The following is a 121,896-nucleotide window of genomic DNA, read 5'->3' on the forward strand; positions in this document are numbered from 1 at the left end:
AATGTTACTGGGTAGCACTTCAGTGGATACCACTTTTTGTTAGGGCTATTCAGACGAAGTTTTAAAAATAACAATAGAATTGACCATTATATATTGTTTCTGTTCCTGCAGGAACACTTGGTTGTCATTGCACTTCCATAAAATTTGTTTTTTTTTTCTTCTTTAGTGCACATATCAATTTTGTAAATTCAATATGTTGCAATCAATATGAGCCTAGTATTATTTTACTGCTTGCTCTTTTCTCAAACTTCCTGAAGTCTTGGCCAGCTTTTATGTTCAGTGCACTTATAAGCAAAGAGGCTATCGGCTTGATTTTTTAGACATCATGACTGAGCAGTGCCTCTGGACGTAGGCTTAAGTGAAGAAAGGTCTTCAGTGAAAAGGTTGTGGTGCCACCTGGTGGATGAGAGTGGTACCATTGTGGTGACACTGTGGTGTCCGAGAGTTGGTTGCACACCCAAAGAGTCCCATTACACGATCTTGAGGCCCTCCAACGCAGAAGCTCAGCATGATATGTGGTGCATGGTGGCCATTGTTTTGCATGCGTGTACAGTGCCGCAGCTTTGAGCGCAGCTAGCAAAATGAAAAGTAAGGTAAGGCCACAATGTGGGGGGGCAGTGACAGCATTTGATTACTGATAACTTTGCTCACACTCATATACTCAAAAACAGTTTTTTGGAAAAGCCTCATAAGAAGATGCCCTTTAATACAAAACACATTTGACACTGTTCTTGAAAGGTCTCGCAGAGCTCTTTTAAGACTCGATACATTGACCAGAGTTGATGAAGACGTTGCGTGTGTTCTTGTAAAGCTTTTGGTTGTCACATCATCCATGAAATTCTTTATAATCTGTGAAATATCTGGCTTTAACATTAAGAAAGCGTATTACTATTGAAGGAGGAGCTCTTGCATAAATTTTGCTAGCCTATGTTGTCTTTCTGTCATTCTTTTTAAAGTAAACTAGATGTCAGAGAGACATTGAGATCATAATAAAAACGCAGGCAGGTTAACAAAGGCTGCACCCAGTTGGCTATGCCACATGTGGGTGAGGGGAAAAAAGAGAAGGAGAGTCATTGTGCATGCATACGCAGATGGATGGTCACTCATGTATATAGTTGCAAGCGCTTGTCTAGTCCAAGTAGCGCTTTGGTGGCCTTGTGCATGTTAGAGGTCTGCGGCCAAAGTTCCAGGATTCTAGCTTTCGAGAATGGTCTATTTTAGGTGGTTAAGACTAATACGCTGAGCATATAGATATCTAAAGTTGGGAAGCAAGGCTATACCGTAAAACAACATACTAGAGAGCACAAGTAGCATCTCAATATAAAATTCAAGATCCTAATATGAGAGTCCATAATTGCATTCTCTGTTCTTTCCTGCATCGTTTCATTGACTTAATCCTGTCTTTGCACATACTTTTTTTTCACTTGGCAGCACCAGCATGCCTGACTTTTTAACTTTAGCAAGCTGTTTAAGTACTCCTTCGGATTGAAATAGTACCAATGTATGTCCTTCTATCATCACCTTTTGTTCTGCATGCATTTTGCCCTGTGCACATCACTGCACCTCCTTTTTTGGCAGGTGAGCCCGCCATGGAGACTGAACTGGAACATCCACCAAGACTTGTGAAGTCACATCACAGAAGTCTCCTAGAGGCTCAGTACAAGCGTAGTCGATACGTGAATCGTGAAACATGCATCCAGTTGGCCTGCCGGCTCCACTTGTCTGTCAAACAGGTGCAGTACTGGTTCCAGAATCGAAGAGCCAAGGACAAAAGAACGTTACGCCGCCAGGCCATGAGCTACAATGCTAATTTTCTGCAACGATCCCACTTTTGAACCTGGTCTACCGTCATACCTCTACGGGACTGTATATACACTGCTTCGTTTTACTGGTGTGGCATTTTGCTACTGAGTACAAGGACACGGGTTCAACTCCTCGCTATGGTGGCTGCATTCTGATGGGGGCAAAAGCACTCGTATGTTGTGCTTTGGGTGCATATTAAACAAATCCAGATGGTCAAAATTAATTTGAAGCTCTATGCTGTGGCATCTCTCATAGCCTCTGTGTTCCTTTGGGATGTTAAACCACACTGGTTTACCTAAAGGCCTGCATTGATGAGTGAAACTCTAGTGCTGTTGTGCATTGCATTCTGTACCTGGCCTGTAGAGAGGAAAATGAGGCAGGGACTGTAGCAACACAGGGTTACATCAAAGACAATTAGTGCCAAGTCTGAATTCTTGTGCCAGTTTTGTTTCAAACACCAATGGAAAAGGTGTACCTTCACCACGGAATGACCTTGTGGTTTACAAATTGATTATTCTATTCATAACAGTCTAATTACACAGAATCATAACACTGCCTTAAGGACACAACCAGAAAAATTTTCACGAAATGGCCCAGACTCAGTTTTCATTTGGTCCTTTCTGTGTTTTTTGGGCATTGTGAATGCTGAAGTGCCAAGTGCTCTGTCTGTTACAGAATCAGTTTTGTGAAGAATGTGAAATTCACCCGCCGTGGTTGCTCAGTGGCTATGGTGTTGGGCTGCTGAGTACGAGCTCACGGGATCGAATCCTGGCCACGGCGGCCGCATTTTGATGGGGGCGAAATGCGAAAACACCTGTGTGCTTAGATTTAGGTGCACATTAAAGAACCCCAGGTGGTCGAATTTTCCGGAGTCCTCCACTACGGCATGCCTCATAATCAGAAAGTGGCTTTGGCACGTAAAACCCAATAATTTCAAGAATGTGAAATTGGCTGCGGAGTATCGAATGTGCACTGAAAAGCATGCAGAGAGTGAGAATAGAAATGTGGATCCCAGCACTCCTGAAATGTTCTAGTTTTTTCTTTAAAGAGGGAGCATAAGTTCTAGAGACCAAAAAAATTGCAAAAAATAGATTTTTTAAAATTGTATTTTTGAAATTTACAGCTACTCTTCTACATAATACCTAGTTTTCTACTTATAAGATCACTATTTTAGCTGCAATGTCATTTTATGCTACATATACAAGCTGAATCAGAGCCAAAATTGACACTGAAACGACACTTTTTGAAAACATGTTTTTTGGTCACTTTGCTAGTTTGTCAGAGTAATATCTCATTATCTAGAACAGCTAGAACCCAATCAACATATCAGGTAGTGCTGGGAGCAGATTTTTAATTTCTTACCCATATATTTTTAGGATTTGATTTTGTTCTTTCCTCTTAATAGTCATGGTACAAGCACTGAACTTTGATCATCTGCAGAATGACTAGATATTTCATTTGAAATCTGCTTCCAACACTACATTTATTTCATATTCCAGTATCGACTTATCCAGTTATATTAGATTTCTGCTGAGCAGTTTTCTTTCTGTTGTCTCCTGAAACAATAGTGTGGTAGCTTTGTCTAGCTCCTGAACTAATAGACCTACAAGAAAAATTATTTTATTTTTGATATCAGCATAAAAAGCTAAACAAATCTGTATTTTTATGATGTTTAGCCATGAAATACAGAAAATACCTCAACCCACATGCCTATTGAAACCCACATGCCCTGTCAGAAAAATCTGATAGGGCACATCATTTCAGCTCGGTCTTTGTCACAAGCTTCATTACATGCTTTATAGCTGTCATGAAAGCATGTGCTATATGTTGAAAAGCTTTTCAGACCATAACACTCATGGTTAAACCAGATATAAAACTGTGTTGTATCGCTTGAGTTGCCACCACTGGGCAGATATAAAAGGGTAAAAGACATCTAGGCTAATTACACACACATGCATACAAAAAGATCAGAAACACTGAGCATAGCACTGTGACATACCTTTGTGTCTAGTGCAGGTGAAAGCTCTTTGGCCTGGGAAATTCTTCAACATATAGTACATATGTTGCAACTTAGAAGAACTTGAAATAGAGTGAAAATTTGAAAGAGCATGCGATACCTAAATGCTAAGAATACATGAGAAACTGTCCATGCATTTTATCCCTTCCTGCACCAAAAAATAGTTCCGTTGTGGCTAACACAGCCAAAAAGAAACGACATTGCAGAGGCTCTGCTGTAAATAGTTGGCCTGTTACGGTCACACTTCTAGCACAGACATGCACAGGCACACACGAAAAGATTATTCTGACATTTCTTGCACTGTTAATTGGTTGCCAAGATGTCACTTCCTGAAATCCTCCTCGTCTTCCCCTGCAAATAAAAAGGTTGTGTGCTGCTACCAAGATATGCACTGCTACCAAAGTCCAAGCTAACCGTTTATTAGCCATCATTATCCTCTGTACCATAGTACAAAACCCCCTTTTCTCAGTTTCGCATTGTGTAACAAATGTGAAAGGCAAGGTTGTCAACATCAGGAAGAAAAATGCAAGGGAATCCACAAATGTGTCCAAATTTCCTTTGAGGTTTATTTTATACTACATTGTTAGGTTGTAAGTGACTTTATTATATAACTGAAGTTATTCGCACCCATTGAGTGGCTTGACCAAATAGATCGATCATATGGCAAACTGTAAATTAAGGAGTTTTAGCCTCCCTGTTATAGGCAACTGCTATTCATGGAGGCCCAGGACACTGTAGCACTGTAAAACTGGTGGCATGCATCAGCACTGCTACCAGCGACGCCTTGTAGGGCTTAGTTCAACCTCAAAATATTAGAAACATTCTTGTGTTGCATGCCGATATCAACGAAAGGAAAGAGCTGTTATACGCTAATGATTTTGCTGCTGCCAATGCTTTTATGCCAGCAGCTAAGTGGTGCATAGTCTGTCATGACAATATTGTCCGTTTTATGTGTTCCAGTTGAAACCAGCATCACAAGGTGCTGCTACCAGTGCTGCTGCTCATGTCTATGTCTCTGGTATCCTTTAAATGGTAATATGTGTACAGACAAACTTAACATTTTCTCTACCTCTGACAAGTATAGTCACTGGAAGATGTGGCAATACGTATAGTCTATGAAGAGTATGGTTATCATAAGGGCACATACCTTGCATTGCGAACCATGGAGGAAGGAAATAAGCTAGGAGAGAACATTACCTCACGCAGCCAGCGTTGGCAAGCCAACACTCCATGAAGCCATTCCATTCACTTTTTCCCTCGCTGTATCGTCCCCACGTGACTTCCGAGACTTGGCATATTGGCTGGGAATGTTTGGTTCCCATTAGTGCCCACTTATTTGGTTGCCCTGCTGTAGCTCTGCCTCAGAGCGGGATCACTAAAACCTACTGCGCGCTCTGATGTGATGATCATGCATTGAGGCGATAGATTTGGCTTCAATGGTGTTGCACAATGCTCTCCCTCAATTCTTTCCTTCCTCCATGGTGTGAACTGATGACGAGTATATCTGTCCGTTGAGCTTTCTAACTAATTTAATAGAGGGTACTTTGGCTAAATATGGCGGTTCAGCTAGTGTGGGAATGAGGGGCAGTAATCTGGAAAGTTGGGCTAGTTGGTGGTTAATCATCATACCTTGCTGGTGAAGTTATTCGCACCCATTGAGTGGCTTGACCAAATAGATCGATCATATGGCAAACTGTAAATTAAGAGTTTTAGCCTCCCTGTTATAGGCAACTGCTATTCATGGAGGCCCAGGACACTGTAGCACCGACACGGACACAGTGAAGACACATAAGACGACACTCGCTGCACTCAACTATTTTATTTCAGAACACATACTTCATATTTATACACCTGCGCACCCTCAGGTGTCAAAGATAATCAAGGCAACATTGAAGGCATTTCTTAAGTTCATTTGCCCGCGCATACTTGGGCGTCAAGGATATGGCACATGTCTATCATGGTGTGTAATCCTATTGTATTTGTTGCACCCCTAACAAACATTTTTTATTACACAATTTTTTCTTTCGTTAGTGCTCTTCCAAAAAAGGCAACCTCACCATGGCTTAGGTGTACAGATGGCTGACTGATACAACCCTCTCCCCTCTTGTGAATGTGAAAGGCTTCGATTATTTCCCTGGTCAGCTGATCCTTATGGTGCAGTAAAAACTGTAGTATCATTGTAAAGTGGCCAGCACCCATGTTGTGAGCAGTGCCCTTTAATGTGGGAATGAGTGTTTCCCCCTAATGACCTTTTGTGCTCCAAAAGTTGTGTGTGTACACACCGACCCGTTTGACCGATGTATACTTTTCCACATGATATGGGCAAACAGTAGACAATGGACGACCTGCACTTGACAAGTTTTTTCCTTATGCTTGACCGCGCACTTATGACCATTTACTTTTATTTTTGTTGAAGCTCTACGATCCAGTCTGGCACATATTTTTCCGAGTTTGTTAGGTGCTGAAAAAACTACTTGTAGACTATATCTGCCACCTACGTTTTCTCAGTTGTTAAAGTTTTAAGTTATTATTTTAAGTTATTAGTAGTGCTGCAGTAAACTGCAGCACTAGTAAGCACTATCCTCTAGCTTTGTGTTTTTATGCACTTCTTAAGGGTGCAAAAACTGGAAGATTTAAAAGCGAAAGTGCTTTCATGACACTACTTGAACACAGCAAGTACCATCCTCTCAGAAACATGGATCTTTCAGTCAGACACAGGTGTATTTAATGTCACATTTATCACGCTCTTTTAACTTACACCAGTCAAATCAATGAATGAGGCATGCAACCTTCCTTCCCGAGTTGGGGATGATATTATGGCACATCACACACCATATGGTGTGAAACCCCACCAAATGGATGCATTATTAAAATTTCAGTAGCAGTCAAGGCGTCTGAGCATCTTTGAACCCACCATTGAATTTAGTCGCCAAATATGACAGCTTCGTGAAAATTTGTGTAAGCTAGTTAGGTGTTGCCACACAGCAAAAGTCTCCATGACAACATGTCAGAAGTTAAGCGGCGTTCCGAGAGGTATGGGAACCTTCTGCAGTGCAGTGTTGCTATCATTACACAGTTGAGCTCAGTTATAAAGACTTTGCATATAAATCATTGTTTATAAGGAGCAGATTTGAGTGACACTACAGTAAGCCCACTTACGACTGTATTTAACAGAATTATCAGATTTGTTATAAATGGGTCTTACTGTGGTGAGTAAATGGATGTGTGAAATTAGGCCTGTATGTCGTATACTTGAGGCTGCTCATGTGAAATGTTGAAGGCTGCACTTTGCTGACAGTGACTGTGTGAGCTGTACCTACTGCAACATTAAAATGCTCCCTTTGGACACACAAAGAAAGTAGGTGTGCCATGACAGAGAAGCAGCAGACACTTTGCAGATGTGGTCACTAACGCTAGAGTCAAGAGAAGTCAAGCAAATATGTAAAACACCACAAAACATGGCAATATTATTTCATCTTTGTTTTATTTTTCACTTCTATGCTTCCTGAAGCAGCTTCTGCTTTGTCAAGTCAGCCACTTCTTGCATTACCTCGGGTTTCAAGAGGGCATTCACCTGAAAAAGGATGGGAGATGCCTGAAAGCCCACGAAAACATGCAAGGTGCAAAACATCGCACAAGTTTAAATTATGACTTGTCGTACAGCCCAGATAATTCACATGCATGAAGTTGTGGTAAACTGAAATATATGTAAAGTTCTAAACCAGTAAATTTTGCACTTGGTTCATACTGAAAGTGCTAGAGTGGTAGGTTTCAGAAGGACTTGAGGTCATGATCCTTGTTTTGGTGGTCTAAGAATGGGTAATCAAAGCCACTGAGAAGATTTAAACGGAGTCCTGAGGAGGACATGCGGCGGTAGCAAGAAAATTTAAGAAACGCTAAACAAGTAGGCAAAGCAAATGCAGGACAAGATGTGCAGTCTTCCCTAACCTTGTGTTCTAATGAGACGTCATAGGCATACACAATGCTCGTATCAAACAGGACAATGTGATGCCGTGCTAGAGCCACGGTGCAATTCCTGACTCTCGATATGGCTTCTCTGGTCACTTCAGGCACCATCTGGGAAGAAAAAATGACATGCAGATTGTAATTTAAAGCACTGGAGCAAATTTATTGTGCTGAACGGAAAAAATTGTTGGGAAAAAGAGACCAGATGGATAGGAGAGACAGACAGGACAGGCGGCAGGGCAGCCCCGTCTGCCTGACCTCTTTTCCCAACAATATTTCCTCTCAGTACAATGATCAATATGCAATACAAACTAGCCAAACAGTCTTCAGTTCTAAACTGCAGCAAATGTTCCCATAAACATGTACTTTCTTTATTTCTTGTTAAAAGTTCTCCCCACTTCTTCATGTCATGGAAAAGATGAACTTACTTATGCCATATGAGGGATGTTTTAGTGATCACTGATGCTAACTAACAAAAGGAATAGATTTTTATTTCCTATACTGCGAGTCCTGCCGGGCTGTTACAGGGTGGGAATACAGAGCACAAAGTTCACGCAAAGAACGCAGTCAAGTTTTCTTCAAAAGAGTCAACCATGTTATTGCTCGGAAACACACAAGAATTCAGGTTATTCTATTCAACAATTGTCTTGACAATCAACTCTTGGTACATAAGGCATTATAGCGTAATTGTGGTTAGTTCGTGGTTGGTGAAACCCTTCCAGGAGGCTTCAAATACAAACTAGAATTCAGGTTCAGCTTATTGTGATAGAGTTGATATAAAAACTTAAGGCGTGCGATTTTCCTGTGCACAGCCAATGTAGTGAGACCAGCCCTGACGAGCATAGAGGTTACCGAGTGCGTTTTGTCGTAATCAGAAAAAATAAACCTAACCGCCATTTGCTGAATGCGCTCTAATTTATCTGTTATGTATTGTTGATGAGGGTCCCAAATTATACAAGCATACTCTAAATTTGGTCTAACAATGGTAGTGTATGCCTAAAGTTTAATATCTGGTGCAGCATCTCTCAATTTACGCCGTAACAAACCAAGCTTGCGCTGGGCTGATCCACATGTTTTCGACGTGTTCATTCCAGTTGAGGTTACTAGTGATTGTTACACCAAGATATTTCAGGTTGTAGAACGCTTAATTACATTATTATTTACAGCATACGAAAACATCAATGGAGTCTTCTTATTCGTAACTGTCATGCAAACAGATTTATCAAAATTGATTTGCATATGCCATTTTTCACACCAGTTATAAATTCAACATAAAGCATCATTTAGTCGTTCTTGATCAGAAACACTCTTAACGCGGCTAGGGTGGCTAGAAGGGGAGGTGTGAATACCGGCGGCGCTTTCCTTCAGGCGCGCGTGACCCCCTTGCGCACCGATTCCACGAGGGGGAACGTGGCGCTGCTGCTCGCGGCGTGGTATTACGGCGTGGTACTCCCGCGCTGACCTGCGCCCTCCGCTGTCAATTGGTCTCGTCGCCTGTTTTGGAGTGTTCCTCCCGACATTCCGTCATTCGAAGGCGAGATGCTGTGGACCACCAAAGTTATGTTGAGCACCGCAGCGACGCACGGCTAATTTATTACATTGCAGGTTATGTGGCGAGAAGGCGTGTTTTGCCCACACATTGTGAAAACTGCGAAGCACCATAAAGGCAATATTCCCAGAGAGCTTCCACCAGAGGCATCCAAAGAGTGGGACCTTGAGGGCCTTTTATATCCCACAGAATCGTTCTATAAGCTGGACAATGCCCTTGAAAACAAACTTACTCGTTTATTCAGTGTAACACCCGCCGCGGTTGCTCAGTGGCTATGGTGTTTGGCTGCTGAGCACGAGGTCGTAGGATCGAATCCTGGCCACGGCCGCCGCATTTCGATGGGGGCGAAATGCGAAAACACCCGTGTACTTAGAGCTAGGTGCACGTTAAAGAACCCTAGGTGGTCAAAATTTCCGGAGCCCTCCACTACGGCGTGCCTCATAATACGAAAGTGGTTTTGGCACGTAGAACCCTATAATTTTTAATTCAGTGTAACACGCTAGCATGCCAAAGCTGTGGCCGAGATTTTGCAGTCAATTGGTTAAATGTCAAAGATTGGTTGCCTAGACCATTCTGCTACCCTGACAGCCTCAGTTATAAGTTTTTATTGCCTCACAAGGATTCACTTTTTGCTTAAAGGTGTCAATCAGCAGAGCAGTGAGAAGAAACGGAAAACACTGAAACCTTGGGTGTTGTAAATTTTTTTCCTCACTTGTAAATAAACGATTTCATGACCAGATCTGTTTCTTCACTGTCTGCAATCATAGTAAATTGCTTATATGAGCTTCAAAATGACATGCTACAGGTCTGCAAGCGCAGACAAAAAGTGGTTTGTAAATACGTCCAGACGTTATCAGGTAATGTCTGCAGTGTACAGGTCTTACGCATGCATAGGGTGATTGACTGCTGATCTCGAGGACGACGGTCTCATTTTCAGGGAGGTGATATGCAAGGCGCCCGTGTGCCGTATGATGTCAGTGCGCGTATGATGTCAGTCAGAACCCGAAGTGGTCGAAATTATTTCGAAGCCCCCCACTAGCACCTAACACCCAAAGCCAGCTCACCTCACAAAATGCGCACAGACAAAATGCATTTGAATCTCGATACAGTGCGAACTGGGCCCGTAAACGTTGTTTTCATGATAAAGATTCATTCTTCGACGCTTGCAGAAAGCGCGCGATACCCGAAACGGGCTCACTTTCACTTCGGTGGTAGAAATGCAGCCGACGCGAGGCTGGCGAGGTGCTCATTTCGGCTGCGTGCTTACCCCGCCTTGGTCAACAGCGCCGCACTGCAGAATCGGTGCGCTGTGGGGTCACGTTTGCGCTGCCGGTATTCACACCTCCCTTTATAGCCACCCTAACACGGCAAAACAAGAGGCAGCCATCTGCAAACAACCATACTTTAATCATAGGATGTACATCAGTTGCGATATCATTAATATACAGTAGGAGCAAAATTGAACCCAAAACCGACCCCTGAGGTAAACCTGATGATACAGGAAGGAAAGAGAAGCACTCGCCATCTATTTCAACAAACTTGTTGTCTGTTGTGTAAGCAAGCCTGAACCCACTTAATTTTTGAATTTACATTATACTCATAAAGCTTTTCAATTAGCTTGCTATGGCTAACCCTATCAAATGCCTTTGATAAATCCAGTGCGATGACATCAACTTGTTCGCGACAATTAAGGGCCTCTGCAAAACTGTGTATTGTTTCAAATAATTGCGTGACAGTTGACAGACGGCTTCGAAAACCACGTTGTTTGTTGTAAAAAATGTTATTGTTTTCAATATATTCTACTAACTGTTTACTAATTATATGCTCCAAGATTTTGCAAGCCGTACAAGTTATGGAAATCGGACGGTAGTTCCCAATGTCTAGCCTGTCTCCAGCCTTATAAACAGGCACAATCCTCGCTAATAACCACTGACTTGGTAATGCGCAATTTATTAATGACAGAGCAAAGATTTTAACCAAGAAGCATGCAATCCATTCACAGTATCGCTTTAAATACGCATTCGATATTTTGTCAGGACCAGGAGACTTTTTTATGTCCAATTTTAGCAACATGTCGACTATACCTTCTTTAGAGATAAAAATGTTATCATTAGTATGGTCCTCGCATTCTAAATCTTCAAAACAAAAGATTCAAAACAAAAGAATTCTTGCTGGCCAGGATTTGTAGCAGTTGTGGAAATTTGACTCCATGCAATGATCACCTATAAGGTTATTAATCAGTTAATTATCATGAAATAACACTTAATTACTTAGAACACATATTAAATTGTGGAAATGAAGCTGGTCAGTCATCTTCACTAAGTGGGAATCCTGGGGAGAGATTGCTGCGTGATTCGCTGGCGCCGCGCTTTCATTGGCGGTCGTCTGCTTGGCGAGGCGGGAGTGCCAACTGAACACCATCTGCTCGGTAACATAGGATATAAAGCAAACACTAAAAAAGTGAGATGCTTGTGCGATTTCACCCGAGATTAGAATAAGTTTAGAAGTACCTGCCTGCAACCTTGCAGTGAAATGCACTAGCGTTTTGCCGTTATACCAGAAGGCCTTAATTATGCGCTGCAGGACAAAGCTATGCAGAACACCAAATGTTCTGTGTGGAGGATGTTGGGGATGAATATTTCAAAATTGGTGGTGGTCTAACCATTACTAATAGGCGAAGATTCTTTGGGTTCTCACATGCTTAAATACTGCAATTTCATTACTACATGTGCCCTAAAATAATTATTCAAATGTTAATTAGTAAGAATTAGATAATTATTTTATTGCCAATTATTGCCCACACTCTAATATTCACCACTACAATTAATACCTAATGAAGGGTAAAAACTCACACTTTGCAGCACCTATCATTAGTAGGCGTTACTGAAACACCTGGTGCAGACATTGCGAAATTGCTGACTGGCCACTTCTACAAGAAGCACAGCCTTGATGAGTTTATATGTGGAACAATGAATGTTTGAAGCCAATTGAAGAACTCATCATTGCCAATTGGCAAAGTGCTGGCTTTGACGAGCCCAGCACATACACTTCTTCAAGCGCTGCTGATGGAAATCAAACACACGGATGAGCTGTGACTTACATCGACACTCTGAACAAACTTTGTGCCTTCTTCAGATGGAAGGGGGCAGATCCAAACATAACCATTGTTTCCCAAGATGATTTGCACACCACAAGGGAGGTTGTGGAAGTGAGTTTTGCAGCGCTTGATCAACGATGGTGACACGAGCACCAAAGTGCCTTGGCCAAGCTGCGCATCAGAGTGAAATACATAAACAGGTGTTAGATGAACCACCACAATGGAGAGATTGGCCATGAACTCTACGACACTCTTCTGATGAAAAGAAGATACTCTCTTGTTAAATTCTTCAAATGTGACACAAAAAGAGGTACACTTGCAGCAAACAATAGTTTTGAAATAACTACCTTAGAACCATAAGCATACAGGTTCTTTCTGAGGAATCATGCTGAATAATAAAATGCAACCAATTTTCCAAAATAGGCTTTTCTCGTGGACATCCACAATCTTTTAGGTTTGTTGCTTGCATTCATATTAAAAAATCACTGCCAAGCTGTCTAGTAACATCAGTGCTAACTATACTCAACAGCAACAAATGAGTGCAAGAAGCTGGAGACTTTATGTAGAAAGGGAATTTGCAGAGTACGTTTGCACAGAACTGGGAGGAATCAAGCCAGCTTCTTTTTGGAAGATGCATTATTGTCATAAATGACCATGTCTCTTGCATGCAACAATGAAAGTGCTTTGATTTCTAATGTTTACTGTTGATGCAGAGCATAGCATCTCTCGAATGCGCACAATATTGTGAACTTAATTTTTGCAAATTGCCTACAATTCACAAAGCACTGGTCCAACAAAAAAATGTCTGGGTTAATTTTTTTTTCTGCAGTGCACTGTATAAAACAAAAATTTTCAGCGATTGTCAGTAGCAGCCATCTTTTTCCAAAAGTGCGGGAACATGCGGAATGAATGGTCCCTATAGTGCTATGCCTGTTCATATCACACGCTTGTTTGTCGCCAGTGTTCACTTGCCATCAAACCTACAGTTGCTGTGCGGACTGCACCAACAGATGGTGACAGGGGCCGAGATTATGTATGCTTGCTCTAAACAAAGATGTGAGAGTAAAAGATTCTTCGTCACCCCATGAAACTTAGTATGTATGAATTATTGCAAAACTTTAGCAGAAAATTTAATTGTAAAAAATTGAGCTCACAAACAAAAAGTTCTTAGCAGTAACAGAATAGCATACTACAAATGCATGAATGAGAATTATAATGCATACCTATCTACATGTGTTCGTGTATGTGTGCATATGTGTCAACGTGATACTGGTAAATCTTGCTTTGGACGAGCTCAGCACGTCCACTTAGTTTTTCTTTTACTACAGAGATGGCTGCACAGTGTCAACGCTAGAAAGCAGCATTTATTGCGCTCTTTCTGTTTTGGCAACACTTTGTCAGTACCTAAATTTCGCATTTTTGAAATCTCGCTCGCAGAATAGTTCCGTATTGAAGCAATGCGAAATAAAGAATTTTCGTTTCCCATGGTACTGTTTGTGGCAATGACAAATACATATATATCCCCTAATGAAAAGGTAAAGTGAGGTTTGCACATGCAAATTATGAAGTAAATTGGTTGAAAACATTTCAGAAGTGCTTTGGAAAAAAGAAAAGCTTGAAAATATGCCATAAAAAGAAGGAAAATTAGGTCACTTTTAGTCAGAATAGTCAAATGCTTAGGGGGTTAACATGCTAAAACTCTGATTTAGTTTGATAAGTTCGTGATAGTACTAGCTTCATTATTACCTACTGTTTGCTTCCCAATGCAGATATGTATGAGCAACCCTTCAGACAAGAAAGTGCCAGAAATTATGAAAAGAAAGCAAATGTGTGGGGAAAAAAATTTTAATGTAGGCACACATAAACACTGAACTTGTTTAAAAACTATACCGATATGTACTTGCTTGAACTGTAAAAATAAATGCTGAAACCTTCAGTTACTACGCACTGCATAAATATCACCCATTCAAGCACTGTCAACGTTCCAATGCCTCTTTGCAAAAGTAAACATTACATAATGATGCAACCCGCCGTGGTTGCTCAGTGGCTATGGTGTTGGGCTGCTGAGCACGAGGTCGTGGGATCGAATCCCGGCCACGGCGGCCGCATTTCGATGGGGGCGAAATGCGAAAACACCCGTGTGCTTAGATTTAGGTGCACGTTAAAGAACCCCAGGTGGTCAAAATTTCCGGAGTCTTCCACTACGGCGTGCCTCATAATCAGAAAGTGGTTTTGGCACGTAAAACCCCATAATTTAATTTTAACATAATGATGCAGTACATCACATATCAGATGCAACAGTTAAATTCTGGCTTTTGAAAAGCTGTTATTTAGAAAAAGTCTGGCAACAAGTAAACTAAGGCAGTGAAATTAGCCAAGCAAATGGGCTTTACATCGCGGAACTTGTCGCCTGTATTGAGATTGCATAGTGGAGGGCTCCACATGAAATATGACCACTTAAAGGGGCCTTGAAACACTTTTCGAACATAGTAAAAAAAGTCGACGATCTGTAGAAAAGGCTCCTGTGAATATATGGGCTAAATATTATTGCACTGCATGCAGCAGGGAATTTACAATCCCGTGTCAAAAACTGTGTAAAAACACCTGCCCTTGCCTCTGCAATGTTGTTATGCAGCGTCATCGCAATCAGCAATGCCCACCAACAGTTATTGGCTGATTTCGTGATCGCAACATGTTCAGTAATACTATTATTGCTAATTTTCTGTTAATAAATGAAAAATATATATGCTTGCAATCTCCAAAAGAAAAAAAAAGAAAAATTATTCCATCTTTGCACTGCCGGTCCACACACTACAGTTGTGCGTAGCTGCAGTCTACTGTGGCCATCACGGGTTGCCGTGACAAGCCCTCTCGTCCCCGAGACACTGAACTTTTTGGCCGGGGCTTTGTCTCCTTGGCTTCTCCACTGTGTAGCTTCCAGCGCGCTAGTGGAAAGGAGAGAGAAAGCCACTCATCGTTGCGATAACTATGTCTAACTTCACTTATACTTGAAGGATTAAAAAAATTGTGGCAGAGGATTCGTGAGGCAACATACTTTAATTATGAGGTCATTCTATATGTTATAAAAGTGTTTCAGAGCCCTTGAAGATAATTTATATTGCAACAAGGTCTTGGTACATGCATTCCATCCCCACAGCAGTGCAGGTGTTGCAGTTGGGAATAAAGCCTGCGACATCATGTTCAGTGGCTAAATTCATGAATCACTTAGCCATGGCAATTGTTTATGAACAGGCGATGAAATGCTTATGTGCTGTTGTCTAATACGTGGTGCTGGTCACATTGTGGTAAGTGGCCTTCGAATGAATGAATGTGCAGTTTTTATTGGCGCAAGGGCCAGGTATGGCCAAAGAGTGCCATAAGTGGCCTTCGAGATGAGCATGAAAGGACTTTGGTAACCTATGCAGCTTATCAAAAAAAATTTGCTTAACAGAGTTTACCCTATTGGAGTACTGACATATTCCCAAATTTGAAAAGCTCTAACACATGCTTCTTGCATGTAAAAGGATGACACTTGGCAAGCAAGTATGAAGATAAGAAACATTTACACTGCAAGATATTTTATTTTATACTAAAGTTGGTCGCGAAATGCCTGACCTGGCATCCTCGACATTACTAGCTGCACTTGCATGTGGCAGCCGCAGTGATTTCAGAAACAGTGAGCCACTGTATCACATCATGATGCATCAGTCTTCTGAATATTGGAACCAGTACACACAAACAAGTATTATAGTACAGTACTTACATTGCTGACACTTGCCAGTAGTTCTACGGTATCGATGGTTTGGAGTTAACAATTGACAAGTCGGAAATGTAATGGCAGTACATCTATAAAGTATTCACGTTTTTGAGAATAAACAACATTTAATGACTAGCACATGTAACATTAACTGTGCCACTTGTGCTACTGCTTATTTTATATCATTATAATGTACAACTGACCATACAGATATATACAGAAGACTTGCAATATTTACATGTGTTACTTCTCAGGCCAACTGCAATGAAATTTCCCTTTGGCTAACTCCATAATAGATAAGTGGTGTATACTACTGAAGCAATGTTGCAAAGCTGCATGGCTGGAAATAGTTTAATTTTCATATTAGCTGCATTTAAATAGCACCTGGGCAGACAACACTTGCACCTGGTGGTTAGCGGACACATCGCAAGTTTCAGCATGTTGCCTTCTATAGTCCTTGGCGTGCTGCGACCAACGCCTAATCTCAGGGGTCATGCCGAAGAGTTGCAAATTTTTAGTTGTGCATCACTTCCTTTCAACCACTAATGGCAGCATTTCTTTTTTTATCACGATATATGGACACTCCAGGTGAATTTCCACCGCCGGCATTGCTGTTTCTGTGAGGCTCGGTATAAAGTAAAAGTGTGATAGCATCGCAGCCATGCGCTATATGCTGTAGGTGCGAGGGAATGCATGCAGGAGTGAGCGAAGAAGAATGGTGGCTTGGTGCGGTGGCGTCTACTCGCACACACAATAGAGGAAGGAGGGGAGGGCAGTATATAGACTTTTCGTGTGCACAAGGGGGAAGCAAGGAGATGTGCGCATGCTAGGAGGTGGAAGGGAAGGGGGCAGAGTAATGCTGTAACCGCATCTACTCCGGTGCGCATGGCACTGCTTAGCGTAGCCGCATGCTGTTATCTTATTTTGGAGGTCGTCTGCACTGGGTTCGAAGGCTAGCTGACCCGAGATAGCTGATTACTTTGTTTACGCTGTGTTCTTGCATGCCTGGTTCATGTTGAAGCGAGAGGCAGCACGAAGGGGAAATTGCTCGCCGCTGCAGCCGTTCTTCATCGTGCCAGCGTTCTCACGGCGAGTGTCCGCGATCATAGAGCAAGATGTGTTCATGTTTGCCTGTGTGTACGTGAAACCATGCTTATTAATCTAGTTAGAGAATGTTCGCAGCACTTTATACAGCTCATAAACCTCATTGCGTACAGCTGTCTAATAACTTGCTATCACAATCAATGCTTTGCCTTTCGGGCAAAACTGTGGCTTTTGGTGTCAAAACATTTACCTCTGATACCCTTTCATGGCTAGCACATCCATTTGTATTTCAAACGTAAAATTCTGCACAGAGGCTGCTCTATGCGTACACTATCTGAAACTAAGCATTTACATGGCCCAAAATTTTGTTGCAGTTGGACTTTTGGGGATTCAGGAATTGCGACAGGGAACTTGCCTTGCCATACTTGAGACTCCTGGTATGCAGTGACAGTGACCCATCAGCAAAAATTGATTGGACTTCTGCCTGGTGTCACAGCTGTCAAGTTAACAAGTCAGGCAGTAAAGCGTACGCAAGACAACACTGCAGAAGAACATGCATATTGCAAAGGACACAGAACGAGCTACTTCCAGACGTCACCGCAAAGTTGACGCTGGGTTTTCAACTGCAGCAGGAGCCCAACCACAGTGAACCTGCAACTTAAGTTTCTCATGGTACCATGGCAATTTACATGAAAGCACAGTTCCAAGGAATGACGCACATGAATCAGTACAAGATGCTTTTACAAAAAACGTGTACATTTGCACGTGCAGAGATGAGACATACCACCACTGTTTATATAATTTGCATTTCCTTTGCTATGTTTAAATTTAGTTGTTCAACTGTTCCTTCGGGTTCAATATTGAAAGGATACACTGATGAGGTCGCCTTCACACAAGTACTGTCTCATTAGCAGTTCGTCCTCAGCCGATTTTCTCCTCTGAAAGTGTGTCGGAATATCACATAAAGAATTCACAGAACATGGGCTAACTATGATCATCAATCACTGCCAATATGTATTTACACCAGTCTACAAAATGTGTGCAAGCACAGATGCAGCATGTTGTGGGTTTGCCATTTTGCCTCCTGACTAGCAAACTGCAAGTGTGGCAGCCGGTATTATCAACTGTATCATCATCTGTGACAATAAATGATGCTTGCTTGGTTTTGCTGATTGTGCTAGCAAGAATGAGCAAAAGCAACAATTCATGCATTTAAGATAAAATCATGCTAGGTGGGCTTAACCCGTTTGTTGCTGTATTATACAGCCTGCAAACAATTTGCCTGACTTATGCACAAGTTTCTGGCTTTAGTAATAATTGACATCACAGCTGAAGTGTAAAAGCAATCGACATCACAGTTCAAGTGTAAAAGTATGTTTATACAATGGAACCTTGTTATAGTGAACCTAAATAGTATAATGATATAGCAATAGCAAAGAGAAGCCCCTGTCCCAATTTACCTCACGAGAAGTCAACTGATTACGTTGAGAGAAATTTCCTTGCGGAATATATCTCACAGATACTCTGAACAATTGTTACAGTGAAGACTTTTTCTATTTCTTTGAGGACAACTTTGAGGTTCTAGTGGATGTGAACGTTGACCGACACAAATGAATACAGGAGACACAAATTAATACAGGTACAGAAATGTAGTCATATTAAATCATTATTACTCGCTACTAACAGGAGGCCGCTGAACATAATACTTGCATTAACCACTACAAAACAACCTTTTCATGATAAGGGAGCACTGAGCATCATTACATTTCATTCTGTTCGTATACTGCTTCGCAGACACTGTAAAAGTAGCCCAACAGGTGCACAAAGGGACCGTCATACCAATTCTCCTCCAGGTAGGTTAACTGATGAAAGCAGTAGAGACGCATTCAGACGTGAAGCCATTTCAACTTTCCACCGTCTTTGCTGAACTTCAACAATACGTCCGACAACGACGTCTCCAATCTCGCCAATGTAACTGCGCAAAAGAATATCACCGTTACAGTGGTTGATAGAAACAAATGAACAGAGCGGCCACTGTATACTTACGTCTCAACGCAGCCACCTTTAAACAAGGATAATTTCGATAAATTTACGCTGGAAACAGCTAAGCGAAACCCTCCTTACATAACACAATCTACAGGCCAGAACTGCTATGGTGTGATGCAGTGACAAGCGAAATTATTTGTAAATAACGAGAAAAAAATTTTGAATGGTAGCAACACGTGATAACAAAAAAAAAAAAAAAAAAATCTCCCCCTCCCTTCCACCCACCCACCCAATGTGCGTCTACAAAAACCTGCCAAACGTTAGTGGCCTGCGCGTGTGAGAAGTCCGCTCGCCGTAGAGGCTGCATACGCACCGTGTTTTGAGAGGACGAACAGTGATGAGCTTGTTTACTTTCTCCACTGCGCCCGCAACAGATGACAGAAGCTGTTCATTGTCCAGATATGTTCCGTGACCTCTGTAACGAATGGAAAAAAAAAAAAAACGACGTGAACACAAATAGTAAGAACAGCACGGATGCACTTGCCGCCTTTTAGTCAATCAAACAACATGCGAATAAACATTTGACTCGCTCCTACATGACGCCATGCGACTTCAACAGGCAAGTCCAGCTACTCCGACTTCCCGCGGCCGGCGTGCGTGCGACACGAGTCCAATAGCGACATATGTAAAGCAAGTTCTACTTACCTCATAAAACCCGCATCTGTTGTAATAACATCTCCAGGGGCTACAAGTCCCCTTGGGCGTATGTTTTCGCCGCGATGTTGTTTACGGGCAGAAAAGAGCCTCACATCAACCGCCATGCCAGACATGCTGTCGGCACTGCTGTCGGCATCAGATTGATTGCTCTTGGATATGTTTATTAGTTGCCAAGCTGCACAAAGTGGTGAATGTGGTGAAAAACGCGTCATGCGTACCATTTTAATCGTTTTAATGTAAAAATATTTCCATCTTAAAGTTTAGATTATGTGCGAAGCATGTAGTTAGTGCTCGAAAACGTTTTGTTCTTACTTGTATTAATGCACGGTGCTTGTATTTGCGCCCGCTACTAGCTACTGGCTATGGGTACAAAGATTTTTATTTGTATTTCTTGTTCAAAACAAAGTAATAAAAAATGATTTGAACTTTGCATTATACTTTGCGCATGGCCTTTAAGATTTGTTCGCTGGGTCAATACGCGCCGCCAAATCTCGAAGGCTATGTTTCAATGATGTGCGTACTTTTTCTTGTTTTCTTTTTTTTTTATATTTCTTCTTGTCTCTCTCTCTTTACACGCACGCACGCACACGCACGCGCACACACACACACACACACACACACACACACACACACACACACACACACACACACACACACACACACACGCACGCACGCACGCACGCACGCACACACACACGCACGCACGCACACGAGAGGGCATTTTAGGGCTCCCCATAGAGTTTCATATTAGTATAACTAGAGGGAAATTTGGCGCTGCGATCGTTCAACCATCATGGGAATGATGGGAAGTACAGGCTTCGGATTGACATTCTGTTGACTGGCAAACTAGTCTACAAGTATTTTTTTGCAGTTTTGGTTTCGCTCCAAGCGCAATTGCTGTAACCTGCAGTGGGACAGTGCAACGCAAAACTCTGCCTTTCTTCTGTTGCTCAAAGTGGCGATAGCGCGTTGGGCCAGCGGCTGGGACGATGTTTGTGTTGGGGTGTGGTGTCGAAGCCCTGACGAGAAAGCGGCGGCATCGTAAACGTTGTAAGAACATGTTTTGACCGTTTGGACCTTGGTTTGTTAAGTGTGTTATTCGGGTGGCGCTGCAGCGTTACGTGCTTCATGAAACTTCAGAATAGGAAAAAGAAGGCACTACTGATACAAGACATAGACACTTGTACTTCTAGTGGCTTGACAATCAAATTTTATTGAGGGCTTTATTATGCATTGCTCGTTTATGTGCTCATTGAAATGCGTGTTTTAGGACTTCGAGAACACAAACTTACTAGGAAAGGTTGCTGCTTCCTGGCTGTAGTCTAGTGACGCAAGATGTGTAAGTGCAAATCTACGCCATAACGCTTCGTTAGCGATACGTCAATATAAAATATGATGAAGCATACTCGTAGGAGGCCACTAGCGTCCTAGATAGCACTGTAGCAGATGTGCTTAAGAGGAAGCTTTAGCTCAGGCCCAACTCCGACGCGGCCTATTCAAATACATGTAAAACGCAAAAACGTTTTTATGAGATAACCCTTGGACCGATTTTGATGAAATTTGTTGTATTAGAAAGAGAAAGTTAAATTCTAGTGACTGTTGGAAGCGGAATTTCGATTTAGGGCTTGAATTTTCTTAAAACGATTTTCAAATATTTGACCGTTTGAGAAAAATAGAAGCACGAAGTTTACAAATTCATAGCTCTGCATCAAGAACTGATATCGCGGGTCTGTAAACGGCATCCATTAGATCACTCAAAGCGGACAAATTGAATATGTCATTTTACATCTTACGTGAATTTGTTACGTTGGTTACAACGGTTTTGCAAAAGTTGTATTTCCCTATGATTAAATATTTCATATTCATGTGCAACATATCAATTTTGTCCGCTTTAGATGTACTATTAGATGCAATTCACATAATTGTATTATCATATTTAGTAGTTGAGTTAGAGAGTTGTAAACTTGATAGTACCGTTTTTTGAAAATTTTCAATTTTGTCAATTTTTAATAAAAAACTGACGACCTAACTCAAAAATTCAAAACCAACAGTCACTAGATTTTAAGTTTGTCTTTTAAATGCAACAAACTTCGTCAAATTTGGTGCAGTGGTTGCCGAGAAAAACGAATTCTCCTTTTACATGTATTTAGATAGGAGCACTCGAGCTAAAGCTTCCTCTTAAAAGTACTTGAAGACGTTCAGCAATCATGACAGCCGACGCAGCCTTTCGAAAGAGTGAGAGAGTTCGCAAGTACCTGTCGTCTGCAAGAAAAGTCTCGCGTTTGCGGCAAGCAGGCGTCGTAGCAGACGACACTTGTAGCCTTCCTTTCAAGGGCGCAACACTTTCTCACAATACACCATTTTCATTTCCATAAATACTTGATGAGTATCTTTATGTAAGTACATGCACGGTTGTTATTGCTGTTGCAAAAATAAAGAAATTATAATTCTCTGCCGTTAAATCGGGAACAGAATCGCACAAGAATGCATATATATATATATATATATATATATATATATATATATATATATATATATATATATATATATATATATATATATATAATTTCTTTTCTTGTATACATACATAAATACCCTATGTTGAATTAGCGATGCGAAAAGTGCAAACTCAGCATACTGTAGTAATGGGCGACTTCAATGCAAAATTGGGGAAAAAGCAGGCTGGTGAACAAGCAATTGGCAACTACGGCGTCGATTCTGGGAACGCTAGAGGAGAGATGCTGGTAGAATTCGCAGAAAGGAATAAGCTTCGAATAATGAACACCTTTTTTTCAGGAAGCGTAGCAACCGAAAGTGTACCAGGAAAAGCCCTAATGGTGAAACAAGAAATGTAATTGATTTCATACTTTCTGCCGATCCCAGCATAGTGCAGGATGTAGAAGTGATAGGTAGGGTAAAGTGCAGTTATCATAGGTTAATGAGGGCTAAGATTTACCTCAATTTGAAGAGAGAAAGAGTAATATTGGCCCAGAAGAAACAGGTCAACCTAGAGGCAGTAAGGGTAAAAGCAGACAAATTCAGGCTGGTATTTGCTAACAAATGTGCAGCCTTAGAACAGAGAGATGAATATGACATAGAAGTAATGAATGAAACCGTATCTAGGCTGGCTTCAGAGGCAGCAATTGAAGGCAAGGCACCAAGGCAACCAGTAGGCAAGCTCTTCCCAGTAACAAAGGACCTAATAAAGAAACGACAATGAATGAAAGTGTCCAACTCAAGAGATACGATAGAATTCGCGGAACTGTCAAAACTGATCAACAAGGTGAAAATAAGTGATATTTGAAACTATAACGTGAGAAAGTCTGAAGAAGCCGTAAAAAATGGATGCAGCCTGAGATGAGTGAGAAGGAAACTTGGCATAGAACAAACCAAGATGTATGCACTGAAAGATAAGCAGGGTATGACGTAGTAGTTCTGCGGAAACCCGCAGGGTGGAGAGAAGTAATGAATAAAGGGAAAATCAGACATCCACCCGTTCGTAGCAATTGCTACGAACGGGTGGATGTCTGATTTTCTCTTTATTCATAAGCAGGGTAATATCAGCAATCTCGAAGGTATAGTAAAAGCAGCGGAAGAATTTTATACTGACCTGTACAGTACCCAGAGGAGTCAGGATACCTCCATTCGAAGCAGTAATGAACAGGATACATAAACTCCTTCTATAATTAGAGATGAGGTCAGAAGGGCCTTGCAAGACATGAAACAGGGAAGAGCGGCAGAAGAAGATGGAATAACAGTCGATTTAATCAAAGATGGAGGAGACATAATGCTTGGAAAACTGGCGGCTCTCTATAGGAAGTGTCTATCGACTTCAAGGGTCCCAGAGAACTGGAAAAATGCAAACATTACACAAATCCACAAAAACGGAGACGTTAAAGAATTGAAAAATTATAGGCCCATTAGCTTCCTGCCAGTATTATATAAAATATTCACCAGGATAATTTACAGTAGAATAAGGGCAACACTTGACTTTAGCCAACCAAGAGAACAGGCTAGCTTCAGGAAGGAATACTCTACGTACGATGGATCACATCCATGTTGTTAATCAGGTTATCGAGAAATCCGCAGAGTACAATCAGCCTCTCTCTATAGCTTTCATAGATTACGAAAAGGCATTTGATTCAGTAAAGATACCAGCAGTCATAGAGGCTCTGCATAATCAAGGAGTACAAGCAGCTTACGTAAATACCCTGGAAAATATGTACAGAGATTCCACAGCTACCTCAATTCTACACAAGAAAGGTAGGAAGATACCTTTAAAGAAAGGGGTCAGACAAGGAGACACAATCTCTCCAATGCTATCCACTGCATGTTTAAAAGAAGTATTCAAGCTATTAAACTGCGAAGGCTGAGGAGTAAGGATCGACGGCGAATATCTCAGCAACCTTCGGTTTGCCGATGATATTCAAGGTGTCTACCAAGTTGACATTTCGAAATTCCCCGAATTTTCCAGGTTTTCTGAGTTCCTTTGCAAAATTCGCTTAGTGACAGATAACTTTGTTTTATGTCAAGACGGGCTGACATCTGGTCGCTCGATGCTGTCACTCTCTAGTAGGCGCGATAAAAAAAACGACTTAATCCAGTTTGAATAGTAAAGAGTAGCGTTTATTTTATTCCGAAAGAAAACAGAAGGGAGGGATTATTAAAATGCACAGCGAATAAAATATCTTCGAAATAAATGGTAAAACCCATTGCAAATCGAGTCGAACATTGTCAAATACGAATAAAAAGGAGATGCATACTGAAGCAAATATTTTCGGATATGAGCTATCTCTATCAGCTGATAGCAAACTCATTGGTATGAAGCACTTAAGAGTCATAAGTGAGATTCTCTCGCAACAGCTGGTAAGTCAACCTCAACTGTCTTGACATACCCTGAGCGCGCGCCCAACGCCTCAGTGTTGCATTTCACTGCTCTAAAAAGTGTGTTTTGGTTTGGACGAGGGTCAACTGCATCTCGGCGTCAGCCAACACGCTGTTTTTTGCTCTCAAGCGCCTTCAAAAAAGCAGCGGCGCGCTTCCTTTCCTGTTCATTCCTCAATGCGTAGGTCCTTTGTGTTCTTGTCCTCCTTTCGCTGCGCGTTCGCCACGCGAACTATTTGAAGCATCCTCTTGAACAGCTAGCTGTACAGATATACAGAAGGGGGGGGGGGAAGCGCAGAAGACTAGGTGGGGCGATAAAATTATGAAATTCGCGGGCGCTAGTTGGAACCGGTTGGCGCAGGACAGGGGTACGTAATTGGAGATCGCCTTAGTCCTGCAGTGGACATAAAATAGGCTCATTGCATTTTGCGCAGGATGGCTGCTTGGGCTTGTCGCCGTTCCGCATGGTAGTAAAGGTTCATGTGACGTGGGATGGGGTCCACGCGGATTCTGGCTCGTAGGTCAGGCGGCATAAGGGTCGTCTCGTCTCCGCATAACTGTGGTGATAGGGGTAGCGTATAGTCGGTTTAACACGGAGCGCCCCTGGCGTGTTGCGTTGAGTCTTTCGCGCTGGGCAATGAATGTTGCCGCGGCTAGTTCTTCGTATGTGTTCGTCATGGCCAGCTCGCTGAGGCGGTCTGTGCTCGTGTTTCCGAGCAGGCCGACTGCCGCCTTGCAGGCAATCCGGATCAGTCAATTTGCTTGGTCGATTTCGGTTTGTCGGGCGGCTTGGAAGGGGAGAGCGTAGGTGATTCTGCTTATGACGAAGACTTGCACTAGTTTCATAGTGTCTGTCTCCGTCATTCCCTCTCTGCTACGTGCGATTCTGTTAATGAAGCTAGTAACGCTGCGCACCGTGCGCTTGAGTTTTGATAGGACGATGCCGGCACTGCCCAGTTCCTGTATATGCATTCCGAGCACTCTTATTTGCTGCACTTTTCGGATGGTTTCTCCGTCAAGAAGTAGTTGTAGTGGCGGAGCTCTGGTGGCTTGGGCTCTTGGTGGTCGAATATGTATGTATTCTGACTTGCTCGGGGCACATTTTATGCTGGCATGTTTTATGCATGGTTCGACCGTGTATAAAGCTCGTTGAAGTGTGTTCTGTCTGTCCCCGTATGAGCCTGGCCCAGAGCGTAATGGCGTCGGCGTAAATTGCTGCACATGTCACGTGACGGAGCGTTTGCGCAGTGGTATTATGCTGCTCTCAAGCGTGCCTTCGGAAAACAAGGTCGGCTGCATCGTGACTGGCGACCAGGAAGCGGCAGGGCGTTCTTTATCTCATTGGCAGCGCTCGGCCAGCAGCATGCATTTTCGCCGTCATCCGACGGGAGCCGACCGTGTTCACCGAACGCACGCTTGAGAACAGCACAATACCACTGCGCAAGCGTTCCGTCACGCGGCTTTTTAAATATTTCGCGGGCTTTCTTTGCAACCCGGAAGAAAGGACTACGTGAGACGTATCGTAAAGGAAACAACTCGATCGGTGGTTTCTGAAAGTGCTCTACAAATCTACGTATCATACTTGGGGTCCTTAGCTAATAATTAAAAAGTTGACCAATTAAACTTAATTGATTAGTAAGCTATAGGGAAAACAAAAAATTGTCTGAGTTACTATAGGCTATTGCGAATAGCATGCGTTCGGTTCAATTCGCTTCCAACGCGCCTTTCATATTTTAATTCTTGGCTCAAGTTATGGGGGACACCCTGTATATGCTGCTCAATAAGCGAAATGCTCGTGCCGCACCGTTTCTACCCCGCGTAGTTTATTAGCCAAGCCATTGTTTGACAGCTACTTAAATATCGCATGCAATGCATTTCTACGCCTTGTTTCATGTCGTGTTAATTCCATGCCAAAGCAATGTCATTTCTTTAGCCTTCCCCGAAGTACCGCAACAATATGTTTACCCGTTTTACAGTCCAGATGCAGCACTGTTGAACTTCTCTGTGTACCTCACGGTAAAAAGGGACATTGCTTTGACATAAAATAATGTTCAGTTAAGGAATTCGAGGCGATTTTGAAGTGGGTGTCGAAAGGTGGCTTGACTCGAGTTGTCTACGCTTGGCAAAAACAGTAGGACGCGTGCATTTCAGTTACTTGGGCGGAAAGGAGCGACAGATGCCTAGCTCACACAAGACTGCGCATGCTTTTTAGTATGAGAAGCATCAGCGATTTGACGGGTGTGGTGGTGTGCCTCATAAGAGTGGACGTGTTGGTGAAATGTGGTGAGCAGACGCGTGACCGACAATGACTCGATAAATGAGAGCTGAGTGTACACCTTTTAGCAAATTGAAATGTTGCCTCGAGCGAACATTCTAATTGCAAGGAGTCATTACTGAAGAAGGGTTGAAATATGGGCCAGTTGGTACATACTTGAACGAAAAAACCAGTCAAAAACACAAAGGACAAGAGGAGAGGTTCACACCACAACGACTGGACTATCAACTGAGGTTTATTAGAATCGGTGTAGTCCCAGCAAGGCCAGCAGAGCATGCGCAACTGCATCATCGCTAATCACATAGCATGAAAAGACAGAAAACGCTTCTATCGTGACCGACTTAGAAATTCAAATTCTTTTTCAAGTAAGCGCACCGAGGTTGTACTAACGCAGTCATCACCTAATAAACTGATGTAGTACGCTTCCAAGATTTCTCGCTCTTCTTTGCCCTTGCCCCTACCAAGAATCGTCACATTGCTAAACAAAGGATAACAACCACACTCATTGCAATGGCGAGGCAAGTTTGCACTGTTATCTGACCCCAGGGAGGAGTGGTGCTCACGCAGGCGGTCATTAATACATCGACCGGTTTGGCCTATGTAAAATCTTTCGCACGTGAGAGGGAACTTATAGACAACCCCTGCAGCACATGCCATAAAACGGTTTTCATGCTGCGTTTTGCAAACGTGGTTCCTTGCCCTGCCTCGAGAAATGCGCGAGCACAGACCCGAAAGCTTACAAGGGGCAGAAAACACAACACTTACTCCCTGCTTGGCGGCAACCTTCTTGATATTGTGGCTCACTTTATGCACATACGGCATGACTTCAAGTTTCCTACGTTCAGTTGCCCCACCATCTACCAGCTTCGTACGTTCCTTCTTTAGCCTCTGAAGCAGCGATTCAGCCACCGCTTTCAAAAGAGGCGGAGGGAACCCTGCGGCCTCTAAACGTTGGGATTGTGCGTCAAAGCTACTTTTAATGGCGTGGTGACAGCTTCTTTCAAGTGCATTGCGGAAACAATTGATTGCAATCCCTCTTTTTACAATCTTCGAATGTGCAGATCCAAATGGTAAAATAGCTTTCTTGCCCCTAGGTGAGAACATCCAGCACAAATGCCCGTCATCAAAGAATGTTAGTTGCAGTTCTAGGAACCTGATGGAATGATTGCTAGGAAGTTCATGAGTGAAATTAAGAGTGCGTGAAGAAGCTTTAAAAGCAGTCAATACATCGTCTACTGCTGCGGGCAGAGTGTCATTTGGTAAAAGCTCTAAAAGTACTAAAAAATCGTCCACATACCTAAAAACTTTGCATACATGCTTGTTTAGAAGGAAGCCTTGAAGTTTCCTGTCAAATTTTGCTAAAAATATCTGGGAAAGCACTGGGGCAACACTAGAGCCAATACGTATTCCTTTTTTCTGAAGGAACAAGGAGCCTTTGAATTCAACAACAGTGCATGACAGATAAAAGGATAAGAGCTCTAGAAAGGCATCCACCGACATACCACATGCATTCTGGAAGTTTACAGCACCAGTCGTTGTGGTGTGAACCTCTCCTCTTGTCCTTTGTGTTTTTGACTGGTTTTTTCGTTCAATCATTACTGAAATCGCAGTGACGGCGGCAACGTGGAAGTTTAATCCAACGCTTTAGTCCTTCAAATTCTGTCTCACTTGAAAGTCTCTTTGTCTTTAAACAATATAATGCGGCTCGTTGAACTAGCCGCCACTATTTACGCACAGCGCAACTATTTCCGTGGTTTCGTCGCTGAGATCTTTGAGACCGATCAATATAATGTGATCGGCAGCAACGATGCTTTCGGCTTCGACGAAACACCTCGATTCGACGCCACAATTGAGAAACTTGAGCACAGGACAAAGCGAAAGAGCCGCCATGACTCTCGAGCAACTGAACGACGACATTTAGTAGTAGTAGTAGTAGTAGTAGTAGTAGTAATAGTAGTAGTAGCAGTAGAAAACTTTATCTGTTATTTTGTAATGGAGTCCCAGAGGGTGGAAGCTTCAGTCCAGAGCCCCATTTGCTGCTGCTATCCGGCTGGCCCGGTCAATCAGGTATCGCTGGTCGTCCAAGGCTGTATTGCAAAGAGCGGCTTCCCATTGGGATGGGGAGGCGTTGGGTATTCAGGAAGGCCGGGCGGTTTGGAGCATCGTCACGTAGAATGGTAGAGCTTTAGGTGTCCTCCACAGAAATGACATTTGCCGGTGTACTGGGTATAGGGTAAAAACTATGGCAGAGAGTAAGGCTAGGGAACGTATTAGTTTGGAGCTGGCGCCAAGCGGCTGCATCTGCACGGTTTAGTTTAACGTGTGGTGAAGGGAACGTTCTGCGGGATAGTCTGTAGTGTTGCATAATAATAATAATATTTGGGGTTTTACGTGCCAAAACCACTTTCTGATTATGAGGCACGCCGTAGTGGAGGACTCCGGAAATTTTGACCACCTGGGGTTCTTTAACGTGCGCCTAAATCTAAGCACATGGGTGTTTTCGCATTTCGCCCCCATCGAAATGCGGCCGCCGTGGCCGGGATTCGATCCCGCGACCTCGTGCTCAGCAGCCCAACACCATAGCCACTGAGCAACCACGGCGGGTGTAGTGTTGCATAGTATATGTGTGTATGTAAGTGGTATCTTTTCTACCTTTTCTGGGTTGGACTGGCCTTCCACCGGCACCCGGTGAATGAGACCTCTGGCTGTCGCATGAACGTTCCCATTGCCAGGGAGAGACGAATGCTGTTACGTTCGACCGGCGGAGGCTGGCGATCTTCGGGGAAGCGACCGTCGGAAAGGCGCCACCATGTCTGCAGCGACGACTCGCTTTGAAAGGACGGCAATATGTCAGTCCCCAGCCCATCGGCGCCACCATGGCTGCGGTGGCGACTCGTTTTGTAAGGAGGACAATGCGCCGTCCCCAATAGAATGGCGCGGAGATGTCGAGACGCAGTCGGCGGAGCAAGCATTGTTAGTGTGTACCCGTCGCCTTCACGGTATGAATGGAGCCGGGGAACTCCTGGAATAAGAAGTTTTGTGGCGCCGTCTCACGGTTCCTAGAAGTCGTCAGTCAATGGACAGACGCGGCGGTCGCTGTCTGCGGCGTCGACTCTGGGATAAAGAGGCGCCTGCTCGGGGCAGCACCGTGTCTGCGAGAACCCTCTCACCTTGGTGTAGTCCGTGCAACCTGTGCGGAAGTGAGTGCGTAACCCCCCCCCCCCCCCCAAAGGAAGGTAATAGTGTCCTGCTCGTGCTACGATGACTTTGGACGCTCCGTTTTGTCGAACGGCCGTTTTCCCTCACCTAGGGATCTAAGGAGGACAGAGTGTTTATAAGCAGCCGTGGCGTGACTGCTGGGAGTGCATTCCTCTTTCAGTCATGCTAGACTGATGAACTGTAACGAACCCATGTAGATACTGTAAATAAATCCCATATTCCTCGTTCTCGATGAGAACAAGTCTCTCCCTTCAACAACGTTCTCAGCATGGATGAGTTGGCCGACGGCATGGGCCAGCTACCATCTATTTCATGCCCGACCACAAACATTAAAATGCCCAGTTGTCCAAACTAGGTGAACTAGTGGGATATGTTGATTTTTATGTAAAGCAATTTATGAGCCATCGGGGAAATCCGGCCTTGTGCGTCGTTTCAACGTGCTTGCTGGGAATCTGTAAGAATATATATTATCTTATCTGTGGGTTTAGCGCTGATGGCGAGAGCTATGGTACAGTCTTCCGCTTCCGTGCAGTTATCGGGCCGTATTGTGGCTGATAATACTGCTCCGCCCTTCCAGTCGGCCACCGCTACCGCTAATTAGCTGTAATGTCGGAGTAGCGCGTGGCGTCTGTATCGGTCGGCTGTGTATCTGTCGTGGCATCTGTCGCGATCGTTGCCGTATGCTCGGTGCAGCGCCATTGCAGGTGCAGCGCGCCTGCCTTTATGGTGTTTGGGCTGCATAGTACGAAGTATGGGGGCCACTGTAATGCTTTCTCTGATGTTTAATACGATTGACAGGGGCTCGCGTGGGTCAAACTCTGATGTTGCATGGGTATCGTAATTGTCTGAGTACGTACCTTCCAGTCGATGTGCGTTTCAGTCCTTCGATCTGATTAACTTTCTGAGCTTAAATTAATTCGACCATGGTGTTGTGCAAACCAAGCTGTAATAGTGTCACTGTTGAGGTGTACATTGAAGGCCTGTCGCAGTCTTCACCGCTGTGCGTATGAGGATGTCTAGCTGGTTTGTTTGTTTTTGGGTGAGTCGGTGGTAAGGTGCGTGATAGGTAATGCGGCTTACGATTAAGGCGTGTATGATGCACATGACGTCGGATTCTATTAGGCCGTGACGGCGGTTGGTGACCCTACGGATCATGTGGGCTACCTGATTAATTTCTTTCTTCAGCAGCGTCAGGGTATATGTCGCCTTCGCGTTGGCTTGGATGTGGAGTCTCAGTAACCGTAATTTGTTTACCTTATTCACAGGTTGACCCTCGGTAGTCACCGTGATGTCACCGGTAGGTGATGTTTCCTTTGGAGTTCTTTTACTATAATCAGTACTAATTTTTGAGCTGAGAACGCAAATCATCCTGCTCGTGCATATTAGTAAGTGACATCCGCTGCTGCTTGTAGTGCGTCTTGTATTTCACCATCTGAGCCAGTGGTGGCCCAGATGGTGATGATCATCAGCATAGAGTCCATGCCTAATTTCTCGGTATGGCATCCAGTAGTGGAGGTAGTCTACTCATATCTATATTAAATAGTACGGGGGAAAGCACTGACCCTTGTAGCGTGCCTTTTCCCACAAGAGGAATGGAGTCGCGCGGCAATTCTGCGTGTATTTGCGGGCTTCTTTCACGGTTTGAAAAACACTTTTGTGTAGAACGTATTGAGGAACAGAAAAATGCATTAGGAGTTTCTCATACCGCTCTACAAATTTCTCGTTGACACTTTTCATCTAATTACAATATTTGAGAAGTTGATTAAATAATTAAGACTGATTATGTAATTCGGCAGAATGCAAAAAGTAATCAGAGTATCTCCATGCGACGGTATAAATAACATTACCTTGGTTCTGTCCAGGTATACGTGGCATTCGCATATTTTTAAACTCTGGCTAAAGTTAGCTGGGGCACCCTGTATAACGGGAGAACAGTTTGTTCGGACTACTCAAACCTTGAGCCCCTCAAAAAAAAAAAAAAAAATAGCGACGTGCCTGGTTCAGCAAAAGCTTATTTTTGGATCTTTTCAGATAAATTTTATTCTTTTGCCATGTACAGGCGCCGACAAAAGTGGTATACTCCACGCAGATTGCTACTGCAGCGGCGTCGCTCGACATTTTGGCGAGCTGAAGCACGAAACATTGACACGAGTCAAGCGACATGCCTGTAGATAATAAAGGGCGCCCATTGGCTGTCTGGATCCCAGATGCTGCCTGTAGATGGCGTTGCGATGCAGTTTGCCGTTGCTCCGGCTCCCGCTGCGTGGAGTATGCCACTTTTGTCGGCGCCTGTACCTTATGCTGTGTACTTGGCGATCGCGTTGCAGGCTCATATATGCTAATTTTTTATAGCTGATTTGTGGACATGGGCCGGTATAACGTAAAACTATGCCAATCTGTGTTGATTCCAAATCGGCCATTAGCCCTTAGTGATAGGTCAGAATTTTACGGGCTATGACCATATGGGCGTGGCGCCCGCTCATATGGGCTTGACTCGAACCATTCTGGCCTATCACCGAGGGCTAATGGCCGATTTGGAATAAACACAGATTGGCAAATTTTTACGTCATACCGGCCCATCCCATGCATTGTACGTTGTCATTTCTTTAAAGGTTTGTCGCTTGTCACCCTGCGAATGTGCTAGCTCTATATATCAGACATTTAAAAGCATTTAAATTTTGTATATATTCCCGACAAGGTCTTTTTTTTTTTAATGCCTGCACTGTTATGTCGCTAAATTACAATGTACCACTTACGAAGCAAAAAAAAAAAAACACCTTATAATTCGGTTGCGACCGTGCGATTTTACATTTACAAATACCTAAATCCGCGTGCTTATACGTCTCAGAAGGCTATTTTCTACGATTTCTGGAAAGAGGGAGAGGCGCCGCACCACATAGCACACACTCTGCAGCGACGCCACTGTTAAGATCGCTGTCTTTATGTGCATTAAAATTAAATTATGGGGTTTTACGTGCCAAAACCATTTTCTGGTTATGAGGCACGCCGTAGTGGAGGACTCCGGAAATTTGGACCACCTGGGGTTCTTTAACGTGCACCTAAATCTAAGTACAGGGGTGTCTTCGCATTTCGCCCCCATCGAAATGGGGTCGCCGTGGCCGGGATTCGATCCCGCGACCTCGTGCTTAGCAGCCCAACACCATAGGCACTAAGCAACCACGGCGGGTTCTTTATGCACGTGCATGCCTGCTGTAGGTGTATGACTATCATCATCATCATCATCATCATCATCATCATCATCATCATCATCATCATCATCATCATCATCAGCCTAGTTACGCCCACTGCAGGGCAAAGGCCTCTCCCATACTTCTCCAACTACCCCGGTCATGTACTAATTGTGGCCATGTTGTCCCTGCAAACGTCTTAATGTCATCCGCCCACCTAACTTTCTGCCGCCCCCTGCTACGCATCCCTTCCCTTGGAATCCAGTCCGTAACCCTTAGTGACCATCGGTTATCTTCCCTCCTCATTACATGTCCGGCCCATGCCCATTTCTTTTTCTTGATTTCAACTAAGATGTCGTTTACCCGCGTTTGTTGCCTCACCCAATCTGCTCTTTTCTTATCCCTTAACGTTACACCCATCATTCTTCTTTCCATAGCTCGTTGCGTCGTCCTCAATTTCAGCAGAACCCTTTTCGTAAGCCTCCAGGTTTCTGCCCCATATGTGAGTACTGGTAACACACAGCTGTTATACACTTTCCTTTTGAGGGATAGTGGCAACCTGCTGTTCATGATTTGAGAATGCCTGCCAAACGCACCCCAGCCCATTCTTATTCTTCTGGTTATTTCAGTCTCATGATCCGGATCCGCCGTCACTACCTGCCCTAAGTAGATGTATTCCCTTACCACTTCCAGTGCTTCGCTACCTATCGTAAACTGCTGTTCTCTTCCGAGACTGTTAAACAATACTTTAGTTTTCTGCAGATTAATTTTCAGACCCACCCTTCTGCTTTGCCTCTCCAGGTCAGTGAGCATGCATTGCAATTGGTCTCCTGAGTTACTAAGCAAGGCAATATCATCAGCGAATCGCAAGTTGCTAAGGTATTCTCCATCAACTTTTATCCCCAATTCTTCCCACTCCAGGCCTCTGAATACCTCCTGTAAACATGCTGTGAATAGCATTGGAGATATCGTATCTCCCTGTCTGACGCCTTCCTTTATAGGGATTTTGTTGCTTTCTTTGTGGAGGACTACGGTGGCTGTGGAGCCGCTATAGATATCTTCCAGTATCTTTAAATATGGCTCATTTACACCCTGATTCCGTAATGCCTCCATGACTGCTGAGGTTTCGACTGAATCAAACGCTTTCTCGTAATCAATGAAAGCTATATATAAGGGTTGGTTATATTCTGCACATTTCTCTATCACTTGATTGATAGTGTGAATATGGTCTATTGTTGAGTAGCCTTTACGGAATCCTGCCTGGTCCTTTGGTTGACGGAAGTCTAAGGTGTTCCTGATTCTATTTGCGATTACCTTAGTAAATACTTTGTAGGCAACGGACAGTAAGCTGATCGGTCTATAATTTTTCAAGTCTTTGGCGTCCCCTTTCTTATGGATTAGGATTATGTTAGCGTTCTTCGAAGGTTCCGGTACGCTCGAGGTTATGAGGCATTGCGTATACAGGGTGGCCAGTTTCTCTAGAACAATCTGACCACCATCCTCCAACAAATCTGCTGTTACCTGATCCTCCCCAGCTGCCTTCCCCCTTTGCATAGCTCCTAAGGCTTTCTTTACTTCTTCTGGCGTTACCTGTGGGAGTTCGAATTCCTCTAGGCTATTCTCTCTTCCACTATCGTCGTGGGTGCCACTGGTACTGTATAAATCTCTATAGAACTCCTCAGCCACTTGAACTATCTCATCCATATTATATTATATGACTATAAACTTCATTAATTACATTCATGTTAAAACATCAGCTGCTTTCTCCCATGTTCCAGGGAGTCCCTTTCTGTCTCCTCCAGGCAAAAGTTGCGCATGCGCCATGCGGGTAAGTCGATAGCGCTGGGCAACCTGCCTCCATGAGGCTATAAATAAAATGGACTACGCCCAACCAGTTCGTGAACCGTTGTACCTTCATTGCAATAGCAACTATAGGGACACTCGAGGCCAATTTCCGCCGTCACCATCGGCGTCGCCGTGAGGTTCAGTGTAAAGTCCAAGTGTGATAAGACCCTACTGTACCCCGCGCACCGTAGGCTTTACTCGAAATAAAAGGAACAAAGCAAGGACAACGTAGAAAAACGGTGGCTAAATCTTGGTAGATTTCTAGATTTTAGGAAAGCCTTCGGTTATTTGCGACATGGTGTTCTTTTCGAAAAGTTACCTCTTTATGAAATCCGCAGTGTCGCTTTATCTTTGATGAAAAGCTACCTCACTTCAAGCATGCAGTTCACAATAATAAATAGCGCCCTAGTTCTGAAATTCAGTATATTAAATACAGGGTGACACAAGGGTACGCTTTAGGAGCTGTTTCAGTTTTACTGTACATTAATGGTATTGTAAGTATTCGAGGCTGTTCTAATATTATATGCAGATGACACTAACGCGTTCTGCTCAAGTAGAGAGATACATACTCTTTTTGCGGAAGCTAACATTTGGTTTCAGCAAATAAGTTTATGGCTGAACAAACTTCAGTTAAGCGTCAACAAAACAAAGTATTTGTTATTCAAATCCAAAGGGACGATAACGGCATCCGCAGTTACACCTACAATTTCAAAAAGTTAACATTGAGCAGGCGTCAACAGTTAAATTCTTGGGTATCATATTCCATGAGAACCTGTCTTGGTCACAGCACTTAATTAGATCTTCTCAGAAACATTATTCCTCGTTTTTTTAGGTGCATAAAACACATTGCGTTGTTCACTACTGATAAGTGTGACATGCACCTTTTACAATCCGCTTATACAGTCTTGATTTACTTAATACTGGCTGGTTTGATCGAGAACTACACAATCTAACTTAAGGTATATTGAAACATTTAAAAAGCGTGCGCTACACGCAATAGGATACTTGGGACGTACTGAGTCTGCTAAACCATACTATAGCAAACATAAAACACTAGCAATACTAAAACTTCATACTCATAAAATCTTTCTGAAAATTTTGCGGCAATTTTGGGCAGGCAAGTGCTCTTTCCAAAACAAATACCGCGTTAAAACGATTGGCTAAGAATTCAGAAGCAGTTTGATAGCTAAACCACGTTGCAAAACAACATACGAAAATAAAAAAAAAATGGCAGTACAACTTCCTGATCTTCCAAACAATTAAGCCATAGTACTAGAACTGCAAAAATTCTGGAAGATTTTAAGAAGAAAATATAAAAGAATTGTCGTTATCAAATGGCTGATGCAAATGTCAACCTACGAGTATAAAATGTTTCATAATGTTTCTTTGTGTTTGAAGTCCTTAACAAACTGTATGAGGCAACTTTTCATTTTCTTTTTTTAAAATGAATTATTGAACTTCTTAGAAACATAAGTACTAAGTTTATAGTTTCATGCATGGCCTGTTGAGTGTCTTTCTGCCGTTTTTCCATACTGCTACGGTACGGGTGGCACGGCCCAATCAGACAAATGGTTGCCTTTAGCCCTGTCGATCCCCTAAGACAATCTGTAACATTGTCTTAAATAAAGAAGTAAAGAACGGTGCGATCGGGGTGGAAGCGTGCGAGGGTTGGCCGAGGAGGATGGCTTGATACACGCCGCCGTCTTTCCGCTCGCCCAGTGTTGTGTGCACTAAGGAGAGGGGGGGGGGGGAGTGAGCGCGCGGTAACGCCCTACCTTGTAGGTAATGTGCGGCGGGTGAAAGCCTTAGGCTAGCAGAGACAGCTGGTGGCTTCGTGTGCGCCGTGTTCTCGCGTGCCTATAGCGTTGGATGTCGCGTAATCTCAATTTTTGGAGACGCGTTGAAGTGATCGACAGGCGGCGCGAAGCGTTCGGTCGCCGCTGCTGCCACATTTCCTCACGCCAGCATTGTGCATCGAGTGCCCGCGGTCATCGACTGAAATATAGATATGTTCATGTTTGCCTGTGCGCGGTGACACCATGCTTGTTAATTTAATTAGTAAGAGAGCGCTTACTGCAATTTACGCGGCGGATAAAGCTACGTATACCACCTTTACTTATTGTAAATCGTCTAATAATTTGCTGTCGCTATCAATGCTTCGCCTTTCGGGCGAAACTGCGACTTCTTTTTTTTTTTTTGCACGAGCTAGAACTGAATCGGGACTGAAATCGGAGCGCTTTGAACACGAACCAAACTGGCATTTCCTTCGGTTCGGCCCCCTGGTTTGGTTATGCCAGTGAGCGCCGGTGAGTGCGAATGGACGCCATTATAAGCGTGAACGAGCACGTGCGAGTGTGAGCAGAAGAGTGTGCAAGTGAGTGAGTTGCATTGCATGTGGGTATACGATATGTGTGAACGTGACCTTGAAACGAGCTCTGATCTTGCTCTTTATGAGTGATCGTTTTAGTGAGCTGGTAATTCACACGAGCTTATAAACCTGAGTTTAAATCGAATGAGTCAGTGGGTGATTTCATGAGACTAACGGGAGCCTGAGTCCATGATTCCGTTAGTATGAGTGTCCGTAATTATGTGAATTTGAGTGAGCCCGAGTGAGTGAGAGTCCGTTAATCGAAGCAGGTTTGCCTGAATCTGAGTCCGAGTGATCCAATAAAAAAAGAAAGTATTCTGTGAATGAGTCTGATTAAGTTACGTTTATTTTGCTGGCCCATGATGACCAGTTTGGTCAATATAAGCCTTGCTGCAAGGCAGCGGGACCTTGAAAACAGCACTCTTACAACAGCGTCTAAAGCTAGCGGTGTTGTTAACTGTACACGCGTTACCCTGATGAGCCTACCCACCCTGCGCCCTTCTCTGAATGGCCGCATTAACGCTGCAAGGCTTTCTTTTGTGAACAGAAAATGACGTCGGAATCGTACCTAGTATACCAACCTTCGTGAGGCGGTGTGACATCGAGTGCAGGTACGAAATAACGACTATTTTGCGATTTTCCACTAGGAGCAGGATCATCAAGATTCTGTCATGCTGCTGCTTTCATTTTACGAAACGAGCTTTCGGTAGCACATGTTTCCGAACGTTTTGGGGCGCAGGTCGACCGTTTTCTGTCGGCTGGGCACTCTGCAAGTTTATTAGCTCGCGTGCGTTCATAGACACATTGCATTCACCTTTTGACACTGTCGAAGACTTCACAGGCGAAGTAAAGTAGATGAAGCCGCTGCTTCACGAACACAGCGGTTACCTGCCCGTATAGCACGGGTTACACTTACAGATTACAGGTCGCACTTGCCGCGCTTACAGAGTGCCGCGTGACTGGCCGCTCGAGGCACTTTGCGTGCATTCGCGGGTTTCTTTCACGCGCGGAAAAACACTTTTATGTTGCCCGTATTAAGGAACAGAAAGCTGCATCGGGAGTTTTTCATGTCGCTCTACAATTTTCTCATTGACACTCTTCATGTAATTATAATATTTGAGAAGTTGATTATTAATTAAGACTAATTATGTAATTAGACGGAATGCAAAAAGTAATCTCAGTGTTTCCAAGCAACGGCAAACAACATTACCTTGGTTCTGTCCAGCTATACGTGGCATTCGCATAGCTTTAAACTCTGGCTAAATTTAGCTGGGACACACCCTACATATATGTGAAAGGATCGAGGGGGTGCACAAGCAGCAGTTTGTCATTTTCACTTCGTGGTGTCCGCTGGATTCGCCTCAATTACCACCCATAAAGTATGCTTACATAGACCAAGCAAAAACTTAACTATCTTCGTGCTCATTGAGAAGATGATGTGAATAGCTGTGATGATTACAGCATTGACTAAGAAGCTTTCGTCTTGCAATAAAGGAACCTGTCCTTGCTGGAAAAAATGCAAGTTACTTTTTCTCCAACCAAATACTACAGGAGAAAAATGTTTGGGCTATCCGAATCATGTAAAAATGTCAAACGATTCAACTAAAATTGCACACGTACAGTTTGGTTTAACTGAAATTCTCGGCTATCCTAGTTTAGATTATAAAATTCTAATTTATCCGGACTCCGCTGCATTCATTCCTTGCACTTAATTCGATGCAGCTAAGGACAGCTGGGTCATTTTGCAAAGGTTAACACTAGAAACGCTGCGCAAGCGACAAGAGAGCCGACAGCATAGGACATCACGCCCCGCATCGTTAGCGGTGTACTCTTCTTGATCTCTTCGTGCCATATTTCAAGCATGTAGACAATGAAGGTGCAGAATGGATTCTCCTAGCATGCGCAATCAGACAACCAACAAGATCATCTCGAGCGAACCGAGCTCTTGTTACAATTCTGAGGGTATGGCATTGTGTTGCCATCTAGCCATCCCTTTTGGACGCTATAAAACCAGGTGTGCTTACACATTAAACTTTGCAGCAATTGTATTTACCCGATATAAAAAAGGAAGTGTCTCAAGCAAGTTATCTAATATGCGTGTACCAAGAACGAATTTATATTGCACCGATGATACAGCAGTAAGCGTCAAGTTCCGAATTTGCCTATCAACTGAAAATGTCTACTGGAATTTCAGTTGTATTTTTCAGGAATGCTTTCATTCGGCATACAAAAGAATACAACCTGTATACAACATAAAGTTAGGTGTATGGGGTGCCTAACATGCGCTCGGGCGTTTCTGAAGTGGCTATCCTTTAATCTATGTGGTTTTGGTCACCAGCCAGATTGCAAACGTAATATCTAAGCGATTTTATTGTATGCAAGCCTATTTCGAAGGCTAATCTGCTAATCAGTAAGCCAGATTTCCGATTTAAAATAACATGTGTCGTATGTCTCAATTACAACAGACAGACAGTCTAAGTATATGTCGACAATCAGATATATCATGCATCAACATATAATTTATGTTGAGGGACACAGTTCATCTTGCTAACATAGGGAACTGTATTATTCGCACATTCAAGTTTGCTAAGAAAACCAGCGAAGAACCAAGAGCTGTGAGCATTACATCAGTACGTTTGCCATTTGTCACTCTACGTGGTCACCATGCTCCTAGGAGCACAACTTTTTCCACGCTTACCGACATATTTAAATACAAGTTTTCCCGACTCGCCAGTTCAACCATTGGAACCTCTAGTACCAGTTCTGACCAGCCGTCGAAGACGTTTAATTCTGTTCGAGATCGTACCATTACAGTTCGCTTGCGCTCGTACGTTCCTGCTGTACGCTCCAGTTATCGCAGCAGTTAACGTTGAGTACCATTTGTATCTAGTATTTTATATACAGACAATACAGGCGCATTTGTGCCGTCGCCGTTAGGTTCCGTATAAAGTCAGACGGCGATCAAATCGTCGCCGCGCGCCGTATGCTGTATGTGCGAGTGAAAGCGTGCGAGGGTGAGCCGGCTCTCGCGGCGCACGGTATCTCGAGAACCATCTGCGGAAAGGCCGAAGGTCAATTCGCTCGCTGCTGCCGCCGCGCTTTCTCATTCCAGCGTTTTGACAGCGAGTGTCTGCGGTCATCGAGTGATACGTATTGAGGTTTGCTTGTTCGCGCGTTACCACATGCTTGCTAATTTAGTTAGTACGTCTATGCTTAGAAGTTTATAACAGAAGTTAATCCTTACTTCGTACAGCTTTCCACTAAATTGCTATCGCAATCGATGCTTCGCCTTTCGGGCGAAACTGCGACCTACTTTTCTACCCTTCGCACTATGTGATGAATTTTAATTATGTCCACGGTGGTATACATTCTCATCTTGTCTATCTTTCGCCCCCTCCTGCTACGGCACACACGGGCTGCTGCAGCATGCAGGAATAAATAAATAAATAAATAAATAAATAAATAAATAAATAAATAAATAAACTTCACGTTACCACTTTGCTGTTGTGTCCGTCTCTGGGGGCGTTGAATTCTTCTTTGATGTTCCTATTCTGATGACCCTGTTGCGCCATATGCGGGGTTATCATATTTAAGTTTTACGGAACTTTTAAGAATCGCCTGTGGCAGATATCATAATTCCTGTCCTTGAGCTGGATAATTCGAAGAGGCGGACATTATTAGCGCGACAAGACGAAACACTTATTCAACTAATTAACAAAAATGAGCTATTTAAGTTCTTAATTACTTTACGGCGCTTTAAACGGGGACAAACGGGGCGCTGCGTGAGTGACCGCATGCGCAAACAAGGTCAGTAAGCAAGGAAGAGATCGCCACCTGTCGCTGTGTTGCGTTGAATGTGGCTGTGAGCAATTTTTGAAAGATTGCGCCACACTGTCAAACTATCACGATAACGCGCACAACTCATCTCTGAAGCATTCCCCATCCAGAAGAGTGGCGATGCTTGTGTAAGCATTCCATCAATTTCATTCCTTCCGAAGGAAATTGCATTCCTATCGGAGTGATTACATTCTTTTTACTTCCAAGAATGCTCCCTTCACGTGTTTTCTGGTTTTTCTTGCAAAGTGGTATACATATACGATCTCAGCGTCTCGGCAAATGCTTTAAGTAATATTTAAAGATCAGCTGTAGCAGATAGCAGAATTCTAATCCTTGAGCTGGATTACTCACACAGGCGGGACACTATTTGCACGTGAAATCGAAGTGCACAATCAACAAATTAACAAAAATCATTATGTTCTAACTAATTTTCTTGTGGAACGTATTACAATTTACAAATTGTATCCGGGAAATTCGCAAGGCGGATCCAATTAGAACGAATTCTCAGGATGACATAATTTTCTAGATAGTCATTCCAGAACTTTGCGAACAAATACATTGGCGATGCAGTTACTTTTGTGCTTCAATGCATAAAACGGCGTCTTCAAAAAGTAAGCGGCACGACAATGCATTTTTACTCCAAGTCTCATGGCCCATATCTCGAAAATGATGTCATACACAGAATTCTTTTTGAAGCAGATATGCCTTGCAGTCACCGGCTATAATTTCTTAAATTGCAATATGTGCCATAAGGTAATTAATTAGACACGTAATCAGTTTTTTTTTGTAGATGAGTCCATCATGCATTTGAATTTCGAGTAGACCAGCTCAATGGCTAGAATTGTGACAGATGCCACAGGCAATCTTTAAAAATTACTTAATGCCTTCGCAGAAGCACCTCGTATACGCTGCTTGAAACAATAAACATTACCCGCCGTGGTGGCGTATAGTGGCTGCTAAGCACGAGGTCGCGGATCGAATCCCGGCTGCGGCGGCCGCATTTCGATGGGGGCGAAATGCAAAAACGCCCGTGGTCCCGTGCATTGCGTGCACGTTAAAGAACCCCAGGTGGTCAAAACTAATCCGGAGCCCCTCACTACGCTGTGCCTCGTAATCAAATCGTGGTTTCAGTACGCAAAACCCCAGGATTTTTAAAGAATCAACGTTTGCTTTTATATGTAGTCAGCGCTTATGTCTGTCCATTTCTTACGTCCCGTTATTTTACCCTGTCTCTGCTCAACTCGTTTCAAGTTTTCTGTTATTATTCAACATATCGCTGTGAAATTAATAAAAATAGCGTTTTGAAAGAATAGTTTCCCAGTTTAAACTGCATCGTTTTTTCTCTTTAATAGTGCATGCTTTTCGCTGGTCCCTCAGTACGACGCATTATTCCATGACTGCCGAGTAGTTTGAGACCTACTTGAAATTAACGAAGCTGAGCGGAGTTTGTCGAGGTCAATGAACAGTTGACGCCCATCTTTAGTCACGAAAAACCACTGACACGGCCAACATATAGCGGTTCGCACGAAGGAGATCGTGCGGATTTCCAGAAAATCGTATAAAGGAAGCCGTATAAGAGCGCAGAGAAAATAGTCAAATAAAAAGACTCTTGGCGCATCGTTTTGACGCCGCTTACTGCATGATAAACACCTTGAGCGCAGCGATGAGAAAAAGAAGCGGGGAGGGAGGGAGGGAGGGGAGATGGGTGGGTGGGTATGAGCTCGCTGTGTAAATGCGCGCGACTTGGCTCCGATCTTTTTCATCCGGCAGCAGCGAAGGCGCACTGAAAGGTGTTGTTCCTCCCTCGTCTCCCTCTGCAGTTGTTGCATACATTCCTCACCTCCTCCTGGGCGACGCGCAATCCCGCCTTTCAAAGTGCAGCCGCGTCTTGCACTTCCTCTCTCCTCTGCCACGCTGGGAGAGCGACAGAAAACCACGCGCGTCCCGGCGTATATGTCGCAGTACTGCAGCCGTGCAGGAGCACAGCGTGCCTTTCAAAGGATCGGATTGGCGGGGGCAACTCGGTCCCTCAGACGCGAGCCCGTGCGTGGTCGCCGGGAGTCGCTCTTGTTATTGCCGTCTTGCGGTTCGCGCTCTCCCCCCCCCCCCCGTGGACGACGGCAGGCGGGCAGGCTCGGGCCGTCCAGGAGCGGGGTCCGTTTTTTATGGGCTTAGTCACACGGCGCCCGCTCCCCCCCTCTCCGCGTCCTCCTCCTTAATCTCACGTGGAATCGCCGACTGGTGGCTGTGCGGAGTCGCCGCCGCCGCCGCCACTTGTATAGTTGCGCCGACGATCGCCAGCCGGCCGCAGCGCCGAGTCACCGGTGGCCGGACACGTCGCCACGAGGGCGATCTGCTGCTGACCGCGAACCTGCCCGACGTCATCTCGCACGCAGCCCTGCAACAGGCGAGTAGTGCATGGCGTGCCGGACGCGCTGTGCCGGCCCGCAGGTGCTCCCTGCGAAGACGCGTGTTGCGATGCTGATTGATTGATTGGGGCGCGCGTAACGTCGCAAAGCTACGCCGAGACTGCGAGGCACGCCGTAACTTGCAGATTCATTTAGACCAACTGGTCCGTCGCAATCTAGCGCATTGTGCCGCGGCTGCTCTTGCATTCTGCATCCGGCCGTGGGAATGCACGCTCCGCGGCTTGGAATCGAACCGGCCACCTCGCGCTCAGGAGAAGAGCGCCATCGATGCTGGCGTCCTCAGCAAAACGGCGTATAGGGACGGTAGAGACGATGAGTCCTGTCATGCTTTCTTGTGTCGTAAAAAAAAAAAAACAGACAAGGATGAATGCTGACGTGTGTCAGCAAAACACGAAACTGCTGCAGCTTTTCCAAACCTTAAGATATCAGATACTGCTTGAACGCCCGCCCACAAAAGCCTCACTGACGGCGGAAGCTGCGACAACGCTCAAATGCTTCGCCGCGTGAGCAGGCCGCCTGTACGGACGCTTCGCAGGCTGCATGCTCGTTCGTGTGCAGAATGCACCGTTCACTTTCAGGTTTCCGTGTTCCGAAAACTTCCGCCCACGACAGTTTTCGGAAGACAGAACATTTTTGGATGGAGGGGTAGGTGGGCGACCAGGGCGTGAACGGTAAATTCCTGACGAATCTGAATTTATGCATGAACCTTTCTTCAGAACTCCTTCGAATCCTTGTTCGTTTGTACTTCACAAGTCCTAGCATGAATTTACCGTCACATGCCGATAAAATGCTTTTGGTAATGCTGAAATACGAAATTTGCACGTGCGGAAATTGTGTGATGAACTAAACAAACTTGCAGTAATAACTGGCGTCTATGACGCTAGTTGTACGAACTGATATCATAAAGGTGATGCAGTGTAAGTGTGCTTGCTCACACACGTAAGCGTTACAAACGGAGCGCGCGCTAACCTGTTCACGCCATGGGAGGATGCATAACGTGCCTATCATCACCTATCGTTCGATTAACAGCGCTTACAAGTTTTTGCGAATGACAAAGAACACGTATACTTCAATATAGTTCCTATATATTTCAATGTGTAGCATCCGTATTTATTATATAATATTCAGGACATAACATCGTTTATTTAAAAAAAAATATGTTGTATTATTTTCTCCTCACCCTGTACGTTTTGACTATCACGCTGGGCCATGTACGCAAAATACTTGTTGAGCAGATATCATAATAGTTGTAGAAAAATATAAGGCTCCGCTGAATGATTCGCACGTAAACCCTCAGCGGTGGCTTAGCGGCTATGGTGTTGCGCTGCCAAGCCCGAGTTCGTGGGCAAATACCGGCTGCGGCGGCGGAATTTTGATGGGGGAGAAATGCAAAAAAAAAACACCCATGAACCGTGCACTGGGTGCAGTCAAAGAACCCCAGGTGATATAAATTAATCCGGAGTCCTCCACTACGGCGTGCCTCACATTCACATCGTGGTTTTGGCACGTAATTAAAACCCCACGATTTAATTTAATTCGCACGGAACGATGTGATTTCACATGCTTGAGGTATTGCTGGTTGCCGGTTTATTTATTATTGCCGGTTTATTACATTCAAAGTCTGCCGGATGAAAACGTGTCTGCGATCTCAAGCATTTGGCCGCTAAGTTGTTGCAGCGTCACAAAATGTGCGCGGTGTGCTGAATCTTGTCTGTGCGGGCGCCACCACGCGGTCATGCCAGAAACGGCTGAGAAAGTAACATAGTATATCCTTCTCCTTTCCTGACGAACCACCATTTGTCGTGTTGACACACCAGAGGCTCATAAAGCGGCCAAAGGATCATGCAGTGACGCCAACAGTGCGAGCGAAATGGGAAACATATTTTTGCCCGTCGCGCGCTGTGCACTCTTGCTTATTCTTTGTTTTTCTTCTCTCCACCACTGCAGCTATTTCGGAAGCCATAACGTAACCAGCACTCCGAGAGTGTCACTATGCTGCCACTTGCGGAATGATAACTTAGGGGGCCGAAGCCTTGTGATAACTACACAGCGAGTGATCATCCGAGACGGGCCGGCTGCATGGTTGGCGTTACGATCTAGCCTGAATCTGCTGCGCACATGCTGGCTGGCGCCACAAGTGCAATGAAGGCACGTTGGCGTGTGTACGGCGCCGGCGGGAAGCACGCAAACGCTATACAGGACGATATGAAGTGGCTGCCAACCGTTGTTTACACGTTCCCGCGAGAAGCCCAAGGCGTCACCTTTCTGTATAAACACCGATGGCCTCTATACGTGGCTCTTCAGCAGGCGGGGTGACCCGTAGAGCTGCTGCAGTCAGCTTTTGCTTACGCGAACTCGGTTGAAAAAACGTCTCAGCAGACTCTCTCCTGTCATCAGCGTAGTGTTTAGCGAGACGGGTAAGCCGAGACACAAGATATATTTGTTAGCTTATTTTGCGTGCATGGTATCCCGACATGGGTGAGGTGAGTGAAAGGTGAGTGAAGGTGAATTACCGGCAGCCGCGTTTCTATCGTGGCGAAATGCACGCCCATGTGCTGGCATCTCGGCGCATATCCGAAAACAGCCGCAGGTGGTCGAACGTCGAACGTCGCTCCGCGGTGCATGTCGCCTCGAAAAGCCAAATGTATGACTTTGTGACATAAAAGAAACTTAGCCGAGGTTCCAACGGGACTCTCTATATCTCGTGATTGTTAGGCCGTCTCTCTTTTTTTTTTTACGATGCATTAAAACGCTATTATATATATATGTCGTACTTCGTAGAGAACCCCGTCTAATACAGATATCACGAAGGTGCGAAATCGCTGCCAACGATGCTATCGAACAAAGGTACATGATAGCAGGCGTAAAAGCGCCGCAATTGCGATATGGCCTTGCATGCATCATTATCTTCCCTACGCATACTCTCAAAGGACGTTGCATAAAAGGACGAAACACACACACACACACACACACACACACACACACACACACACACACACACACACACACACACACACACACACACACACACACACACACACACACACACACACACACACACACACAAAAGAAAAACGGGGTGGGGGGATGTGGGTATTACTGGGGAGTGATTCGCAAAAAAAAAAGGAAAGCAAAGATTAGAAGAAAAAATCTACAAAGCAAGAATTTGCCACCTTAGAAAGGGGGGAGAGAGAGAGAGGAACAAGAACAGATAACAGAAAAGTCCTTCCAATCACAGGCGTTCACACAGGCCGGTCGATCTCAAGAAGCGCAGTATCGCTTGCACGGCCTTCTGATGCGATGTTAAATCGCGTCGATCTTGTAAAATTCTTTCTTCCGGCAGAGGCTGGTCGTCCAACTGGTTCAGCACAACGAAAAGCAAGTGTCTCTGCACACTGTACTGCGGGCACTGGCAAAGAACATGGCGCTCTTTGTCATGGCGCGCTTTGGCCAAACCTGGCCCTTGCGCCATAAAACACTACACATCATCATCATCAAAGAACATGACAAATTGTTTCCGCGTCGCTGCAATCGCCACATGCTCCGGTGTCGGCCACCCCTATTCGCAACACGCAGGCATTAGCCTACACAAAAGGGTCGCGTCTCTTCGGGGAAGTCTTGGTGAAAGTCGGAGGCTTAACGTTGGATCCAGGGTACATAAACGGGCGTACATAAAGTGTGGTTCATTCCACTCTGATGTAGTGCGTTGGCGCGCAAGTAGGCGGAACATCCTTGCAGGTGTTCCGCCTACTAGACAGACAGCGGGATCGATAGGCGGTTGTCTTCTACATGAGCTGAACGAGAAGCTTGATCGGCACGTTCATTGCTGACGATATGGTGACTTGGTAGCCACTGAAAAAATTATTTTATGTCCTTTCTCAGTCAGATGGTGTATGGCCTCTGTGATTTCAAATACCAACTGTTCATGCGGACCGCGCCGTAAGGCTGACAATAAACACTGTCTTCAAGTGGCAGAAAATCGTCCATTTGCGTGTTGATTCGTCATTAATAATATGTAGTGCGACTAGATGCGCTGCGAGTTCTGCTGCCCTAGACGTTGTCAAGTGAGACGTTTTCGACTTGATAGTGGTGGCTTTTGCTGGAATGACGACAGCTGCGGTAGAGCTGTTCGGCAGGAAGGAGCCGTCAGTGTATATGTGGGTGTAATACCGGTACTTCTCATTCAATAGGAGTAAGGTAAGCTGTTTAAGAGCTGGCGATGGCATATCTGCTTTTTTTCCGGATGCCAGGTATTGTGAGGTTGATCTTTGGCTGAATGAGGCACCAAGGAGGAATCGATGGTCTCGCGGCAGGTGTGAATCAAGATGGTATAGCCTCACGATGTGCGGGTACCGTTCGGAAGAACGAGGCACGTGGTCTCTCCGCAGGTGTAGACAGGCTAGATGGTGGCAATGAGTGCGGGCAAGGTGCCTTACGTGCAATCTTAGTGCCTTAACTGTTATGTGTGTCTTCATGAGGTGGTCTCTGGCGATTGCGATAGTTGCCACCGTTGACGCACTTCGAGGAAGGCCTAGACAAATCCGGAGCGCCTGGACCTAAACACTTTGTATAGTACGTAAGCTTATTTTACTTGCGTTAGTCAATGCTGGCAAGCTGGGCTGCCAAAAGCCGAGAAAAAATACCCTATATAGTCGCGGCATAGCTCTCGTGGATATTCCCGAGGTCTTTCCTGCGAATAACTTCAAAAGGTGACAGATGCCTCTCAACCGCTTTTTCATACACAATACATGGGGGCTCCATTAGATGTCTGTCAATTATGAGATCCAAGAATTTGTACGACTGTGCAAGTGGTATCATCTGCCCATTGATTAATACACTTTAGTGTGTCGTGGGCTTACGCGTAAAAGCCACAAGTGCACATTATCAGATGAAATCTCCAGGCCTTGATTGCGGAGGTAGAGTGTAGTCTGAGTGGCAGCTTTCTGGAGCCTTGCGCGCACCTGTAAGTGCGTCACTCCAGACGCCGAAACGCATGTCATCCGCACACATTGATAATTTAATTGTGCTTGGAAGGTGGTCAAGGAGACCAATCAACGCGAGGTTAAACAACGTAGGCTCAGTGACACCGTAGTGCGAGGGGGGGGGGGGGTCCAGATTAATTTCGACCACTTGGGACTCTTTAACCCGCCCTCATCTAAATATAAATATACGAGAGCTTTTTGAATTCCGCCTCCGAGGTTCGAACCCGCGACCTCGTGCACAACAGCAGAACGCCATGTCCCATACACACTAGCATCTTCATGACGTCACATTTCAACACGGTTTGCTGGTAACTAATGGAATGTACATCGATAAGCAAATCATTACACTGCATTCATGAGCAACCGAATAGCAAATCTTGAGAAGCATATCCTGCACAAAAAATGGTCTAAACACACGAAAATACGCTGAAATCCGGGAAGTCATGCTGACGCACCGGCACTGCTGTTCGGGTGCTAAAAATTCAAAAAGGAAAACTTTGGCACCTCTTCTTTTTTTCGCCAGAAAACAACCGATTTTCGCCAAACAAATGCCAAAGATAGCCTTGAAAGAACATTTTTCGCTTTAGAGTTGGTCTTCAGTGCAATTTTAAGTAGAGAACCTTGCAAGTTCTACTCCAGCTTCCCGACATTTATTTAATATTTCTTTAATAGTTCTAGACATTCGTTTAAACTTTTGTCCCCTATTATACATTTGGATTCTGGGCCTATCCCCTTAGTAAGCTGTGATCGTTTTCACTTGGAGCCAACCAACAAAACTCCTCTTGCTGGGACTAGCTGCAAATTCCGCCTCACTGAAGGAAAAGCACGCGCTTTTTGACGACGGTGACGGTGACTGCACCAACGTGGGAGGACGCGGAACATCAGACGCAGGTGCATTAAAGTTGTTGTTGTTGTTGTTGTTGTTGTTGTTGTTGTTGTTGTTGTGGCCTGAAATAATAACAACAACGGCTTTTAAAATATTTTCTGTTTACCCGCTGCCACGCTACTGCTGCTGCTACAAAAAAAAGTTTTTTGTTTCAATTTGCTTGCCGGGATTACCATCGCAACTGAAGCATCGCGAAGATGTGCAACGAATACGGTTTTCTTTCGTACGGGTTTGTCAGTAGAAACATTCAAAACCGGCGCGAGGACACATTAGCGATGGCAGTCATTAAGTGGGTCGCGCTGTGAGTGGCTATTCAAAGTTGCGCGGCCTTCCCTAAAGCTTGAATTGGATGAGGACGGTTGTCATAAGCTCACTCCAAAGTCAGCCAAATTGTCTCGACAATAAAGCCATTGCGGAAGTTATAACTCGGCCGTAGCAGTGCTCGATAAGCTTTGCATATTCAGTTCCACTCTTTCTCTCGATTTCAATTCCATGCCGACACTTCGATACAACTTGCTGCCAGCGGACGGCATTTCGTTTAATTAAGGTACCCGGGCGAGCGTTTAAATGTCCGCTCGCAAATATACGGAGCTTCGATACTACCCTGTCCATGCGTCATAGGTCTGTACGAAGGCGTGGAGAAAGCCTATGCGTGCCTCATGGGACCGACAGTGTATGTCCTAATATGGCTGCGCAATGTCCGCGTCCTCGACCCCGGCATCCCTCCTGACCTGTTTTGCAACACAGTATCCGCCTCTTCATACTCTTTAACGATTAATCCAAAGAATTCAGAGGCCTCAAGTTTCAGGTTAACTTAGGATTCGTAGTATTCGTTTTGGGAGAAATGACATTTGACTCGAAGTAATGGCAGGCACACACCAAGCGCGCTAGATCCCGCCAACGAGTCGCTGAATGCAGCAGCGGGCGAAGAACTGTGGCGCAGTAATAAATACCGGCTGTGAAATTTCAAGGAGCATCGCAGCCCGCAACCCAATGAAGAAAAACGAATGATTAAAGAATAAATAAACGGAAAGGCTATATACAGAGAAACTGATTTAATAGGTTGAGGAGAAAACTGACGACAATATAAGAAAAATACTTATAAAGCCGGTTCTTCGACATTGAACCGAATCATTAAGAATGCTATAATCACTTACTGATAATTTACTGTTTTCACTATACCGGGTGTTCTATAAGCGCATAGAGTAAATAATTCTTGCAAATAGCGACATAGTAATAAATAGGTCAAGTTTCTTGCAGCACATTATTCGCTCAGGCGGACATCAGAAATTTTTGAGAATCGCTCATTAGTTGATAAACTAGGCGATATTTATGAATATAGTCGGCCACTTTAGGACACATATTGCAACAGTAGAATGAAAGCTGGTTAGTTTTGAAGGTGTGTCCTCTGAGTATGTACACCGAGACTATAGAACCAGTTGCAATATATATATATGGGGTGCTTTTTTAATCGTTAACATAGGTTTTAAAAATCGCCCGTCCCATTTAGTAAAATTCCAATTCTGGAGCTAGATAACTCTCAAAGGCACACATTTTTTACACGATAAATCAAAATTCGAAAGTCATATTCCCTTGGAACGAATCCTGAGGATGACACCACTTTCTAGATATGCGTTCCCAAAGTTTGCGATAAAATTTATTGGTTTCCCGGTAACTTTTGAGCTTCAATGCATGAAAAGGATTTAAAAAAAAAGTAAATGGAACAGCAGTGCATTTTTATCGTAAGTTCATAGAACTAGGTTCTACTGGGTGCCGGGTAAATCATGCCTGCTGCCGATTATGTTATTTGCAGCAGTACAGAATCAAAAAGCTTTGATCGCAACAACAGAACACAGGATTCGCAGCTGCCTTTAGTAAACCGTTGCCCGGCCGGTAGGTGCAGTCGGCCGTGTACATTTATCGCTGGCAGCGATTCCCAGTAGTATCTGGCCAGTGGAGCAGCATGCCTGGCACTCCGTAACTGGTCCGCTTTCTAGCCTGCAGCCAAAATTCGTTTTCCAGACTCATCCTCAGCGGACAGCGCTAGTAGCCGCAAGCGGCCCCGCTACATGCACATCCAAGTTCAATACAAATAATTAAGTGAAAATCAGACATCCACCCATTTGTAGCAATCGCTACAAAGGAAACCCATACGGGTTCCTCGAAAGAAAAGCCTCGTAGTTGAAGAAAAATTCGTCCTGGTCCGGGACTCGAACCCGGGACCACCGCCTTTCCGAGGCAGTCGCTCTATCATCTGAGCTAATTAGGCGGCTAGCAGATGGCAGGGCGAAGTCGAATTTGTCAACAACTCGAAGCAAAGGCAAGAGCTTAATTAATTACTTTTCTCCACCTTGCAGGTTTCCGCAGAACTATTACGTCAAGTTATATACAGTGAAATCTCGTTGATACAAATCTGCATAATACGTTTTTTTCGGATAATACGTTTGTTTTCCATTTCCTGGCAAACGTCCCATAGGAGCAATGTATTTTCATAAGGTTATTGCGATCGCGTTTTCACCTGCAATCGAATACGATTGCAGTAGCGGGCTTGTACCAGCATTTCTGAAATGCACAGCTTTTATACTGCAGTGTAATAGCTTAAATAACATTCCAACGACCTACAAAGAACTCGTTAAGCCCCAGCCACGCTGGAGGAAAAACGCACGCGGTGCGCCACCGCCGATAAAACGCTGTTGCGGGAGTGCGGCCACACCGACTGGCGGTGCGCCGCAGAGGCTTCTTTTTTTAACTTCCAGAATAACTTTTTTACGATCATTGAAAAGAAGGAAGTTCAGCGCAAACTGACGAGCTGTGTCAACGTTGCTAAATAAATGTGCGCTGGCTGCGGTTCGCGCGTCGTCGAGCGATGCTGATTCGCATGACGTGTTATGCGGAGCAGTATCACTCGACGCCACACGAACTTTTGTTATTGAGTTTGTCAACGACCGCGCCTGTTTCCATACTTTCTAGAGCTTGCTCTGGATACTACTATTTTCGGATGATACGTTTTATTTTTCGGTTCCCGTGAAGGCCGTATTCACGAGATTCCACCGCATATGCTTCGGACTTCGACGTCCGTTCTGACACTCGAGGAGCTTTGTTGCTCTGGTATTGCGTATGTGTGAAGACATGCAACGGCTTCTAATAATGCATCAGCATCGTGTGCGCCAGATTTCGAGAGCACCGAATGCTGCAGGTGTGCAATGCTTCTTGTTTCCTCATGCAACGCTATATATAGCAACCCGCCGTGGTTGCTCAGTGGCTATGGTGTTGGGCTGCTGAACACGAGGTCGCGGGATCGAATCCCGGCCACGGCGGCCGCATTTCGATGGGGGCGAAATGCGAAAACACCCGTGTACTTAGATTTAGGTGCACGTTAAAGAACCCCAGGTAGTCAAAATTTCCGGAGTCCTCCACTACGGCGTGCCTCATAATCAGAAAGTGGTTTTGTCACGTAAAACCCCATAATTAAATTTAAATTATTATTATTTATAGCAAGCGTACATGCCATCTACTCTGTCTTACTTAAACGCTATGAGAAGGAGATGTTGCGGAAGGTTGTCATGCTTAAATTCAGACACTGAGTGAGGAGAAGCCTTTTCGATTTTATATTTCATTATTTTTTTCCGTTACAGAACCCCTGTGTTCATCCTCTGCAGACTGCGCTCCGGTGAGAGCTGCCATCGAGACGGGCGATGGTGTGGTGGAAGGCTTCGGTGCCGCGCGGCTTCTTCTCGCTGCTGTGCTGGCTGCTCCTGTCGGCAGACTGCGGCCGCTGTTCGCGTAAGTTCGCTCGCACACTTGCTGTATTTATGTGTACAGGCTGCACAGCGCAGTAACAGACTGAGCACACCAATACCGTTCTCGTGTCCTCGTCTGCTCTACGCTGTAAACCCAAAAAACAAGCTCTTTGAAACGTCGCACTTAGTAGGCGTATGGGACTAACGACACAATGGTCGCAGGGGTCTTGAGCCGCTCAGAACTATTCGAGTAGTGCGCGTGATTCGCAAATTAGGGCAATACTTATGCAATATGAAAATAATAATTGAGGACATCGGTTATATTCGAAGAAATGTTGTTGAGCATGTCCGGAAGCACACGATGCGGTTGTTTCCATAACTGTAGTATCCTTTAGACAGTTCTTTCTTCAAGCTCAGGAAAATTTCGGCTAATTATGAATAGACGCGACGCCAGCTACGCCACTGCGCGTCTCGTTTAGTGCTCATTAAGGCCCAACCAGAAGCACATGTCGGTAGGCGCCGGCATGCGCCTATATACGTATGTGGTGTCGCAGCTATAACGTTATCCAAGTTGTTAAAAAAATTAGAAAAACACGTTGCAAGATACGATTTTAAGATCTATGGCGTTCGGTCTTCATACCTCTGACGACCGAACAACGTAGGTCTTGTAATCGCATCTTGCACCGTGATTCTTTAATACTTTTTTTTTTCTTTGAACAGCTTGGCTTATAACGTTAGATGCATGGGACACACGCGACAAAAGCGTCTGTCGGCGTCAGTCACGGAGCGTTTTCAAAGCAAGAAGTGCGCATGCCCGCCGTATATTCTCTGCAGCCAACTATCGGGCCCGTAAATACGAGTCCGTTGGCGGTGGCTCACGTGCGTGCATCGCTTGGTCAACTGGCAGGCCGTGTCCCCCACCACAGTGAATTCCTTCCATTCATTCTAACTGAACTGTCGTCGTGACAGGGCCGTTATAAATGGAGGGCTCTCAATTCTTGCGAGATCTGTTGGTTGATGAGATAACGTTTGTACTAAGCGAGACTCCGCTTGTGGGACCTTTATAACTTGGATCAACGTTACAGTTGGCCAAATGTAAGGAGCGAGAGAGAGAGGAAAATGAAAGCGTGCCCTAACCTTCAGAGAGACACATCAGGGTAACCGCGGCTCGGTAGGGCGCGAGCGGGCGTATATAGAGGTACGCGAATATTCGAGATGTTCAATAAAAATCTGACAATTCTCATTGCTCGATTAGGGCATTCAACAATCGATCGATATACTCATTTGATCGTTAAGAGGAAGCTTTAGCTCGGGTGCTCCTATCTAAATACATGTAAAAGCAGAATTCATTTTTCTCGGCAACCACTGCACCAAACTTGACGAGGTTTGTTGCATTTAAAACAAAAACTAAAAATCTAGTGACTGTTGGTTTCGGATTTTTTATTTAGGTCGTCAATTTTTTATTAAAAATTGGCAAAAATTGAAAATTTTAAGAAAACGAAACTATCACGTTTACAACTCTGTAACTCAGCAACGAAAATTGATAATACAATTCCGTGAACTGCATCTAATAGTACATCTAAAGCGGACAAAATTGATAGGTTACACATGAATGTCAAAAAATATAGTAAAATGGAAATATACGTTTTGCAGAACCCAATGTAAACAACGTAACAAATTCACGTAAGATATAAAATGACGTATAGAATTTGTCCGCTTTCAATGACCTGATGGATCTCGTTTACAGAACCGCGATATCTGCTCTTGATGCAGAGTTATGAATTTGTAAACTTCGTGCTTCTATTTTTTTCGAACTTCCGAATTTTTGAAAATCTTTTTAACAATATTCAGGACCTAAATAGAAATTTCACGACCAACAGTCACTAGAATTTCACTTGCCCTCTCAAATGCAACAAATTTCATTAAAATCGGTCCAGGGGTTATCTCACAAAGACGTTTTTGCGTTTTACATGTATTTGAATAGGCCGCATCGGAGTTGGGCCCGAGCTAAAGCTTCCTCTTAATGGCGAATGTTCGAAATGAGCGTGCCATATGAGATTTCTGCGGCCTGGCGTATACCGTATACACGAATAGTGGCTGCCCAAAAAAGGGCCATGGTTCACTTTGACCGGCTTAACAGGGCTAAAAGTGCAGCGAAACCTATGGGTCATAGAAAAGAAATGGAAGGATTAGTTGCATGGAACGTGCAGCCTTCCTGGAACACACAGTAGCCTGCTCTCATTATTGATTGGCTGACACGAGCCCTATAGCCTTCGCTATACTACATGGAATCGGTGGGATAGAGTATCTTAGGAAGCACCGGCTACATCGTTCGCTGTTGCGTTGTAGTTGAAGGTATGGCCCGGTATCTATACTATATTCTGAATGTAAAGAGTAGTTCAGTGCTGCAGGCATGCCGAGGGACAATTGATTCCTTCCTATTTAATCAACAATTTTCAGGTAGCCCCAGTTTTCAGTAAACGGCATTTCCGCCGGAAATGCCTCAATCGCCGCTGCATTGGATGAATCAACAGTCGACGAATATCGATTAACCAGACGGGCTCTACGGAAATCTGCAAGGCGGAAGCCCGTACGAGTTTTCTTTCTAGCCAACTTCCCTTTATAACTCATTCAGCCTGTACACGTCGCTCACAATTATTGTCGCGGTGCCAGTTGCCTAACGAATGATGCTTCGTTTGTGGCTGCATTCAGGCTTGTTACCCTCTGTTTACGCGAAACGAAATCCTCCATTGTTCCCACGGTGCAGCTGGCCATGATTGCTTCGCTCACTCGATGGCTCACTTAAGAGCAACATTTCGGCACTATTTCCTTTTCTGGGCGTTACCGAGTGATATCGTTAATCTTGTATCAGCTAAAAGTTGCATGCACGATTCATGCACCGTTGTGAGTACTTTCCTAGCTGGCCAATGCAATGATAGGCAAATTTTGCCACAGTGACCCAACCTTTTGTTGTTGTCGTTGTTGCCTCAACGCTTGTTGCTGTTCTCCTCCTTTTTCTTCTTCTTCTTATTTGCCGAACCAGAATAACGTTCACGATTGACTCGTACGTACAGATGTTCGTACCGCCGGAAATCGTTAGTTGTCGGTTGTAAGAATCTGCGCGAGCAATCGACACCGATCCCAGCTCTCACACGCGTAACTTTCTAATATTTACGGCAGATATTTGAATACTAGACTTTAGAACACATTCAAAAATATGTATTTTAGTTGTTTTCGGCGCACTAGTCTGCGTTTCTTCATTTCTTTCTTTCATTTTTCTTTCCGTGTAAAAAAAAAAGAAAAACGAGAACCCGCGCCACCACAGTGCTGCTCTGAAAAACACTGCGAACGAAATAATCCTGGCCCTGTAATAGCCGATCTCGCTCATAAATATGACATGTTGCCTTTCTTCGAGGTGACTGTTACATTCGTGTCCATGGGCCGTATAACGTAAAACTATTCCAGTATGTTTTTATTCCAATCTCCTGACGTCAAATTTGCGTAACCGCCGACGTAAACATCGGGCGGTCATCCGCAGGGTTGTCTGAACAAACCAATCAAATGCTCTCCTCGTTCATAGGAGGTCACTTTTGGTTGCTTGAAAAACGAATAACATTGCCTGCACTGAGCGGCTCGTCTCATCTAATTGGCTCACAAGAGGCGAGGAGCACGCTCAAGTGGAGAGGGTTTCGACGGGGCCGAGCCACTGCAATGAATATCGATAGCCGGATGAAGAGGGTGGTGCCGGCGTCTGCGATTGGTCCGCTTTCTCTTACTTAGCTTGCGGTGGCTCGTCGACAATCGCGGCGGCATGCAACGAAAGCTTAAGAATGACGCTAGCACGGATCCTCAGCAAAGAAATGTTGGCATAACGAGGTCGTAAACGTGCCGAAAGTGCTCGAAAACGTTACACGGCCACGCAAAAAGTTTTATTACACGCAAATAAACCAATGCTCTCCGGAAGGGGCGAGTAGCAAGTGCCGGAGGGATCGGCGGCAGCCATCTTTTATTCCTTTCTGAACGGGGTAGCCTGCGGCTATTCAGAAGAAAATTCAGTTTTGTTCAGCATATTAATGCATCTTTAACGCGTACGCGTCACTCTGACGCGGTAAGTCTTTGCTGTTTTGTGACGTTGCGTGAGAGGCAGGTGAAGTAGGTGCAGCCCGAAAACTTTTGACCAATAGCCGAGGGCTAATGGGGAAAAGGCGTCGAATCAGAAATAGCTATTTTTCTTTTGCTCGGTCAAATTATGCATACTCAGTGTGTACACGTCATATCAGTTGGGGAGCCATCGTGGTTTTCGTGACGTCGCGTGACAAACAGGTGAAGTGGGGGTGGCCCAAAAATGTTTTTGACCAATCGTGGTGGTCTGATTGCAGAACTGGAATAGAAAAGTTTGGAATAGTTTTACGTTATAGCGCCCCATGTTTGGGTTGGCCTCATCTGGCAAATCGATAGCGTGCGCTGAAACTTTTTATAACAGTCAGGCTGCTTACTGTTGCAAACGGTCGTGCGTAGAAAGAAAAAAAAAAGAAAAGAAAAAGTAACGCAACGCAAACAATGTAGAGTGATAATTTCTTATGTGATGCAAAACACAGTATTGACATATCGGTCTTTGGTGCAACAACTGAAAAGTTAGCTAGTTAATCGGTACAAGCTAATTCAGCAGAACGCACGAAAATACTGGAGGCTCCTTAAGATTGATGATAACATACAATTGGCTTCATCTGTAGATATAGCTTAGCTTTTTTTTTTTCTTCAGCTTGCTGCAACACCCGTGTATGCATGTGTACGCATCTTGCGCGGAGGCTGACTTCCTTTGGGAGATCGCATGGGCACACGCTCTTCACCTTTGGCTCTGCGGGAAAGCTTAAATGAGGAGAAGCCTTTGCAAAGGATACGGAGAAGCAGGTCGGACATCGTCCTTTTACGTGAACGCTCACCCTTTGTCTTTGTCTCTCTCTCTTATTCCCGCGCAACGCCTTCCTTTCCGTTCGCGGCACTTTCGAACAGCCGAATGGCACGCAAATCCGCTCGACGCGGCGCTCGGTTCCCCGAACGGCGAGAAGTGACGGGCCCGCACCACCGCGAACGCGGCGGCCACCGCTCTGACCATCGGGGGACGGCCGCCGCAAGAAGAAGAGCGGCGATAACAGTAATCATAAATAGACCACCCCCCCCGCTGGCCAGGCGCCTCGCGAGCGCCGCGCGCACGTCTTCTTCCAATTCGCACGCCTCGGCAACACACTAGCGGCGGCGGCGCATGCACGACCGAAGAGCTGAAGCACCGGGGGGCCCGCGCCGCCGCCTCTGCGCGCGAGCGGAGGTGCGGGGCTAAAGCTACGGGGAGCTGACAGATGACAACGGCGGCAAACGAGAAGGTGGCGGCGGTGGCGGGGCATCGCCCTTGCACACACATCCTGTGCCTCTTCGCGTGCCGCGCTACTCCGGGGCCTCTGGAGACAGGGACCGCGGGACGACGAAGAAGAATGAAGTCGAGAAAAATGAGAGGAGAGAGATGATGTAACCACACGCCGCTATAAACAGACAGCGCGGTGCGAGCCCGAGGGAAGTCGGTGAAACATAAGGCACACGACCGGGTCGCTTATCCTGATTTAAGAGGAGGCGGTTCGGGGCGGGAAATGTGGGAAAGCGCGCGGGCGATTATTCTTGAAGAGGAGAGTCGACTGCAGGCACTGACTGCAGGCGACATGTGTTCGCTGGCCACGGCGGCACCCGCTCGCTTCGCGCTCCCAATGAGCGACGAAAGAAAAGGAGAGAGAGAGAGAGAGAAAAAAAAGAAGGAGAGGACCTGCAAATCTTCTGTCATCCGGCCGATAACTGCCCGCTTTGTTATTTATTACGTTAGCGACGAGGGAGAGAGAGAAAAAACGGATGTATTGGAATTGGGTCTTTTTGTCACGGGCCCCTTCCGGCTGACAGCTGAGAGAGCGACAGACAGAACAATGTACAATACTCGGATATGAAAGGCGATCGAATATCGCGAACCCTCAGAGAGCGTATGTGATTTGTGCGAATTTCGGACGTCAGGTCTAAGGCTCCACGAATGCGACTGCCTCGCCGTAAGTTTGGATCCAGGGCTAGAGCACGAAGCTTGGCTGGACATTCCAGTAGCTGGAAGACGTACTAAATGCAGCGACTGCCGTATACTGTAGCTGGATCCTAATAAAGCGAAGGCGTGAAAGATCGCTTTTCGTCCTGGCTTGGCTCGTCGTGGTCGAAACAACTATTATCACGGATATTTTGTGCGCACGTACGGGAACTGCCGGTGTATCACGCGGAGGACGCACTTGGGCTGGTGTATAACAGTTCAGGCCACGATCCTCCTGGGAGACAGCAAACTCGCCCGAGTTAGAAGTGCCATTATGTGCGGGTGCTTCGCATGCGCGCGTACGTGTCGGGACTGAATGCAGTTCGTTCGTTGAACTGCAGAGGATCCGTCCTCTTATTTCCCGTTTCTGTAAAGCGATGCTGTCTGTGCACTTTGAGAAATACGTGTTAGTGCGCGAGATCTTTGCGGCGTCCGAAGGTTTAGGTGGTCGATGGCGATGCTGCGTGGCGTTGCTCTGCCACCTTGGCTCACGGTTTTGGGGCGCGCGTTCGTCGCTGATGTTCTTAAATGAAATGTGCCGTTTCGTCTAGCCGGCTTACCAGAAAGTTCCCAGAGTGTGTGGCATCTGCACGATATATATATATATATATATATATATATATATATATATATATATATATATATATATATATATATATATATATATATATATAATAAGAAGCCAACAAACAATGACACCAAGGAAAACATAGGGGAAATTACTTGTAATTACTAATTGAATTAAATAAATTATAAATTAATGGCAATGAAAGTGAATGAAAAAACACCTTAATTGCCGCAGGTGGGGAACGATCCCACGTCTTCGCATTACACGTGCGATGCTTTAATAAAAATTAGACCCCTCGGTTAACCCCCCTTTCTTCTCGCTGATATATGTATATATATTCTCTCTCTCTCTTGTCCTTATCTAAAATGCGCCACGTGGACTAGCGGGCGCTGCACGAAACTAGAAGCACGGGGCGCTCCGTAACACGTCAAGGCTGACACTTCCGTTGGTTCCTTATGCCTATTCGGAAGCCCTTAATTACACGCGTACGGTGAAAACTAGAAAAGTGCTTCTCCGGTTCCGTTGCACCCATATGTCTTCCGACTCGATATTCACCTCGCTTTTTCCGTACGTCGGCAACAACGTCAACGACTAAAGGGAAAACAGATATGATCTATTCGTTGGCTCCAAACAAACAACGATGATGGCGCGCGATGCTTCAGAAAGCCATGTACACGTCCTCCAGCTGATGGCCGTGTTCTGACGTTCTTTATCCCACGCCGCTGCAGAGGAGGTGACGTGACCCTAATCCGATTGAAGGAAGTTCGTGATCCATCACGCCGCACACGAGTTGCGGCATGCATCCGAGAACCCTCGGGACAGGCCTCGTAATTCTTCGGTGGCCCAGCGCCTTATATAAGCTCGCTATCAGGTCGTTCAGGCCGGCAGTTTTCTTTTCAGCCTATTAAACAAGTCCGACGGCTGCATGTATACAAACCGAGCGGAGGGGTCGCGTATACGCGTCCCCCCCCCTACACCCCCCCCCTCGTCACGGCATCTGACTCGCTCTGCTTCATCCTTCGCCTCTGCATAAAACACAGGCAATGAAAGGGCGGTATCTCTACGTGAGATCGATTTCTTTATATGACGTCCCGCATATGCCGCGGTGCCTCGGACGCAAGGGCAGCTGGAGAGAGCACGAAGATGAGGAGGAAGTAGCTGCTTCTCAGCAGCGCTCTCAGGTTCACGACACGTCGTCCATTTAAACGTGGCGTCTTATAGGCAAGGTATGGGGCGGCGCGCTCGTTGGTGATTCATGATGCGAATCCACAACGCGGAAACAAGACGAGGGCGGGAAGGACGCAAACGAATACAAGCGCTGAATTCCAACAGATTTTGTTTCTCAAAAGCAACAGATATATATACACATAACACACACGTTTCGATTATCAACGAGCCACGTAATCGGACGCGCACCCCTGGAACCTGCCAAAAGGACCACAAGTTAAAAAAAAAGCAAACTAAATGATAACTAAGCAAGCGCGCAACCCACCTGCGCATTCCAAATAGGATGTTTCTTTATCCAACACTGCTACGGATGGACGGCTCACGCACTGAACCCGGCCATTGCTACGTTGACTTTCTTCCCGTCCGCGCCGTGAATGTCGTTCTGAGGCGAGCAAGCTAGGCGTCGCGAGCGGTCGCGCAAATGAATCGGCAGCCAACGCAAGACGGGAGCGGGCGAATACAAAGTAACGCGACGTACGTCGACAAGGGGCACACATGCACCGATAAAGCAGAACCAGCAGCAGCACGCTGGCGATGTCCGCGGCAGTTATTTTTATGGGCGGTGCTGGCGAGTTTGTACCCAGCGCGCGCGTGCTGGCGAACGTGGGCATGCCAAGTGGGGATTACACGACAGCGGCGATCGAATCAGAGCGCAGCGAGAGCGGCGCGACGTGGGTGCGAGCGCGCTCTGTCTGAACGGTGCACGTGCGTGGAAATAAGATGAGGTTCGCACACTGGTGGGACGAGGACTGGTGGAGCTATATATGCATGTTTAGGACTGTAGCGTCCAGCTCGGGCGTTCCAGTGCGTGGCAACGCCCTCGCCAGGAAACTTCGCGTGACGGACGCCTGCCGGAGAAAGAAAGAAAACTTCGCAAACTTGAGATGTGGCTAAAATGTTGATCTGACCGCAGTGCTAGTGCGCGAAACCAACGTAATGTGCTTCGCATAGTTTTTGCAGGATTGTTGCAGATTTAAAAAGAAATAACCTCTATCTATATTCCGCATGTACGCGGAGTTGTCATGTCTTTAATATATAATGGAATCATGGTTGTTAAGGGGGAACTTGAGATACGCGTAACTAAATTAGATTTAAAGTGCTATTGCCAATCGTTTTCGCTGCGCATCTTAATGAAGTTAGAAGTTGACAATTTGTTAAGTACTCGTACGAGTGGGTTTCGTCTTATTTATGTTATTGCCGGCCCAGCGGTTGGCGTTAAGATCTGTGTAGTACGTTCAATCACTAATGCCGCGTGTGCGTGTTCACGTGCACGATTATGGTGCATATAAATAACCTGCATAATAATGCGCGCGCCATATTTTGGAGCGAAACACAGTTATCAGGGGCACATTTCAAAGGGGGTGGTTGGGGTTATACACCGCTCGCCAGGATGTATGCATTGACGCTGGTTTCAAATGTAGAAAGCTTTAGTGCAAGATTTTCGCAGTATAAACAACTGTGGCTTCAAATACTCTATTGTAGTACATTCATTCTCCAGGTATACTTGTTGTCTTGGAGCCAGCGACGCAGTTAACATTAGTGAAAAGAAAAATTGCAGGTTGTTTTTGGGTTCGGGGTTTTGTAATGGCAGCGCAAAAAAAAAAAAAATTTCGTTTAAAGAAATACCGTATTTTATGTCACTTCAGAAGAAGGCTTCAAGTATATGATAAGAACGTAATGAGTATTTGATTTGAGGCTATATATTCTATATGCATATTACAGGGAAAAAAGACTTATTCGCTTACCATACGAGAGTCGAGAGCGATATAGCAAGCTAGCTTCTGTACCGCCCAAAATACGCAGGCGCATTCTTTTTCTGATGCACTGTATGTTTCCTCACGAACTGAAAGCTTTCTACTGGCGTACAGTACAGGATGTCCGTTCTCGTCATCTTTCTTTTGACAGAGCACCACCCCCATACCCCTGTCACTGGCATCGCACTGAAGAATGAATGGCTTAGAGTAGTCGGGCGCGTTCAACACTGGCTGACTCGTTAGTGCGTTCTTTAGCATACTAAAAGCCTTTTCTTTTGCGTCATCCCACTTTACCGTTTGTGGTTCTGTTTTTCTGAGAGCATCCGTTAAAGGACTCGCAATCTCGGAATACCGCGGAATATATTTTTGGTAATAACCCGCCAAGCCAAGGAATGATCTGATGTCCCGCTTGGTGCGTGGTTGCGGGAAGTTGTCTATCGCGATCAGTTTAACCTCGGAAGGCCGAAGATGGCCTTGCCCTGTTACATGACCTAGATAAGCTACCTCCGCGCGCCCTAATTGGCATTTGGGAGCCTTAACAGTTAAGTTGGCCTCTCGTAGACGACACAACACGGTTTGCAGGTGTTGCGTATGGTACGCCCATGATGAAGAAAAGATAGCTATGTCATCGAGATAGGGAAGTGCAAAGTCCTCCATTCCTCGTAGCACCTGTTCCATAAGGCTAGAGAAGCAATATGGCGCATTCTTCAATCCAAAACTCAGGACTTTCGGACGAAAGGTTCCCATCGGGGAAATAAACGCTGCAAGCCTGCTTGCCCTCTCGGTCAACGGAACCTGGCAATACCCTCTGACTAAATCGAGCGTAGCACTGCTCACTTTCTCAAGCCTTTCCTCGATATGCGGTATTGGATAAGTCTGGTCCTTCGTGATTAAATTGAGCCTGCGGTAGTCGATGGCCGCGGCTCTTTTCCTGGGACCTCAACCAAGATAAGAGGCGAGGTATAATCACTCTCTCCTGGCTCGATTACACCTAGCTCTAACATCTTGTTTATTTCAGCGGTCATGACTTCACGTTGACGAGGCGAACCGCGATAAGATTTCGAACGAACTGGGTCCGACGAGGTTAACTCGATATCGTGAATGATCGCAGTTGTCCTGCCCGGTGTGTCTGAAAATACGTCTTTAAATTCAAACACGAGTTCCCTCAGTTCGGCCCTCTGAATGGGATTCAACTCTGCCTGTTCTACTAACTTATCAATGGTCTCGTCAATGTTTTTTGTCTCCGTCACTGCTGTTAACTCTGGAAAGTCGACAGGCATTTCCTCAGATTGGTTATTCAACGAGGTTTTCAGGTTCATTACCTTTTCCCCAACTTCAAAGTGTCGCGTGCGAGCCGTCCTGTTATAGTAATACTCAGCATTGCTTTGTGCCTTACGCATTTCCTGCTCAGCGATCATTGTGGCAGGACTTACGTTCAATAACTCGCTGCATTCTGCTCCTCGCGACATTTCAGGCTCCGCTGCTTTCCTGGTTTTTTCATTAGCTGGCGTACTTTCCGCCTCATCCCCTATAGGGCTATCCTGTTCAGTACTGGTTGACGAATCAGTTGTCAAACCTGTTTTCTCCACCACTGGACATTCGTACCCTGCCTTGGAACGAGTTAGGGCTTGCACTGTTTCCTCACAAAACCCGATTCCCTTGCGTCGTAGCAAATCCTCTGATTTGTTAGAAAACAAATACGGATACTGCGGCGGGAGATGTGCCGAGACGGCGGCTTCAGTGTCCAGTACTCCGAAAGGGCCTTCAATACGAATTTCGGCCACCGGGAGACAAACACTGGAGGCCTCTACGGCTTGCCTTATCGAAGCACATTCTCCCGTGAACTGGCCTTGCTTTACGTATACGACGGATGCACTACGTCCATTGTGGCTGCCGAGTCGCGAAGCACGTGCTTCGCGACTCGGCAGCCACAATGTAGAGAATGTGTAGAGTACTCTACACGGTTTGCCGTTTACCACGAGGTATCGAACGTACGGTTCGAGCAAGTTCAGATTCTCTGCGTTACTACTTAGTGACATCAACACTAGTTTGGGATTTCTGCACCCCACGGAGATATGCCCCGTTTGCCGGCAGGTGTAGCAAACTACTGGTTTCTTGGCCTCGAAAGCCTTTTTCTTTTGCTTTTCTGCCCTCTGTTCGGGTGACTCCTTTTCTCCTTCGCTGTCCTCGTCACTACTTTTCCCTGAATCTGATCTTTCCTTTGTTTTATACCGACTCGAATTTGACCATCGTTTTGGCTTGTCGGGTCTGCATTTATTCATCTCCTCCTTAGGAGCTTCGCTGCCTTCGTCCGCACGGCGAGTTACGTACTCCTCAGCGAGATCGGCCGCTTTCGTAACAGTGTCTACGCCTGGCCTATCCTGAACCCAATGCTTGATGTTTACTGGCAGCCGGCGGTAGAACTGTTCTAAGGCAACGCACTGCATTGTCTTTTCGGCGTCGCCGAGTGCACCCTCTTCTCTGAGCCATTCCTTCAGGTTTACCTCCAAGGTGTATGCAAAATCTGAATATGACTCACTTTTGGTCTTCTCGACTTCCCTGAACTTTCCCCTGAATGCTTCAGCTGATAATCTATACTTTTTAAGCAGATTTGCTTTGACTTCATCGAAGTCCTCTGCTTCTTCTTTCCTCATGCGGGCGATAATATCAGCTACCTCACGTGGCAGTAACGTAAGCAAGCGTTGCGGCCACGTGTTTCTCGCGAATTTTGCCTTCTCACACGTGCGCTCAAACTGTACCAGAAAAAGACCTATGTCCCCTCCTACTGCGTAGGGTGCCATCAAGTCTGTCATTCTGCGCTCGCTTTCACGTGCCTCTGTGCTAGGTCTTTCGCTATTTTGTACTTTCAGAAGCTCAATCTCTAGGCGCTTCATTTCCAGGTCGCGCTCTTCTTTGGCCTCACGTGCTGCCCGCTCGCGCTCCTCTTTTTCCTCTAGGCGCTTACGCTCTTCTTTTTCCTCTCTTTCTTTAATGCCCTCTAGGCATTCCGTCAGTTCCTCGTCGTCTGCCCCGGTCGCTTCGATCGCCTCAATGATCTCCGGCTTTCTCTTTGATTCGGCAATTTGGAGGCCCAACTCTTTGGCCAAGCTCAACAATTCCGGCTTCTTTAGTGCCTTCAAGTTCATGGCTGCCCTTAGTGCTGCTATACCTTCACTCTATACAACCTTGACGTACTCAAACTTCCGTCAACGGTTTAAAGAAAAACCACTGCTATGTACTTTCCAAAAAATACGTAAAAGCCAAGTGATATCTCAGTGAAGAAAAGCCGTGCACTCACCACATGCAGTCATGATCCAGACACCTTCCTTCCGAACGTTGTTGCTAGGACGAAGAGGCTACGATCTCCTAGTTTTCGTCCAAGTTGGGGTCTCCAGGATTCCGTATCCCACCGCTGCCACCAGTTTGTCGCACTGCAGGGGCGATCCCACCGTTAGCAACCAGTTTGTTGCGTTTGTAGGCGATCCCACCGCTAGCAACCTGTTTCTTGCGTACTCCAGGGTAGCGTACCGTACTGCTGCCGAGAAGTAGCGACTCCAGCCTATCGAAGCTCGACCGACATTACTTATTGGGTAGCGTGGCGTTGTCGGCGGGCTGCAGGCATCCGGTAGACCATGGAGACCGAGCAAGGGCGAGACGATTTGCTAGTGCGAAACTTGCGCTGTTTATTCAAAGGTAGTTGAAAGAAAATAAGAAGAGCATGAAGTATGAAGTATGAAGTATCTCACAAGTACATTTCAGAGCCCCTTAAATACTAGGCTCTCTGCAAGTGTGGGCGGGATCTTGCTTCCGTCGATGACACGTGACAGGCACAGAGAGAGGGCCCCTCCTCCCACATTACCGAGCACGGGGAGGAGAAGTCGATCCTCTTTTCGACTAATCCGGGGAGAAGGTCGGGTGAATGACCTCTTCGGCGCCGAGGGGTCCGGCCAAGTAGAGGGTAGGGGGAAGACGTATCGCCCTTGGCGTCCGGCCATACCTAACACCCTGGAAATGTAGCCGGGCACATCCAGGCAGTTTCGCACAAGGCGTCATCGCTGGCATGGCCGCCGTACATCGGTCAACACCAGCGACGTTTGTGGTCGTTGTCGTTTTTGCCGCCCCAAAACATGACTCGTACCCACGAGGGGGACTGACCGCACTGAATTTATTGCAAAGCACGCCCAACAAAGTCCCAGAAGGGGTAAAGTCAAACGTTCAAAACGTTTCGCACAACTGATTACATTCGCTATCCACATTTTCGACGTCTTTTGGCGCATGCTTATCAACTAAAGTGCAAACGATCAATTTGCAGTTTATATAAAGAACGATGTAAGCAGGCATTTGAAATCCTGGGTCAGTGCGGGGCCACAAGAATGTGCCACTTTTAGCGTGACTAAACCGTGCTCCGCAAAGTTTTGCGGAATGGCATATATAGTATAGACGCGGTCTGCGGAAACAAAGTATAGCTAACTCATTGATCGGTAAGGTGCTCTCCCCTGCATGTATTTGCGTCGGTCTGCGGGTTCAACGCATGCCATCCTGTTTCCCACCGACATCGACGTCAAATCATCACCCGATAAAGAGGCACCACTGGGACGCTGGGCCGATCCTTACCGGTATTTAAAGATACAGGCACTAAATAAAGACGTGCGCACACAGCGGGCAGCCCCGTTTCCCTCTTCCGCGCGACTGCGAGGACGATTGCGCAATAAACGCCGTCCGGCGGCGATAAAAGCCGGGTCGTTAGATGGACGCCGCTTTCTCGATCCCCGGGCATATCCTATACGGCGTATACATTTGGTCCTCCTGCAAAGCAGAATCACAACTTTTATTGCAATCCATTTGTCGCAATCGTTTCTTCCCTGCCGGCCCCCGAACGTGGCGTTTCTCCTGGTGCTGCGGAAACTCGCTGCTGCCTGCTGTGGCTACGGGCCGACGACTGCTGGCGCGCTGCTCAAGTGCCTACCGATGCGATTGTACCACGTGCGCGTCTCTCGATTTGAAACCTGCGGTTGCTGTCGATCTAGTTGTATCTAGAATTGTCACCTGGTCGGTTTTTCACCGGCACAGCCAGTTTTCCTCACGGTGGCTGCTGCCGGTTCGCGACCCCCTCACCGGCACGCCATTTACCCGTTTTCTGGTTCTTCCTGGTGGTCGTGGTAAAACTTTATTTCACACAGTACTGGTCCTGAAGGACACTCGGCTAGGCGCCAGGTGCTTTCTAAATCTGCACATATATAACTTGCATCGTAAGCGCTCTGTCGAGCGTTTATACAAAGCAAACAACTGAATAGTCGCAATCGGATTAAGTCCTAATTCGTTAAGCTGATCACTGTCGTCTTATCCCAAGTTAATCGCGAGACTGATTAATTACATTAATCTTTAGACTGATTAAGAATTTTTTTCTCCTGATCTTTTTTCTTGAGTGGAAGTGCAACTTCTGCTGCTCTTCGATACGTCTTCTCAGAGGCCACCGACTGTTGGCGCTTATCGCATCAGCTGGCACGACCAGCTTGGCATACGTAAGTGGACTCATATGATTCATTTTCCAGCCTCCACAATTCCCTGCACTTGAATGAAAACGACGCTCAGTGGGCTCGTGGCTTTTACCCTTTGGTATATTAGTGTTTGATGCGAAATCATCAAATGGCCCATTGAGCGCAAAGCGCGGCGTCTGTACCAGCGAAACGGCGCCTAAATTCCCATTGGCTGTGACGCACGTCACGAGCTCGCTTCGACAGAGCATAGTGGCCGATGCGGAACGCCTGCTGCTGCACTGGCGCGCCAGACGTTGCGTGAGGAGAGAGGGTATCACCGCGACGCCACGTCACCAGCGCGCCTCGACGAAGCACATACGGCGCCACGGGTCGGGACGGGTTGTCGTAGGTGTGGCAGTCGAGTGCAGGCGCCACGGTCTCGCTCTGGGAAGCCAGAGCTCGATCCATGTCTCTCTCTCACCACCACTGCGCTTACCTGCCTGCCCTGGTGGCGGTTGCTGCTTCCTCGGTCTCTCGACGCTCACGACATCGGTGGCATGCGGCATCCTTGATTTCTGAGCAATGTCGTCTAAATTATTCCGGTCTACAGCCAACACGCTAACGTAGAAACTGTACAAAAAGAAATGATAATAAGCCGCACCAATTTAATCGCAAAACTCACAACATATCCCTCGGCGAAACTTGAAAACATTATTCGCAGCGTAAAACTCGAAGGGCCGCTCAGCGGCGTTCAATTGGACACTAACGCTTTAACATTCACAACTCATAAGAAGCGCTTAGGCGTCCTCGAATATTTTTTTAATGTGTAGAAAATTTTATATAAAGCATTTCAATACATTTCAATTTGCTAAAGGTTGTACTCGATGTATCACGTACCACTTTATTCTTTCACATAGTACTTCTTCCAAAAGTTTGTCTCCTCCCTTCCGGTGCCGTTCTTTTTTCTCAGCAAAGGTGGCGGCTCTATAGTTGTACCAGTGTAACTAAAGATCTAGGTGCTAAATTTCAGAACAGTTCAGTGCTAGAGTTGGCATGGCAGATGATCGATGTATCCTTGTATGATCGGTGACCTTGTATGTATCCAAAAATGTTGTTCTCTTAATATTAAGGATGTTCGAATAGCGAAATCTTTTAATCGAGTCAAATGTGAATAATTAAGAAAAAGAACTTTCGAACATCGGATAGAATAGTGATAGCCAGTGTATTACGGTATAGCGCGAACCGTGTTTGTCCCTTGTAACAACATCGACCATTCTATGAGTTGAAGAACTCCTCCAGATGACAGTACAGTAGATAGCGCAGATTTTTTTTACATTTCCTCAACCAGAATGGACACGCCGAACAGAAACAGCAGAGCTCAGGCCAGGGGCCTGGTGCTCCAGTCGCCTGAGCGTAGCCCTGATGTACTGCAGTGGAACTGCCGTGCTCTATATACGTCAGAGTGCGGCAGAGCTTAATTAGGTGTTCCGCCTCTCGACGCAGCTGGCAGCATTTGTACTGCAGGAAACAAAGGGGACGGAACCAGACGTCAGCTGCTATAATGGGTACCTTGGACCTACTATTGAACATGTGGAGGAAGAGACCGGGGTCAACAAGGTACTGTGACTGAGGCTCAAGCGGCGGTGTTCGTGCGCCGTGACCTTGGTGATATACGATGGCTTATGACATAAATTCTCGGGAGATGGTAGCTGTGCGATGCACCTTGGAAAAGCGCGCAGACTACTTTTAGTACCATACTACGGCCTAACGGAGCCGAGTTGCTCCAGACGTGGCGAGGTGCATCGGGCAATGTTTCAGTTGGTAATTTACGCGCGTCCAGGCAGCCGGAGACTGTCTGGCGGCTCAAGAAGCGACACGATTACTGGACATAGACGATACAATCCCGACTCCGGACAAACATCTGGTAAACTTGCCGGGAAGCATTTGATGAGCACGCTGACAAACCCGAGAAACCGAACACCACGGTGAAGATACTAGCTACGCACCTGACGCCGGAACAGTCTGAGGAAGCCACAGCCGAGGCGTTCTTTCCGCAGCCAACCAATCTGCCAGACCCTCACCTCTATGAAGCGAAGGAGCCGGAAAGTGACATAAGGTCGGACGTGCCCTTTGCCATTAAAGACATGACCCTTGCTCCGGACGCCACATATACGCAGAGTGCCCCTGGCAAAGACGGAACATCATGGCAAATGCACCCAGAATCTTATTTCAATAAAAGTTTGCACATACGCACCAGAATCTCGACGAGCCACAGAAGCTCAAACTACTCGATGAGCTCAACGACTATAGGCGCACTGGCGACCTCTCTCTGGAATGGAAGCATTAATTTGTGCATCCATTCCAAAAGCAGGGATAAAGCCGAACTGTATAGCCAACCTCCGACCAATATCTTTGACATCAGCGCTATCTAAGTTCCTCGAGCCTATAGTGTTGACAAGGCTTACATACCACCTCGAAGAAGAGAATCGCGGCTTCTTTGATTCTGCACAGACATGATTCCGGTCGGGTCTGTGCACACACGACAGCCTTCCCATGTTACGTAGGTTAGTGGGAGGCGAGCGCCGTGGCCGGCTCAAGACCGCCGGAGTTCTAGTGGCGGTCGACCTCAAGAAGGCGTTCGATACCGTGGAACATATACCGCGTTTCTGGCATCTTTAGAGAATGTACTGGGGCTAGCACAACGGTCACAAACTTCGTATGGTAGCATTGGAAACCATCGATGATAACCTGCCCCCCACAGGCATGTAGCCGTTCCCAGAGAAAACCAACTATCTCCTGATGCGAGGCTACGACCTTGAACGGGCGAAGGTTTAACTTAATCACAATGGGAGGTCGGCAGATCTCACGACCAAAAGAGCGATGGATCAGTATCCTGGGCATTCCACTCACAGGGTGTCGAACCGACTAAGTTTCGCGTTCGGTTCGGGTTCAAATTCAGGCTTCCGAATATTTTCCGGTTCGGTTCAGGTTCAGCTCCGGAGCGAAAACATAACGGTTCCAACTGGTTCACACGAGCTCAGAACGGTTCGTAATACAAGGAGAATGAAATGTTTCAGAAAACAACGCTTTTCAACCTCACGTGCGAATTGATTTGAGCGAAATATAGTTTATTCTTACCCTTGCGTGACGTGGACCGATGTATTTCTGGTGTGTTAATATTACGCAAGAAATTGAACAGACTGTGACCGGAGGCGTACAGTCGCACCGTGATTTGTTTTCGAAGGCCACGCTGCATGGGCCCAATGCGCTCCGTTTAGTTGCGCTTGTAAGCTGCCTTACACCTGCGTGCACCTCCTCGTTGAGGTTGCGGAACCAGTGAGGAACTAGTATGATAAGATTTAGCAAAGATACAGGCCTGTCTGAGAGGAGCTGCCCTTGAAAAGGATGCTCTCCTTTTGTACAGTCTGCAACAGAGTTAAAATTAAATTCTGGGGTTTTAATTACGTGCCAAAACCACGATATGATTATAAGGCACGTCGTATAGTGGAGGACTCCGGATTAATTTCGACCCCCCTCCGCCCCTCGGGCTTCTTTAACGCGCACACAAATGCACGGTCCACGGGCGTTTCTTGCATTTCGCCCCCATCGAAATGCGGCCGCCACGGCCGTGGTTTGATATCACGCCCCCGGGCTTAGCAGCGCAACGCCGAAGCCACGGCGCCTTCGCTGCGCGGGCAGCAGCCAATGGTTTTAACGACGCACCCGTGCAAGTTCCAATATTTCGAAGAGCTGAAATAGACGCGGTCACATGTTTAATGCGTGTTTGAATTAACTCCCCTATCGTGTTGCGGGCTTTTGTGCCATTTTGTAGTTTCCTGCATAGTTGATGGAGATCAATTATTTTGTAACCAAATGGCGCTGCATCCAAAAAACGCTGCTACCGAGATTTTTTTGCCTAGTTGTATCATTTTGCAAAATTATATTAATCTACATCGTTGACCTATAGTGTCGCTTCAAGCACTTGTATACCAAGTATAGCAATATTGCGTCGCACAAAAAAAAGTCCTTAAATGTAAGAATGATATTTTTTTACAAATTGGAAAGTCAGTGGGCGGAAAGACTTAACGACAAGGATAATGTATATTCATCTGTAAACTAGATGAGCTATATACTATAATAAAGCTTGAGTAACTCTCCACAATCGGAATCGGTGGTAGTTTCATCCTATGATAGGCCAAGACAAGCCTAACAAAAATATGGCAAATTCTGCGAAGTTTTGCAAGGTGGAGGAAGGTTCATGAAAGGAAAAATATGCTTAGAGATGGCCAAGCACGCCAATGCACGCAACAGTATTGCAATGCAGGAAATCGACTGGCATTTTAGGAGAGAGACCACCAGTAACGTTTAACGTTTCTATCTCAATTGAGTTAAATGCCGAGTGTTTTAGTCTTTTATGCGTCATCCACCATGAAATATAATGTTTTCATCTGTATCAAATAAATTTATTAGCACTCCGTGCGTCTCAGAAAGCAGCACCGAAAGCCTTCACCGTTACCTGCCCAAGTGATACGTCATGTACACTTGAATGGTGAAAATATCAGCGGACGGCCTAACAAAGAATAATTAACACTAATATACTATTTTGACATATTACGAAGCTAACTGTATCTCCGTAAATTTTGGCGTGAGTCTATAAGCATCTTCTTTTAAAGGTATACCGAAGTATAGCATTAAATATGCATTCGAGGACGTGCATGGACTTTTGCTTTCATAAAGCCAAGCGCACTTTATAAATTGGCCCATTGTAATTCTTCAAATGATAAAGCATAATTCATGAAATTTACCCAACGCGATTGCACTGCGAAAACTTCATTGGGTATGAAGAATTATTCAGATCCGGCATAGATTTTTCATGAGCCTAATGGTTAAAACAGAAAAGGAAGTTGAACAGAATAAGGTGCATGAGGAGGAAGTTGATAAGGTGCATGAGGAGGCACGCCAGGGGTTGCGTGAATGTGGATAACGCGTTGTCTTTCATACCGACAGCAAGAAAGGGGCTGACAGATGGAATAGCACACTGTGGTATAAAGTTTGTAAACAGGGATGAAGTGCCTCAGACAGGCTGGCCAACGTTTCGATAGGAGGACCTATCTTCGTCAAAGGCGGCCTCGTCATCCTCGGCGTGTTAGTTTTAAAGGGTTAGTGCAGTGACGTCACGTGCGGGTGTTGTCGCTGGCGGCTGGTTTTAAAGAGAGAGATTACAAGAGGAAACAAGCGGTGTCGTCCGACGTCTGTGAGCTTCATTCTCAAGACGAGGGGACAAGAGCGTGAGAGTGGGCACGCGGGGAGAAAAGAAAAGAAAAAGAAGCAGAAAAAAAGGAAAAAAAAGAAAAAAAAAGGGGGGGGGGGAAACCAAGGCGGCACCAAGACAGACCAAAAAGGGGGAGTGAAAGAAAAAGAAAGAGAAAAGTGAAATCTTTAAGAAATACGGGGGCTTGGGAGCGTGTTGGGGATGCGAAAGGTTAGGAGGTATTCAGGGGGAGTCGTTGGCGGCATGTTTTTGAGGCATTAAAACGGTCGGTCAAGCGGTCAGCGCGCGAGTAACACAAAAGACAAAAAAAAAGGAGAAAGGAGAAAACCCAGACACACACACACACAAAAAAAAAACATGAGTTGAAAGTGACTTGAGTAGCATAGTAGTAATACGTCGAGTAACCTTGAAATAGTTAAGGTGGCGACGAGGAGTCTGCGGTGCAATGTACGGGGTGACTGAAAGGCAGCGGCATCGTCTTTCAAGGGGCACTGCCCCACGCGCTTAACGTAGGTGTCGTTACGGCGGCATCCAGAGATGGCGATACTCTGTGTTGAAGCGCCGAAAAAGGCATATTGACTTCGGAATGTGTTGTCGAGGGGATTTCAAGAAAAAAAAAAGATTAAAGAAAAAGGGGGGGAGGGAAGGGAGAGGGGGAGGGGGGCTGAAACCGGTATAACAAACAGGCGGGTGACGCGCGCAGAAGGGGGCAAGTGTACATGGAAGAAGGGGATCGTACAGTTGGTATAGACGTAAAAACCTGAATGAGTACATTAAATTGAGTAGTAGGCAGGAAAAAAATTTTTCGGAATGGAAGAGTAGGTGAGGTTAAGAATTAAAGTTGGCTGGTGGCCTAATGTGTTTTGTGTATTGGTTGATGATATGAGAGTTTCAGATTTAAGTTACAGCTTTTAAAGATTCTAAGTTGCCGCGTGCCAAATTAATTCCTGTCGGGTGTAGGCAATTAAACTTGTGTATGAGGTATGATTCCGTATACTTCCTTTCGCGAGGGGAACGGAAATTTGTTTGTAGTATATAGAGCCTTGCTTTGTCAAACATATGTCCATGTTCATTAAAGTGGCTGGCTACTGCTTTGGGTAAATTGTGTTCTGTGTCCGCGCGGTGACCATTGAGTCTTGTATTAATTTGTTGTCCAGTCTCACCTATGTATTGTTTGCTACAAGCGGCGCATTCTAGACAGTAGACTACGTTGCTTGATGTGCAGGTGAAAGCCGAAGTTACCTTGTGTGTGTAATTCGACGCTGTACTTTTTACTGTAGTAGTAGATTGAATGTGTTTGCATGTAGAGCACCTGGGGCGGCCACAGGGATTGGTTCCCAACTTCTTCTTTTTCTGTAGTTTGGCGTGCACAAGAACATCTTTAGAATTAGTGTTGCGTCTGTAGGCCACTCTGGGAGGGTCGGGAAAAATCTTCTTAAGTTTCTGGTTGCTGGTGAGAATCGGGTAGTATTTACTTAGGATGTTATTCACGTTTGGGAGTGCGTTTGAGAATTTAGTAGTAAGAAGAGGCGTTGTTGTTCTTGTGGTCCTCGGGCGGGGCTTGAGGACCTCGGCTCGATCAAGTTTGGTTGCAGCGATGTAAGCTGTTTGAAGGTCACTGTTTGGGTGCTTCCTGTTTGATAGCGTTTCTTTAAGGTGATCGAGTCTATCTATGTAGTCTTGGTTTTCAACGCAAATGCGACGTAGTCGTGTGGCTTGGCCTTTAAAGATGCCTTGTTTGCAATGTCTGGGATGGTGGCTGGTATATTCTAGGTACTGTTGTTTGTCGAAAGGTTTCCTATACAGCGTTGTCTTTAGTTCACCATTGTCAATGTATATTGTTGTGTCCAGAAAGTTTATGCGCTCAGTTGAGGATTCTGATGTGAATTTTATTGTTGGGTGAACAGAATTTAGAAAGGCTACATATTTATCTAGACTGTCTTGACCATGTCCCCAGATTATGAGTATGTCGTCTATGTATCGTAGGTATGTGTGGGGCTTGGTAGTGCAGCGCGATAGGAAATCTGTTTCTAGAATCCCCATAAATATGTTCGCGTAGGTTGGTGCAAAAGGCGTACCCATGCTTGTACCATGTATCTGTAGGTAGTAACTCTCTTCAAATTCGAAGTAGTTATGTGTGAGAACTAATTCAAGGAGAGACAGGTAGACTTCAGTAGAGTGTTGTGCACTGTGTTTAGACAGCGTTTGTTTTATCGAAGATAAACCATCAGGGATTGGAATGTTGGTGTACAGCGCCGTGACGTCTAGTGTTGCGAGAATTGTGCTGTGGGGTAGTGTGCCTTTAGTATTAATGTCTTCTACAAGATACGCCCCACCTGCTGAGAATTCTCAGCAGGTGGGGCGTATCTTGTAGAAGACATTAATACTAAAGGCACACTACCCCACAGCACAATTCTCGCAACACTAGACGTCACGGCGCTGTACACCAACATTCCAATCCCTGATGGTTTATCTTCGATAAAACAAACGCTGTCTAAACACAGTGCACAACACTCTACTGAAGTCTACCTGTCTCTCCTTGAATTAGTTCTCACACATAACTACTTCGAATTTGAAGAGAGTTACTACCTACAGATACATGGTACAAGCATGGGTACGCCTTTTGCACCAACCTACGCGAACATATTTATGGGGATTCTAGAAACAGATTTCCTATCGCGCTGCACTACCAAGCCCCACACATACCTACGATACATAGACGACATACTCATAATCTGGGGACATGGTCAAGACAGTCTAGATAAATATGTAGCCTTTCTAAATTCTGTTCACCCAACAATAAAATTCACATCAGAATCCTCAACTGAGCGCATAAACTTTCTGGACACAACAATATACATTGACAATGGTGAACTAAAGACAACGCTGTATAGGAAACCTTTCGACAAACAACAGTACCTAGAATATACCAGCCACCATCCCAGACATTGCAAACAAGGCATCTTTAAAGGCCAAGCCACACGACTACGTCGCATTTGCGTTGAAAACCAAGACTACATAGATAGACTCGATCACCTTAAAGAAACGCTATCAAACAGGAAGCACCCAAACAGTGACCTTCAAACAGCTTACATCGCTGCAACCAAACTTGATCGAGCCGAGGTCCTCAAGCCCCGCCCGAGGACCACAAGAACAACAACGCCTCTTCTTACTACTAAATTCTCAAACGCACTCCCAAACGTGAATAACATCCTAAGTAAATACTACCCGATTCTCACCAGCAACCAGAAACTTAAGAAGATTTTTCCCGACCCTCCCAGAGTGGCCTACAGACGCAACACTAATTCTAAAGATGTTCTTGTGCACGCCAAACTACAGAAAAAGAAGAAGTTGGGAACCAATCCCTGTGGCCGCCCCAGGTGCTCTACATGCAAACACATTCAATCTACTACTACAGTAAAAAGTACAGCGTCGAATTACACACACAAGGTAACTTCGGCTTTCACCTGCACATCAAGCAACGTAGTCTACTGTCTAGAATGCGCCGCTTGTAGCAAACAATACATAGGTGAGACTGGACAACAAATTAATACAAGACTCAATGGTCACCGCGCGGACACAGAACACAATTTACCCAAAGCAGTAGCCAGCCACTTTAATGAACATGGACATATGTTTGACAAAGCAAGGCTCTATATACTACAAACAAATTTCCGTTCCCCTCGCGAAAGGAAGTATACGGAATCATACCTCATACACAAGTTTAATTGCCTACACCCGACAGGAATTAATTTGGCACGCGGCAACTTAGAATCTTTAAAAGCTGTAACTTAAATCTGAAACTCTCATATCATCAACCAATACACAAAACACATTAGGCCACCAGCCAACTTTAATTCTTAACCTCACCTACTCTTCCATTCCGAAAAATTTTTTTCCTGCCTACTACTCAATTTAATGTACTCATTCAGGTTTTTACGTCTATACCAACTGTACGATCCCCTTCTTCCATGTACACTTGCCCCCTTCTGCGCGCGTCACCCGCCTGTTTGTTATACCGGTTTCAGCCCCCCTCCCCCTCTCCCTTCCCTCCCCCCCTTTTTCTTTAATCTTTTTTTTTTCTTGAAATCCCCTCGACAACACATTCCGAAGTCAATATGCCTTTTTCGGCGCTTCAACACAGAGTATCGCCATCTCTGGATGCCGCCGTAACGACACCTACGTTAAGCGCGTGGGGCAGTGCCCCTTGAAAGACGATGCCGCTGCCTTTCAGTCACCCCGTACATTGCACCGCAGACTCCTCGTCGCCACCTTAACTATTTCAAGGTTACTCGACGTATTACTACTATGCTACTCAAGTCACTTTCAACTCATGTTTTTTTTTTGTGTGTGTGTGTGTCTGGGTTTTCTCCTTTCTCCTTTTTTTTTGTCTTTTGTGTTACTCGCGCGCTGACCGCTTGACCGACCGTTTTAATGCCTCAAAAACATGCCGCCAACGACTCCCCCTGAATACCTCCTAACCTTTCGCATCCCCAACACGCTCCCAAGCCCCCGTATTTCTTAAAGATTTCACTTTTCTCTTTCTTTTTCTTTCACTCCCCCTTTTTGGTCTGTCTTGGTGCCGCCTTGGTTTCCCCCCCCCTTTCTTTTTCTTTTTTTTCCTTTTTTTCTGCTTCTTTTTCTTTTCTTTTCTCCCCGCGTGCCCACTCTCACGCTCTTGTCCCCTCGTCTTGAGAATGAAGCTCACAGACGTCGGACGACACCGCTTGTTTCCTCTTGTAATCTCTCTCTTTAAAACCAGCCGCCAGCGACAACACCCGCACGTGACGTCACTGCACTAACCCTTTAAAACTAACACGCCGAGGATGACGAGGCCGCCTTTGACGAAGATAGGTCCTCCTATCGAAACGTTGGCCAGCCTGTCTGAGGCACTTCATCCCTGTTTACAAACTTTATCCGACAGCAGGGAAGCGATCAAGCGGCTCCACAACACCCCCACAATGGGCACCATTGCCTGTGACACAAAGATGGTGATCGTAGCTTTTCAGGAACAACATGACCTAGACGTGAGGGTGGACTGGAAGACGGGACACGCCGGCAGCATCGGCGACAAAATTGCGCATGCGTTGGCGAGCAAGGGTTCTGACGACCACTCCGTCCTGGCACCTCAGATCCTGCCTGCACCGGATGACTCCACAGCGCGAATCCGTGCGGCGAAGTAAAAATGACGCCGCGACCTCAAGGCTCAAGCTCCTGTCAACGAGCCTCCGATGCCACAGAGGCTGCCACGCGATGCTCAAGTCTTAATACACAAGGTCCGCACGGGAGCCGCACTGACGGAAGGCTGCCTCCATAAATGGAGTGCACGTAAGAGACGCCTATACTTAACGCACAGTGAAGGCGAAAGCGCACCCGAATCACCGAATCAGTCGCATGTCCTACATGCACAACGGGCGCCCGTCCTATCGCCAGACATATGCTGTAGGACTGCCCCGTATACATCCGACAGAAATACAGGCGACCTGATCACCTCATTTGAATACTGGACTACCCCGCCCGACGACCACAGAGCCCGCGACACGCTGCTCCACGTTGCTGAACCTTCGCCCAATTTCTTTTTAGGCCGTGGAGCCATCACTTTTCCCAATACAGATGTTTCATTCATTCATCAAGAAGCAATATTGTTTTTTAGCTCTCCTAAGCTAAGTCGCAAACGAGCAGTTCCACTGCAGGATTAACTGTTCCATTCTTTTCCTTTATACTTGTTCTTATATTTAATTTTTATACAGGCACTGCAGCCTAAGCAAGGAGGATAAAGTGCGATAATGTGGTGGCCGCGCGCAGTTGAAAAAGTGGAAATAGGATCTCTCAGTTTTTGCCTTCGAGTGCGCTTACAAACGACAATTGTACAGTAGTGTTACCCGGACCTGAAAGCGGGGAGGACAACTGAAGTGTAAGGGTACTTAAGATGTTGCTTGGCTAGTTGGTTCATCCTTGCAGGGTTTAACACTTGAGACAGGTCGAAGGAAGGTAGGTACCTTCTTTCGTTAAAACCTGCATGTAAGATGGCTCACGGGCGCTCAGACAAACAGTCTGTTAGAAAAAAGAAAAAAGCATTATATTTCACTTTCTTTAAGGTCCTTCGGATCAACTGTTGAGTCTATACAGGAGTCGTCGCGAACCGTAAATGTCAAGATAAATAAACCTGGGCTGAACGCTCCTTCAGTCGCCGAGCCCCGTGTGACCCAAGCTCTTTGAGGGCGAGTACTCATACGATATAGCACTATCCGGCAAATACGACTGGAAGTAATGACTTTCCGCCATGATTCCTCGTTGAGCATATCGGGCCAAGCGTGGCCGAAACCGCACTATACGCTACGCACTTCAAGGAGGGCCTCTTGCGCATTCTGATGTCGTATTGGGTGTGTTCGCGTGATCACGCAAGGCAGCAGGACCGCTGTTTTGTTGCCCAGTCACGTCTACGTTACGCCACACATTTTCGCGGAGGGTTAGACCCTCCCTTTCCGCGCACACACCTCCCTTTCCAGGCGCGCTTACGATGTCCGTACTTGTAAAAGCAAAGCGAGGGCCGACTGAGCGCCGTTCACACTCGACCAGTACTGCGTCTCATTGAACCCGCATACAGCGTAGTGGAAGATACGGCGCTGGGGCCCGCAACCAGGGAGTAGCATTCACAAAGCTGTGGTCTTACGATAACTGCTTGGCATCCGTGAACTGGGCGGAACGATGGTCAACGATTCGAAGGCGGTGCCATAATCGCAAAGTGTTTTGGCGTGCGGCCTCTATAGCTTTGTGAATGTCCTCCCTAGTTAGTTGAAGCCCGCTGCTGCTGACGATGATAATTTATTGGCATCCCCTTTGAAACGAGGCGGTGACAAATAGTCACCTAGCCTTCTTGAGCTAATCAGGCAATCTATACATGCTTTTCAAACTCTAGCATTTTGCCTACATCTCCTTAATATTTATTCAGTTCCTTACAAGCTGTATATATACCTTCTACACTTACCTATGGACGTAACGGGTCCCATCCTATCAATTTCTTCCCTGCTTTTTTCCCCACCAGTAACTTAAACGTCTATTGCTTATCTCGACTACTGACCGGTTAACGCTTCCATTCGCTTTGAATATCGGCGCTTCTGGGAGGTGGACGTTACCTATATCAAGCCTCGCTGTGTACCTTCGCACTTCATAACATCGGATGTGCTGATCTGCCTTTCCTCCGGACACGCTGCGCCTTCTGGCGACGCCGACGTGAAGTCTGCGCACACCCAGTGACACATATCCAAGCTGCCGTCCGTTCATTGAAAAGCGGCACATATTCAGTGGCACATACGTATGTGAAGGCCCACATTTTAGACTGCACCACCTTCGCAATCGACGCATACATTTTTTTTTTTTTACTGAACTATGATCGGAATCGGCCCACATGTTTAGTGGGATAAGTGGATAGCTAGATAGTCGGGGGAAAAAAACCTGGTCTGACAATCCCAAGAATGCTATTCGCATTAAAAGAAATTTTCTTACCAACCCGCTGCAAACGCAAAGACCCCAACATCCATCCATCCGTTGCCAAAGATGTTTTTTTTTAGACTTAAAATAGTTGGAACACTGCCAAACCAGAGTCTCAGTTTGAAGAGGAAGCCTTCGTTGCCTTCGTTACTCGTCAACACGCGAATAACTTCGGGAAGGAGGCAACGATAGCAACAGTTCATCCAAGTGTTGCCAAGATTTTCGCAATGATGAGAGAATACCAGTACGTCTGAAGCAACCCACTAAGTTTGACGCTCAGACATCTCGACGGTGTGATATTGTGTATTCAGCTGATATTCTATGTTGCACAACCGTCATTTGAAGATCTAACACGAATCGTATTGCGTTTCGGATATCACATATCGCATCTCGACGATGCGATATTATGCATGAAGCTCCGAAACGCCTAGGATTCATGGTCGATCTCCGAATGACGATTGCACAACAAACTTCTTGAATCAGGTGGCCGACTGCTGAAAGTAGTTGTTCAGCTTCGACGATGCTGCACTCCATACCGCAGACCGAGCATGCACGGGTACACCCGCCCGGCCGGCCTGGCACTCTCTCGCACGCGTCACTGGGGTCAGCGCCCGACTTGGTGCACGCGTGGCGCGGCAACTGCATTTGCGAATTCCCGCGAGTCCCTCGTCAAGTGGGGCGAGCGTGCGCGTTCACGCACTTCGTCATTTCTGCACTGCGCGCACCTCGGAGAAGCGAAGGCGTAGGTAGCATCATCGTGGGTGTTCCCTGGAGACGTGCTTGTCACTCTTTCTTTCTATCTCCCCCTTCCGCTCTGTTTCTCTTTTTATCCCCCTTAACCCTTCCCCCTGCGCAGGGTAGCCAACCGGAACTACCTCTGGTTAACCTCACTGCCTTTCTCTGCATTATTTTTTCGGTCTCTTCAAGCAATATCTTTCGTGAAGTAGCGCGACTTCACGAACATCTGGACTGAAGATTTAGGGCCCTCGTCTTACCGAGCGCATTTTGATGGCGAAGCTTGGGTGACGACGCTCTTTTTGCGAGAAAGATATTCGGAGGAAGAAGGGGGTGCACAGAGGACTGGGGTGAACGGTGGGTTTATTTCCATCCTTTCGTGTCCAGCTTCCTCCTGTACTGTAAATTGTGATATTGTCTTCGAGACTGCAAGGCAGAAAGAAATGGCCTGTGCACGCGCGGTTCACCTTATCTGTGGCTAAATACGAGGTGTCTTTTTTTTTTTTTACCATACAGAAATTTTCCAGATAGGCTGAGGCAGATAGCGTGATTGCACTCCTTGAGCTGGATTACTTGAAGCGGCGGACATTACCCGCACGAGAAATGGAAATGCATAATCACTAATTAACAAAAAAGTCATTAATTGCCTTCTTTATTATTTGCTTTACGACACATATTGTAATCTAAAATTGTAGCCCGTGAGTTAATTTGCAAGGCATATTCACTAACGAATTCTAAGCATAGCACAGGTTTCTAGATATATATGCGCCGTCAGACTTGCAGTAAAAAATGCACTTTTGTTCCACTTATTCAACTAACCGCCGTTTTACGCACTGAAGCACAAAAGTAAATGGAACGCAATTGCATTTCGTCGCACACTTTCGGAATTAATATCGCGAAACGAGTGTCACCTTGCGAGTTCGTTCCAAGCAGGTACGCCTTGCGAACTCACCGGCGCTGCCTTTTGTAAATTGCAACATGTGCCGTAAATTAATTAATTAGAAATAATTAGCGATATTTTTCTTATTTAGTCGATTATAAATTTTGATTTCTCGTGATAGTAATGTCTACCGCTTCGAGTTGACCAGATCAAGGACTACAATTACGCTGTCTGCCAGCAGGTGATTTAAAAAAATATAAAGCTCTGTATGGCCAAAAAAAAAAAAAAAGAACTGGTATATAGTGGAGTGTAGCCGCTGGCACGGCTTTCAGAAATATTCGCTGCGATGCTTGTCTTAAGTTTATCCAGACCAGTATAGAGTGCCGAACCCGAGTCCTGCCCACTCAGCCGTAACGTAGACCATGACGAACATCTCACCAAGTGTAAGGAAAATACACGCATTCCTGGCGTGTAGTGCAGGAAGAGAAATAGTGCACAACTCAGAAAACAACCTCTGTTGTCCCCACCCTCTAGTGGGGGAGTAATTTGGAGGAAGAACACAGAAACACCTGAAAAGGGCAAAAAAACAAACAAACAAGAACGAAGGTGGTTCTTGGGGGCAGTGTGTTGTAACATCTTGTTTTCTATTTCCGTTTCCCAGAGAGGAACTCGCCGAGTCACAGCCCAGCGACGTTGAATTTCACGGTGAGTGTACACAGAAAGCGACAAACAGTACGTAAATTGCGCGTGCATCCCTGTCAAAGATAGCTCAAAGCCATGGATCACTCGAGCTGTCCGCGAAGCGCTTCCTCCCACGGTATGTATAATAGCATACAGCCGGCGGCAGCTTCTTGGTTTATGCATGAGCGCTTGCAGAAGCGGGCAATGTGTAGCAGTCGATCGACGAATATTCAACATTCAACAGCTCTAACTATATATATATATATATATATATATATATATATATATATATATATATATATATATATATATATATACAACGCGTATCTTTATGCCACTTGGCTGAATGCCTAATGGCCCCCTTATGCGGGGAAGAGGCCTTCACGCTATGCAAAATAATGAGAGCATGCACAGACATGCAAAAGTTCTCACTTTCTTTCCTTATTTATTTATTTATTTATTATGGGCTTAAAAAATCGCCGAAGATTACCATACTGCCTAGCACAAAATTTGGGCACGGCTCTATACGTGTTTTCATTTCGCGATATATTGGCTGGCGTGGACAATCGTCTCGTGCGGCACGTTGCAAACGGAGCGAAGTGCGGCACGACTGCCTCGCTAATCGGGAGATTGCGGCAGGCAGCACGCGCGTGACGCGTGGGCGCGATTCACAGCAGCCGCCGCAGACAGATCTCCGCTCACGCAGCGCTTTGTCTCCGTACATAGCATCGGTGGCGTCATCGGTGAACACACAACTGCGCTAACAGCGCGATACTCTGGCGCCATCTCGTAGCCATCGTCGCTGCAGAACCAGTCTTGCGAGGCACTACGCTTTTCTTCGCACGGTTTCGCCATACTCTCCTCCTCCGCTTTCCTCCTCGTGGTCATGCTGCGCCCTCCTCCACCGCTTTCCTCCTCGCACTCTCTTCGCTATCACCGGCTTTCATCAGCCACTGCGGTCCGCGTTCGCTCTTTCGTCCTTCACCGTGCTCGTTCACTCGATTACGCCGAGGACGCTGACGCTCACCGCAGGAACGGGCGCCTAAGAGCTGCGCTCTAAAAACGAATTTATTATATACTTTTCGAAAACGCTTCTTTCTGTGCATGGCTAGCGCAGTGCTAAGTATTTCAATGATTTACTTTTTTCTGGGTGCTGGTGGCGCAATCTCGCGATTTTCAGGTGAAGCAAGCGGCGGCAAAGAAACCAGAAGTTAGCGACAGGAAACCGTTGGACAATTTCGTGGACACCGGAGCACCGGGTGAAGATACTGGTGCGTACGTAACACAGTGAGTTTAAGTACTATAGCACTATATAAAGGGTTACTGGCTTGGAAGAAAGTTTTGTATATACGAACAACTCTTCCACCCTCCCCATTTTTATTCTTTTTGTTTCTTAATTTCATTTCCTCCCAAAGATGGTAGGTTAATTAACATGGGAAAGAAATATCCGAACGTCACGCCGTGCGACTACGAATGCCGCATTTGACTACGCTATATAAACTAAACGTTACAAAAAAAGAAAAACGATAATAACGGGCGGCATGCATTTACGCACCGCGGGCTTTCAAGTCTGCCGCGATCTACAGCTCAAATAGCGATCCTGCTAGTAACAGCGCAAAATATAGACAAGGGACGAGAGAAGAAGACACCACAAGCGCTGTGGTGTCTTCTTCTCTCGTCCCTTGTCTATATTTTGCGCTGTTACTAGCAGGATGGAAAACCAACAAGCCCAAGCTGCTATTCTAGTCAAATAGCGATGCTCTGGGTAAGTACGCGCGAAAGAGATGTCTTTCTTTAGGGCCAGCGTTGCTTGTGTGTTATACCGCCCTGCAATGTTTTAGTCGTCAGATTTTAACCGTGGAAAGTTCCTTTATTAAGCGCTGCGTTCGCACACTCTACACGGGTAGTATGCTACAGGATATCAGTAATCACTTCGCAAAATAAAAGCTTATCAGTGTATTGCGGCGCTTAAGACACTTTACCATTCTAGAGAGCTCGCGCTTTTCGATAGAAAGGGGGTTCTTGCATACGTGCTGATTGGAGCATTTCTGACAACCGCAAGAACGACATTATACATCGTATTGGTGTGTGCACATTACGGGCACTTGGGGTTATCACTTGCATCTTGTTTTCTCTTCCTGACCCTCTTTTTTTAACCTGAATTACTGTCACCAACTGACTAGGCAATGTGAACGCCTAGTGGTGTTTCGTCCAGCTCACGTCCACTCCCATGCGCTCCTTTTTAGGCGCAGTGTAATGCAGCGGCGTTGGGTCAGCATAAAAGTCGGACGTTGGTGGGGCTCGATGAAGCCGAAGCGGGTCCTTCGAATCAGTTTGCTAATTCTGAAGAAGCCAGAGCGCGCCGTGCTGCTGCAAGGAAACGAGTGAGTGTGTATCGAAAGCATTGGACTCGCACGTCGTCGAGTGCATTGCTTGTGGCAGGCTCGCATTTTACCAGGGGAGTCCGGCGGGTGTTGTCGCACGTTGTTTTATGGCAGGCATCCAGATACACAAAGGTATCGACGGGGGGAGAGCACGTGTCCGGTGTGCCACTCCATCCCCCTTCTCCTCGGCTGCAGTCGTTCGCTGCACCCCTGGACGAGTGGGAGTTAGAGAGTTTCGGGTCGACGGAATGGAGGTATAGTCGAACTGCTATGACTGGGTGAGATACTATAGTAACTGGATGAAGTGGGGCGCGAAGTGGAATATGGGAGGTGGAGGTGGTACAAGAATCGTCTGAGGTATATGCATGACGTGTGACATCGAAAAGTGAGTTGCTTGACGCAGTACTCGATTCAGGCTTGCTATGAGTCTGTCGCTTCTTTTTCTTTATTTCTTCTACACTTTGAATAATGTAGATTTCGAAGTGCGCATAGCTATAAATGTGCTCACAGTTTGGATCAAGCGATTATATCTTGTTCTTTCCTTCCTTCCTCTAGATGTGGCTGATAACAACCGAAGATCACCCGATGTGCGCACGCTGGTTGAAGATGTGGAAGGCGTCCAGTTCCATCCGGCTCAGCTCGTAAAATACACCCAATCAGCCAATGCAACGGCCCTGCCGCCCATCAGCTCGGCAGTTACCAGTGCTCTCACCGTGCCAGTTGTGAGTGAGACTCGAAGGGATGCACTGTGAAACAATATTCTGCCCAGAGAGGCGACCACACGCGAAGAGTAGGCCTCTTACTACTTCACGCGAACGAAGTCCGTTCTGAAAGTCATGGGATGACACGTGCACGTGCAGTAGAATGTTAATCGAAAGTAGCCGTCTCTGGCGAGCTTGTTCTAAGCATCACTGCAGGCCGCATGCTTGCTTCGTATACTCTCCCAGCATGGCGAATTGCCTGCGTGTTATGCGTACGGGGCAGGGGTCCACTCCCCTGCGTGTCCGGGCGGCAACTGCTTGGGTTTTCTTTTTGTTTTGCAGTGCTCGGAAGAGCCCGCGTGGTGTCGAGTGACGGGTCACAGTGCGAGCCGTGGAGGCGCGTTACGGACGTGAAGAACGAATTCGGAGAACGTGGTCTTGTAAACAAAGAGTTTCGCCGATGGTCATAATTTGTCTCCGTGAGACAAACTTCTAGTGAGATTGATGTACGCGGTGTTGCGGCGGCGCCGTTTCCAGAACTCTTTGCTGGCTGTAGAGACGCCGCCTAGGTTTGAAATGGCATGACAATAAATTGTGCGTGCCTAGCGTGTTTTTCGCTGAAGCCGTGACTGACTAAGTGGAAATGAGGAAGCGATACGTAGGTGTAGAAAGAAATAAAAAATACCTTTACTTTTAAGAGTAGGCACATCTCTGTGCGTTGTGGCCTGCGAAACTTTCGACTCTCATTGGCAATTGAATCTATGGGAGAGGCCTATGGCCCTACCGCCCTTTTTCTGTCTGTTTGAGCTATATTAACCCGGGCAATGTCCTGTCTCACAGTCTCGGTTGAAATAAGGATTGCTAATAAATCAATGAGGCTCCGCACAATGTACGTTAAAAGGAGTCTGCGCTGTAATCAAACTTGATGATCGATCAGCGAGGCACAGTATACAGTAGTCTGGGCTCTAAAAGTTATTGAGACAGTCGAAGAATGCGACACTGCTTCGGGCACGTACCCAAAGGGAAGGCGGGGGGCCCGAGCCCTCCCTCCCCCCGAAATTAAGCGGCATACCCTCGCCCCCCCCCTCGCCCACGCCACTACTCCTCACCCATATTCCTAAAGCGCCACCAATTCAATCTTGAGACTTGACAGCTATTCGGCGGTCAACAATGGGCTGCTGTGGAAGCGATCGCTGTTCTGGTCAAGGGAAAGGCCACTGAACTGAGGGCGTGAAACAGGTTGATATTCTCCCAGCTAAAAAATGACGCAATGTTTTGGCCTTTCTCATTATTTAGCTGTCTATTTCGAAATCTCAAGGTGCTGCCGCTGGAAAGGCCCCACTGATATCTTTTCAACGTTCTACGTTTCACAGCCGTCCCAACAAATTTCAAAATTTCCATCAAACCCTGCAATAACCGTGGAACCCATAAGCAACACGAATGTCACCCGTTACCTCGTCTGGTTTTTTTTTCTAATTGTACAGCACTTTTCGTGCAAAATTGGCAACGGGAGACAAGAGTTGCAAGAAGCTGAAAAATTAAGCTATCTACTAAAGGAGAGAGCCGAGGCAACGTCCAAACAGGAAGGAAAAGCAAAAATTAACAAATTGAACCGTTGTTGGTGGAAATATTTATGCATGAAAATCCGTTTATTTAAAAAGGAAGTAGAGAAAACGCCACCGGAAATGGAGAATGGTTACCTGTATTTTGAATGACGCTTCTACAGTTATCGTTCGAGCCGCCTGATGTAGCCGCTTCTCTACTGTGCTTACGTAGATGTTTTTCTAACCTACCGCGGGGGCGCAGTACGTCTAGAACCGCAGCTTCCTGCGCTCTACGCGGTTGCACGGGACTGGTGGCCACGTTTCATTACGCAACTTCCCGAATAACAACACGAGTCGGTTTCGGCACCTAACTTGGTAGAGCTGTAAACGAGGGACAAAAAAATTACCGACGATTACGTTACTTCCTAATGCGAAATTTGAGCGCAGCAAATAAGCTGTTTCACCTTTTGGATAGATTGAGGCAAAGAAATCGAGCAACACATGTATGCGCTATCACAGAATTTTTTTTTTTTTCACACGTATTCCTTTAACAAAGACTCCACTAACAGTTCTTGACAGTCATGAAGGAAGCTTTGTGGTCGGAGAAATAGACTGATATATGTTCGACTTGGTACACCAATGCTTGATTCTCAAAGACGAGATCTATACAAGTGGCTCGCAAGGTTGTCACAGCCGTGGGGGAAGCAGAGGCTAAGCGCCGCCGCCGAGAAGACCCTGCCGTTCGCGCCGCCGTCGAGAGCAACCAGCAGTAAGCGAGGCTGAAGCAGAAGCTCATCGCCGCCGCCGAGAAGACCCTGCAGTTCGAGCCGCCGAAGCGGAGGCTCATCGCCGCCGTCGAGAGCAACCAGCAGTAAGCGGAAGCGGAGGGGGGCGGCGTGTACACCCAGCGGCAAACGATGGGGGCAGAAGCGCGCGCAGCAAGCGGACAACACGATAAAGGGAGGAGGGAAGAGATAGCAGCGACCCTTTCCTCCTCTTTCTGCATGGCGGCGACGGTGTTCTATGCAGTCACGTTATCTTGACTCTCTAGCGGCGTCAGCGGCATCCAGCGGTATCAGTCGGTCGCTGCTAGCGCTGGGGGGATGAAAGGGGGGCGGAGCTGGTTACGAGGCCGACGACAACGCCGACGACAACGCCGACGACGACGCGAAACCCAGGAACGGACGCCAAAGAGCTGCGCTCTAAAAAGAACTGTGATTGTTCCGCAAATATATCTTTCTCGATAATTCTTCCAGAGCTAATTAAAGAAACACTACTAGAAATCTTCATTTTACGCTTTCGTTTGTTTACTTGTTCTTGGCTGTGTCCTTCCTGCATTTGTTTCCTGCGCGAGCCAAGTTGATGTGGTTCCTGGTTTGCCAAGTAAAGGATACGTGTATCTCACAGGCGTACTTGTAATATACACCTTATTTCATTTCTCTTTTGCGGGTTTACGCGCCTTGATAGGGAACGGTGGGAATCATTAACGTTTGTACTAGTAAAAATACACCCCCCCCTTATTTGCATAGAAAAGTTACCTTGGGGGTGCCCCCCCCCCCCCCGAAAAATATCCTGGGTACGTGCCTGCACTGCTTGCTCTATTGTTCAAGTGGAAATTCATTTGATTCTGTGATGTACCTGCATCGAAACATTTATTTTAAGCACTTGTTCATCTGGACTACATCCCTATTCACTTCCTGTCTGCGTTTGATCATCACTGCCGATCATCATCCAAGTAACTTCCCGTTCCAACAAAGAACGGACCAAAGAAGAACCGACTAAAACCCCTTACTACCACAGAAGCTAAGCCGAGTGTATGCAAGGTCTTTTTGACTCAGTTGCCTTAGAAGCGAGAATCCCTAACGAGGTGGCAATTGTTACTCTCCGATGAATGTTGCACTTTAGTCTGCCAATATGAAAGTGAACCGCGTAATCCACTAATCATCGCCATCTTTGTAGTCCTCTTAATTACCGCGCGCGTTTTTATACTCCTTTCCTGACACAGGTGGTGTCCCTGCTGCACTATGACGACGTCAGAGGCCACTTGGGACAGCCGGCACCAGCAGGATACCCCGTCGTGTGCGTCCCGGTAACATGCAGCTTGTAGTTTGCACGACGAGTTGAATGTGTATGTGCCACACACACACACACACACACACACACACACACACACACACACACACACACACACACACACACACACACACACACACACACACACACACACACACACACACACACACACACACACACACACACACACACTACCATAAAATGCATTTAACTTACGATGACGGGTTGCTCTTAACGCTGCATCCGGTATTTCGGCAGGATCGGCCATCTGGTTCCTACCCAATTGCTTCTTGCAGCCGTGCGACCCGCATCACCCGGGCTTTGCCACTCTGGGCGCCAGCTGCAAGGGATCCACTAGGAGCGGTCCTCCGACCAGCCTGCAGTACGCATGGGATGCTGCAGCTACGGACGACGACGGTTCGGTCACATTCGAGCCCATTTCCCGGGAGACACCTTTCGCATCTGTACAGCAGCGGGTGAGCAACTGAGGACAGAGTGCTTCCTCGTAGCCCCGAAGCTGTTGAAGGGAAAAGCACAGTGCGGGCAAGGATAATTCACTTTTAAATCACGCGGACATTGGGTAAAGACTTAAAACCGTTGACCACCCGTCTTCACAGGCCCACAGAAATACATATACGAAGAATGATAGACAGTGACAGGCGGTTCGCTTTTAACTGCGGCTAATTGTTGAAGGGCAGGATATAGATCATGACGGCTCTACAATATCGAACACCTTCATACGAACTAATCTCGCTACGATGATCAGGCGAGCTTGTGAATGCGTAGCATCATATGACTTAGATTCGCAGAACACGTAAGTTACCTCGCGGCATCATAAGTTAGCACACAATATACTTTGTAAGTTGGTGGCACAGAAGTCTCGTTTCTCAGGTGAAAGGCCTGCAACGCTGCAGAGCACATATAATCCTCGGGGTGCTCGTGTTTTAACACCCAACAGCGTAGCCTAATGCCTTTCAACATTTTCAGGGGAAGTTCTTTTGTGTACACAAATAGTTTGTACGCTATCTCAAGAGATAGCGTATAAGCTATGTACGGCAATGGAGGCTTCAACTGTACGCATACGCTGTGGGTTCGAACTGAAGTTTTCGGTGAATGTCCGCAGGTCCTTGACAGTATGTACCTCTCAGGCGGATCTACTGTGAGGTGCATCGTTGAGGAAACACGAGGCGCTTTTGGTCACCGACGGACTTTCAGCGACCCTGTGGTCATCAGCCCTAAAGGTGGGCGCGGCGCATTTCACATTATATGAATGAGTTCATCATGTTACATCGTTCAGTGCGATGTGATCGGCAGTCGAGAGCTGTAAGCTTCACTTGTCGATTAAAATATAAAACACGGGCACTAAAGCGGGGTCCCATGTTGTGATGTTAGCAGCCCGGAATCACGTTTCACCGTGCTTATGCCAAATAGTCTGTAACAATGTTCTGGAAATTTACTTGTGGCTTGATGTTATTTTATTTATGTATACATAAACAGAGGTATTTTAATAAAGGCAAGCATATCGGCGACAACTAACAGTTCCTTTTATAGCGGACAGATGGCTATGTAAGCGGCGTAATAGCCGCATGTAGCATCTGTGCATGCATCATCTCGTGCTTTCCCAATGTGGAATTTGTGCATGGTGCACTGGCCGATACGTTCCACAAATGCTTTTTCCAAAGGCTGCACAGCACAATAATCAGGTTAGAAAGATGTGCTGCAGAGCACGCGCATCTTTATGTAATCGGTTGAGTTGTATACGTTAAAGAAGTCCCACACCTTTGCTGCGAATTTCCTCGAATTTGTTTATGCAGGTATCTGTCCTGCCGACAAACAACAGGTGCAAGACGTCACTGCCTCCATGGAATATCTGAACGGCACCGGTCCCTCAGCACAACCTGATCGCTTGCGCATTACTGTTCACCTAAAGCACAGAGTGTGTACAAGCGTGCTGTTTGCTTGCCAAATTATTGAAAGCATGCGTGCGAACTATTAATAATATTTCTCGCTGCTGCAGATCGCTGTAGTTTCGTTGATTCCTGTCATCGTATAGCCCTGACGAGGCACATGATGATGATTTTTTCCTGTGGCTTTGCAGCGGATAGATGATGAGGGTGTTTGCGGTGGTGGGTGGAAAAGAGACGATGCGACTGAGCACGTAACGTTAAATTAGCCATATTATTTTCCAACAGTTCGCTTCGGAAATCCGTCACTTGCGTATGTGGTTTGGTTCCGGACAAATACACCACGCCTGATACTTCTCGTGCGCGCTCTTTTGTCTACTGTGTAGCTCCAGAATGACAGCAGATTCATCGAGCGGTAAGCGGGCAATTCCCATAGCGATATTGGCATAAAGCCGCCTGGCGGTCGTACTTGTGTTGTGGTCGAAACGCAGGAATAAATCACGTGGTCTGCGAGTTCGACGCAGAAGACCCAAATATTTGAACAACACCTCTGTGGTATACTCGCTTTAAAAAGCTCCTAAACTATACACGCTGGCTCACCTCCCTGTCTTCCCAATCTTTTTCCTCCTCCTCCTAATTAAGGTACAGCGCGAGCGAACACGCAGCTTCGGCTTCAGCCGAAATGTGGCGGGGCTCCTGTGGAAGTCGTGGTATGAGAGGCCTTTGAAGCCGCTAGGCTTACAAGCTCAGATGTCCGGTCTAGAGTATATAGCTCTGATCGCTCGTGCCCGGTCCTGGTGTTGTGCCGGTATTCATAGTTACTTGCTATGCGTTCCGTCACGAGAAACTATTTTTAGGATCTTCGTCTTTGCTAGCGACCCGCGATGCATGCCACTGCTCTTTTCTAGCGTTCCTGCCATATGCGCCCTCGTCCGCTGCCGCGATAGGAAGCGCGAACAGCGCGCGGAGTTCATCGTGCGAGTGCGTGGCTAAATAAAACTGAAACGAGTAGTGCGCTTTCCGTGGCTTGATAAATGCGCGCATTCTTGCTTTCTTTTCTACGAAAGGACTCCATGCTGCCTCTGGTGTCGACGCATCCGCTACCCAGCGCCGAACAACTCTTCGGGAACGTTGTTTCGCAGAAGCAGCACGTCTGCTCCAATGTAGCAGGCCGCGGAGACCATGACTTGGCGTTTGCCGCCTTCATGAATTCTGCGGCCGGTACGTGGGCGCCGAGCGTTCCTTGCGGAAATGTTTTGTGTCAAAACCTGGTTAAAATTCCATGTCTCTTTTTTCTCGCTGAAACACTGTGCTCGTTCCTCCGCAAATGAACAGAAAGCACAGTTTGTGCACGGCCTCACCCGCGGTGTTTGTTACTGTGTTCACGCACGAAGCCCACGCACGAACAAAACGCACCGTTTCAGGTGATCCTGGCACAGGGGAGGCGAGGCCTTACCAGAACGACCCAGCAATCCGCGGTTCCCCTACGGTGGCCCTGTACCGACACCTTGATCTGGACCGGTGCCTATGGACGTTTGAGGCCGCCATATCACTCAAGGATGCAGTTGGCGTCTGTGGCGGTGTCCTGCTCGAAGATTTCAAGGTGCGCAACTACGGGAAGACTCTTCACAAAACGAATGAGTTTTTGAAAGCGACGCGCAATATTCGAACATCGAAATATGTGCGCTTGGCCATGAATAGCCAATGTTTCTCAGCAGTTTTACTCCACGAACGCTTTGCTCTTCTGCCTTTGCGCATGGCTAGGCGTCTCTAAAACGGTGTAGGATAGCCAAGCAGCGAATTGAAGACATACTGGAGAGTCGTTATGGAGCGAGGGTAATCTAACCAACGTTGTCATTGAACATGCTTGTTTCCAAATGTGTTAAGGAGTAGATGGCTTGCTTATCATTACTATACCGCCCTATCTTGTGTGAAATACTGATCAATACTGAAAGGAAGCACTTCCTATGTTGCAAGGTCCACACGGGACCGATTATACATGCTTCGCACCATGTGCGTGCCTCTGTGCATCCAATGGACTCTTCACCGTGGAGGTGAGTGAAGTAGCCATCAGCGGGTCCGAAGCCTGTGGAGAGAAAAGAACCGCAGAACCTTTACACTCTCGGAGTATATACCTTCATGACACCATTATAACCTATTTTTTTATCGCGGCTTCCGAAGGCACCATCATTATAGCCTAAATGATTTGCTTGTTCAGAACATCGTTAAAGCTGATTTATGTGTTCGCGTGACTTCTTTTGCTTAACGTACTTAGACGTAATCTTTCAACGCTCCTTGATGCCTGTATAGGAGCCCGATTCGCACCGACGGTTTGTCACGGCGCGGCTACCGCTGTACGTGACGCTGGCTTTCCCGGTAGTTGGCGCAGCCTTTGGAGAGGCGGCCCCTCGATGGACGAGCGTGGAGCGGCGCTCGCAGCTGGAGCTGAGCTTCGCGTACGGGCCGGCGCTGTGGTCAGAACGGCCTCTGGGCACGCGAGCGACGCCAAAGGCCAAAGTTTCAGTGACCAGGGTGTCGCTAAGCCGCGACGGCAGGCTCAGCGTGCATCTGCTCTCCAAGGCGCTCTTCCACGGTAAGCGCCGAGGTCACCGCGAAAGGTTTCTCCTTTTCGAGCGAGCGCGGATGCCGGAACAAGTTCCTTACCGTTGTGCGCGTACTCGAGCACGCTCTCAGGCATTTGTGCGTTAAGTCGTGGAAACTTACAAGCGCCACATACTGTGAGTAACAGGGGCTCAAACGATGACAGATTGTAGCTGGATCGAATGATTTCGACGTGCGCCTGCTACGCCTGGACACTACATGGTGTGCGAACTTTTCTTTTGCTTTCTCTTTGAGAGAGTAATGCCGCCCCTTGAAGTGAGTTCAATCCAGATGCCTACGTGGCTAGAACGCGCTGGTGAGATAAGGACGCCGCTTACGTATTCCCGAACGGGTCATCGCAGAGGTAGTTTAGCGTCAAACGTTGCAGACATGGCAGTTTTCAACGTCCAGCATAGGCGCTATAACCGTAGCGCGTTTGGTCTCCATAATTCTTGTTCTGTTTGTTTGCTGCTTTGTTTGTTTGTTTGTTTGTTTGTTTGTTTCCGCAGCACGTTGCAAAGGCTTTTCACAAATCTCAGATTTCTCTTATTACTGAAATGAGAGTCACATAAAATTTCAAGCTGTATCCTACCACCGATTAAGTACTCTCAGTAGTTAAGGGACTTTATCAGCACTCCGTGTGCATAGTTGTGCACGCGGGCACCACTGAGCCCGCGTAAATAGCCAGAACCCGGAATGCTCACTATAGCAGGCAAAATCAGCTGTCCTCACGAAGTAGCGCTACAATGTAGTCGTCGCGTTTACGCTGTCGGTATAAGCACATACGTGTGTGTGTGCTGTAGGGGGAGCGCACGAGCCTGTAGTTAAGGAAGCGTGCTTGCTGAGAATTTTGCATTGAATAGATTATTAATTCGTTTACTTGCCATATTTCTAAGTTTCTTCTCGGATTAGGGTATTTTTTTTTCTCTGCACGGAGACATCTGCAAAGGTTTCCAGGTGGAATTACATTCTCTTCTCTTTTTAATAATCGACGATAGAGTAGCCTCGGCAACAATGAATTGAATTGTTGCCACACTGTCTGCCGTAAAAGAAAGATGCGCTAAAAATTCGTTAGTGGCGTTGCCACGCGTCTTACACTTCGACGTCATTTTCTGTCACACTGACTAGAGAGCAATATCCGGCATTATCTTGCTACAGGAAGTATAAAGTGATATGTGCATAGTAGTTGTTACAGCAGAAGTGTAATCAATCGTGCCGTGCTCAATGTAATCGCGTGGCAATATGTTACCTTATTGTTCCTCTAACAACGGGAAGGTGTGCTAGCACAGACCCTGGAAGGCATGATGTGCCCAGAATGACGTCTCGTTCCCGCTTTCTTCATCGGTTGCGTGCAGGCATGTTGGCGCTGAGCCACACGACCAAGAAGGACGTCCGCGGCCGATTCTCGAAGCTGGCGTCCGGGGACTCGGGCCACTACTCTCTCACTCTGTTGTGGGCCGAGCCATCGTTCGACGCACCGTCGCAACTATGGAAAGCTGTGTCCGAGCACAGCTTCAAGGTGTTTACTCCTGATGTATGAGCGCACGAATCACCCGTAGCGTGATATTTAGTCGTAATGTCTCTCAGCGCCCGTGAATGCTACAAGGGGTCGTATTGCCGATCGATCACATCGCATTGAGATACGCCTTCGGAACTATCGACTGGCTCGTGCAAGCGCCTTTGACCGCGTAATGCTGCGTGTGCACGTGCACACGTTCACCGCATTCCTCTCTCTATCCTCTCCATTCCCTTCTCCCCAGCGTAGGGTAGCTACTCACCGTGTAACATTTTCATTTTGCTATCCTTTATTGCTACGTGAAAATAAGAAGCCGTCACTATTGCGCAGTTGCTAAATTTGCTTCTTGTCGTTCCAGCAATAAAGCAAAAATGCCCCCAAAAGTGATCGATCGACAATACTCTCTTAGCAGACCCAGCTCGAGGCGTTGGAGACTCAGAATATCAGTGAGTCCGGAGCGGAAGTCACTTGCCGGAGCGACAATAAGAGAGAATGTATCACATCTTATTCGACGCGTTCATCTCCCTTATATCATTGTGCTCTATATTCACGCTTACGACAACAATGGCATATGCTTTTCAGAACGCGCACCATTCCGAGAGCTCATTTTAAGCACTGACACCCAGTCCGCGCCTTTGAGGGGACGGGATTGTAGGGATAAGTCTCCAGTCCCCCGGCTTCTCGCTTGAAGGTCACAGCTCTTCGTTGGCAGGCCTAATTTCCACCTTTGGCATAAAAGCGCCGACGAAATGTCCGTGCTGCTGCGAGTTCGAAAACATACAGTGTACCCTCCTTTTTCTATTCGTTTTCCCGAAGGATTACTCGGGTCTTCACGAGTTGGAACTTGTACCATGCGTCGCCGCGCCAACCCAGGAGTACAAAATACCTCCAGAGGACTTCTGCACGTCCCTCGACCCGCTGAGGTACGAATTAGACTGCGAGCCAAAGTTCGACTAATTCATTATTGGTCCCTGATTTCGAGGTGGTTTCTACGCACCGACGTGTATTTAGGTGGCTTTCCTGCCATTTAGGGCACCATTTTAAATTGTGGTCGATTTAAGAATAAACTTAAAAAAGGAAAAAAAAGAGAGTTAAATATTAGACGTGTGGCTTAATCTCTCGGAAAGGACCTGGGAGCACTTCCTTTGTTCGTATCATGATTACAGCGTTGCCATAATTTTTTGAACCATATCGCCAAAGTAAGACAGAGGAATCGCTAAATTTCCATTAAGTTTCCTTGCAATGTTGCTAAAATTATCGCTAAAGCTTTAAAGTAAACTTAGGTAACGTAGGCGTTTTGTAACACTGTAATATACGCTAACGTAGCGTAACTCATTTACGGAACGTCTGACGTTTCTCTGGGGTCCGTGTCGGTTAGGAATAAACAGTGAATTTACCAGCAGTGTGGCTTTTACTTTGCTAATATACAGGGTGTCCCAACTTTCATGCACCAAGATTTAAAAATATTCAAATGCCACGTAGCTGGACAGAACCAAGGTAACGTTGTTTGGCGTCGCTTGGAGATACTCGGAGTATTTGTTTGCATTCCGTCTAATTGCATAATTAGTCGTAATTAATTTATCAACTTTTAAAATATTATAATTACATGAAAAATGACAATTACAATATTGTAGAGTAACACGAAAAACTCCCGATACAGCTTTATGTTGCTGAATACATGCTGCATAAAGGCGTTTTTCCGAGCATGAAAGGAGCCCGCAAATACACGCAAAATTGCCGCGCGTGGCAATTTTGCGTGAACTCCGTCAGCTTTAGGGCTGACGGACTTTAAGTTACTCGGCGTCACCCAGTGTATCGACTGGCCGATGTTCAAATCAATTGTGGAAGACGGTTGTCGTGATGGCTTATCCTCTAGAAGACACTATAGAAGGTGCCCTAGAGGCTGCCACGCATTCGCTTTCGATAACGTCTACACGCACCGACTATGACATTGATCTGGAGAATCTTCGTGGATTTCGTCGTCGTGCGGAGCAAATATATAGACGTGCAAAATCCATACATGACTTGAGGTTGGCCAGACGAACTCAAAAGAATATTCAGCGGCTCATGGATGAACTCGCACCGCAAAGATGGATGTCGTTCTGCGAGTCTTTGGATCCAAGAAAACCTTCGTTTCACATATGGAGAACTGTTTGTGGTTTCCGTAGAACCCCTCAGCAGCGCCACCCTTTCATGTCTTCGACCCTTCACTAACAATGCAGAGAGGTTGACGTCGCTGACAATTACTGAAGGAGGATCGCTGGCGAAACCAGTCCAGCTGGAACACATCGCCGCTCGACCACTCACCGATTTCGCGCGACACCGGCATGGGCAGTCCTTTCACTATGGACAAACTCGAAGCTGCACTTGCCTTGCGCAAGCGTTGATCATCGCCAGGACACGACGGTATAGCCTACCATGCGCTATGTAATCTTGGCGAAGAAGCTCGGAAAATGCTCCTGCTTCTGTTCAACAGTTCCTGGCAGAGAGGCACGGTTCCCCAGGAACGAAAGACCAGTCGCCTAATTCCACTACTCACGTCTGGCAAGTCGCCTGTAGACATTTCATCATACTGACCGATTGCACTTGCCAGCTGCATTGGAAGACTAATGAAGAGGATGGTTCTAGCACGATTAGAATGGCACCTCGAAGATTACGAGGTATATCCCGATGCAATGGTCGGTTTCAGGCGCGGACGCGTTCTTCCATAGACAACGTTATCGACTTGGTGACGTACGTCCAGGACCAGAAGTCCTGCAAACGATTATTGCTGCCCTGTTTATGGATATTAAAGGAGCATATGATAACGTAACACATGAAGCGATTTTCGGCACGTTAGAGGCAGTAGGACTTCGTGGCAAGATCTATTTTCGGATTAGTAAAAGATATCCTTTTTCATACTTACTGCGAGGATGGCCCAACCCCGCAGCATTGCAGTAACCGTGGGGTGCCTCAGGGCAGAGTACTGAGCCCAACTCTCTTCAATCTAACACTCATTGGACTCGCTGAAATATTTCCGTGCACCGTTCGGTTATCCATCTATGCCGACGACATTTGTATTTGGACGTCGGGTGTGACGCGACTCCAACTTCGCGCGCGGCGCCTAATGTGGCGCCTTCAGAAGGCAGCCACTTTAATATCATCTTACCTTCGCGAACAAGGACTTCAAATATCATGTGAAAAGTGTGCAGTGGTGGAATCTACCAGAAAAACAATGTCTCCATACGTGATAACCGTCGGCGGACAGCTGATTTCGTACAGCACAAGTCATATTTTGGGGGCTGGTTATTGAAAGAAATCTCTCCTGGACCGCTCATGTGTATTATGTGAAAAAATGTCTGACGGGAATTTGCCATGTGTTTATGTTCCTAGCAGGAAAGACCTGGGGAGTGTCGATACACCCTATGCTGCAACTTTACCGATCATCTTCAACACCTGCAAAACTAACCTGAATACGATGCAAGGTATCCAAGCCCAAGCCCTCAGGATATGCCTTGGTCTACTGCGGGACGCGTCAAGGACAGAAGTTATTGCAATCGCTCAAGATTATACTATCAGAACGCACATTACCATTGAAACAATGCGTGCACATGCACATAAAACACTTTGCCACTTCAACACCCACCACCTCGCAAGCCTCCCAGTAGAAAGGCTCCACACGACATTCAGTGCAGCTGTCTTCGCGCACCCTGCCTCTCTTACGTCAGGGTGCGCACCTGCGGCAAGGCCTTCGATTACGCCATGGTGTGTGAGCAGTACTCAAGTAAACCTTACACTCCCAGGACTTCAGAAAAAGTCGGACTTGCCGTCATCAGCGCTCAAGCAACTAACTTTACTTCTCTTGTACGAGAAATACAGCGACTGCACACACGTCTACACTGATGGATCAACTACATCAACCAGTTCCGGCGGCGCTGTAGCTATACCAGCAATGAGAATAACCAAGCGGTTCAAGACTTCCCATGTCACTACGTCTACAGCTGCAGAGCTCGCGGCTCTCCGCCGTGCGCTTGATGCGATCAATACAGAGACAATACAATACAGTCGACCTTACAACGTTTGCAGTCGTTTCTCTGACATGAACCTCACGATGAACTGACGTTCGAAATCGTGGAACTTGTCCACCACTAGAGAGAAAAAGCCCACGATATCTCTTATCAATGGATACCAGACCATTAAGGTATCACTGGAAATAATGACGCAGATAAGGCAGCCCAGGCGTTAAACCAAGAAGACCGCTGCGTCCCCACTCCTCTCTCAAGGACAGACGCTACGAGACAGCTTTGTGTTCTAGCACGCACACTCTCTTCAAGGAGTGTACGGTAGCGCGATTAAAAGACGGGATAAAAGAAGACACACAGGGACACACACAGCGCTAATTTCCAACAATGTTTATTATCGAAAAGCAGGTCGTACTTATACACTCAGCCAACATGAGTCCCAGCCACGTGAATAGATATGCAATCAGACCGAAATATTTTTATAAGTGATATTGTTAAGCTATGCGCAAAAATTTCAGTTCCTTTTCAGAGAGAGCCAATGACGGTTTGCTGATACAGGAATCCCCTAGGGCATAAATTCTCGACTTCTACTATAAGTCTAGTCAGTTCACCCTTATTTCTACCAGTAATGGTTGTTGATTCGAAGAGAGGGGAGCACTTATGTTGCTTACAATAAAGGGAGAGAAACCCATCTGATGCAACTTTGCCGACTTTATTTTTGTGTTTATTTATGAGCTTGTGCAGGAAAACAAGACCAGAAAAGAAAGTACTCCTAGCTGCCAAGTTAAACACAGGAAGAAGTTCAGAGATTGTAAGACATCAATTATATAACTGTACCCTTATCGTGTGGGAAGTATTACCTCGCACAGTCGGGCAGATGCATTAATGCTAGACTGAGCGAACACAAAAATAAAGTTAATTAATAAAACCGGCAATTAGTTAAATTAGGTGTTGGAGTTTAACGTCTCGGAGATGCACAGTGGTTTGTGGAGGATGCCGTATAGTGGAGGGCTACAACTTAATTTTTACCAGCTGGGGCTCTTTAACATGCCTTTAGCTATCAAGGGATCACCAGACCTTTACACTGATTTCCCCCACCGTTTTTGTTCCCGAAGAAGGACACACACACACACACACACACACACACACACACACACACACACACACACACACACACACACACACACACACACATATATATATATATATATATATATATATATATATATATATATATATATATATACGCAGGAAAGAGACGACGAACTTTTTGGGAGACTTCTTTTTCTTACTTAACGTTTTCGGCTGGTGGACCAGCCTTCGTCAGAGTACAGGTCTGTACTCTGACGAAGGCTGGTCCACCAGCCGAAAACGTTAAGTAAGAAAAAGAAGTCTCCCAAAAAGTTCGTCGTCTCTTTCCTGCGTATTTTACGTCGGGTCCAGCGTGCTGAACTTTGAAGAAAACCCCTATATATATATATATATATATATATATATATATATATACACACGCACTGCACGCTATGCAAAAAAGAAAGAAAGAAAGAAAAGGAAAGGAAAGGCTGCTCAGTCCTTATTATGAGACATGTTTGGGCTAATACCATAGATTTCCTTTTCCTGTTAATTAAAGAAGGCCACCTGTAGGATAACGTAGGCGTGTCACCAATAGACGCACTCAGGCACACACAATAAAAAATAAGAATGAAAACTGGCAAAGATGGCGCTTGATTTCTCTCTCTCTCTCTCTCTCTCCGGAGCGTGCATGCGTGCGCTTTTGTGACCTCTGCTTTCATGGCTTTAATGCGCAAGCTGACGCAAGCTTGCAAGTTCTAGGGTCGTGCGCGAGTTTATGTACGCATGAACCGACGCGTGCCGCAGGTTCCAGGTCTCGGTCCTGGCTCTTCAGCCCATTAATGCCCTCGACGGTGCAGTCTACAACATGGGCACAGAGTTGCAGTTGCTCAGCAGCAGGGAGGAGTTCCTCTCCGACCCCAGGGACTTGCCGCACGGTTTTGGAGACGTCGACGAGAGGCGCATCTTCTTCAGAGGTACACACGCGTGCTTGTCACCGATTGGCCTGTCGCCGTCGAAAGCTTACGGTCCGCGAGATGCATGAAACTGTTGAATTTCCGATCAGCTATTCTTATGCTGCAGACAGTAAAAAAGCACAACAGTACGTTGTACTGTTGTCGAAGGAGACTACAGTACAGGCTGGAAATGTGGGCCCGTATTCACGAAGAGCTTTTACGCTAGAATTTTTCATAAGAGGAAATTCCAGCCAATTCTGATGCTGAACATATTATTGGCGAAGGCGGCCGGCCAATGGCACTTACGAACCAAAAGGTTTATGAATATTCGGCCCCTGAATATCAAGCAGCGTTCCCTGCAGGCTGCAGAAATATTCAGCTTTTTCTCAAATAGTGCGGTCTGTGAACTTCTGACGCCGACTTTACGTGCTTGTGTCTAAGCTTACCCGCGATTGTGCGACAATGCTGAAAGCCTGGTCGCGCTTTGGTTGCGAGCACTTTCGAGCAACCGAAACGGCCTGTATTTGCGGCTAAGATGGCCTGAGTGCTTGCCTAGCAAACATAGGCATGTTTAAAAACTCCATGACATATTTCTCCTACCGCAATCTGATTGTCATGCTTAGCGTTTTGTTCACTGCATCTGCCTTACCCTTTCCGAAGAAACCCATTCTGCCAGGCAAGCTTGTAGATTTTGTTGACTATAGAATTAACCACTTGTGAGCTCATTGTACGCTGACGAATCCGGCCCTCACTCGTATCCTTCCAGCAACATTTATTGCTGCCTGCATAATGCGTGCAAATTAAATCCAAAGTTTCACGGTAACCCGTCTGGCCGGGGAAATACATATCGAAGAAGTCCGACAAGATACACCAACCAAAAGAACTGAAAAGTTAATGACGTTTCGGCTCTCATACGGGAGCTTTGTTCATAATAAAACCCACAACAGAGACACGCAGTCGACTGGATTGCATGAGGATAGTGGAAAATAGCTTAGAAAATAGCTGAATCGTTACCGCTGTACCGGAGCCGATTGGATGGTCGCATTCCTTCCCTTAGTGCGGCTGTAAAGAAGTAAAGCAAGAATAATTGTTATACCTAATGTAGAGGTACTGCAACATTTCTGTATATTCTATGCTTTTTAGCAGACATTTTAAACATGTTCTGTACGTGCCGTTAGACGCATGACATTCTGTACGCAATCTTTACTTCGTTTTTTCCCCTTTCTTTTTTTCGCACGGGTAAGCTGGTAGAAAACTTTCGCGTTGCAGGGAACGCGTGAGTTGCAGAAGAGGCGTGGGTTGAAGCCGACATGCTTCTCAATAAACTTATTATGCGCTCTGATGAGGTGTAGTGCCAACAGCAATTGTGCAACTCATAGCCGGTTTGCATAGAGTTTTTTTTTTTAGCTGCACCAAATGTTTTAAAGATTTCCTATGGCAGATAGCAGAATTCTAACTCTTGATCTAAATTACTCGATGAGGCGGCCATTACTCCTACGACAAACCCGGAAGTGGTGCTGTCCACAGAATTCGTTCCAAGTGGATACGCCGTGCGAACTCAGCGGCTATAATTCGTAGATAGAAATATGTGGCGTAAAATAATTAATTAAATAGTTAATTATTCAACCGAACATTTTTATTTCTCGTAGAAGTAATGGCCGCCTCATCGAGCAATTTAGATAAAGGGTTAGAATTGTGCTATCTGCCACACGCAATCTTTAAAAAATTTGGTGCGCTGCTGCTAAAAAAAAAAAACACTCTGTATAGCCCATACTATTTTACGCTTCCGGGTAGCGCTAAATGGAATCCGTGAACCAAGAACATCGTTTCTTTTTGAGTTGGGATAAGATGTCGCCAACTGTATGTGCTCACACAAAACCTATAACAAGCATGCTTCTCCTCGGCGAGCAAATGTTTTCTTATCAAAACATACTGAGGAATGAAACGATAATGCTTACTGTGTGATCATTTTTAAATTCGCGCGCATTTAATTTACGACTTCACCTGTCAGAGTAACTTATATACGTCGGAATATTGCGGTAGTTTACATCAGTGGTATTAAACTTGTCGTAAATCTGCACACAGTCGTATCGCCCACGAAAGGGTTGACGTTATTCGTTCAATCATTACAAATTTAATTATTATATCATCGTTTGCGCGAGTTAAAAATTATGAACGTTTTCTGACGGCAGACGTACCCTCATCTCAAAAGCTCAAAAGCCATTCCGCTTGTCACCGCAACTTCAATCTGGGAGGTACGATGATGATGATATATGGTTTTTTTTTTATTGGCGCAAGGGCCAGGGATGGCCGAAGAGCGCCAGGTGGAAAGCACGTTAACTCTTGTTTTGTACATGCCAGTGCTCGAAAGTTAAGCAATTGAAAGCTCTTCGCGGAGCATTCGAATGTCATGGAAGGGCCAATATATACACAGATTAGCATCAGTTGCAGTTACGGTCACATTAACCTTGGTCACCTTGAATGTCTAGAAACGAGAGGTTTTGCGTAAGGGCATCAGTCAGTTTTGTGGAGCTCCAAAATATATGCGCGATATCGCAGTATTTAAATGCTGTTGTTGTCTCGCTGGTGTTTTAATAATATTTGGGGTTTTACGTGCCAAAACCACTTTCTGATTATGAGGCACGCCGTAGTGGAGGACTCCGGAAATTTTGACCACCTGGGGTTCTTTAACGTGCACCTAAATCTAAGCACACGGGTGTTTTCGCATTTCGCCCCCATCGAAATGCGGCCGCCGTGGCCGGGATTCGATCCCGCGACCTCGTGCTCAGCAGCCCAACACCATAGCCACTGAGCAACCACGGCGGGTCTCGCTGGTGTTTTAAGACTGTTGATGGGATGGTGGTGAGTCGTAGCAACAGACGGGTACAGCCTGGCGATCAAGGCCGGCGATTGCTACGCATGAGCGTCTCTTATAGTAGAATCTCTGGGGTGTTTCACCACATGTCTATCAGACCAGTCTCTCTTAAGAATGCGATAAGGAGACCTGGTGCTTCTTTGCGGGCTATAATTGGTCCTTCGGGAAACACAAGGTGTTGCAGGCACGTATGCGGTCCTCTTGTTGCAGATTTTCAAGGAGAACATCCCTTTCATCTTGGAATTTTCAGCACGACCACAGAAAGTATTCGACGTCTCCTGTCTCGTCACATGCCGTACAGTTCGGAGAATTGATACGCCCCGTCTTAAATAACCATGCCGGTGTACTAGCAGATACTGTCCTTATTCGATATAGAAGTGAGGCTTCCTCTCTACGAAATCTCTTGGTTACGCATGGCATATGTGGTAGAACCCAAAGTGACTCAAAGTGATTTCGAATGTCAGATTTGTTAACTTGATTACTCTTTGGGCCCTTGACTTCGGCAGGTTAATGGAGCGCTGCGTATGCAAGAGCATCAGCTTTTTCGTTGCCAGCAATGACAATGACGGAGGGAATCCACTGAAACTTTACTGTGAAGCATTTGTTGCTGAGTTCTTTCACGAGAGCTAGTGATTTGCGCGGGAACTTGATGGACGGTAGACCACGGCAGAGATGTTGCAACACGGCCTTTGAGTCCGTAAAGAGGACCACATTCTGTGGAGGCAACGTGTTTATTTTGCGCGGAGGAGCAGCTATCGCCACGCTTTCTACAAATGTCGACGATTCTGTACAATCCAGATGGCCAGACCACGCATATCTCAGAGAGGGTATATAGAATGCAGCTGCTCAGCGATTTTCGTCAACTTTGACAGAGCCATCTATGTATATATACTTCGAGGTGATTCGTGTAAGTCGTATTCAAATGTTCCAGAACTAGTGACTTGGTTTCTGCAGCTTGAATGCAGCTCTTTGACCGCAGTGGTAGTACACTTAGGTTGCATGTGGTATACTCGAATGCCCAGGGTGGGTCTACCTTTTCCCTCTGTCTCAAGCAGCGTAATCCTAAGACTCTAAACGTGTTCAGTGCCGCATAAAAATGTGAGCGCGGCCTGTTACCTACGCGTCTTAAGAAGGCTTTGCCGGGCGAAGGCTCACTCAAACGTAGTAGCTGGGTCATGAGAGTCTGGGAAGCCTGAAGTCGCAGAGGGTGTGACTTAACTCCGTAGAACACTTTTTTGTATGCCGGCTGAGGGACTGCCAAGTACAGCCGAAGGCCTTTTCTGTGTATTGCTTCCAAGCGCTCGTATGGGCTATCTGAGGGTGATAGACATCAGAGGTAGCTGGTATAGGATCCGACTTGTAACCAACACTGTATGTAGCCGTAGCATCGACGTTGGGTCGTTGCCCCAGCGTATGCCAGCGACTCGCTTGAGTACATGAAGCCCTCTGTGACGATGACGCGCCACAACGCAGTCAACAGCGCGGCGCCAGAGTAGCTTGTGGTCTGAGGTAATACCAAGAAATCGGACGTTGGTGACTTGTGAAACCTGGTACCCGTTCAAATTCAGCTTCAAGCATGTAGATTTTCTTTTAATTCCAGGAAATACTATGAATGGTTATTTCTCTGCTGATAGGGATAAGCCAAGCGTTGTCAAGTGGCCCTGAATGGCATTTACTGCTCACGTCAGCTATTCGTGCGAGGCGACGATGCTGGTAGCCGGAGGCCCATATGCAGATATCATCGGCATATATAGATATCTTTACTGGTGTTCCATGGTGTAGCATTCTTGAGAGAGTCGCCTTGGTTATGGTAAATAAGAAGGAAGATAAAACACTCCTCTGTGGTTCGCCGCGAAATATACTAATTTCATCGCTCAATGTGTCGCCAAGAGGAACTCTGATGCGGCGATCATTGAGAAACGTATGTATGAAGAGCAAGAGATAAACCGTGACGCCTATAGCTTGTAACTGGCTGATGATGGCTGTTTGAGACACGTATACTCGTAAGCCTTGGAGACATCCATAAAAGCAGCAAGTGTCGGCAGACCGTCTGCACTGTAATGTTCCATGTGACTTAGCAGGTCCAGCACATTGTCTTGAGCACTTAGACGCTGCCGAAACCCAGTCATGCAGGATGGTAGTTTCCGACCTTGCTCGACGCACCAAGTGAGTCTTGTGCACGCCATCTTCTCTATTAGCTTCGCTGCACAGGAGCTCAGCGATACCGGTCTGTACTACTGGCAAGTGTTGCATCTACTACGCTCGACTTAGCACTGATTGTGGCCTCTCTGCTCTTGCTTTTTCTATCGCGGCAGGAGAGACTCTGTTCGGCCGCGTCATGTGGAAGCCGCTGGAAGAGCTCAGCGCTAGTCTCCGCATCGACCAAGTCTACTTGTGCACAGGAAAGGCGGGCTTCACGCCCAGCTTCGACCCAACGGGCCATGAGCTTGCCCGAGCACCCAGTTTTGGCTGCGTGCAGCCCAGTCCAGACCTCGAACACCGTTTCCTCATTCTGGTAAGATCAAAAAGGCCGGAAGCGCATGTCACGCCGCGAGGCTGTGTCTATATTAGCGGTCTGAGAGTTACCACCGCAGTAGCTTAGTTGCTATGGTGTTGCGATGCTAAGCTCGAGGTCGCAAGCCCGTGGCCCCAGGTGGTCAATATTACTCCAGAGTCCTACCTCCCACCCCCAGTACGGCGTGCCTCATAATCAAATCGTAGTTTTGGCACCTGAAACGCCAGATCCCTTTTTTCTCTCTCTCTCTTTAGAGGAAGAGTAAACCACTCAGAGAGCGACCTTTATTTCCTACGCTGGAAGTTACAGGGAACTCTTTAGTTAACATTTTCTCACAATATTTTTTGTTGTAGCAGAGTTTTGGCGTCTTGGAATGATTAATCGGAGCAGCGCCGCTCGCCAGTGCGTTTCTCCCCATACCGTGCACCCTTACCAAATGCGGATGCCAACGAAGGCAATTGGAGAAATGTCAATCCATGCGAGCGCTATATAGGCCAGCGGTGGATTCATCCTGCATGTTCCCCGATGACGCCTGTTCCTGTTTGCGTTTCTACTGTTTGCATAATTTCGCGATCGATCTACTATAAAGCACCAAAGGGCGAAGGCGCCAATATCAAGTTTCGCTAGTGGCGATGACCAGTTTGTCATCGTTGATTGCACGCCTACCCATGTGAATGGCTTCGGAAGGCTACCTTCTTTTGTTCATGCAAGAAGACAGGCGCAAATCGACACACATACGTAACTCCTCCAGCGTTTTCACAGCAAATATGCCACCACAGCATCAATTTCACGCCAGACCAAGGCGTACATTGCAGTGAAAATGTACTTTACTGCCCAATGTACTCTTTGGACTCAAAAAGAAAAAAAGAAGAAATCAGGGCTAAGAAAATGCTGCGCTCAAACTTCCTAAAACAATTAGTTTTACATGCCCTGTTACCAACTGCCTTATCATGTTTTAATGAATAACACCAATAGTCCACTTATAGCAAAACACAGGGCAAAATAGCTTTTTGTTTTTCAAATTCACACAATTTTTCTCGTACGCTTCGCTTTTCTTACATGCCAAACCATTTTTGACAAACTATATATGTTTAAGATTACTATACTCCGTTAATAAAATAACTAAGAACGAAACTGAAATTCTTATTAAAAAACTCCCAAACCTGCCCGATATTGTAATTTTCGCATCGACAAAGAATGCAGCAAAAATATTATGAAGGCCTCAATAGGGGGGGGCGCGCATCAAAACGCTGTCTCCCTCAATTACCCAGGAACAATTGCTCCAGTCCTGCGATTAAGCACTTTTTTTTTCTTCTATACCACGTTTTACCTTCTATTGTTATATTCAGATAGCGCTCAGACAGACGAGAATGGTTTTCGCCAGAAATATTTTACGAGTGCGTTTAACTAAGTGTAGTAAGCCAAAATTCTAAAATAAAAATTGGAGAGAGTGAAGTTCACCGCTTGTGCGTTTGGCGTGGAATTATTCAATACTAACAGCAGGAAAACTTAGTGTGACGAACATATGGTGCTTTATGTCGCTCTGTCGTTTCGTTTCGGTGAAGCGGCATATGAGTCAATAAAAGCAGGATACATTATTATATTTTTTTAATTGGGCTGTAGTTCCACGCATTTGGGTAGCTACTGCATGGAGAGTTCAATGTTAAACCGATAACATATTCAGTTGGGCATAACATTTTAGTAACAATAAAATTCAAACAGCGCTAAACGAACGGGACCAGAATGAGGAGGAGACAAACACGGCGCTGATTCATTTAGCGGAGTTTGAATTTTATTGTTACCATGCAACACCAACTCGCCCAATCCGCTGCCCTTCTGCATAACATTTTAGGACACGACAGCTATAGTGTAATATCAGATTCAGATTTATTGGTTCCAAAAAAGCAGTTACAACGTCACAAATATACAGACGAGGGTCCCCAAGTGAAAGAACTGTATAGGGACCCTCGGTCAATAATACAACATTGATGGTGAGATCCACACACAGCAAATGAACGCTATTATCAAATAACATTGACAGATTAAATACATTATTAGAGATTTCATTTCAAATCAAGCAAACTTGAAAAGCATGGCATAAAACAAAGCCGGGAACAAGCATGGATGAAAATAACATCAATAAAATACAAGAAAGTGACATGTGAGAGAGAAGCCTTAGATACACTGCCAGGATCGCTGTACGCGAAAATCCGGCGTCGTAGTCGGCGGCGTGACCGAAACATGGCACCAAAAGTGGCCGACGGCAAAGGGTAAAACCACATGAAAGAATACTCGAACTGACGTCAAATTTCTCAGGGAGGTTCGTGTAAACAAAGTAAATTAATGCCTTTGAAAACAGTATTAGGTAAATTTCGGTCTGGGTGGAAATAGAACCCCGCCCTCAGGGGTGCGACACGAGCGCGCTTCCCGACGCGACGGCGGCTACACGGTTCTGGTTGACGAAATGTGTGCCTAGTGCGTGCGTCATTGCGCACGTCACGCGGCAGCCAAGGTGTGTCCTATAGAGCGTCCGTCGTTGGGCACGTGACAGCGCAGCCAATGGGTAGGAGGTGGCGCCACGTCATGAGGGTATAAAGTGAGCGTATAAAGGTAATAAATGTCCAATTGAACGCAGCTGAGCATTCCTTTGAGTTATGAGCTCCTCGCGGGCAAACGAGCGCGTCGAGACGCTTGGCGCGCTTTCACTTGGCCTTACCGAGGCGCAGTTAAAATGCACGTGAGAGCTTGCGCGGACAAGCGCAGAAAAAAAAATTCATCAAAGCGACTATATAGCTTTCGCATTCCCACATGTAAGCAGTCTTAAGTATCTCTGCCGAATTTCGTAAGGATTTCAAGAGAAGTACAGGATTTTATAGTTAGTGGTAATTTATTCCAAAGAGAAACTGCAGCGAATGCAGGGGCGCTATAACGTAAAACTATTCCAAACTTTTCTATTCCAATTCCGCACTCAGCTCTCCACGATTGCTCAAAGAATTTTTTGCACCACCCCCACTTCACCTGTCTGTCACGCGACGTCATGAAAACCGCAATAGCTCCCCATCTCACATGACGTGTACACACTGATTATGCATGAGTTGAACAAACAAAAGAAAAATAGTTATTGCTGATTCGGCGCCTTTTCACCATCAGCCCTCGGCTATTGGTCAAAAGTTTTCGGGTTGCACCCACTTCACCTGCCTGTCACGCGACGTCACAAAACCGCAAATACTCACCGCGTCAAAGTGACGTGTATGCGATAAAGATGCATTAATATGCCGAACAAAACTTAGTTGTCATCTGAATAGGCGCAGGCTGCCCGTTCCGAAAGGAATAAAAGATGGCTGCCGCCGATCGCTCAGGCACTGGCTACTCGCACCTGCCGGGGAGCATGGGTTTATTTCCGTATAACAAAACATTTTGCGTGGCCGTGTAACGTTTTCGAGCACTTTCGGCACGTTTACAACCTAGTTCTGCCAACTCTTCTTTGCTGAGTATCCGTTTTAGCGTCATTCTTAAGCTTCCGTTGCATGCCGCCTCGATTTTCGAGCAGCCACAGCAAGCTAAGTAAGGGAAAGTGGACCAATCGCAGACGCCGGCACCACCCTCTTCATCCGGTTATCAATTTTCAGTGCAGTGGATCAGCCCCATCGAATGCCTCTCCACTTGGGCGTGCTCTTCGTCTCTTGTCAGCCAATTAGATAAGACAAGCCGCTCAGTGTAGGCAATGTTATTCGCTTTTCAAGCAAACAAAAGTGACTTCCTATGAACAAGGAGAGCGTTTGATTGGTCTGTTGAGACGAACCTGTGGGTGACCGCCCGATGCTTGCGTCGGCGGATACGCAAATTTGACGTCAGGAGATTGGAATAAAAACATATTGGAATAGTTTTACATTATAGGGCCCCAGATGTCTTTTTTTCCTTAATTGTTGCTAGCAGCAAATCTGGTTACACCTTTATTCTGCAAAAGGTCAACTGCAATGAACGAAAACGTAAGGTTATTACGAAGCAACTTGTGGAATGAGACGACTATGCTAAACTGAAACAAATAATTAACAGCGTATTGTATCAACTTATTGTAACAACGTATTGTATCAGCGAAGTAAGACAGAGGCATTGGATTGCATGGAACTAGAAGTTATAATGCGTACTTTACTGATTTTGTATATGTAGCATTGAGAGTAAGTGACAAGCGTAGGTGTTGCCCCATGAAACAATACCGTAATTAATGTGACTGTGAATGAAAGCAAGCTATAGTGCTAGCAGAGCCTCACGAGAAAAAAAGAAAAGGGGCGAGCTTTGATTAATGCACGGTTACCAAACGCAGTATTCTGCTTGACATGATGGAAGTGACAGCCAAATGTCAGGGTCAAGATGTATGCCAAGTAAAGTAACATCGTTGCAAGCAGGAACTGAATGAATTGCAAGCTTTATTTCAGGAATAAAAGTTAAGGGCCTCTGAGCACTTTTAAACAACATAAATTTAATTTTTAGAGGATTATGAACTAAGTAATCGTTGCTACACCGTTTCATGATGTTACTGAATGCAATATTTAATTTTGAACTAAGAGGAGTAATATACTTATCGGATGAAAATATGGTTGTGTCATCTGCGTATAAAATACCATGATAGTAGTTAGAGGAGTTAAAGGGAAGCTGAAGAGTCTGTCGAATTCAATAATACGCTCATATACGGATGCGGGAACCTTATAAACCATGTAGGTAAAATTTGGGGGTTCTATTTCAATTAGGAGCGACGTAATCGTCGGTTAAAATTGCGCTGTAGCTCCGCCCCCCGTCAAATGCCGCGCGCTGCTGCTGACGCTGACGATGCGAGCGGAGACCGGAAACCGCGGTGTTGTGACGTCAACACTAGTGTTCCGTTCCTTCGCAGCCTCCGCGACCGTGCCTGACCGTGCTTGTTTCTGCGTGCGTGCCATCGTAATCTGCTTCGATCGACCCTGCATTCCTTTGTTGGTGCGTCTGCGTGTATGTAGAGTGGTAGTCAACGTGCGCAGCATCAACTGAAGTGGTGGGCCGATCATGCCGGCTTTCTGTGCAGCCTACGGTTGCACGAACACCAGCGGCCGCGACGATGTTGTCTTCCATTACTTCCCACAAGCGCGAAAAGATCGGAGCAACGAAAACAAAGACGGCACGAGTGCGGACTGACTGATGATAACTGGTGTTGGAAGGCCTTAGAATACACGAACTCGCCCAAACCTGGATTTTGATTTACTGCGAGCTCCTTCGTGTTAGCACGCTGAACGGAAGGTGCATGTTTATCTCCCGCCCTTGACGCAGGTTTCGTCGCAAAGCGCCGCGAATTTTTTATTTGCACGTGTGTTGTAAAACAGCCTGCATGCAGCTACCATAACGCAGTGCAAATGTAGAGCTTGCATGTGCTGGAAAGCCGGCGCACGCCAGGACGCTACGCTCCACTCTTCTCTCGCGCACAGCGAGAAACCGACCGTCTCATGTAGCCGACGGAATTCGCCGGCTTTACGACTTCGGTTACGAGTAGTGTGCGGATGACGCACAGATGAAGGTCACTACACGTACTGCATGAACCGGGAAGCTTTTCACGCGTTTAAACCGTCTTTGTAGATTGCCGACAGCTTTGGACAGCGCACAAATGCCGACGATCGCATCCCCGCTTACGTTCCACGAGGAGGCATGCAGGAACACAACACTACAGTTGTTTGACCGGAAACGAGCTCACTAGATCGGCGAAAGATCGGCGAGATCACTAGATCGCTTTGCAAAAAACATACTCACCAAAGAGCATTTCCAACACGAGGAGATCCCAAGACTTCGCTTTCGTTCGCGTCGAAAGCACTGCTCGCACCAGCATCGTTTGCTTCTTCGAGAGCCCGGCTCTTCGCAATCGGCTCGTACATGTAGGGAGTAACGCCGAACTCCTCAGAAAAACGCAGTCTCTCTAAATTTTCCATTACCGTCTCAGAAAAACAGCACCAAACTACCTGGCACCGCGCTTCATGTGTAGCGGTAGCGGTCGGTTCGGACGAACACTAGTGTTGACGTCACGAGGCGCCCGACCAATCACAGGCGGAAACGAGACGCGCGAGCTGGGCGTGTCCGCTGCTGCACTTTTCGTCGAAATAAAATATATTTGCCCTTTCTTTCGCTCAATTTCGATACGATATTCGAATTCGGAGGGTTGAAAACCATTATGTACAGATGTTCACTCATTTTTTCTGGAAAGCCTTTCAGCTTCCCTTTAAGAGAATACAGAAGATCATTAATATATAGAACGAAAAGCAAAGGACCTAGAACTGAGTGCTGTGGTACACCCTGGTTAATACATTTTGTTGCAGAGAAAGTATTTGCTGCATGTACTGTGTATTGCCAGGGGGGGGGGGGAGGGAGGGGTTAAATTAAGTATTTTTTTAATGAATGTTAGCGCATGATCGGTTATACTATAACACTCAAGTTTATTAAACATGACTTGATGGTTAACCATGTCAAAAGCGTCTAAGTCTAAAGAACAGACCCGACTAAGTTCCCCGAAACAATAAATTTTTTTATGTAGACAGTTGGAGACAGCACAGCTAGATTAGTGGAACTTCGAGATCGGTTGTACGCAGCTTGGCTTAAAAAGCAGCTTCGGCAAAATCGGCCTGAAGCAATTAATTGTCTCGGATTCTTAAGTTGTGCATTCTTGCGAAGGTTGCTGTCACGTTGTCCTCTATAAAGCATCACGTCGACTGATTTTCTTAAGGCAGGGGGATACTTCTCGCCAATACACGAGTAGGACATCTCACAATGGTGCATTAGAAGAGAAAGGTCTGCTTTATAGCGTACACTTCCGGGGTGTTTCTGCCGAATAGGATCGCAGCAATCCAGACCACGTCCATGATTCGGTGGCAGGAGTGCCTTTCAAGGCCAAACTTGCCGAACAGGATTCTCTCACCAGCCGGTTGCGGGACTATCCGGGAGTTGACGGATTCTCCATGCTGGTTGACCCTCTGTACGAGGTGAGCTGGCTTTTCATGAAAGAGCATTCTAACCGCTGCTTCCACAGTAACTTCCGTGGAGGTCGACTTCAGTACAGTGACTGGAATGGCCACTATTCTAGCCACTGTAACTCCAGAACACCGCCGGCGCTACGGTACGCAAATTTGATAGTTCTAAATGGCTAAATACGAGTCATTATTTAATGCGGACCCCTTCACAGTGCGCAATCTAACATGTTGCTTTAAACAGCTGTTGTTGTTGTTATTTTGCAAGCGGGGGGGGGGGAAGCTGTACAGCAAGCACGCTTCGGCGACGCATCACTTTTACCACTCAAAACAGTGTCTGTTCCTTTCACCGCGCGCTGATGTGCCAGCCTCTCTTTCGCCCTGTTTATAGGTACAACTGTTCTTCTCCCATTGTGATTGTTACATAAAAAAAAGATTACCATTTATTACAGGTGTTTTTGCCTTAGCTAAGATTCATCAGGATTAGTAGGAAACTAGCCGATCGCGACTTCGCGAGTCGGTGTGCTTGTTCCGCTTCGCCGCACTTCCCGCCCGACGGCAGCGAAGGTAAGTCTCACCGAGATCGGTGGGGCTAAGCTGCAGGGTAGCCTTCTGAATGTACGCACTCTTTGCAAGCTCATACTCTGACACAGCTGACTGCGGCACAGAACGTTGGTTGAGCTGAAAAAAAAGTACGATTGATGGAGCGTAAACAATTATGCAGATCCAGCACGCATGTTGGAATGTGTGTGAAAAGAAGCCTTCGTGAAGTGGTTAAATAATATGCACGAAACATTAATGCGACACGTACGACCGACTTCATTTTCGTGCGGTTCAACGTGTAATCTCATGCAACGTTTATGTTTATGGACCATTCACAAGCTATGCCGACATGCAAACAGTGGTGCCACGAGGACAATAATTCGATGTTTGTCGAGGGAAAGAATGTGTAGGCGATCGGAACACAGAGAGAGAGAAATACTCCGGGAAAAACAATGCTATGGTTGACTATTATTCGCCCGTTTCATTCCGGCGTCGGTGGTCATTATAGAAATTGGCACGCGCGCACATGCTATCGTGCAAAACATGCGACGCGTGTACGACGCGCGCACCAATCGTCTGAAATAGCAACTTGGCGTTGACGCGGGACAGCTACCGCCAATTGCTAACGCATTCGTCTGTGTGTTCGTGTTCCTTGCATGCCATTTGGTGACGCTGACTTCAGTTGATGAGAGATAAAAAAAACAGCATATCATTACTATTTTGCCAATATGTCGCGCATCGACCGGAATGGGACATTTAAAATTGAGAACACGGTGGAGTGAGTGGCGATGCCTTTAATTCAATGAATGCATTCTTCAGAAATTATTAAATGAGAGTTCATAACAATGGAGATATAAAGGGAGCAGTATATATGCTTTCCCATTCCTGCTCAACACATTTCCTCTCAGCTGTGGCGGTGCCGATAGCGATGGGGCCCTGTCTTACTTTCTATTTTTTGCGCGGTGCACTTATGGTAACCCGTTGGGCGTCTGACAAATGTGCCGGAGAGCGACATAGAAACAGGGGCAGGACGGGCGGGGCGCGTGAACCATCGCTTCCCCGTTTGTTAGAATATTGGAGGAGTGTGCATGCGTTCGCGAGGTTTCGCTCGGAAGTAACTGGTAATCATGAACAATCGCCCAATGGCTCGCGTCTATTGGCGTTCGCGCGGGTCTACGACGTCGCAGACGGTCCTCGAAAGCCACAGGAGAGAGCGATCGTTTTCTTACCGTGTTCAAAAAGTGCTGCAGTGTCTCGTTAAGGTGGTCCTCCGAACTGGTGCCCTTTCGCAGACTGCGTCCGGCGGCCAGTGGTACTTGCAGGTGCTGTATTCGGTCGTGCCCCACGGCAGAGGCGGACCTAGACGCCGCCGAGGCGTGGCTTCACCGAGCAACGAGGCGGCGACTGCGACCGAGATGCACTCGTTCCGCATAGGCGGCAAGTCGCGCCGGGCTGGCGCCGCTTCCGCAGCGCTGGCAGCAGGGAGCTGTGCGCTCGCGGTGCTGCTGCTTGGCGGTTGGGCCGCGTACCGGTACCGCCGAGCAGTCGTCGCATCTTCCGCAGCCACAAGTACTGGCGCGCCAAACGGCGGTCGCTACGCTGCTCTGTGCGGCCATCACCATCATCATAGCCACTGTCACCATTACAATGTGTCGTCGCTGTGCATGCAAGGGACGCGGGTTGTGCCGTGGCCTCCCGTGTTAGACACTGTGCACCCTGACACCACCGAAGTGTGACATTTAGCCCCGTGAAGGCACGATTTTTCGCTCCCGACAGTGAAACCGAAAGCCCCCACTTTTGCATGCTCCCGCGAACTATACGACACGTTTCATGCGCACCAAGACGTTTGCACAAGACAAGCACGCGTGAATTATATGGAATGACGTGAGGGGGTTATGAAGGAATGAGAGGAGTGATTTGGAGAGGTGGAGGGGGCGACGGAAAGCTGCCTCACCAAAGTTTAGCGCTGGACCATAGTTGGGGCATGTATTGACAAAATTTCCCAGCGCATCAGACACGAACAAGAAATAGACACTCACAGCGTTTACTAACAACTGCCATACCTTCTCTCAGGGAGATGAACTTTAACTATTTATTTCAGTGCTGTGAAAGTGTATTTCTAGTTTTCCGTTCTATAACGCACTGGGAAGTTTTGGAAAAAGTTGCTTTCTAAGCCGGAAACTCAACGGATTTACAGCGAATTTCAAAGGAGTTAACGCTATCTTTGACAGCCACTATCGATGGTTTCTGCATGAATGTATTGTAGCGCAGGAGAAAACGCAATGCGCGTTTCCGGTCGTATTGAAGAAGTGCATGTAAATGATCGCAACCTTGTTCCAAGCATCACTGTCTTTAGACAAACTTGATCGTTACTGAGCTTTCGCGACAGTAAAGATGGGTTACGGAACTGCTGTCAGACCCGCCCGGTATGCGCACCCCGTCCAGCCACAGATGCACAAAAGCGGTATCCTCTATCTATAAATTATACTCACTCATATTCTGAAAGGAGGTCGATTATGCATTAAATGGACCCTAAAGGGAAACAATAAATCATGTCTGTCCGGTGTATTTCTCTTGGCAGTCCGACCCAAAGGCGTCCCCACGTCAATAGGTGCATTTGGGGCGCCACGTGGAAAATGGCCGCCATGGGTGCGGCCCAAACATCACTTTTTCTCTCTGTGTGTGTACTCACGAGAATCTCGACAGGAATTTAGGGCGCAGGCTCCCTTCCCAAGCGTATTACCCCTGAAGGAAGCCGAACACAAGGCAGGGGTACACTGCATGGTGCCCATTTGAACCAGTGGGTGCCCGGCGGCGGTGGAAATCGAACCCACAACCTCCTGCAGCCGAGGCGGGAGCTCTACAACTAGGCCACAACTAATAACAACAACATAAAAATAATAATAATAATAATCAAAGACGGAGAGCAGGCTTTTTTGTGTGACCTTGCATAATCACAACCCGATTTGCAGTGAAGCTATACCTTTCAAGAAGTTGCATTAATAAATTCAGTTCCCTGCAATTATTCTGTAACAAATTACTGCAGGCCCAGAAGGAGGAGGAGGACCTGACACTTCGAACAACGAATGCACAAGGCACATAGTAGAAAGAGCTGTTCGGAAAACAATAAACATATTGTAAGAACAATGATTGTGAAATGTGAGCTATCAAAATACGACAAAACTTTGCGAATTTGACATTTGTTAAACGAAAGAAAAATAACTGGAAAACATATGGACATTTGTAATATGGAAAAATAAGGGAATAGTTCAGAAAGCAACAAACATCATTTGAGAATAAGGATTGTAAATTCGAAACCACCAAAGTACAACAAAACATTGCTAGTTGGAAACATTGTTCTCGATATCATTGACGCCGGTCAATGACAGCACTGGGAGCTGGTTCCACTCGTGGGAAAAATGAAAACTTAGGAGCACTTGTATTGGTGACGTACGTATGGTGTTAAGAAACCAGCGTGTCATGTCAGGTGCGCCTGGCTGTTAGCGTTTGGAGATAGCGTTGAGAATGTAATGATAGCTTGTTATTTTTGTGCTGGAAAAGAAGCTTACTGAGCCTGTGTATTTTCCGCCTTAGCTGTAATGTTTGAATGCTGTGCTTTTCAAATTAGGTTAATTCAATTGGTGTCAGTGGAACGATACTCGAATACTCGATACTCGATACAAGACGTCGGGTGAAGATTCAACGAGCCAGGCGCCTTACAGGTACGCCATTTCTTTTTTGAGGACCTGGCTATTACCCTGTCGCTACGGTGGTCGGAAGCCGAGAACATCGTCACGAGCCTTATGCTCGTCCAAACGTAACAAGCCATATGAATGATGCTGCGCGCCGTAATGAAAAGCCTGTGACCTTGCAAGCGTCACAAAGCTTCATAAAGCCGGCACGTTTGGTTCTACACAATTCGGAATCAACTTCAGCGAATTCAGGAATAATGGCTGACGGTGAAGCCGAGAGCAAGAAACCTCGCCTAGAAGACAGCAAGTATGATGCTACAACATCGAATTATGATCTAAGTGATGAAGAAGAAATGGGTGAAGATGCACCATTTACTTTTGTCACGTATAAGAAAAAGCGAGCCGAAGGCATTCCGGTTGTCTTTCGCCCAACAAGTACTACTTTTTGGCAAGTAAATCCAAACCGAGTGTCTGCCGATATAGTTTCCGCTGCCAAAGAAAAAGTACAGTCTGTCAGGACGGCCAGAGATGGAAGTTTCAGTGTCAGCGTTGCTTCCTTAGCATCGGCGAAACGCATTTTGATGCTCTCAAGTGTAGGCGGCCTGGAATTCAAGCCCTTCATCCCAGAGTCATACACGCGAAACGTTGGGAAAGTAAAAGATGTGCATCTGCAGTATACATACGAACAACTCCTAGACTTCTTCAAAGACGCAGGAGTTATATCGGCACGCAGACAGATAAGGTATTCCCGCCAAGAAGATGGAGCAGTAAAGTAACATCCACTTCACACGGTAATTCTGACTTTCAGAGACGATCGCCCTATTCCAGGAAGAATTTACTTGGGTTTCACCAGTCACCCTGTCGATGAATACCAAGGACCAGCACTTCGCTGCTATAATTGACAGAGATTTGGGCACATGGCGAAAACCTGCCGCAGCACACGTCGATGCAAAATCTGCTCAGAAGATCATGACCACAAGGAGTGCAAGTCACTTGTTCAACCTAAATGTGCAAACTGTGCGGGGAACCATGCCGCCTCCTTCTCAGGCTGCCCTCAGAAAAAGGCAGCGGCACAAATGCGTCGACATGAATTAATCCATGAAAGACAACCGCGACGCAATGAACCCACACCAAACCTTGAGATTGTTCATCCAGTGCCAGATCACCCACCTCAGCGGGCACCGGAGCCACCACAGCCAAGAGCACCAACAAGCTATCCCTCCTCTAGAGAACAACCAACAGTGCAATCAAGAGACCAATCAAGAGGATCACAGTCAAGCGCCCAGTCTTATGCATCAGTGCTACGGAAACCCAGACGAGAACAGGCAGAAAGTAATACACAAGAAAGCTCCAGTATTCGCACACATTTCTCTCAGCGACCTTACGCATATACTGCAGAAGCAACACCAGCTAATAGCGAACATACCACAGCATCGGTGACACAACTGATTTTGCCAATGCTTTTCGCAGCTCTTAAGGCAATCCTATCTGCTCTGCCGGAAGCAAACGACCTACCAGAAGTGAAAGCCTTGTTGCCTCTAGAAGCACTATTGCGTCAGCAATCCGGGCCGAAACTGCGGCAGGCAGTACATGAATAACCGCTACAAAAATGTCTCCATATTTCAGTGGAATGCCAACAGTCTTCAAAGGAAGTGTGCTGACTTTCGTAAACTGCTTGTGCGATACAACTTCCCAATACTTTGCATTCAAGAGGCGGGAATCAATGACGACTTTCGCCTCTCGAATTATGTGATGTACAAGACTTCTCGTCAAGGTGCTGTTAGCAGAGTGCTCCTGTGCGTCAGAAAGGACCTACCATCTTATCAAATTCAGTCCAGTGATTCAGACTTCCCGGAATTCATCGCATGTAAAGTATCCTTTGGCAAGCTCTATATAACAGTGATTAATCTATATCTACAACCTTCAAACCGGATTTCAGTAGAAGCGCTAGTGGATATCTTCAAAATAGCTCATTCTAATGTATCTATATGTGGCGACTTCAATGCACACAACATCATCTGGGGCAGTGATCATTGTGATGCACGAGGTAACGTTATTGAGTGCGCCATAGATAAATGCAACTTGACTGTTTTAAACGATGGGTCGCCAACATTTCTTCGTGGGTATAATTATTTAAGCTGCCTAGATGTTACCCTGTGTTCACATGATCTAGTGAATGGTGTGGGATGGACAACAGATATGGAAACGCGCGGAAGTGATCATTTTCCCATCCTTGTAAATCACCCTAGCATGCGCTATGATATCAGATGTAACAGCAGACTAACCAACTGGTAAGCTTTTCGGTACCGCCTGACGGATCAAATTAATCAACATGTAACAGTGGAAAGATTTACAGAATTTTTGCAGGATAATATCAACATATGCACAAATAAGATCCCAATTCCAAAAGATTATGCTGCAGTTGACGGAGAGTATGAACACCTAAGAGCCGTCCGACGCCGATCCGAAAGAGCTTACCGACGGAGCGGAAGTTTAGAAGCATACAGAAACGCTCAGAAAATACACAATGTAATGCGCAGACGAATGGAAAATTTAGGCAAACGGCGCTGGCGCGATTTCTGCGGCACGCTGTCTCCTCACACGTCTGTCCCGCAAATTTTTCTAGTAATTCTTTCTTTAAGCGGACCTGTAACACATAGCTTCCCATTTCGTGCTCTCGCTGTAGCTCGGGACACGTGTGAAATAATAGTTGCAGATGAATTTTGTGAGCTTATTTCCAGACCTGCTTTTTCA

General features: G+C 46.1%; 2 protein-coding genes across 4 annotated transcripts; one reads left to right on the forward strand and one right to left on the reverse strand.

Moving 5' to 3' along the window:
• Positions 1-7,285: 7,285 nt before the first annotated feature.
• Rrp4 (exosome complex component Rrp4) lies at positions 7,286-20,053 on the reverse strand. Its single transcript, XM_075691432.1, has 8 exons — positions 19,925-20,053; positions 19,593-19,694; positions 19,073-19,208; positions 18,106-18,171; positions 17,649-17,717; positions 12,436-12,603; positions 7,769-7,897; positions 7,286-7,394 (listed from the first exon to the last, which is right to left on the reverse strand). The coding sequence occupies exons 1-8, from the start codon at positions 20,047-20,049 to the stop codon at positions 7,317-7,319; spliced, it is 873 nt and encodes a 290-aa protein (XP_075547547.1). The 5' UTR covers positions 20,050-20,053; the 3' UTR covers positions 7,286-7,316.
• Positions 20,054-20,846: 793 nt separating this feature from the next.
• Positions 20,847-118,557, forward strand: LOC142581982 (extracellular matrix organizing protein FRAS1-like). 3 transcript variants are annotated; one of them, XM_075691422.1, is made up of 21 exons: positions 31,130-31,163; positions 31,580-31,611; positions 35,281-35,330; positions 37,557-37,653; positions 53,485-53,632; positions 83,767-83,810; positions 84,967-85,057; positions 86,726-86,892; positions 90,421-90,504; positions 90,785-90,964; positions 91,612-91,729; positions 92,303-92,424; positions 93,460-93,613; positions 93,817-93,995; positions 94,703-94,985; positions 96,349-96,512; positions 97,326-97,432; positions 102,389-102,558; positions 107,728-107,927; positions 114,776-114,922; positions 116,743-118,557. In XM_075691422.1, exons 5-21 carry the CDS (start codon positions 53,545-53,547, stop codon positions 117,184-117,186), a joined length of 2,742 nt encoding a protein of 913 aa, XP_075547537.1. In that variant the 5' UTR covers positions 31,130-31,163; positions 31,580-31,611; positions 35,281-35,330; positions 37,557-37,653; positions 53,485-53,544; the 3' UTR covers positions 117,187-118,557. The 3 variants fall into 3 exon arrangements, with proteins under 3 accessions (XP_075547541.1, XP_075547537.1, XP_075547535.1); XM_075691426.1 differs by lacking the exons at positions 31,130-31,163; positions 31,580-31,611; positions 35,281-35,330; positions 37,557-37,653 and adding an exon at positions 20,847-20,986; XM_075691420.1 differs by lacking the exons at positions 31,130-31,163; positions 31,580-31,611; positions 35,281-35,330; positions 37,557-37,653 and adding an exon at positions 43,655-43,959.
• Positions 118,558-121,896: the final 3,339 nt, after the last annotated feature.

Source organism: Dermacentor variabilis, chromosome 1 (assembly GCF_050947875.1).
Source record: "Dermacentor variabilis isolate Ectoservices chromosome 1, ASM5094787v1, whole genome shotgun sequence".
Taxonomy (NCBI): domain Eukaryota; kingdom Metazoa; phylum Arthropoda; class Arachnida; order Ixodida; family Ixodidae; genus Dermacentor; species Dermacentor variabilis.

Bases quoted from the DNA above. Each gene is read 5' to 3' on its own strand.
- Rrp4 (XM_075691432.1), bottom strand. From the start codon at position 20,049: ATGTCTGGCATGGCGGTTGATGTGAGGCTCTTTTCTGCCCGTAAACAA. The intron at 19,209-19,592 runs GTGCGTATGCAG...TCTTTTGCGCAG, and splicing joins GTTCGTCCTCTCAAAACACG to TTACATTGGCGAGATTGGAG. The intron at 17,718-18,105 runs GTATCCTTTCAA...CTGTGACACCAG, and splicing joins GTGAAGGCGACCTCATCAGT to GCAGAAGTCCAATCAATTTT.
- LOC142581982 (XM_075691426.1), top strand. From the start codon at position 53,545: ATGGTGTGGTGGAAGGCTTCGGTGCCGCGCGGCTTCTTCTCGCTGCTG. The intron at 86,893-90,420 runs GTGAGTGAGACT...TTCCTGACACAG, and splicing joins GTGCTCTCACCGTGCCAGTT to GTGGTGTCCCTGCTGCACTA. The intron at 114,923-116,742 runs GTGAGCTGGCTT...GCCCTTTCGCAG, and splicing joins TGGTTGACCCTCTGTACGAG to ACTGCGTCCGGCGGCCAGTG.